General features: G+C 33.2%; 1 protein-coding gene across 1 annotated transcript; it reads left to right on the top strand.

The window, feature by feature from the left end:
* The first annotated feature begins 13,277 nt into the window (after nucleotides 1-13,277).
* LOC129230161 (multiple epidermal growth factor-like domains protein 8) lies at nucleotides 13,278-133,105 on the top strand. Its single transcript, XM_054864563.1, has 35 exons — nucleotides 13,278-13,479; nucleotides 32,116-32,276; nucleotides 33,729-34,881; nucleotides 37,316-37,487; nucleotides 44,358-44,445; nucleotides 45,928-46,108; nucleotides 46,558-46,751; nucleotides 49,528-49,752; nucleotides 56,600-56,794; nucleotides 64,853-65,089; nucleotides 66,064-66,167; nucleotides 67,087-67,236; nucleotides 69,441-69,589; nucleotides 70,347-70,548; nucleotides 71,297-71,488; nucleotides 72,078-72,254; nucleotides 73,151-73,318; nucleotides 74,841-75,219; nucleotides 75,975-76,262; nucleotides 79,392-79,553; nucleotides 80,928-81,102; nucleotides 81,207-81,385; nucleotides 93,354-93,501; nucleotides 98,009-98,261; nucleotides 106,039-106,180; nucleotides 109,265-109,466; nucleotides 110,529-110,743; nucleotides 117,278-117,542; nucleotides 118,884-119,061; nucleotides 119,924-120,110; nucleotides 121,066-121,224; nucleotides 123,570-123,718; nucleotides 124,716-124,860; nucleotides 127,733-127,838; nucleotides 131,946-133,105. The coding sequence occupies exons 1-35, from the start codon at nucleotides 13,278-13,280 to the stop codon at nucleotides 132,992-132,994; spliced, it is 8,331 nt and encodes a 2,776-aa protein (XP_054720538.1). The 3' UTR covers nucleotides 132,995-133,105.
* The last annotated feature ends 439 nt before the right edge of the window (nucleotides 133,106-133,544 follow it).

Here is a 133,544-nt window from a genome sequence, read left to right as displayed (position 1 = left end):
AGTCATTGGCCCCAGGAACTGTAAGCTTTTCCATTTCGATTGTTTTATGCTCCGAGCTTGTGTCACTCCTTAACTGTACTAAATCATTAAAGTCTAATAGGTGTGAGTTCATTTGTATGCTAATGATAATAATACATTCAGAGTTCTAAAAAAAAATTTTTTTTTTTTTTTTTGGCCTTGTTAATTTTGGCTGAATGAACTGATAATTGATAACAATTTGCAGATTGCACCAAAATTTTAATTATATTAAAATGTTCCCTATCAAAGAAGTTTACAGCAAATATTGTATAATTGACTTTGAATTCATAGCACCTGTGATAGTTAAGTTAGAGGGGGGAGGGGAGCCAAAGTGAGTCCCCTTGGCTAGTGCATTCTTGCACCCTTTGAACTTGTTCGTTTCCGTTTTTTTCCCTTACATTCATGGCATGCGAAAAATCCGGAAAACTTGCAGAAGGGGTTGCTATTCATTTTGTATTGTAATTAACTCTGAATTTGGAGCACTTCAGAAGTGATTAGTAGTTGGGGGAAAGGGTTCCAAACATAACAAAAATACAGACGTAAATTAAGATTCAGAAGGAACCCTACGAAAACGGAAATATTTCACAACACAAAAAACAGTAAATCGTGAAATTAAAACGATCTAAAACTTTAAACAGCAATATTTCGCATTGCAATTTCTACCTCGCAATTTAAAGGGGCGGCTCTGTTTACATTTTACTCGGGGTTGCTTTAATGTATCCAGGTCACCATGCTGTTTAATAGAACGCGCTCGTTTTTATTTCTCGTTTCGCCAATGTACTGTAATTGGTTTTGTTCGACAATCCTAACCGGTCGACCACTGAGTAACCGATTGCTAACCGCTGCGTGAACATTAGGTGTCACGTGAGCTCGGCGAACGCAAGCATTCCCTGCGCTCGACGAACCTCACCGGTCGACCGGTTACTAACCGCAGCGTTCTATGATCAACCGGTTACCGTTCTAAGCAGTTGATTGGAGCACGTGATCATTAGTTGTCACGTGGTTAACTACCGGTAGCTACTGTAGCTACCGTAACGTAAGCATTGAGAGCGTTTCAAAATTTCGCCGCCGGGAACATTGGGCGCCGAGCATTTTGGACGCCGGAAACATTGAGCGCCGAGCATTTTAAGCCAAGGGAATACTGGGCACAATATGCTCGGCGCCCAAAGTTCCCGGCGCCCAATATGCGGCGCCCAATAGTCGGCGCCCAGTCTTCGGCACCCAATCTTCCCATTTCGTCCAGCAGCGTCCAAGTCAAGGTCACGGTCACAAACAAATATCCGAATCGGACAGAATAATTTCGCCCCCGTCTGTCAACACGTAATGTGCGGACGTGACGGTCCATATCTGAATCGGCCTTTAACCATTCCGACGCCGGAGCCCCTTTGCGACTAAAAAAAAGCATGTCAAAGCCGAGATATTCTTCACGCAGCAATGCCCGTAAGTTATCAGCACTTCTTTTCCAAGGAAATCAGACATCAGGACCGTCGCTAGCTAAAATATCTGGGAGGGGGGGTTGATAATTGGCGGCCCTCGTTGATCATTTAAAGGGGTCTAATGCCCCCCCTCCTTCCCCAGGTATTGAAAAATTAATGTTTTTACATATAAGTGGGTGTGGTTTTCGTTGTTTTCCGGTAAAATTTGCATTGAGAACACACCCCTTTGTCCCCAACTCCTGAAAAATTTTAAACTGATGGGCAGGGAGGTCCCAAACAGCTCTACTGTTTTCAAGTACTAAGGTAACGCATTTCGCTAACACTTCTTAAGAAGTTGCCGTCCATGTAAATATTTATGTTATTTGTTCTTCTTTTCTTAGAGAAAATAATAATATTTGATTTTTCAGAATTAAATGTAACCTTCTTTTTGTTTGACCAGTGCACAACTTTTGACACACATATATTACCATACGTCTCCAGTTCTGTTTCTGTCTTGTCTCTAATCAGCAAGAAAAGGTCATCTGCAAATGCCACAACTTCAACACACCTCGGAAAGTCCAATCTAAGCACAGAATCATAGAAAATTGTCCAGTAACCCGGACCACCGCAAGAACCTTGCGGGCAGCCCATAGTGACAATTTTTCTTATACAACTTGTTAAGGTGCGAAGGCAAGCTGATCGATCTGAAAAATAAATTTTTGTAAGAAGATACAAATTTTTGGGGCAGTTAAACTCTCTGAGTTGATTCAAAATAGCGGGCCACCGAGCAGCATCAAACGCCCCCTTGACGTCTAAGGCAATACCAATAACCTGTAAATTGTTTGTTAAACTTTCTTTCACAAAATTAGTAACCTTAAAGATGTCATCAGTGGTGCATTTACCGGAAGTAAAACCATACTGTTTAGGGCTTACTTTGTCATTTGAGTATAAATAATTCATAATTCTTTCTATAAGTAATTTTTCAAGAACTTTTCCTCTGACAGAGAGCAAACTTATTGGTCTAAATTTTGAAGGCTCGAGAGATGACTCCTTTCCAGGTTTTGTAAAAAATCAAATACAAGAGCGCTTCCAAACCCGTGGAAAAGACTCCTCTTAATAAACATTCATTATAAATTGCAGCAACAAAGTCAGAAAATCTCTTAAACACTTCCGAAATGATTTTGCTAGAAATTCCATCTTCACCGGGTGATTTCTTAGAGTTCATATTACTGATAACAGATTTTATCTGGAGATTTTGCTCGCATCGGGAGGGGCCAGTCGACGGTGGTGCTGAGGGAGGTGGGGGAAAATAAAATCATAGGACTCCAAAAACAGTCAAATGAGAACAATAAGCAATGTACGTAATTGCTCAAAAAAAAAAAAAAAAAAAGCGATGAATGGAAGTAACTTTGATTTCAAAGACTCCTATTTCATAGTTTTATGAAGTCAAGTTGTCTCATTTGTTTGTTTCAATTATTGTAAATCTCATGATACCTGCTGGCGCCGTGCTGCAATATCCAGTTCAAAATCCTTAAAAAAAAAAAAAAAAGCCCCGGTGCACCGGGATATTTTTCTGGTATCCGGCGGCCCAGTACGCCACTGCTGACGTCATTATCTGTCAAGCTGTCATGTGATCAACCGGGGTTTTCCCGATAGAGCTATGCGAACGAAACCATTCGCAACTCCAGTGCTCGAATACGCTACCTTGCGGTGATTTACAAAACTGCCGAAAAAACTGAAACATTGCCACATTGCGTTCCACGTATGTCTGTTGGCTTAAACATAGGCAGTTTGTTCTGAGTATTTATTAACGCATTTGATGTGTCTTGGATTGCTTTCAGCAACAGAAAGTGTTCGAGCTCCTCAAAATAATGTTAGTTTTCATTATTTCCCTCTAAAAAAGTGATTTGAGAAATGGTGAAAGCGCGTTAACACCAGAAAACTCTGGATTAGCAAACTTGGATAACGTTATACCAGGTAAAAAAATTTATTGTTTTGTGTGAATTTGTAAGAATATGGGGTTTTTTTTATCTTAAATTAATTTAACAAACCATATTTTACAGCAGCATTTAGTTGGAACAGACAGTATGCAAAAATTTTTCTTGAATATATTATCGTAGAACGAAATGAAAAATGATTAACCAAGAAAGAATTTATTTTGTTGCTTTTATTCTCAGCTGAAAGGTTTCGCCAAATTTTTTTAGGGTTATAGTTTTAGTATTGTGCGAGCTAAGTATCCTTGGCGAGATCCCGCCCATGTTAGTTAAACCATTTTTATTTTTTATCATGAGTGGAATAAAATGGTAGAAAGATGACAGAATTCGATAAGTAAAAAGAAATAATGGTAGATCAATTGAAAAGAAAACTACCACCATATATCCGTGAGAATTTTGTTGATGATTTGTATAGCATGACATAATTAAATCATAACTTAAAAATTAGAAACATAGCAAACAGAAAAATTTAAAATGAACCGATTCGGCAATTTGAGAAAAATAACTCAGCTACAAATGCAAAACAATTAGCGCTAGCCAAGCAAGGCAAAGAAGTATCATCTTCTTTTGACAATAATTCGTAATGTCATATAATTAAATTTTCTAGCATTAATAGTTATTCTTGTCAGGCCACAATTATTATTCAGTTTTATCAAGAATTGATAAATATCGAATTCAACATCGTAAAAATGGCTGCTTAGATCTACGAACTGCATATTTTGCATTAATTTCTAATGTTTAGTAATGCTTCTTGAATTCTCATTTCTTTCTACGTGGGCCAGAATATCAACAAGACTTTGAAAATTAATTTAAAAAGAATAAAGCGAAAAAATCATGGATACAAACAAAATTTACTAGACTTATTAGCATTTTCTTCGTTACCACATGCGTTTGTTTTAGTTTTTTTTCGTATTATACAGTGACTGCAGTGCCCCCTATAGTTCGTTGGAGTTGCGAATTGATTTCTGAACGTAACCGTAACTAAAATGCATTTTCGCTTCTCCGATTATGATTATGTCTCTAAAGATTTATGATCGTTTTTTTTAAGCTCGTAGTAAAAGTCGATAATATAAATGCGAAAATATGAATCATATATCCTGTTATTATGGTTTGAAATTGTGTAAATGGTAAAATTTATGAAGGCTAAAAATTTTCCTTTTTTTGACGCTGTGAAGAATCAATCGTACTCTATCATGTGGGTTAAGAAGTAATGATTTTTTCTCATTAATTCTCCTTTTATATCTTTATGCTTTAATAGTCACTCATCTTAAAATAAGTTTGCCAACTGTAGCATTGAATGTTTGTCTTGTTACTAAACATAAAAGGCTTTGTGCTAAAATTTTGTTTGTGATGTGACCACAATTTTTAAAATTTTCAGCATATGGTTTTAATTTTACATATTTTCTAGATCGTATAAATTTATATTTTACGCCCAAGTATTTCACATTAACTTTGAAAAGTGAAGGTGATGATTTTTTCCTGACACAGGTTTGTCCTAAAAATGTGAAAATGCATTTTTGATGAAAAAGTGAACATGACAAAGATTTTCTAATGCTTAAAACTATTAATGAAAACAAAGAGCATATTGAGGTACTAAACCACCACGGACTGTTTAAACTGGTTGCCATCTGAGCTATTTAATATACGGTTGTACTTGTAAATGCTATCACTGCACATTATATTTAATTTTAAGAGCCAGTTTTATTGCTCGTTTTTTTTCATGTGTAATTATAACGTAAATACTTGTAATACAGTGAGCGCTGGATATTTGAATCAGTGGTTAACTGAATCAGCCACTTAAATGAATAAAATCCTTGAAAACAAAACAAAAATAAGCTTGAGCAATGAAAAACTGACGCATATTTGAATCAAACACACTACCTTAATAAATCAAGAGCAAGAGTATGTGACTAATCTTCTCAGAGTTGTAGTTTTGGCCGGATAAAACCCATTTTGGCCATGCCACTGGCAAAAACCGGCCAAAGCTGGATTTAAACACCGAGCTGGATAAAACTATTGTATAAAAGCACACTTATATGTGTACACATACAGTTTGTATGCATTATATTGCACATTTTAATGCATGATTAAAAGAAATAGGATGTGTATTTATCATAATTGAAATAATTTAAAAACTGATTTATTGATTAAAAACAACTTTTCTTTAACATTAAAATGTATTCACAACAAAGATAACGGACGCTCTTTTATTAGGAATAATAAACAGCATACAATATAAGCTAATAGCTATCCTTCACAAAACTTGAACATGTATTCAATGTATTAAAAAATAAGTAATAGTTGATAAAATTTGAAATAACACTGTTTGAAACATATTTTTAAAAAATCATCACATAATTCTCCTATGAGGTGGCTAACCTTTTGGAACATGCTGTCATTTATTACTTGCATAGGGTGTAAAATGAACTGTTAACACATAAATAATGAATAGTGACTGATTATAGAATTGATGTTTCATATTTCTTTTAACTGTGTACTCATTTATTTTAATTTTAAACTTTATTATTTCCTATATCCACTTCCAATGGCCAAAACTGATTTAATCCAATCCGGTTTTCACCAATTTTATCCATGTTTAAAACCACCACTGGCCGAAATGCTAACAACCCTGAACTATTTCCCTGAAACATGTGGTGCATCAGCCGTCTTTTTTTTTTTGCTTTCTTTTAGAAAAATGAGTTTCTTTCCCTTTAAAAGTGAAAAGAAGGAGAGTGTTACACACTTCTTGACAGTTTCTAGGGGAAAAAAAAGCATTAAGATGGTGAGAGATGATGTCAATTCAACCTATGTGCTCTAAGCTTTCACAGATAGTATTAAATTGGAGCAACAAGGTGCGAATTCTGATACCTGTAGTTAGTTTTATGATGTTGAACAAAGAGTGCCTAAATTAATTAAAATACCTATATTAGCAATATCCACAGCAGATTACAGGGTTCGTACGGATCATGGAAATCCTGGAAAGTCATGGGAAAAAAATTAACAAATTTCAGACCTGGAAAAGTCATGGAAAATTAATATTTTTATTATAAGTCATGGAAACTTATTTTAAGTCATGGAAAAATGTCTTGGGCAGTAAAAAAGTAACAATAGCTAAAAGCGCTAGAAATATTGAGTGATTTAGTAATATTGCATATAAATTGAACAATCTCAAAAACAAATCCCAGTTTTGGAATCCAATTTCATCTGCTTCTGTAACAGCTGCCCACCTTTTTTTGTAATGTGATTTTACTACTGGGGCGTCACTAATTTTGAATTCACCATTATTTTCAGCACTTCTTATATTTTGTATTCTGTAGTAGTGGACTTGCACAATATGCCCCCTCAAAAAGTGTAATTCAATTGTATCCGAGTTTGTTTCAACTACTTGTAAAAAATTCATTATTAAATTTACCAGAGTTTATCTTAATATGTTGAAGGCTTTAGAACATAGAAATAGGGAAATTCTAATACTCTAAAACTGTAGTGCCCTACATACAGCTCGCAAAACTGATCCTCGTGGCCAACTGAAATATCAGGTTTAGAAAAAGGAAATTACTGAAAAACGTGGCTTTATTTTAATAAATGCATATACTGTCAAGTTACATGGATTAATTGTCAAGTTTTACATTAAATAGTACTATTCTCTTTGTGTAACAAGGTCATGAAAAATTTTATGAAGTCCTGAAAAAAGTCTTGGAAAAGTTATGGAAATTTTTTACCCAAATTGAGTATGAACCCTGAGATTAAGTTTTTGAAGTGTATAAATTAAAATTTAAATTTTGTAATTTGCTTTTTCATACTGTTACATATGATAAAAGTTTTTTAAGTTATCTAAAAATCAGAATATTGAGTGAAAGGCATACTTTTAATAATACTTTATCTTGTTTGACAAAGAATTAAATGAACTTTGCCTAAATTGTATGTAGAATTCCACATTGAAAAAAAAAACATATTTTTCCTTTATTGAATTAGCTGCTTTATTGAATCAAAACTGTTTGAAATGAAACAAACATGAGTCCAATAAGTGGTGGTCACTAGTGTCAAAAAGAAGGGAACTAATGTTATATACCCCACCCTTGGCGACTGTTTCCTGTCGGTGCCAAGAAAGCATCGCCAAGAAAACGATGTATGACGATATATGTCATACATCGTTCTTAGCGATGCTTTTTTAGCGCCAACAGGAAAAATTCAAATAAAAAACATGATCAAAGCACTTCAGAAAACTATATATATATATATATATATATATATATATATATATATATATATATATATATATATATATATATAAACAACAAAAAACATCGCAAATATATGCTTCAAAAATACCAGAAACTAGAAAGTTTTTGTACAGAAAGAAAAACTATTAGAAAGTATTTAAAATGCTTAAATCAACAAATTACTATAACAGCTCACCAATGAAATATGTACCAATAAAAATAAAAGCTATTTTCTAACATGCATTTCATCGAACAAAAACTTTTCTCATACTTGTCTAAAAAAGAGCAAAGTGATTCAAATTGCGATGTTTAAAGCAGAAATCATCCCTAAAATCAATAACTATTTCTGCCGAAAAAAAAATGCTTAGTTTCTCAAATTTCGATGTATAAAAAGCAGAAATGTCTTAACAGAGCATTCCTAACATAAACAATACAAAAGTACCATACATTAATTTGCTATCCAGACATGCTTTCAAAATACCTATTATATTTTATATAAAATAACACCTTCATATTTTTATAAAATGCTAGAGTCAACTTATTTTCAGAAATTTAGTACTTAAAGGAGGCACTTTTATAGAATATGTCTGAATAATTCGTGGCATTGATAAGAATTAACTTTTAGAATAAAATAACCGTACCATTTTTGCAAAATTAATTTACATACAGTAAAAGTAATGTTAAAAACTACAAGAAACCCTCAAAATTTTGTAAAAACAAAAAATTTCGGAAGTGAGAGTTTTTTTTTTTTTTTGGAATTCTAAAAAAAAGAACTTTTTTATGGTATAAATCCTTACACTCAGTCTGAAACAAAATAACATATGACAATGGCTACCTTACAGATACACACCAAGTTGGAGTTTACTTTTAATTTATGTTCAAGTTTGAAGAAACTGGCATTTTCTAATATTTATTCATCAAAAGACAACTACTGAATTTAAACTAGAACACAAACTCGGCAGTTGTCAAAAGGTGGGAGCAAACACAGACCTCAACTTTGAAGCTTCAACACCAAATAACTTTCATTTTAATTAACCCAAAAATTTTTGAGTTAAATTGTAATACTGTAAAGTGACAAGATTTGACATAAATTATGGAAAAAATGCCCTTAAAAAAATATTTTCTTTGCTAAAAGGCACAATTTTTGACATACCAAAACGTTAACTGAGCAAATGTACCATTAAAAAAATTTTTTTTATAATTATTTCCATAGGTTTCAAAAAAATTAAAGGTATGAATCTTACACTGAATAATTTTTTGTTCATATTTTACACAAATAACAAAAGTAAAGAGAGATTATTTACTTTGTAAGCAATTTTAGAAAAAAGTAAGTTTGAAATTTGATGCATGTCCAAAAGTTACCATCTTTACAATGTTAATGTTTGAAAACTAAGTATATGATGCTTTCGTTTTAAAGGTATTTATCGATCCTCAGAATCAATTTTTAATTGTTTTAAAGTATTTTCATAAGCTTTTATGCAGTATCTTAGAAGAAAAATAATTTTTCTTAAACATACATGTTAGATGTCCAAATGGCGTTACGATCTTGACGCCGATAATTCTGTCCGTTTATTCATAATTTTTGATGTTCCACTGTCTTCTAACCTCAATAAAAAAGATAATTATAATGTTATCTTCTTTAATCCATTGGTGTTTTGCATAATTAATACGTTACACATTGAACAATACATAAATTACAGTAGAAACATGGCTGGTTATGATCGTAACGAAAGCCATTTTGCGCTAAAATCGCGAAGCAAACCTCCGTTGGCGACAACACAGTATACGATAAGCTAAAGGTTACCAGAGGGGAATTCCAGTTTGACAAATGTAGTTAATCGCCAGCTGCACCAGTTTTGGCGACTTTATCACCTACGCTAGTAATTTTTTCCCCCCCGCTTTTATTATTTTAGAATTTTTTGAGCAATCACGATTGCTTATTGCTCTCATTTGACTGTTTTTGGCGTTCCTTTGATTTTATTTTCCCACCGCCACCCCTCCGCAGCATCACCGTCGACCGGCTCCTCACAATGCTGCACCTCTAGCGAAAACCGTCTCCAGGTTTCGTCAATATCCTACACTTACACGCACCTACACGCATATACATATATACACCTACACACATATACAAACACACACACAAACATACACACACCTACTCACTCACACACACAACTACCCACACACTCATGCCTGCACACAGACACAAACACATATGCCTACACACACATACTCCCCCCCACACACACTCATGCCTGCACACAGACACAAACAAACATGCCTACACACATACACACATACCCCCCACACACAAACACACACGCTTACATGTACACACACACACACTCGTGATTGCAAAAAACATAATTTGAAATCAGGATGACAAAATTCAAATCCCAGTGGCAGAAACGCCGCGACACGGCGACGATGTCGCGGACAACGGAACCCTATCGCGGACAGTTCTGTCCGCGCTAAAAAAATAAAAATTGTCCTCAAAAAAAAAATAATAATAAAGCTGTCCGCACCTGTCGGACATAATGAACTGCTAAATAAAAATTGTCTGTAAAAAAAAAAATAAATAAAGCTGTCCGCACCTGTTGGACATAATGAACGGACATAATGAACTGCTGACGGACATAATGAACTGCTGACGCAGGGAGAGAATGATCACCCAGTAAACCAAAACACGCATATTTCTGTGTACAAAAAAATAAAAAAATAAAGTGGGCATATTTCTGTGATGCAAGCGGTACTTAACTAACATAGTGAATAATTTTGCTTGTTTTTTTTTTTTTATCATATCGTTAGCAGTGTTGTTATAAAGTTCTCTAAAAACGCAGTGTAAGAACTTTTTCTTCCCCTTCCCGCTAATGACTTTAAAAAAAAAGAAAGAAAATTATCATCTGTAAGAACTTTTTCTTCCCACTAATGACTTAAAAAAAAAGAAAGAAAATTATCATTGCATTGAAAATGCGATTTTAGTGTCTGGTGTTAAACCTTTACGCATCCTTTTTTTTTTTCAAGACTCCGAATTTTCGGTGAATATGTCAGTGATATTAATAAAATTCAATATGCACCCCTGTTAAATGGTAATTCTAAAATTATTTTATTTTAATAAACTTTTTTATTTACCTTTTTTATACTTTTATTGCTTCCATTTTGATAAATGCAATCTGATTGCATCCTATATGAGAATTGACATTTTACTCTTTTTTTTTCAACCTAACTTTGCTTCATATGGAGGCAAATAAATGAAAAGTCCATTAAAACTCCATTTTAAAACGAAATTCTGTTTTTGTTTGAGTCAAAAACTTAAATGCTGAATAGATGGTTTAATTTTAGTTTTTCTGCAACTGTGTCTATAGATATTAATGAACTGTTTATCATAGGCTTCTAAATGCAATTCTAAAACAATTTTTAAAAAATTAATTCTTTTATGAGCCATTTTATACTTTCAAAAAATGAATTGATTTTTCACAAATAAAATGGACCCTGTGAAAAATCCTGGACAGAGCCCTGTTCAATAGCCAACGCATGTTTGCAAATGTCAGGTGCCCACCAAGGACAGAGGGTGAGGGGTCATCAGATTGCACCATTGAAACTTTTAGGTGGTAATTTGAGAAAGATTTTGGTCTCAGTTTTTTTTTGGGGGGGGAGGGGTCCTGCCTTATTTCAAAAATAATTCTATAAAAAGAGACTCGTTTATTATTTTTTTTTATTGAAACCACGCCCGAAATGTTGCATACAGATTATGAAGTTCTAAAAGCTTGTAGCAGACAGCTACAAAACTTTATGCCACTGGGGTTCAAATTAATTTTTCTTTTCTTTTTTTTTCTCTTCTTTCTTTTGGAAACATAATTTAACAATCTCCAAACAGAAATACGAATTTCTTTTTTCAATAATTTTTTTTAGGCATCGTTTTAATTCTTATGACATTAGAAAAAATATTTATTATTAAAACTGATGTTACTTTTTACATTTGTATTATTTTTAATTTGAAGCTTTTTTTTAACCTTTCATCAATTTCTTCAAAATCATTCCAAAACGTTATTATATGTAAAGAGCAGTATGGTTAGCCATTCAAGTACTTCATTAATATCATCTTTATTATTAAATTGCAAAATTCAAAAATTAGTAAATAAAATTTTCATTGGAAAAGTTAAAAATCAGATTAACAATTGTCAAAAATGGTGAAACTTACATTATGATGATGTCCAAAATCCGTTACCTACAGGACAACAATGTCCAAAATCTGTTACCTACAGACTGCTGATTTAATTTGCTAATTAACAACTTTTACAAATACCTACTATCTTTTCATGTTCATGTATTGTGTTCTAAGTATTCATACTATAGAATAAAAGCAAAATTGATGTCAAATTTGAAAATTTTTGAAATTGCTCAAAGTTAACTTTTTGTTCCCACCTTTTGAGAACTGCCCAAATAAGTTCTCCTGTGAGGTATATTGCACACGAAAAAACAAGAATATGTCCTGCGTGAAACTAATAAGAAATAAACAAGTTTGAACAGATCTAAGATTGCCTTCAGGTTGCCAACACAGATTAGTTTCGGCAGGGATGCCATGCTTAAAAAATTATCGCCACATTGGCAATAAAAATATTTCAATTTTGTGCAAAAAATCGGATGTCTTCAAAGGGGGGGGGGGGAGTTATCACATCTGTACAAAAGAAGTTTTAAATTCAGAAAAATAATTTTTTTGAACAGAGGCTACATTAATATGTAATTTTTCTTTGAAGAGTAGTTCAGAAAAGACTTTTCTACGTTCTTCTTCTAAATGTAATTTTCTGTTCTTTTATCAATCTAAAGATGAATCACTTGAAATGAGTTTCCATGATCATAAATGTACCATGATATAATGTGATGTTTTTTTTTTGTGTAGAATAAGAAACATTTTTTTTTTAAATGGAACCTCTATTTTCACTACTCTTTAAAAACATTATAATTATTACAGGCAACAATTACAATTTTATTTAAAGAGTAGTGTAAAGACTACTTTTCTATATCGCTTTTTCAACTGTAATTTTCTGTTTGCCTGGTCAAGACAATCTTAATACAAATTATTGAAAATAAGAATTTCTTTGTGTGTTAATATCCAAAAAAAAAAAAACATTTTTTACGTGAAGAAGCCGACAATAATGTTGTAATAACTTACGCTTGAGAGGGTGGGGATAAAACTCTTTGGAACAAAAAAATTCAGAATGTCTCAAAAATTTCAAAATCGAGTCCTCCGATGTAGTTATGGTTCGACTGATTATTGCTGTACTCTGAAGTCTGAACTGTGTTCAAAAATTGAACTAAGTGTATTATTAAGAAGTTGTAGATTTTTATATGCTATAGTTTAAAAAATATTCTTATTATATATGTACAAAAAATTAGAGTTATTGCAGGCAATTTACTTTTTATAATACATGTTTTTTCCTATTAACTTACCTATTTTTTTTCATTTTTTTGTTTATGTTTAGGTTATCAAGATCCCATACTGTTTGGATTTGAATGATTACTTAATTAATGCTTTGCAAAATGCTGTGTGTTTGTGATGTTGATTTGAGCCTTTATTTTGGTGGGCTATACTTGCAGCAGTTTCCCACCAAATTTGAACTTTTCTCAGTATGACAGAGAAGGCTCTGAAAATTATCCATGCATTTTTTCTGATGTGTTTGGCATTAGTTACTCCTGCATTAGATCCAGGGCTAAGTACACATTCATTCAGTTGTGATAGGGAACGCAAAGTTCTGACTGGAAAATATGGAGTCATATCAAGTGGAAATAGAGAATATCCAATGGATTCACATTGTGAATGGCTTATTAAAGGTAATATTTATGAAGCATCTGTTATTTTGATTTTTTTACTCAAATTTTGCACAGTCAGTCAACATGTTTAAGTATGCTGCTGATGTACGTTTTTGTTTGATTGAGAAGAGGGCAAAAAAGACTGAAAGTGTTAGTTTCCAGTTTTTAACTAACATTTGGATTAACGTAGGTTTGGCATGGTGTTTGAAGTATATTTAGTGAAGGGATATTTTTATTTATCTCCCAGAGCCTAGATGTTAAATTTACTGCCTTAAGTATTTTTTTCTATAATGAACTAAACATTTGCGCACCAAATGTGATAAAATCGAAGATTCGACGAAAGGAACTGGGTTGGCGAGTGGCAAACGGAAAATTTTCTACTGAAGTCTTAACAGAACTTCATAAAAGCAGGTTTTCCCCCCTTGCATCATAACTCACTCGTTTCTCTTATATTTTGAGTTGAATATATATCTACTGTTCGTTTTCCTAAGCCAAGACTTGGCGCCAATTTGCACATGCATCAGGTCTGCTGTGATTTTATCAAAATAGGGAGGGAAACCCGGAAGTAAAAGGTGCAAAATAAGGCGTTCAAAGACATCAAGTGCAAACGGTAAGTCCCCATTCTCAACCTATCGCCCCTTTTCGAAATGGAATCTGTCCTGAGTGGTAATCTTTGCTTTTGAGAACGAACAGTGTATATATATATATATATATATATATATATATATATATATATATATATATATATATATATATATATATATATATATATATATATATATATATATATATATATAAAATAATAATAATAAAAGTGAAAAATATTGAAAAGACCACACCAAGAGCCCATAGATGCGCAACGCAGCAAAACTAAAAAGCCAAGTAAATATAAAATTAAGCAAACAGAATTACAAATATTAAACAAATTATAAATAACAAATGATGATAAAAAGGAAAAATGCAACCAGCTATTAAGTAGGAATAGAAAAAGAGTGAATCCAGAGCTCATCAGCCGTGGAGGATTCATTAATTATGGTCAAAAGACCAAAATTTTAACTATAAACTAGAAGAGAATGCTTAAGCTCCAGTACATGTAATATAGAGTAACAATGGGCAAACGCACCACTTGCTAAGCTAAAAACAATAAACTAGAGCTCAAACCTAAAACTAAAAGCAGGGGGTTTCGCCTCGACTAATTAGGAAAACAAGTTCCGATAATTAGCCTTCCACGGGACAGTACCTGCCAATAACAAAATTGTCTTACCTTGAAATCCGCATAAACATATCCTGTCCGTTGTTCAGCCTGATAAAAAAGCCTATCCATTCGTCAACAAAACATTAAAAATATAAAAAACATGTCCGGAAATCAGTCCAAAGACGTACCAGGTCGCGACCTGGTACGTCAATTTTGTTATTGGCAGGTACTGTCCCGTGGAAGGCTAATTATCGGAACTTGTTTTCCTAATTAGTCGAGGCGAAACCCCCTGCTTTTAGTTTTAGGTTTGAGCTCTAGTTTATTGTTTTTAGCTTAGCAAGTGGTGCGTTTGCCCATTGTTACTCTATATTACATGTACTGGAGCTTAAGCATTCTCTTCTAGTTTATAGTTAAAATGTTGGTCTTTTGACCATAATTAATGAATCCTCCACGGCTAGATAGATGTATGTTTGTGGGTATGTGTGTATGTTCCTTATACAAATCCACAGTTTTCGTTGAATTTATTCCTTAGTGATATAAACTGTAATGTATAATGATCGATACTAATGATCAGTTTCATGGCAAAATTTTTATTTGATATTGGTTTTTTTTGTGCATTTTATTAGTTCTTATTGTGAAAAAAAAAATCTATATTTATAAAAATGGATGTATGTTTGTGTGTGTGTGGGTATGTGTGTATGTTCCTGATACAAATCCCCAGTTTTCGTCGGATTTCTTCCAAATTTGGCACAAAGGTAAATTGTTGCTCAGGAATTCATATAGGCGGGTTTTTGGAATTTTTTAAAACGACCCAAAGAGGTCTAATTTCATATTTTGAGTCATAAAATTACTCTTTTCTGCACGAACGAATTTTTGTATACCGTAAAATCCCGAAAATACCCCCCCCCCTTTTCAAAACCAAATCGATAAATTTCAGGGGGGAGGGTTATATTCGAGATTTTTCACAAAAAGATCGTTTGAAAATGTCAATAAATGAAAACATGATACGATATTCTTGTAACAATAAATTGAATGGTGGCGCCATCTGTTAGCGGAAAATCGACACATTATTTACTAAGCAAAACCTCAATTTTGATTTAAGAGGGTATTTTAGCCTAAAAATTCAAAATTGCCGCCCTGTAGACGGTTAGTAATTTTTTATTTTTATTATTTTTTAAAAATATAATCAAAGTTCAAAAAAAGGAGACAAAAAAATGAACTTTTTTTTTCAAAAAGGTACCACTTCGTAAAAAAAAAAAAAAATTCCAATCGGCTACTTCCAGAAAATTTTACATCCTTATTTAATAAGAATTTACCTTAACTGTATGTTTCAGATCACCTGGAGGATTAAAATTACGTCAACCTGGACACACCTCTTTGTCAGCCATCACCAAATACGATTTAGAATTTTATTTTCAACTGTTATGCACACACATTTTTATACTTTTAAAGTATCAATAAAAACTGATAAAAATGGAGAGTGAAAGTAGTTCCTGATTTTTTCCCTATTATACCCATAAAATCAAGCCTCTAGACCATTAAAACCTAAAAACTATTGTAAACAATAAAAATCTGCAATTAGTTTAAAATATCCTAATTATTGCACCTCAAATGAGAATAAGAGAACTGTTGGATGGGAAGGTATGATTGAAACTAACTCTTGCCCAAACAACGTAATATATTTAGCAGAGTGAAATTGGAGTTCGTGAAACAGTATAATTGAAGACTAATAGCTCATTAAACATCAATTAATTTATTAAAAGATTAAAAACAAAGTATATGGCTTTGACAAAAAGTAAATAAGGATAAGTATATCATTATTGCAAATACCCCGTTGACCTAGACTAATAAGTATTATCACTGATAACAGCTTTGCTTATATCCAGAATCTCATTAGCATATCTTCACTTCAATGCTACCTGATCGTGATCTTCAGTGGCCAAGCCCGAAGCGTGTGCACGTGACGTCACATGTTCTAGAAGAATCGACGTTAAAGTAGTCACGTCATGGGCAACGCCCACTACACGTGCCGTTCTCTATTCCAAGACTAGTTACGTCACGGATTCTAGCGTTCGTTAAGGAACAATGATATGAAAACTGCAAATATGTAAAATGTTATCTAACATGATAAAAAATGATAATAGACCTTCACTTAGATTGACATACTATGTCTATCAAGGCCTCCCCATTATCATTTTGATAATCTAAAAAAATTTGAAAACTGTATTATATTAAACAATCTTTAAAAATTTAGCCATATCCTTTTACAAAACACAATAACAATGTTAATAGAACAACAATTATTAGAACACTTATTTCAACATTAACAAAAGGAATTCCGGAGATCCGTAACATCCGAGAAACACAACATCAGAAAACAGTTCATGTTCGAGGAAAGTTCATCTTGTTAAATCAATTTAAATTTCTTCTCGATTGAAAGTTCCTTGTACACATTTGTCTGAAAAACATGAAAAAAATACACAAGTAACTGTTCAAATCAGCATATACGTAATACATTATAAAAAAACTCTAGGATTTCTAATATTGATCAATGATAAAATTGAATTTTTGAAAAAAAATTGATATACTATGTTTGAGTTCTATTTTAAACTTCTCATAAGGCATTCTGCATCGCTAAGAGAAACTCAAACATGTTTTTTTTTTCAATTTATCATAAACTTTTGGTCCTTTAAAAATTTGACCCTTAAAGTTGTGACCATTTAAAATTCCAGTTTTAATGTTTTTATACTTGTTAGGTAAAAAGAATTTAAAAGTTCATAAATATTTCGAAAAAGTAATTTTAACAATTTTACAATTTTTCCCGTTCAAAAATTAATTAACCCTAATCACTTCATCAATTACCCCACTGGAAAACGATCTAGTGGCTTTTACTTGACTTTTAACGAAGATAACAATCAATCAAATTGTTCACCTTGTAAGAGATTTAACATGAAAAATATCATATGATGCGAATAGTCAAGAGTTACAAAAAACATTTTCAAAATTTGGGGAAAAAAAATTTCTTAAAAACAATGTTATTTTTGTTCACAATAAATATTTTCAATAAATGTTTGCAATTCAAAACGGGTTTGAGATTTCGTGAAAATATCTGCCAAATTTCCTTACTTCGAATATATTTAATGTCAAAAACATTTTTACAAACTAGATCTCTAATAAAAAATAGTTTCACATCTATGTGTTTGCTTCTATGGTTTTCAATAGGTGAATTTACAAAATCAATTGATGCTTGATTGTCAACTAAAAGAATAGATTTAAATTTAGATCTTTTGATTACTTTATTTTCGATGCATTCATCTAATACCCTATCAAACCACATCAATTCCTTAGCGGATTCTGTCATTGCAACAAATTCAGCCTCCATAGTGGATAAGCTTACACTTTTCTGTTTAAATGTACGCCATTCAATCGGCGATTTGTCTAGAAAAACAATTTGTCCGCCTAAGGATGTGCGATCGTCTCGATTTGACGCGAAGTCAGAATCCGAGAAAGTAATCAATTGAATTTTGCTGCATTGTAACTTTAGTTTTAAATCTCTCGTTTTCCAAACATATCCGAGTAATTTGACAAGGCCATTCCAATGAATTATACCAGGATTTGATTGGAATTGACTAAAAATATTTACTGCATATGCAATGTCTGGACGAGTTCTATTTGCTACAAATGCTAAGCAACCTACTAAATTTCTATACGGATATTTTGTCATTTCTTTTACTTCATCATCAGTTTTAGGACAATCAACATTTGAATAAATGACTCCTTTGCTAATGGGTAAAGATGCTACAGGAATGTTGAAATTTTCGAAACGTTCATAAATTTCCTGAATATATTCCAATTGACTTAAACACAAATCATTTTCTTCGTTTAAGAAATCTACCCCTAGCAATTTACGTGTTTTTCCTAATACTTTTAGATCGAAGTATTCATTCAACATGTTGATTGCGCTATTTATATAACATTCATTTTTACCAAATAAAACAATGTCGTCGACATAAAGAAGTAAAATTACATATTCATTAAAATAAACACAATTACAACTTGAAAATTTAGAAAAACCAATTTTACACAAAACTTTTTCCATTTCATAATACCATAAACGGCCACTTTGATGTAAGCCGTATATAGCCCTTTTGAGTTTACAGTATAAATGTTCTTTACCTTTAATTTCAAAACCTGGAGGTTGTGTCATAAATATGGTTTCCTCTAAAGGTGCATACAAATACGCGCATTTAATATCACATTGAACATGCATCCATTTTTCACATACTACCAATAGTGCGAAAAAAAATCTAATTATGCCGAATTGGACCACCGGAGAGTAGGTCTCCCAAAAATTTAGGCCCCTGATCTGAGTATGACCTTGAGCACATAATCTACTTTTGAAACGTACTACCTGGCCTTCCTCATTTTTCTTTACCGAATAAACCCATCTCGATCCTATTGGTACCGTATTTTCAGGCAATTCAGACAATTTCCACACCTCGCGATTTAACATCACGTCATATTCCTCTTTCATTGATGCCTTCCATTGATCCCATTCTTTTGATTTTAATGCCTGTTTGTAAGTACTCGGAACTTTAATATCCTCCGCTAGTCATGAAGAATTCAAATCTACCTTTGGTCTATTAGCGGAAATTTCACCTTCAAATAGGTCCTTACCTACGAAACTAAACATATTTGGATCATACGCGATATTACGTTTATTGCAATATTTGTGAACATCATGCATGGATCTTAATCTGGTATTTTTCCCCTTTCTCAAAAAAATAAATATCATTCCTAGAACTATCCGTCCTGGGTCTAACTTTTCTAACCCAAGTTACACTTTTTAAAGGTTTACTTTTCCCGTCAACTTCGCTTTCTGATTCTGATTGTAATTCGCTTTGACTAGTTTCCCCCTCCTCACTGAAAACAGATTCTTCTGCCGTCTCGTCAAGGTCAGAACTTTCGACTTGAGTGAGAGGCCAATTTGGGGTGACATAGCTGCCAAGTGCTCCGTTTTTCCCGGAGTTTCTCCGATTTTTATTGCGTACTCCGAAAATCCGATTTTTTCCAAAAAAACTCCGTTTTTTTGACTTTGCTTGTACACTTTTCGATTTTTGAGGAAAAAGAAGAGATTTCCCTATCCTCGAAGGCAGGAATTGTGCGCAAACTCAACAAAAGAGAAGACAATTTGATGCTTTGGAAGCTTAGTGTCAGGATAAACACTGAGGGGGAGCGCCGATTGGAGATCGTCGTTTTTTCATCGAGCATTTCAGCTACGTGTAAAACGTAGCCGCCATGTTTGGTCATTCACAAGATGGAAGTTAGCAAACGATACTTAAGCGCCTTCGTTTTCAAAGACAAAGCAGAATTGGGTGTTGCTTTTAACTGCAAACTAATGAAAATAAGCAAAATGTGCTGCAAAATGTTTTTTTTTTGGTTATTTTAAATAATTTTATTGAGAAATATGAAAACAGTTATACCATTTAAAATTTCATTTTATCCTTATTGCTTTGGACACGAATGTGCTAAAAATTCGCAATTAAATTGTAGTTTCATGAGGATTTTTTATTTTTGAATTATTTTCATGCTATAAATTCAAAATTTTATATCTGAATTTTTGACTTAGTCGCCATATTTGGTCATTTGCGAGATTTTAGTACACAATACTCTTAAGTGGCCAAGTTTTCAAAATCGGAATTAGATGTTTATTGCAATGCAAACTATTAAAAATAATGCAAAATGGGCTGTTTCCCCCCCCCCCCGGAAAATTCTAAATTTTTTTCTTGAAAAATGCAAAATTTTTTCTTCAGAATATTATTTTATCCTCATTGGTTTAGACTAATGTGCTAAAAACTCGCTATTTCGTCTAAATTTTAGTTTTTTATGGGTCATTAATTATTTATATAATTGTTTTTCATGCTATAAATTCAAAATTTTATATCTGAATTTTTGACTTAGTCGCCATATTTGGTCATTTGCGAGATTTTAGTACACAAGACTCTTAAGTGGCCAAGTTTTCATAATTGGAATTAGTTGTTTAGTGGAATGCAAACTATTGAAAATAATGCAAAATAGGCTTTTTTTTTTTTTCGAAAAATTCTAAAATTTTTTCTTGAAAAATGCAAAATTTTTTCTTCAGAATCTTATTCTATCCTCATTGGTTTAGACTCTAATGTGCTAAAAACTCGCTATTTCGTCTAAATTTTGAGTATTTTTAAGGCTCATTAATTATTTATTATTACTTTTAATGCAACAAACTCAAAAATCTATTGTCTTGACTTTTTCGCGTTGTTGCCATGTTTTGTCATGTGCAACATGAAGTAGACAAGACTATTAATAGCCTAAGTTCCCGAAAACGGAATTAGTTGTTTGTCTCAATACAAACTATTAAAAATAACAGAAGGCAAAAAGTTATGTTTTTTTTTTATAAATAATTTTCTTGAAGGGGAAATTTTATCTTTTTTTAATTTTTTTTTTAAATTTTTTTTAAGGAGGGGGAGGGAGTAAAAACTCCCTCCCCCTCTGCAGTTTGTATTTCAAAACTTAATGACATTGGTGGCCACAAAGTTTGGAGTCGAGTGCCACTGGCCACTTTCAAAATTTCAGAGTCTTGACCTTTACTATGAAGTTGCTTTACTTCCAAGTATAAGAAATAATTGTTTTTTTTTAATCTTCAATATGTTCTTATGCATGTAGGATATGTATAAAAGCATTTTTAAAAAGGATTGCAGTTTTATTAAATCAAACAGTAATCATGTTTTTTTTTAAAACTTTTCAATATGTATCTATGTAATGTTGCTTTTTTAATGTAAAATAATTTTGTTTTAAACTTGGTTGTAGTTTTGTTGAAAATCTAACATGAAAATTTAGAAAAGCATTTTATAAGTGCTTAGAATTTATGGAAACATATGGTACAGAAGGAAGGTTTTGCGCAGGCCACGATTTCATGCTCCTATTTTAGCCCTCAGTGCTCCTATTTTAGCCCTCAGTGCTCCTATTTTTTCCCTTAAGTGCTCCTATTTTTTGTATCTTGAGGTTGGCAGCTATGGGGTGACTTTTTCTTTCTCTTTTACGTTCGCGAATTCATCTTTGTAGAAAGTGTTTTCTTTGAAGGACACGTCTATGGATTCTATAATTTTATTGAGTTCAGGAACAAAAATACGATATCCTTTTCGTTTAAAAGCATAACCGACCAACACTCCTTTTTGAGCTTTTGCATCGAGTTTATTTCTTAAATTCTTTTGTATAGCTACGAATACAACTGTGCTAAATGCTCTTAAATGACGAGCCGAAGGTTTTCTGCCTCCGTACAGTTCAAAAGGTGTCTTTTTCTGGTTTTTGTGGCAGATGCGATTCCACGTATAGACAAAATATAACATGGCTTCAGGCCAGAAATTTTGTGGTAATCCGCTTTCTTGAAGTATTACGCGAGTTGCGTTAGCTACCACCCTGTTAAAGACTTCCGCTACTCCATTTTGCATCGGAGTAAATGGTACAGTTAATTCGTGCTTTATGCCCTTCTCTTTACAAAAATCATCAAACTCATTGTTTACAAACTCAGACCCATTATCTGTTCTTACAAATTTTACATTTTTACCAATAAAGTTTTCTGCTCTTAAAATATGGTACTTCAAAATTTCAGGAACTAGGCCTTTATTACAAATTGGATAAAGTGAACATCTCCGAGAAAAATCATCGATTATGGATAAATAATATCTTTCTCCATTCCTTCCCTTGACACTATATGGTCCCCAAACGTCAGCGTGAAGGAGTTCAATCGGTCGTTTCGACCGAATATTATCTATAGACTTAAAACTAACGCGTTTGAACTTTCCGATTTTACAATTGTCACAATTTAGTTTTATACTTTTAAATTTGGGTAAACCATTAACGGATTTTAAATCACCGGTTTGTCTGATAGAATCTACGTTCACATGAGCAAATCGCTTATGCCAAGTTTCCAAATCTACTGAATTATTTTCAGGAATGGGATTCTTATCTACATGATTATTCTCAGAGATTTCACTATCCCCAGTTTCAACAATATACATGCCATTTTCAAGTTTTGCTTTAAAAATTGGACCCTTTTGGCTAGATACCTCCACGAAACCTCCTCCCCCTACAAATTTTGCACCGCCCTGGTCAAATTTAGTACCAGATAAAATATTACGACGTAATTGGGGAGAGTACAATACATTTTGTAAAATTACAGTTTTTTCACCAAAATTAACTTTAACATCTCCTTTTCCGACCATTGGAAAGGTTTTCTCCTTTACTGCTACCGCCATACGAACATCCCGAACTTTCTCAAAATTCACGAACCAGTCCTTTCTAAAGGAAAAATGATGAGAGGCGGCTGTATCAAAGGTAAATAGGTTCCTAGATCGCCCTGTGCCTGAATGACTTAAATTAGCTTCAGAGACAAAATATAATTCGTACTCACGTCTGTCGTTGGAAAATGACCGTCTCCGTCCTTTGGAATTCCATCGGCGACCTCGACTTCAGTTTCTACTTCGGTTCCATCGATTGGGTCTTTCACTCCTCTGCTGGGGTGAGACTTCTCGGGGATAACCTCGTTGAGTCGTTTGGTGGTTCCGTGGTGGATGACACTTTTTCCGGTTTGGGCATACACGCTTAATGTGGCCCTGTTCGCCACACAAGTGGCAGATAATCTTTGTCATATAAGCATATGAATTGGCTTCTTTCTCCATATTAAGGTTCTGGCGACCCTCTTCTACTATCAGATCAATGACAACCTTATCGAATCTAAACTCAGGTGCAGGACGTGTGAGAATGTTCTGGACAATATTGTCATATGATCTAGGTAAATTTTGGAGAAGGTGAAACGTCAGGTAATCCACGGGAAACTCTGGATAAGCTAATTTTATGTTATCAAAAATTCGTTGAAGGCGAGCGGCGAATAAATTTAATTTTTCGCCCTTTTCAAGATGGCACTGATTTAATTGATTAAAATTTTGCATTTGAACACATCGATTATTAGGGAAGAAATGATCCTTTAATTTCTTCCATGACTCCGCAGGATCTTCTATATTTTCAATGATTTTCTTTAAACTTTGGTTGATATTTAAAAAAATTATTGACAGCGCGGCTCTTCTTCGTATTTCGTAATCGCGAACATCTCTAGCGGTGATTTCGGCTTCCTTGCTGATAACGGGCACTTTTTCCGATCCATCTACAATGGACCACGCATTCCTGTCCATAAGAAGGAATTTTGCATTTATTGCCCATTCCGTATAATTTTCATTCGTAAGTGGCTCTATGGTAACCCCAGAAGTAGCCATTATAAATCTTGACTTTTAAATTCGCATGCGCGATAAAAAGAGTCTTGGATGAAAAAAACCTACAGTTCCATTAGGTAGAAAAAGAGTTCACTTCCAAAAAATTTCCGCTTCAAATATCAACTAGTGTAGCTTTTCCACAAACATCCGAGATCTCTATGAAATTTCGTAATTTGACTGAAGAACATCGGTAAAGGATACGATTAACACCATTTTCTTACACATCACTTGTTACGGCCTCCCCGAATAAAACTTTCTTGCACAGCGGTATTTGCTCGAAAAAAAAATAAAATTTTATTCTCAAAAAAAATTTATAACTGATTCACTTTCAAAGAACTCTACAGGGGAAAGGCAATCTGGGCCCAAAACCCCTTGTTGGATGGGAAGGTATGATTGAAACTAACTCTTGCCCAAACAACGTAATATATTTAGCAGAGTGAAATTGGAGTTCGTGAAACAGTATAATTGAAGACTAATAGCTCATTAAACATCAATTAATTTATTAAAAGATTAAAAACAAAGTATATGGCTTTGACAAAAAGTAAATAAGGATAAGTATATCATTATTGCAAATACCCCGTTGACCTAGACTAATAAGTATTATCAATTGACCCGACTATCGTTCATGAAGAACGAAGTCTTCAATGGACAAACGTCATACTACTTCAATTAAACAAAAAAGGCTAACAGCCTAAGCTTGCTGAACAGACATCAAGTTGGCTTGCCTGACATGAGCCAACGCGTCTAGGCTGTGCAAGAAGTGAGAGAGAGATCAACTGATAACAGCTTTGCTTATATCCAGAATCTCATTAGCATATCTTCACTTCAATGCTACCTGATCGTGATCTTCAGTGGCCAAGCCCGAAGCGTGTGCACGTGACGTCACATGTTCTAGAAGAATCGACGTTAAAGTAGTCACGTCATGGGCAACGCCCACTACACGTGCCGTTCTCTATTCCAAGACTAGTTACGTCACGGATTCTAGCGTTCGTTAAGGAACAATGATATGAAAACTGCAAATATGTAAAATGTTATCTAACATGATAAAAAATGATAATAGACCTTCACTTAGATTGACATACTATGTCTATCAAGAACCGAAAATAACAATTATAATTAAAAGCAAAATTTTATTTTATACAAACGAGCCTGGAATATTTTAGATAAAATTAAAAAAAAATGGACATATTTAATCATCGTCTGAAAATCCTTCAAAATCAGATTCCATATCATCTTCTAATAGAGCCAAATCCAAGAGTTCGGGCACAAGTTCGTCAGCCGGAGCGCGAAAAGCACGGGCGAGTTCCGAATGGAGTTCCCCATTTTCGGACCCATCCAATTTGATCGATATCCCACAACACTTGAACGATTTGACGATTAATTCCTCTGGAACAGCTTCCCACGCAATCGACACCCATTGTAGCACATCTTGTCGGGAGGGCTGTTTCAGGTTTCCTTTTTTTGTTTTCTCTTCCTTTCGGAGGTAATTCCCCCATAGTTCCTGCAATTTAGCCTTGAACGGCTTATTCCAGCAAACATCTGCTGGCTGTAATAAGCTAGTACAGCCAGCAGGTATTAGAAGAAGATTTGTGTTAACATCGGATAGCGCGGATGAGGCCTCCGATGATTTATGAATGGGTGCGCGATCCAGGATGAGCAGCCGCTTGACATCATCTTCGTCGGCTCCCCACACTTTGCGGACCCAAAGCTTCAAAGTGTCGGCATGCATCCAGCCGTTGGTAGTTGCAGTAACCCGAATATTGTCCGGAACTACCAGACTGGACCAGGCTTTGGTTGGAATTTTGCCCGAAGGCTCTTTCAGCACGCACAATGCTGGTAATTTGTGCCCAGAAGCGCGGGCGCACAACGCAACGGTGAATCCCCGCTTCTTGCACCCTGTATTCGTTATTCGGATTGTTGACTCGCCTTTCGGGTTGTTCGTCCGATTCGTCGGCATATCAAAGCGGCACATCGTTTGGTCCATATTACCAATATTAAAATCGGTGTAATCAAAAGTTATACGGGATTGTTTCACACAGTTCAAAAAACAGGAAATTTCATCCCTGAGGTCTTCTGGGGATTTTTGAGAGTCGGTCGTCCCAATTCTCATGCTAACGTTGAAACGCTTTTTAAAATTGGCTACATATTGAGCCGTTGCTTTGAAATCCTCCAGTCCGTATTTTTTACCAATTTTTCTTGCTTGCTCTGCAAGGAGTTTGTTACTCACTGCTCGTCCGGCTTCCCGCTCCTTTTCTAAAAACTCGTAGAGGTCCTCATCCATTTCATCGGATAATGGCTTTCGGCCGCTACCAATTTTCCGGATCTTTGTATTTTTTCCAAATTCGTTGGTTGACAGAACATCTTCCTTTTTGATCCAGTCCTGTAAGCATTTTCGATCAAGTTGAAACTCGCTCGCCTTTTTATGGAGAGAAGATCCATGAGCTTCATGCCAACGCAGTATTTCGAGCTTTTTTTCTACTGTGAAGCTCCTCCGAGACATTGTCGAACAATAAACAGCAGCGCGAGAGAACAAGATAAACAGACGAAGAGAGAGCGACGAGATAAATGTGGGCAGGTGCAACGAATTCTAGCTGGGTTTATCACGTGACACGAACGGAATGCAGCGGCGTTGACCTTGATAATCTAAGACCGGTTTGGATGAATGAAGAAACTGGGTCTGGCTTCCGGTCCTTCGCTGCTGGCGTGCATGCACTGTACAGTGAGTTTCCAAAAATGAAATGTGCGGAATCAGGGGGAGGGGGGTTATATTCGGGATTATTGAAAAATTTCCCTTTCGGCGAAAAGGGGGGGGGGTATATTCGATAGGGGGGTTATTTTCGGGATTTTACTGTAGTTATGAATTTAGTCTAAATGAAAAGCCAGTAAAACACTGCCCTGGATGAAGTTTTTTCAAAGATTAACTTTAATCGTTAAATTTGTGAACCTTGGTTCAAAGCAAATGAAAACGGTTATCAACATCTAACCACCAGGAGTTATTTTAAATGCAATCAACACAAAATGTATCCTGAACGATTGCCGTCAATGCTATTTAGCGAGAGCGTTAAAGCATGTTTGGCGAGAAAGCGGTAGATATAAGAAATGATGCTGTACATCGTTTCTTAAACTGCGACCTACGAAGCCCGAGGGGTCCATTGGTGCTACTTGATTTGAATGCTACCGTTAAATTATAATTTTTACATATTGTTTAACTATAAAATCCACAACAGTAAGGGTTGCGTGTAATTTTTGAATAGTGTTTTTCCCGTTAATGGCAGAGAAAATACGAACATGAGTAAGGTAGTAATATTGCATTCAATATTGACGTACAATCTTCGAATGTTTCAGCATTAGACTACTTTTATTAAAACCACATCTATTTCATCCTTGGAACATAAATTTAATTTAATGTTCTATAATCTTTATGAAACCAATTTGCAATATATAAATTTTCTTTATACTATTCCTTGATTTACGTCGAATCTTTAAGTAATTCTGTTCAACTATAACCGATAACTTAATTCGGTCTAATAGAAGTCGCTCCAGGCGGTCCAAGAATAGGGGTACCAATAAAGCAAATAAATTGCAAAATAATCATAGTAATCCACAATAGCGCATTCGAAATTTATCTTTCAAAGGGGAGGGATGTGGTCAAGGCTTTCCTTACATGCATCTATATATATAAAAATGGATGTATGTTTGTGGGTGTGTGTGTGTGTGACCTTATACAAATCCACAGTTTTAGTCGTATTTCTTCCAAATTCGGCGCAGAGGTAAATTATTGCTGAGGACTTCAAATAGGCTGGTTTTTCTAATTTAAAAAAGATCCAAAGAGGTTCAAGTTTATATTTTTAATCATAAAAAGGCTGTTTTCGATGTAACGAATTTTCAAATTTTTATGAGTTTGGTCTGAATGAAAAGCCTGTAAAAAATGCCCTAAATGAAGTCTCTTCAAAGATTAACTGTAATCGTTAAGTTTGTGAACTTTGGTTCAAAGCAAATGAAAATGTTCAGCAACATATAACCACCAGGAGATATTTTAAATGCAATCAACACAAAAGGTATACTTAACATTGGCTGTAAAGTTGATCAGCGACAAGCGCAAAGAATGTTTGGCAAGAAAACCGAACGGAAAAGAAATGCTGCTGTTAATTGTTTTTTTAATAGCATCCTGCAAAGCAGGAATGCATTGCGATCTCCGACGGTTCTACTTGCTTTGGTATTTCCATAGCAGTAATGGTAGAGCGAAATTATGGATTAGTATTTCCCTCATGAACCGCCCAGAAAATACCAAAATTAGTTCGGTATCAATAATTCATTCATTATCTATGTACAAGCTTCAACAATTTAATGTTGGATGGTCCTTAAAATCAATATGCATATGTTCTTTATACTACTATTCCATGATTTATGTCGGATCTTTACATAATTCGGTTTAACTAAGTTTAATCGCTGCTGGCTAACAAAGAACAGGGGTAAAAAATACTAATTTCTCAAATAAATTGCAAAATAATCATATTTGTGCATAGTAGCATAACTGGAATTTGTTTTTCAAGGGGGAGGGGGGATGGTCATAAAGTTTCTTACATGCACATAAACTACCATACTAGGATTGCCAATGTGTGCTAAAACTAAAGGTTGTGAACCTTTTTTATCCGCAAAACCACGCGGAAATATAATTCGGCGGAATTCATACAGTTTGGCAGGGTTGGAGTTTTAAGTTTGAAAAAAATGCAAATAATTATTATTAAATTTAAACTGTATTAAACTGCAAAAAATTGCTACGTTTTTTATGTAAACAAATTTCTTCATTTGAAATTTTACATTACCTTAACGCTCGAGTAATAATACACCTGATGAAGCATCTTCGCCGACTAGCAATAATTTTAAATCTGTTAGCTGGTATGATGCAACTTTTGACAGAGACTACTATTGAAAAAGGCATGATGAAATATTGCTCCACAATATGAAGTTTTTTCTTCATCGTGAAATAAACTGAACAAAGCTACATTCGCAATTACAAAGCTCAGTTCGATAACTGCTATTGTAAACAGTCGAAAAATATTGGAAGTTTGTAGCTACCTCTAAGCATTTCAACCATCTTTGGAAGTTCTGTGAGATATGAATGGAAAATTATCACTGTAATAGCTTAAATTCTCTTTAACATTATAGGGATAAGGTGAAACACTTTGTATCTCACGTGTAACCACAATGGACCTTTTTACCTTTTTTAAACTTCAAGAGATTGTAATCTTCAGTGAGACTTTCGTTTTCTATCATGAACAACAAGTCATAAGAGCAGTCGATTAAGTGCTGTAGATGCAATTGAGATGTAACTATTTTCGATATAGATAGCTTTATGTTACTTGCTCGGTTGGTTTCACTCACAAATGTAATTTTTCTTTCTGTTGGGAAGGGGACTAAGAACAATATTTAGGTGAAAGTTTTGAGTTAAATTTATGGATCAGAAAAATTTGAGTCTTTTAAGTTTTAAATTTTTAGACTACATTTCAAAACGGAAAATACATTTCGTTTACTTTTAAACTGTGGATAAGGGGAACAAAATATGCAACAAGGTTCTGTAAAATATAAACAAAAGATTTGTCTATTAGGCAGTTGTAAGTACAAACAAGAAGTTTCTTTTTAATTTCATGGACTGCAAATAATATTTTTTTAAAAATCTAACACGGATATTGACCAAAAAGCGTACGCCTACTTCTTTCTCTATAACGCAGTTTAATTAACGGTTTTACGGCAAGTATTAGGATTTAAAAATTTGAACAAGAACTTAAATCTTGACAAATTTCAAATCGTTACAAGACATTAATAGTACTGTCTAACTATCATTTTTACCTACGAAAATAGAAATTTGACGTCAATATAAGAAAATAAAATGTAGCTGACATGCGTCTTTTTAGGCAAGTTACACTTATTCAATTTTACTCTAATGCATGGCACTAAATCACCATGGAAAGAGCGAGCATACACATTTTGTAAAGTTTTTTATAGTAAGCAAACTTTTTCTGCGAAATGTGCTTGCCTAAAAACATACAAAATAACCTATCACTTGGTCGCTTCATTCGAAAAACATCGCCAAAAAATCCGTAAAACGGAGTGTTATCGTCTTTTAATAACACAGACTGAATTCTTAATTTTCTGTACGGTGGGTTATCTGTTTAGCTTTTGGACATTGAGGATGATTTTAATTTAATCTGAAAATATTGTAACTGTGTCCAAGAAGACTATTTTGCCCTTATTTGTGCCTGATAATAGCGATTGACTTTTTTTTTCAAACTCACGACTCTTTCTAAGGAAACATTTAATGATTTATTTCCGAATAAAATGTATGTGAAAAGAACTGTTGTATTTTTTGATGTATTGGGGAAAACAAAACCTACAAAGGCAGCACAACGCTTTTCTTTCGAAGCATCACGTAAAAGATTTTCCCACAAGATGTGCGAAAGACACTCATTTGTCTTTGCATTAAGACAATTTATGTACCACCTGTCTGATTTAACCTCAGACAACGTACCAGTGAACACTACCGAGCCCAAACAATATTCCTCATACTTTTTTGCTTTAAGTTGATGTTACTTTTTCGGCAAATGCTTAATTTTCTGTGTTATTTAAAGTATTTTGAAAATTTGAACCTAGAAAGCGGTGTGAATGTAATTTTTTACGTTCATTCAGATAGAATTCATTCGATTATCCAAAAGATATGTTGCATTGAAAAGCACCCGGGCAACGCCGGGTAATAAGCTAGTATATATAAATATATATATATATGTATATATATATATATGAGAGTTTTCTAAGTTTTTAGCTTAATCTTTTATACTAAATGTTATACAACTTTTTATTCAAAATTTAAGAAATAGTTACAATAGTTATCATTAAAAAAATTTGCTTTTGAATGACACTTGGGTTTTGTTTGTATATTATAAGTTTCATGGGTGCAGCAGTCCATGGGAGCCAAGGCCTACCGTGTCCAACTCGGTTTTTCTACAAGCATAAATTATGCAAAGAAAAGAAGAAGCATCGTTTCTTCTACAAAGTTTTTACTCACAAGTGTCCTTTTCATTGAATTAAAATGTCCTTTTATCTGGAAGTGCCCTGCTCTTTTTTGGTCTACTTTAATATTTGTACAGAGACAAATATAACATTGTAATTAATCATTAAAGTGTGTTGTTTCACCACTAATTAGCAAAAAAACTTAATATTTTTTATACCCCGATTTATTTATTTTTTTAATACTTAAAAAAAATCGGGGTTTTGTTTATCTCTGTGAAGTCATATTTAGCTTGGGTTAGTTTGCTTATTTTACTGATTTGGTAAATTTCAGGTGGATATCAGCATTAGAATTAAAAATCATTAGAAAAAATAACGAGTTCAGCGGACCAATGAATGAGGATATACTGGTCCGCCAATAGAACGACTGATCCATATAACACAAAATGTAGTTTAACTCAACACATATTTCTGCATACATTTTGTAACGATTTTTTTTTCTCATCTTATTTATTTTTCACAAAATTATCATAATGTTGCTTTAATTTAAAATTCATAAGAGAAAAGGTTACCTAAATTTATCCAAACAAAATTAACTGCAAAAATGAAATTTCTTAATTGACACTGGTTGACTACTGGTCCCACAGGCTACTTAATTATAAAATATCATGGAGGTCGGCAGAAATTTTTGCTGGTCATTTTTATTGGTGGACCAGCGAGCCACCAATAACTTGGCACGCTGTATTTGAATGCATAAGCATTTTAATATTGAAAGGAATTTTTCCTAACTTTTGATTATTTAGCTATCAATAATTCACGAAGAGCATTTTTTATATCTTTTAGCAAAATTGGTTGAATGTATTTAAAATATTTTCATTTTATTATGAATAAATTGGAAGTAGTTTTTAAAATTTGATTTTTTTTTCCAGTTACAGTGATATACAAAAGTTACAGCTATGTTATTGCTGAAATTATAAAATTTCAGCAATTACATCTGTAACTTTTGGTTTCATTCTTATCGGACATGATATAAAATTCAATTTATGCCTTTTCAGAATGTTTGAGATGTAATTAAAGTTGTTAGAAATGTATTGCAATCATATAACGATTTATATTTTTTAATTACAAATAAAAAATAAAAATACATTATTACAGCCTCTAATTCATCATTTGTCACCCTCACATTCACCAAAATGGATACAGAATGTTCATATGATCATGTCTTCATATATGATGGAGATTCATATTCTAGTCCAGTGCTGGGTAGTTTTAGCGGTAATACAACGCCTCCATCCATTACAACCACCCAAGGATCTGTAAGTATTAAACTTCAGTGTATCTTAGACATTTTTGTAATGCTAGACTGATGATATTCCATTTACTTGTAAATTCTTGTATTTGAAAATGGCCTGAATCTGTTTTTCTGCATTTGGAAGTGTTGAGAATTTTGCATTTCGGTACTTAAAGGTGCTGTTTATCTAATGAATTTATTTCAAGTTTTCAGGATTCTAGATGTTGAAAATTTATGAAAATTAAATCAAATTCTGCATTTAAGTCTATCTGATAATTTTTGTGGCTAAAAAAAGATTTACAGCACCTCAGCATGAAGTAAAAGTTGAAAAAAATATAACTAATATTCAATTCAAATTATGTGATTGAATTCTTTTTTCAAATACTGTTTCATAGTTAAATGAAAGTTAAAAAATATGCATAAACAACATTTTTGGGCACTTGTTTTTATGATGTTAAAAACATTAAGATATTACACACATACTATTCATCTTATTAATCCCAATGCTCAGTAAATGCTCTCTCTTAGTTAATTTCTGAAGATATTGTTTATACACGAGGTCTGTAATATGTTATAAGATTGTGAGCATTATAGTGTGATACACTGTAATGCTCACAATCTTATAATACATTGTTCATAAAAGGATTACAGGAAGCATTTAGTAAGGATTAATGAGTTTTACGTTATACACTAATCTTATTAAGAGAGGAGACAAAGGAAAGTAGTTTAATATATTTCCTACAAGAGATTGTATTTGGTTTACAAAATTATGTACAGAATTGGTGTACATTGTTTTGGTAATATTGCTACTCTCAAAACAGATAAGAAATAGTGCAGGGATTTATTTCCAGAAGTTAGTCTTGTTAAATTACAATGCAGTTATTAGGGATGTGCCGAATAATGGGCAGTAATCAGTAATCGGGAATTAGCTACTTTGCTGATTATTCATAATCAGCCAAATTTTTGCCGATTAATCAGCAGAAAAAATATTTAAAAAATGCTTTTTAATACTTTTAAAATGTTTTTGTATTCTTTGCACAAGAAACCAAGATGAATAAATTTATCAACAACCAATGAATTGAATTTTCTGCTACATAAGTATAACATGTAAGTGTACTGTCTAAAACAAGGACAAGCAATACAAAATTTGCTAAAACTCAATGAAATGTTGAAATTAATGGTCACAGCTGATGTTCGCTTAACAGTATTATTAATTATTCAATCCGGATATTCTTAAATTGTAAGGCAAAAACATAAGTATTAAAAATCATGGCTTGCTATATAGACACCAAAACATATCACTGTAGTAAATCATCATGACCATTAATCGGCCCTGACAATTAATGAGACGATTATCAGCAACTGATTAATTGATAATCGGTAATAGACCAATTTGCTTATCGGTGCACCGCTAATATTTTTTCATGTTGGTTTGATTAAAACTGCTGCATGTTCTTACTTTATAATATCTTTTCAGATGCTGGTTTTACTTTACAGCGACACAAATTACGTGAGAAATGGCTTTGAAGCTGTGTTTAGCGTTTCATCTTGTCCATTGAATTGCAGCAACAGAGGAATATGTCGAAATCACCGATGTTTATGTGATCCTTTATGGTCTGGTCGTGGATGTGAATTCAGCCTGTGTCCTAATGATTGTGGTACTTCTGAAGGCCTAGGTGAATGTGATAACAATGGTTCTCAACCATTTAAGTGCAAGTGCAAACCTGGTTATTCTGGAATGGATTGCAGTCTTCCAGATTCAAATAAAAGTGGGGGAAACACTTGGCACTTGCTGTCATCAGGCGATATCAGTGAAAGAGCTGGTCATGTCGGTGTATATATACAAGAAACTGATAGCTTTTATGTTTTTGGTGGTTACACTTTTAACAGAGTTTTAGGCGATGCATATATGTACTCATTCGAAAGTAGTCAGTGGTACAATATCACAAAAGCATATTCACCTAGTCCACGACATGGCCATGCTGCTGTTATATATCAAGGTAACATCATCATCTTTGGAGGAGAGCTGGAAAATGGAACTTTGTCCAATGAATTGTGGTTTTTTAATGTGTCTGGATTAAGTTGGAGGCTTTTAACTCCTAAATTTAATTTTCTTCCACCCCCACTTACCAAACACTCAGCAACATTAGTTGACTCTTCCATGTTGTATGTGATTGGTGGTAGTTTATCAGACGGAACATTTTCATCCAAAATGTACAGAATCAATATTCATGAGTTGTATAGATGGGAAAGCATCAGAACATTTGGCAGCAAAGAGAGCATCCATCGATTAGTTGGACATAGTGCCGTTTACCACCATCCAACAAAAACTATTTTTATTTTTGGGGGTATCACAGCTGAATATTCTCATGTGAGTAAGCTCAGCAATCAGATGCATGCATATCATGTTGAAAAAAAATATTGGATAAGGATCAAATATCAAAGTGAGCTTGTGCCATTAGAGAGAGCTTTTCATACTGCTGAAATAGTTGGTGATTATATGATCATATATGGAGGTTATACTCATAAGCATGTGGAAGAAGAAATTTGTTACGACAACGAAACACATTTGTATCATTTACGGTGCCATAAATGGATTGATGTACCAAGGCTGAAGAGTGAATTTACTGGTAAAGTTGCTTCGTTATTGCATTGTTTTTTATTATTTTTTTTTCATGTTTTCTATGTTTCTTCTACGTTATGTAGCTTCTATGATTTTACAAATTCTATTTTTAAAGGTTCAATTTGGAAAGTGATAATATGATTTTCTGTTTAAGATGTCTTAAATTTTAAATCCAAAAACTTTAATTCAAATACTTTTTTTTTTAAAGCTTGAATCATGTTTACTTAACATTGAATTTTTAGTGAACGTCCTTGTTTTTAAAAATGTTAATTAAGAAGGTGCAATTTGAAAAATGATAATATGATTTTCTGTTAAAGATTTGTTGAAAATTTTTTAATGTGTTATAACAGCGTTTCTTAATTTCTTTGATGAGTGGAACCCTTTTAAATGCTGACTTTCTTCGAAGAACAGCGGTTTTTTCATTCATAGTTTGCAGTGGCGTAGCCAAGATTCTGTTTTTGAGGGGGCTCAGGTTCTTACCCCAAAGAGACTATTATGCTAACTATTTGTTATTAAACCGCATATTAAATAGATTTCAGTTTAAGTCGTGTTACTTACTGATAACTGCTAACTATTATTTGTAAAAAATACCACTGAGCCGGTATTTGCAATTCTGAATATTTTTAAGGGGAATAAGTAATCAGAGAATGTATATATGAGTTGCATGATTAAATTATTTTCTTAGCAAGAAAAGGAAATACTGCTCTGTTTTACCTACAATAGCGTTATTAATTCAGTTAAATTTAGACAGAAAAAGTTTTTGTGCCTTTTAAATTAAAATGTCTCTTATTTTGTAACACTTTTTAAAGTTATTTATTAATCAGAGACTTTGATGTCAATGTGTGTTGACATTAGACAGTGCTAGATCATTTAGACGCTCTTGACCAGTACTGCTTCTTAAATTTGTCCACACTCCTTAAATGTTGAAATTGTCTTTTCCACTGCTGCCATAAATGGAGAGTGGCTATTATATAAAATAAGAGCAGAATATTTGAAATTGAGGTCAAAAATCATAATTTTAGGCAACATTTGGTAATGTTGTTGGAAAGATGGTTTTAGGTGCCCTCCCGAAATTTTTTAACATGGAAGTCAATTTAAAACTATCTTTAGTGATATTAGCAGGTCAATAGCTTCTTCCAGACATTTTCAAAATATAAATTTTTAAAGCGCAATTTGCTATCTTTGGAGAAATTAGGTGAGAAGGAGGTGTTTTGATCTTGGAGAAATGTTAGATGTTGAAATTTAAAAGGCAGCATTTCAGGTTCTTTTTGACAGCTTAAAATTTGCATTATCTTACGACCAAACGGCACGACCTTGAGGGTCACGAATTTTGACAAAATTCCAGCTGTAGGTCCATTCCCACTAGGTATGAGCGCAGGTAAAGCGGTTTGACTGCATAGGGCCTGGTTTGGCTGCAATGAGGGCCCAAATTAGTTAGTTTGGCCCTAGAAATGCAATGGTGTTTCCATTGGAATTTCAGACTTCGACACTACGTTCAATATCCCAACACCTTTGGCATCTTTTGTTAGTAAATTGAGTATAATTGAGAACACGTATTTATTTATGGGCCCTATCTAAGTTATTTGAAAAGTCGAAACGATCTTTTATTTTTTTTTTGTGTTTGTGCCATGTGCAATAAATCAGAACTTTTTCACCTCTCCCATTTTTGCTTATCAATGTGGAGTATATTTGATAGCAGACGATAAATATCCAGTTGAAGTAAATGTTTTCATTAGCAAACGATAAATACTTTTTATTAGCACACGATTAATATAAAACGAAAATAATTAGTTTCATTTGCAAACGATAAATATCTTGTAACTATGTTATTTTTAGCCATCAAGTTATTGAAATTAAAAGTAGTAACCAATTTAAATTTGAGAACCGCTTATTAAAAATTAGTATCCAACATAATTAATTCGAAGATAAGCATGCAAATGGCTCATACTGCAGTACAATAGCAGAAAAATGGATAAGAATTGTGATTTTAAAGGGAACTCCGTTGCATCCTGTGTCCAAATTATCCCCCCATTGCAGCCAAACTAGGGCCTATGCAGTCAAACCGCTTTACCTGCGCTCATACCTAGTGGGAATTGACCTATATCTAGAATTTTGTCCAAATCCGTGACCCTCAAGTTCGTGCCGTTTAGTAGTTAGATAAAAACTAAAATTATTCCTACAGTGGTTAACCGAGATGGGTAGTAATGCTCAGATTACTTTACGAAAGTAAAAGTAAATTTATTTTTAATTTTGAAAAGGCGCCATTTTTATCGATATTTTTTAAGTGACAAATTCAAAGAGGGCGAAAGAAAACATGCTAGTCTCACGGAACTCCTGAGAGCTCCGTGGAACCCAAGGGTTCCGCAGAACACAATTTAAGAAACGCTGTGTTATAAGATACAAAGTGGATTTTTTAATATTGATTTGAAAATTCTTCTTAGTTTCTACGAATCCAATCCATCAAGGAGTGTTTTCCCATTCTATGGCAGTAAGGCGTGATCATACCTTATTAATATTTGGTGGATATAGTGGACTGATGCGTTCACATTTACTGGCTTATGTTTTGCCTACATCTGTGCTCAGCGATCAGCTATTAATCAGTCCTTGTTCAAGGTTAGTATAAAGTTTTAAACATTTACTTCTTGTATGACTTAAAATTTAATCTCATGTACTTTGCATGTAATCCAAACTTAAACAGTAGGGTGGGCCGAAAAAACTTTTTTTGGAAATCTGTTTTTGGATAGTGCGGAAAAGTTGCTATATGGGCCCATTATTACCCATAAAAAATTTCGCTAAATTTGTTTAATATTTAGCCGGCGCTATTTGACCTTGAAAAACTAAAAAAAGGACGAAAATGCACTTTTTTCAAAAAAAAAAGGGGGGGGGGGGGGTCAAAAATAAAAGTTTGAAGCTAGTTTCAACAAACATTAGAAGTATCTGTCAGTGAATTAGTTAAAATCCTCAAAGATTTTTATACATTTCGTAGAATATTTAGCTACGCTCCTTTAAGACTGAAACATTGGAAAAATGAAAAAAAAAAAAAAATTAAAAGTAGTTTCGAAATAAGTAAGTACTGAAATGTTATGCAATACAATACTTAGAACTAGTATGTTGTGGCCATCACGAAACTTTCTTCTATATTTTTCCTTTTTCTGATCCCTCCTCATGCTTGACGAGGAAGCAATATTCCTAACAAAAACAAAATTACACATGCAAAAACTTGACGACCATCCCAATGTCCGAATTATTGTAAAAACAAAACAAAGAGCGAAAATTGAAAGTTACTTTAAAAGCCTTACTTCAATTAATTACAAATATTTTATTTATTAACAAACATAAGATGGCAACAGTTAAAAATTTTAAATCATTGAGATAATATTTCCGATCATTTCCATACAATTAAAATCACGAGAAATACGCAGACGACAATCTATTACGATTTATCTTTCTTATTGTTGCATTAATAAAACTATTTTTATTCGCAAAAAAAAAAAAAAAATCAACACCTCTTGGAGCGATTGGAGTCAAAATTGAACCAAAGCCTGTTTACGTATGGATTCACATATATTCCAAATTTCAACCAGAACGTAGCATTACTTCTTGAGATAGGGCACTCACAATGGAAAAAAAGAACGGGCGATTGCGCTACCCCCCTTTTAGCTGTTGACACCAAAATATAATCAGCTCTTATACCCACTAAGGGCTACTTGTCAAAAAATTTTTGTTTGATTCCATTCGTTATTTCTTGAGATACAGCAGTCACAATTGACGATAAAAAACGTTCTATAACTCAATCCCCGTTTGAGCTATTGACACCAAAATTGAATCAGCACCTGCTCCTGTTAGGGGCAACATATGGACCAAATTTTGTTTGATTCCGCCAGTTACTTCCTGAGGAATAGCAAGCACGCGTAACTCAAAAAACGTCCCATTGCTCCACCCCCCCTTGGAGGAATTCGCGCCAAAAACTAATGGGCACAAGTTCACATAGGGGCACATATGTGTACCAAATTTCGGTCAATTTCATGCGGTAGTTTTTGCTGTAGAGCGGCCACAAAAAACTGGTCACACACAGACGTGACACACACACATACACACACACATACATACACACACACAGACAGACAGACATTTTCCAAAAATAGTCGAAATGGACTCGGCACACCTCAAAACGTTCGAATCCGTCAAAATTCGAAATTCGAAAATTTGCACGAATCCAATACTTTCTTCTATATATTAGATATAGAAGAAAGTAAAAAACAGTGAAAATTCAATTTTATGCGACATTTGTACGCCAATTTTTACTTTCTTCTATATCTAATATATAGAAGAAAGTATTGGATTCGTGCAAATTTTCGAATTTCGAATTTTGACGGATTCAAACGTTTTGAGGTGTGCTGAGTCCATTTCGACTATTTTTGGAAAATGTCTGTGTGTATGTGTGTGTGTGTGTATGTGTGTCACGTCTGTGTGTGACCAGTTTTTTGTGGCCGCTCTACAGCAAAAACTACTGCATGAAATCGAACGAAATTCGGTACACATATGTGCCCCTATGTGAACTTGTGCCCATTGGTTTTTGGCGCGAATTCATCCAAGGGGGGTGGAGCAATGGGACGTTTTTTGAGTTACGCGTGATTGCTATTCCTCAGGAAGTAACTGGCGGAATGAAACAAAATTTGGTCCATATGTTGCCAGTAACAGGAACAGGTGCTGATTCAATTTTGGTGTCAATAACTCAAACGGGGGTTGAGCTATAGAACGTTTTTTTTGTCGTGAATTGTGACTGCTGTATCTCAAGAAATAATGAACGGAATGAAAGAAAAATTTATCGGCAAGTAGCCCTTAGTGGGTATAAAAGCTGATTTTATTTTGGTGTCAACAGCTAAAAAGGGGGGTAGCGCAATCGCCCGTTCTTTTTTTCCATTGTAAGTACCCTATCTCAAGAAGTAATGCTACGTTCTGGTTGAAATTTGGAATATATGTGAATCCATATGTAAACAGGCTTTGGTTCAATTTTGGCGCCAATCGCGCCAAGAGGTGCTGATTTATTTTTATTATCATTATTTTTTTAGCGAATAAAAATAGCTTTATTAATGCAACAATAAGAAAGATAAATCGTAATAGATTGTCGTCTGCGTATTTCTCGTGATTTTAATTGTATGGAAATGATCGGAAATATTATTTAAATGATTTTAAATTTTTAACTGTTGCCATCTTATGTTTGTTAACAAATAAAATATTTGTAATTAATTCAAGCAAGGCTTTTAAAATAACTTTCAATTTTCGCTCTTTGCTTTGCTTTTGCAATAATTCAGACATTGGGATTATCGTCAAGTTTTTGCATGTGTAATTTTGTTTTCATTGGGAATATTGCTTCCTCGTCAAGCATGGGGAGGGATCAGAAAAAAAAAAAATAGAAGAAAGTTTCGTGATGGCCACAACATACTAGTTAAAAAATGCACACACTCAAATAAAAAATAGTTACATAAGATGCTAATTTTTCAATCTTTGGTTTCAATAGTTTCTTCTGAATAATAAACGGCGCTCAACTACTTCCATTTTTTCTAAGATTATTTTATAACTATTTTATATATAATTGACAAATAGAGCCCTTCAGTATTAAAAAAATGTGAATCCTCTGAAGTCTTTTAAACTGATTAATGAATTGAACGCAAGTATTCTTCTTTTTCTCACGCCATTTCTTCCTCTCGACTTTATGACCCACTTAAGAGAAATACCCCCCCCCCCGACAAGAAATGCAGTAATTCTACACCTCCACAGCTGGGAATTAAGCAATTAAAGGGGTCCTCTCATGTGTCCAATGTCCACAATGAGTTGCCACTGAGGCATCTTATACTGGAATCGGACAGTTGCACTAAGTGACCACATTCATATTCATATTCTGGAGCTATCGAACAACTTCTTAGAGATTGTAAAAAAAATCCGGTGGTCAAATTTGATAAAATTGACCGCAATCTTCTGGTTTTGGACATGGAAGATATAAAAAATTTAAATACTGAACAACAATATTTGTATAGAATCTGTCCTGCTGTAAAAGATGGTAGTTGTCCTTCAAGCGTGGCTGACAGTAGCCCAGGCAAACTCAGTCAGTCATGCGCGATGGCTGACAACTGCAAACCATTTGTTACGCTTGTATATAGGCACTCCTACTCCATCAGAAAATCTTACAATGCTTGTAAAGAATGTAATGTTAGTTTATGCTCCAATGTGGTTTGAAATAAAAATGAAACCGAACTGCCAGTACGCCGCCCAACATTTTTGGAAAATAATTTCTCTTGCAAGGCAGTTTCCAGACAACGTTAAGGAGATAATTTTCAAAGTTCTCTCAAGTAATGCATATTTCGCTCATCCTGAACAGCTACTGTTGACAATGTTGTTTGACTCAAGAAAATACATTCGGGAATTAGCTGTTAGGCGCATTCTAAACTCTAGAAATAAGAAGACGAAGAGCTCGGATGGTGTACAATTTTTTTTAGCGTCCTAAACTCAATTTTGAAGCCGTTGATTATGTTGATTTAGTTGATTGGGCAAACTGTGTTGTAACAGAGTCAACTCTTACAATGCATCTAAAAGACCAACAATGGAAAGAAATGTGCAAAGAACATTCTACATAGTTTACTTTCGAGAAATTTCCCTGTCACACGCAAGCTGTGAAACATTGTGTGAAACTAATAACCGAAGCTGCAATAAAAGTTCGTGGTGAAACTGCACGAGATGGATACATTCGTGCCAAACTTCAAGCTAGGAAAGAACTTCCCTCATTTGATAAAAAGGGACAATATTATTCCAAAAAATAATATTCATTATGCATGAGGTATTATAAATCAAATTTGAAGATTTCTTTTTTAAAATTTTATTATCTATATATGTAATTCTAGAAAATGTATGATACTATTGCGTGATAATAATTACTATGATTAATAGTGCTATTTAATTAATTAGTCTATGATTTTAATTTTGAAAAATAATTTTCACATTGGTTTTTAAAGAAATTCAATATTTTTTTCATTTTTCTCCAATTTTTGATGTCGAAAAGGAGCGGTTAAATGCTCATTAAAATCAATGAAACATTTTATGGGCTCGAACTGGTTCATTTATATAACATTTTCGGTGCATTCCAGCAAAATATTTGGAATTTATTTTTTTTTTTTAAATTTCGACAAAAATTCATTTTTCTCTTTTTTTTCGGTTTTTCAGTGTCAAATAGCGTCGGCTAGATATTTTTTAATATCCAAGAAATTTTTTGTGAGCGCTAATTAGTACACTACGCAACTTTTGCGCGCTATCCAAAAATTGATTTCGAAAAAAAAATTTTTTCAGCTTATTTCGGCCCACCCTATTAAACAGGTAAATACATTAACTTGTTTCTTTTGCATAATCTTGAAATTAATTTCTCTGTTGAATCAGAAAATATAATTGTTTGAACTCTGCAGTATGTTATTTGAAATTATTTATTATTTTTATTTTAAACCATTCATTTTCTGTTCAACAATGAACTCAATAATGCTAAATAGCTTGTATCTTACTGATGAATTTCGCGCATATGCTTTCAAACAATACTTGTGTTTAAATTGATATTTTTATTGTTTTTGGAATCTCATCACATTTTTAGCTCTTCTTCCGACACTTGTTACACCTACATACTGTTCACACACACATATTATTTTTTTTTCCTTTGTGGAGAAATGAAGTTTTGCTTGTTTAATAGCAAGTTTAAACCAAATTCGGTTATTATTCATATTATTAAAAGAAAAAGAATTCATTTTTTTTGATCAAAAAAAAACTTAGTGGAACCTAGGCTGATTAAATTGTTTGTAGGTATATTATTTTTGAATAGTAGTGCCTTGTCATTTGAAAATTAGTTTATTGGACCTATAAAATGAAATGAAATTTTCCGCTAATGGCGGAAGCCTCGGTAGTTCAGTACCCCCCATTTTAACCAGGTTATGCTTAATTCAGGAAGAAGAAAAAAAAAAGTGCACTATTCAATCTTTGAAAAGTGAAGTATAATAGTCTTTTTATTTGTTAGCTGAAAGTAATCTCCAATTTATTTAGAAGTACAGTTGAGTCTCAGTTATCCACCATAAACAGGCCAGTGGATAATGGGGAAAGAGGTGGAAGGGGTATATTAAGAAAGAAATTTAAAAAAAATATGAAAATAAGCTTCTGAATCAACTTAATGCCATTGATTTACACAAGGGAAATTTTAATTGGAAAATGAAGAGATCTTCATCTGCCTTCCTGATGTATCTTGCTTCTCTGCTGCCCAGTTTCACCATGCCAATAACTTTGACTTTTCGTTGCTCACATATGTGATGGCTGCTTCTAAAAATTTTGACACCTTATACCTTGACTACTTTTTGGCACTTAGCAGTCTCAGGTTCTTCAACATCTGCAGCATCATCGCTATTAACAAGCGCGGAAATTTCTTTATCGGTAATTTTGTACTGGTCATTTCTTGAAAGTTTCCCCTGTATCCAGTCTTTTTCATGTTCAAGCTTGTTTTGCATTGATTAAACAATATTCTTCCCTTTTTAACTTTCCACTCTCATAATTGTTATGAAGGCTACAATAAAACAAGCTGTAACTTTAAAACTTGTGAATGAAAAATCTCTTTATGCATTGAACACTGAAAAAAAAAAAAAAAAAACTAGTTTATTAAGATAGAATATACTAGCACTTAGGGCAAACGGTAATGAATTCCCTCAGTCCAAAACACATTAGTAGCAAGTTGCATACACTCACTGATGCCTGCAAGCTGTTAGCTGACTATTTTTCAGATATTTTATTTTTGCATTAAATAGTTAAATAAAATGCAAATGCTGTTAGTGCAGTTGTCCGTTCTGGTCGCTCATTTACCAATAAATAACAACTCAATTAGTGGACTGTACGCTTTTATTTTGGTTGTTCTCTCAGCAGCCTCATTTTTCATAGCTCGCCGGGATACACTCTTATCTCCGAATACAAATGCCGCTTACACTCTCATTCTCTGTTTACATCATGTACAGCGCCCTCTATGTGTTAATTGCAACAAATGGAATTTTAATTTCAAACAGCTGAGGATAACAGAATAGCAGATATCTGAAAGGCAGATGTGGATAACTGGGACTCTACTGTAGTTCTTTGTAGGTATGTAGTTTTAGTTATTTTTGTATGTGCGTAATCTAACTCGAATTCAACTGGCTCATGTAAAATATTTCATTTTTCGATTCCAACAGAAATGTGAAAAAATGTGTTAAATATTTATTTTCTGTCTTTTGTAGTCCTTTCACTTTGACTGAATTTTTGCTCAACCGGCTTACTGAAGTTTTTAGACTCGCTTGCTAAGATGGGCTTAACTTTTCTCATTACTGTCACTCAACTCTGATTTGTTTCTTTTTATGAATATTTGTTCTTTTATGGAATGCATATAAATTCTTTCTTGCTTCTAAAATTTTAATGATTTTTTTTTTCCTGTTGCAGGCATAAACACATGGAAAGTTGTATTGCTAATTTAGCTTGTGGCTGGTGTTTTGAAAATAATGTTTGTATTGAAAGAAAAAATAGCAAAGTGAGCATTTTTCAGTCTTAATATGTACAGTCGGACCTCGATATAAGGTCTCCCCTTGGGACTTCACGAAACTGACCTTATAAGCGGGATGACCTTATAACAGATTCATATGTATTATTAATAAATAAGCAAGGATATACATCAATTCTTTGCCGAATTTACTACATTGAAATATATCTGTTAGTTAGTTTGTAATAGTTTAATCGATTTAAATTAATTACAATTTTTGAATAAATACGAAATTTTTAACCGACTTTGAAAATTTTCTGTAAAGAATAAAGCCGAGTACAAATATGCCCAAGCAAAGTACTGATGCACAGCTAACCTTACTTGAAATTATCAATAATACAGGGCTGTTGTGATTTTTCTTTAATTTCTATATTATTTGAAACTTTCCTTCAGCTCTTTTATGGCTATTAAAAAAAAAAGTCTCAGGGCATGTTCACGCTGAGTGCTTGTGTTACTTCTTCAATTTTAGTATTACTTTCTGCTGTATTATCTGCACTTAATGCTATGTTATAGTAGGAGAAATGGCTTTTCACTTTTTAAGGGTCTTATATTGCGTAAAATTCTTTGGAAGTGAATCTGTTAAGCACTGAAATCATTCATAGAAAGTCAGACAAAAGTGACCTTTTAAGGGATTCCTGTATTACGACCTGACCACATAGTATCCAATAATACATAACATAGAATTCCTGTTCAATGAGCCAGGTCTTCAAGAAAAGTGACCTAAAATGCAAGGTGACTTTATAAGAGGGTGACCTTATATCAAGGTCTGACTGTATAGACACACAAAAAATTCAATAATGGAAGCTTTCCAAATTACCCCCTGTACAAACTAACATTTGAAAAGTTGGCAAATTCACCCTGTACATAGCAAAGTCATGTAAGTTGACTATATTTTTGTTTTAATTAATGTTAAATGTTTAACAAGTAGTTTACTTTCATTATAAAATAATGCCACATAAAATCTTTTGCATTTTTACCTAATCCCCCCCCCCTTTTTTTTGTAAATCTACAATTTTGGAAAAAGGTTGTCAGGTGTGAAAATGAATTTGAAATTCTGCATAAGTTTAAATTTGAATGCTTGTCAAAATTTGTTAGAACAAGAATATTACCTATATTTATAACAAATAAAATGAGATGTATGAAAATTGTTGCTTAAATTTAATTTTGTGGCATTGTCTTTTACCAGAAAAACTTGAACTTAACATCACTTGGTGTAAAAGTTGCTATCGTGGAAAGTTGAAGCTATTTCTACTTTGGATAACATGTGGAGTTATATTGTATTTGCAGTTTACCTTTTTCAATCAACTATGTTTAAAAAAAAATTCTGTTCAAAATTGATGCATTTAGTTATGTTTAATAATGAAGATCAAGATAATTATTTAGTTCTTTTCAATTTTGCTTGACATTTATACTAAAATGATCAAAATTTTAAAACTTCATTGTTAATAATGTATACATATATATATTTTGCAGACCTGCAGTAAGTTTTCTGCAGAAACGTGTCCTGGCTTATGCTCTGTTTTAAGTGACTGTCTTTCATGCTTAATATGGGGACAATCTCCTATTGTGAATGAAATTAGTGATCTTCATGACCCATTTCCATCCGTCTCATGTGCATGGTGTGTTCCAGATTTTCAGTGTCATTCAACTAATGGTAAATATTTTTTTTGACTAAGCCATGAACACTTGTTACCTCTTTGTATCAAATTATGAACATAGTTATGGAATACTAAGTTGTATAACTCTTTGTAGGCTATACCTATGTTCTTTAAGCAATTTTGGATCACTACATCAAAATATTTTAAGTGCTAGTTAATGCTGAGAAATAAAATTTGTAATGTGCAGTCTGAGTAGTCAGTCTTTGTTTGATATTTAATTTTTGTACAAAAAAAAAAGTTAGATTTCTCAAAGATGTGTAAGTTTTTTATAAATGTGTTTCTGCTTAACGAGTGATATATATTTTTTTAATTTCGTACTGTCCTTTTCTCTCTTTTAATTTAGGTGCATTTAGAAATTTTTGTTGTCAAATTAATATTTTCTTTTTTCTTTTTTAATTTTCCCTTTATTTTTTATTTCCTGAATTTTCTATTTTTTCCTACTTAGATGGATCTTCAAATTGCTCTTCAAATGTGAACATCAGTGACCAAAGGCCTAACTTGTCTCCTGGAAAGTCAAATTGGTGGGGTTCAAAAGGGGTTGATGTGCTCTCCCTTGAAGAATGTTACACAAGAGATTCGCCTCCTGGCCTTGTATCTGTGAAATACAGACACCCTGTGAATTGGTCACAACCAGATGACGTAAATATATAATCATTGTTAAAGAAAAAATATTTGTATTATTCTGCTTTATAATTCTGGAGCGTCGTTTTAGTTTTAATTTCAGTTTGAATCCTATTATGTTTGAATAGTCATAAGCACTAGGATATAATGCAAGTTTTCCCTCTATCACTGATCCATACCTCCCACCATCATTAATCTTCTCTATAAATCAGGAATGTCAGTCCTTGTCTTATAATTAACACTTTTACGACACTATGAAGTCTGTTGCTTCACTGTAAAGGCTGTGAAATTATTTTTTAATAATATTGTTTCCTCATGTTTTTCTAAATGCAAGATAGTTGACATTTGATGTAATGACTCCTGTCATACAGACTCCTGTCATACAGTCGCAATAACAAGATGTCATTATGCTGCAAATGTGCTAGAGATTGCAAGTTTTTCAGTTATTTTAAAACATTGGAATAACTTTTACAATTTATGTTTGATGTTAAAAGAAAATCAAGAAACTAATAAAATATCAATAATTGCATACAGTAAATAATAAAATTAATACCACTCTGTAAATTATACCTAACTTTTTTTGAATTTTTCTAAAAACTAATTTCCGAATGTCTATGTTTTTGGACGGTTTTTATTCAATCCTTTAACCCTTTTGTCATCAAATAACTCCTTTTAATTGAAAAAATTTTCTTTCAGAAACATAGAATTGTTAATTATTACTTTTTGAATAGATGGTCTTGAGAATTATGTACTAGGAGAAACTTAACTTTGGATGTTATATTGGAATAAATGAATCATTTTGCTTGTTTTAATGGACATTAATAAAAGATTGCATCTATAGGATAGGAAATCGGACTTTATGTATCCGTTGTTGCAACAAAAGGGTCGCCAGAGGCGTGCACAGAAATTTTCGGGCCCGTCACAAATGACTTTTTGGGGCCTTCCTCCATATTGTTTATTTCTATATTTCACCCCTAGTTTTAAAAATATTGGACCCTCTTCAGGCTCGAGCCCAGGTGTGATGATGCATTTCACATTTTTATTGCTAAAGGTCTTGTTCCCCATTTTTTTCCTATCAATTTAATCATTCTCCCCCATTTTGTTTTGTTTTCAGGTGCATTCCCTTTTTCCTCTGGGTTCCCCTTTAATTTCTGCACATTTTGATGTATCAATTAAGTGTTCATCTTATTTCCGCAATTTTAGTGTTGCATTCATGTTTTTCGTTTATAGTCGAAAATCCGTAACTTTTTCATGTTCTTGCATCGCCATTGAAATTCGTTAGCGTCTTTTCCATCGCGTCCTTTCTTCGTTGTTTAGGTGCCAGACAAACTGATTGGTTCTTGCTCATTACGACATCCCCTACCTGATCGCTCATTCGCCAACTCTTTTTTCCACCCCACTTCATTTTGCCAGTTGATCTCGTGAGGAGTGGATGCACATTGGTGGCGAGCAAAGTTTTAACGGGGCGGCAGCATTCTCGGCAATCTGAAATGGCAGTCGGCGAAAATGAGGGCTTAGCGCTCGATCAGACTTAATTTTAACTACAATGTGATTTTCCGTTATGCCTTTTTGATGCATATCTACCCCAGAAATAGAAGAAGTAATACGTTTCAAAATTGATGCTACCCTATACTGTTCATCCGATGACGACGACATTTCTTTCGTCTATCTTCAATTTGCCCTGCCCGATTGTGTAATCTAATGATCGCCCAAAATATCCGTAAACTGAAACACACTCGTCATGCGGCAGCGAGTTTGTGTGATGTCCGATGCTTGTGATGAAAAACCACCTGAATCTATGTAGTGAGGCGAGCCATCTTCTAAAATCGTCACCCACGCTAGCAATTTCTGGGTTCTCCAAGCCAATGTCTTATTTGTCTAATTCATTTTTTTTCGAACAGTCATTTGAGAATTTGTCCCCCAGCAACCACCTGAACAATTTTAGTTTCCAGCTCTTCTCAGCAATATTATTAAATTTTGTTCTTATGTAACTATGCTATTTTTATTCTTGGGGTGATCACAGTCTTCAAAGCGATGTCTATCAAGTGAAACGTAATGACCTTCTTAAATAAATATTAGAATATCTGGTTTTTTTCTGTGCCTACAACAACACTCAACATGGGGTAAGTCTCTTAAGATTTTTAATGATCGACGAGCATTCAAGGCAGTCGTTGGCCTCAAGTTATTGCGATGGCAATGCTATCCACGGCCTAAAAACTAGTTTGTAAACTGTTAATGAATACAAACTGAATTTTCTAAAATTAGAGCAACTCGTCATGACACCGGGCCAACAGGTGTTTCTTCTCCCCCTGTGCACGCCCCTAATTGTCGTGGTAATGAGTGATAATTCTAAAAAGCATTGTCTTTTTTTTTCTTGTTTGATCACTACTCATGTAATTGTAGTTATGGTATAAAGTGCGTCCAGTATGCACAGAATTTCAGCAGCAATGCAATGCTCTATATTAGTTGACCCATTGGTTGACATACATCACCAGTCTGACCTACCAGTTGCGCCCAATGTCACAAAAATGTAAGGAAGTAAAGACATAAAACCAAGTTCCACTATCTATGCAGAGCCCCTACAGCAGCCACTCTTATTTTTATGGTATTTACATTATTGAAAATGTGCTTAGTTGGAACTGCTTTTTAAAGCCTAGAAATGCTTAATTTTTTCCTCAAAAATGTTTTATCTGCTAAAATTGCTTCATAGTATTGATTGAAATAAATTTATTATTTTTAGCATTATTCTATTAGTGTTGTAGGTTCAGCACGTCCTCTTCTTTTTATTTCATAGGTTACATACCTACATCAGGCATCTGAAGATTTGTTCTTTAGATCAGAAATTCAAAGGAATGACTCAACTGGAATGGAAGAGAATATTGTGAAATTTATAGGATTTCTTCATCCACTTGATGCTAGGCCTTTATCTGCTAGAATACCACAAGTGCGACTCTCTATATGTTCTGCTGGTTCTGCTGCTGTGTTAAAACTTAGCAATGATTCAACATCTGACCATTTGGTAAGCTATTTCGAAACTTTTTGCTTTGTGAATCATCAAGACTTGCATTACTCCTTGCTGCTTTTCATGTAGCCAGTTTTCCATGATCTTTTTTTATTGCTTAACTAGCGCTTAACTATTGCTTTGAGCGATCTCACCTGAAAATAAAAATTGTGTCAAGTGACATTCAACAATCAAGCTTATATAAAAGGAAAAAAAAAAAAAATCATGCAAAATTTTGCTTCCAAGCAATGACGACAGATATTAAAATATATTAAGAAATTAAATCAAGAAAGAAAGAAATGATGGATTTAAAAAGCGTAAGCATGGAAATACAAAATAAAATAATTTCAAGCAATTAAATATGAAATCAATTTAAAAATATGATAGCAATTTAAAATGAGAAAGAAGGAAAGAAATAATATTCAAAAAGCGTAACCGTGGAAAAGCAAAATAAAATTGTTAACAACTTGAATGGAGATGATATTTTTCAAACTTGATTTAAAACGGTTTGTAACTTCTTTTCCTTTGGAGAGTAAAGCTTAGTTTTTCAACCATAGGTCGAAATAGATCTGGAGTAAGAAATGTCCCTTTTCCAATGGTGTCAAATAGAAAACTGTGGTACAATTCTTTCAATTTTTATTGATAGATTTAATGAAGAAAGTAGTGTCTAAATTTCAGCTTAGCCTAAAAAAACTGACTTAAAGATGCGAATAACTCCGGCTGTGATTAAGTTAGGGCATTGAAACAAATTGCGTAGAATGTGGAAAGTTCTACCCTTTCCAACAACATATAATATTAATATATGCCAGTAGTTTTTTACCCCCAAATTCGGGAATTTATGTGAAAATTGGGCCTAAATTGGAGTAAAAAAAGAACTACAGTTGGCTCTCTGTTTAACGACGCTCTATTTAATGACTTTCTCTATTTAACAACAGCTTTTCACAGCCCCAGATGATCCACTTTAGTTTTAAAAGCATTCTATTTAAGGACAATTTCTACTTAAGGACGATTTTTTGTGGTCCCTTGAAAGTCCTTAAACAGAGAGCCAACTGCATTTATCAAATTATTTTCGAACTGGTCTGCAAGCCTTTCCGGTGCTGAAAGAAAGATACAGTCGAGTCCCGACTTACGCGAGGGATGCGTTCCATGACTCCTCTCGTAAGTCGAAATTTCGCGTTGTGGAAAAGGTATGCGTAAAAACTTTTATAAACATACCCATTTATTTAACACACTTGAAAAGACCACCTAAAACTGTTTTAAACCGTTCCTTAACTATACATTACCATTTCTTCCATCAAAAACGGAATTTATATTTGTATTTTTTTAAAAAGCTGTTTTATTCGACATAAAATACTGTTACGATGCAAAATCAATGATCAATGGGAAAGCGGGGTATAAAATAAACTAGTACGGCACGCACAGTATAAATAAAATAATGCACTATATTGTACTGTACAGTAGATCCAGTAATGATAATTTTAACTTTAAAAAAATGAAGATGATGATTTATGCTGCATGATCAAACCGTTATTCGGATATATATATTTTAAATACAGTCGCATAACTAATTCTTTTATAACTTTTCCATCTATGACAACACCCCTTTTCCAGGCTTCTTTAATTTTCAATACAAGAGCAGCTTCAATTTTCATCATTTTCACGTTTTGCTTAATCACTACTCGGAGAACTCTTACGGATTTCCTTTTTTTGACTTTTAATTGTGCATATGGAAGAGTCACTCATACCCAATTGTCGTTTTACCTTACTTTAGATTTAACAGCGGTCTTAAGTGTCATTACATTTCATCAACTTTCACACTTAGAATAAAAAAAATAAATGGAAAATAAGGAGTATAGAGTTATTTGTATGCACTAACAAAGCGATGTTCAGACTAGTACGCTGTGGGAACTTCAGCTGTCAGTGATGCTAAAGGAATGAAGGTTCATTTGCAAAAAAAATATTTTTAGCAGCCAATAAGAAAGTCGATACTTACGCACCATGATTCCTAGCGATTAATTCGCGTTAGATCAAAAAATTCTTTACTGGGGAAAAAAATCGCGTTATAGCCATTTTATTCCAGGCCCCACAATGTATGCCCGTAAAAATTTTTAGGTCCAGAGATTTTCTCTTTAGAATCTTGATATGTAGGTGTTCTAATGTGAGAATATCTTGGGTAGACATGTTGAATCCTGCGCGAAATAATTTTACAGGCCGTCAAAGATAGCGGCCATTTTGGTTCACTTGCTCATTACGTTTTTCGTAACGTATGTACCTATAAATTTAATTTTAGTTTTGAACTGAGATTTTTGGGGCTTAGAATGTCAATTAATGTAATAGTTAAGTCATAAAAGCAACTCTGGCTATTTCCACAATTTTTACGAGAGATATCTCCGACGTTTTTTGTTTACCATTCTAGTTACTAAAAAGTGTACAAAAATTAATAACTCCTAATGAAACTAAACGATTTTAAAGTGTAAAATCTTTTGTGTAAATCAATATTTTTCAAGGTCACCAGCACAGCCAGCAATATCTTCTGGAAGGAGTTTTTTGATCAAAAATATCTTCTGAAAGGGGGGGGGGGGTTGATGAAAAAACCTTTTGTATGGGGTTTTTTTTTTCAAAAAATACCTTCTGAAGTGGATTTTTTGATCAAATATACCTTATGAAGGGGTTTGTTGATCAAAACAGCTCTTTCATATGCATAAGCTACTGTATCAAAATGTGCATTCATGTTAAAACCAGTGGCTATAGGGGTTTTTTCTCCCCCCCCCCTTCGCTCCACCTTTTCAAGGTTATTTATCGTCTGCTATCAAAGTAAATGTTTTCGAGTAAAAATATTTCACAGTTCCAAAAAAACTTTTTGTTTCATGTTTTTCTGTGACAATAACTATTTAAGCAATGGCTGATACTTCTAAACTGAGTTCAAAAAGTTTAAGTGGGCAATTGAAGACATTATGAAGACAGTTTTGACAAACGAATATGTAGTTTGTCAAAAGGAATAAATAGAAAAATTATGTTCTCCGACAAAAACGAATTCGTGAAGCTGCTGAAATACGCAAAGACGCAATATTGAAAAACGCTGCAAGAAAGTATAGTGTGTCATTGCAGCAACTAGTGCTACAAGAAATACATGCGAGGAAAAACGCTAAAAAAATGGTAGAAAAAAATGCACAGACTGCTGCAAGTTTACATGCACATCCAAACTGTATAAGTTCTCATATTCGGAAGTATGAGCGAGAAACCAATACACAGTGTTCGCAACATCTATCCTCAAAATTTGAACTGTTTAAAAAGTCAAATGAAATATTAAAGCCTCTTTTAAATTCTGGGCATGGATTTATTCTTTCAGAAATAAAAGAATTGATGCTCAATGCTCAATGTAGATGAATATGCATTGGTTTATATTAATGAAATAAAACTATTTCTCGTAACAATATATAATGAAAGCATTCTTTTCTGTGCTTCCGAAAGAAATAATGAACCTTTGTTGGTTTTTTCTAGACTTTACCTCCAAAAGTACTTGCGTTTACGGTGTGATTAAAAGTGACGGCTTTTAGCTCACAAGAAGCTATGAAGACTGCAGAAAATCATTGAGAATCTTGAGAAAATCATTATAAGATGTTGATTTTAGACTACAAGAGAAGTTCTGCTAAGCGAGTAAAGATGGTTCAGTATGCTCTTGGCTCAAAGGATGAGGGAAAAAGTCAAATAATGATTCAATCGCTACGCACAAATATTGAAAGCTTGAAAACAGAGATTGAGTTTTTTTTTAAGGGATGTAGTGACAAATCGGAACTGTGCAGGTATTGGGAAGTGTTTCGTTCACTGGTATCACTTGTAAAACACTTGATTATTGCTGATCGCGATGAAAATTACAAATTATACGTTCAGACTGTTGAATTACTGTTTCCATTCTTTCGTATATTTGATTGCATCATTTATCTACTATATGCAACATGGTACTTAGAGAGGATGAGGGCGTTAGAAAATGAATGTCCCTACCTGTAGGAAAAACTCATTCAAGGTAAATTTGTTGTTAAAAAATAGAATGGTAAATTCAATGCTTTGAAGCCAGAGATGAAGTTGGAAGAAACGATTCAAAGGTCACAGAAAAGTGCCGGAGAAATTGCAGGGAAGACGAGAAAAAGTATATTGCCGAGTGGCATTTAGAGTATCATGAAATTTTAAGGATATGCAATGTGTTTGGCGTATTTACTAGTTCTCAATTAATGGATCACTGTGAGAGTGTCCCGCATCATTATTTTTATAGGCAATCGTAGCCAGTATTTTGATGAAAATGTCAAAAGACTTGTTGATTTTATCTATCAACATATAAATCCCTATCAGATTTCTGAAACAGGGCAACTTGACAGCTTTCTCACTAAACGACTTGTGAATGGTAGTGTCAAGATTCGCCTTCTCAGCATCATGAATATCATGAATCATTGATTAGAACAGTACCGCCAGTTTAGACTGGATACAGTTTGTTTCAGAAATTGTCTGATTTACTTTCGAAAGTCAGCCTATCATGCTTTGATGCACACAGTTCTTCATAAAATATCACATCACTTCTAAGATAATGGGAAAGAATCAACTTTAACAAGGGTGCAGAGACATGTAAAAAGAGAAAGAAAGGGAGGAATGCAATAAAAATATTTTAGCTAACGACGTTTCCAACGAATAGATTATGTGATGGTCAGGGGCGTGCACAGAAATTCTGGGGCCCGTCATAAATGACTTTTCCGGGCCCCCTTCCATAGTGTTTATCCATATATTTCACCCCTAGTTTTAAAATATTGGGTCCACTTCAGGCTCAGACCCGAGCCAACAAGTTTCTCTCCCACCCCCTTTTCGAGCCCCTGCTGGTAATGGTGATTCACCTACCAAGCTATTTAAGTATCCCCAATAAAAACTGAACTCGTTATATATTTTATGTCACAAGTCCGCTAAATAAAGAAAACTTTTGGCGAAGTTATCTGCAATGTTCTGCACGGATTCATTTCTGTATGCTCTTTTCATGAACTTCATGTTGTGTTCGATAGTTATTCGCAGCATTTTGTGAAATAATCTGAAAGGATGAGAAGAGAACCAACTAAGAGCACAACAAATCTTGCTGTAATTGACAGAAAAACACTAGTACCTATGCAGATAGAAACTTTCTGGTGTTCAGTATCAAATAAGGAAAATTTACAGTAACTTGCACGCAAGGAAATAGAAGAAATGTCCAAAAATGCTACATTTTCAGCAATTGCTAGCGATTTAACAGTTAGTGAAGAAGCAATCTGCAATACTTTTCATAGGAAATTTGAGACAGATCATTGAAGAGCTTAAATAGAATAACTCATTATAAGATGCAGATCTACGAATTTTTCCACCTATAGACTGGGCTGATAAAAATGATTCAAAAAGAGTAGTTGCGGCATCAAATGATACAGTCGTCCATCGTAGTGCAATAACATGCAATGCGAAAACAGATCGTAACCTTTTTTAAAAGTAAACTAATCTTGTATTTTTCGTTTATTGCGTTATTGAAGAAACATATATGTGATAAACACGTGTTTAAAATGAGCATTTTGGATTATTTATTAATTTTTGTACACTTTTTAGTAACTAGAATATTCAACAACAAATGTCAGAGATATCTACACGAAAATTAGTGGAAACAGCTGGAGCGGCTTTTATGACATAATTAATACAATAATTGACTTCCTAAACTCCAAAAACTGCAGTTTAAAATTAAAAGTAAAGCTGTAGGTACGCCCGTTGCGAAAAACGTAATGAGCAAGTGAACCAAAATGGCCGCTTTCTTTGATGGCCTGTAAAATTATTTCGCGCAGGATTCAACATGTCTACCCAAGATATTCTCGCATTAGAACACTTACAGATCAAGATTCTAAAGAGAAATTCTCTGGACCTAAAAATTTTTACGGGACTACATTGTGGGGCCAGGACTATTTCGCGAAAGTCGAATCGCGTTGTAGCGGGAGTCGACTGTACTCTGAAAATCTCGGCGAAATCGACTAGTTAGTTCTCGAATTTTGCACATTCACACAAACAGACGTGTTTTGTGGAGACTTCATTTTATACCATGTAGAGATTTGGAGCTTATTTTATTGGTTTCATGGTAATTATTTTGTTATTATGTCCCAATAGCATCTTAATCACTTAACTATGGCTACCTGTGATGGCTACGCACACTCTATCTATGGTGTGATAGAACTAATTATCTGTGATGTATCTAAAGCAATTAATTTTTTTGATGTTTTTTATTGTTTTGAGTAAACATGTGTTTTTATTAGTGATCTGGAAAATGTCAACCACATGAGTGTTTTTGTTTTGATTTTTAAGAATTTAAACGGGATATGGATCACGAAAGTATGAGTGAATTGGAACATATTCCAGATGAAGATGAAAATGAGTCAATTTGTTGTTTTGCTGTTTGTATCTGCATCTCCCTAAATTGTCTTTGCTTTCTTGTGAATTCTGGCAGCGAGAAGGTGTCCGCTTCTCCCAAGTGGTTAAACTTTTGAAAATGTTGCATATATTTATTGTTCCAAAAACTTCATCTTGGGGAGAGGGAGAAAAGAGTTTAAAAAATTAAGAAGCAATAATACTGCTTTTAATAATGCCAAGCAATTATAATCCTACCAATTAATTAAAAATAATAGACACTGAACAAAAATTAATGACTTTCATGTTTATTTTTCGCATGTTTTACTTTTGTATTATACAAAGTTTTTCATTTAAAGCTGTTGTTAAATTCAAACTACTTTCTTATTTGTATTCTCATTGTATTTAAATATTTAAAATTTTTATTGAGTGTCTGCATTGTTTTCAACTTTAATTCTTGGCTCTCATTTTTTAGGAAGTTGTCGCAAGTCATAACCCAAAAACTTCTTTTGATTGCTCTGATGCACAACGTCCAAAAAGTGCCCCCCTCTTTGCGGATATTTCTGGTGGTCATAAGTACATGTTTGATTTTATGGTCAAAATTCCTACTTTTCTCAATGAGACATCTAAAGTACAGTTAAAGTGGACAGCATTTTCTGTGGAGCTAGAAGTAAGATATCTTTTAAATATTATTACTAAAATTTTGGAAGCAATTAAATTTAATTCTTCAGGAGTTTCCAAACTTTACCAATTCGTGGCACCCTTTGGAGGATCAGAATTTTATCATGCTACCATCAGTGGCGTAGCTGCACTTTCTGCTGCCCGGGGCGGTTCCTTAATTTGTCGCCCTTTTTGTTGGAGAATAGTTGACACATTAAAGAGTCAAAAGTATTTTAATAAGATTTTAATAAACAAGAAAATATTTTTTTTTCCTTCTTATTTTTCTTGCAAAAGAAAAAAAAAGTAATTCAGAGCTCCACCGAAACATTCCAAAAGTAAAGTCAAAATTCGAAATTTTAAGCAATTTTTAGAAACGCTGATAGAAAAATTGCTTGGAACTCCCTTCAATTTGTTTTTCTTTTTTTCAAAATAAAAATTAGTTTCATGCATTCTTAAATGACGTTAGGGGGTCGGGACTTCTTAAATAAATTTTCCGAAACTGAAGTGTTAAAAAAGAAATTATAGGCTATCTTTGGATACGTGAAGATATTTGGGAAGGTTCGGGGGTGCTGTCCGCACAGCATTTCAACAAAATTGAAAAACATGCAAATGTAGGCTGTATCTTGTGGTGTAAGGGTCTCCCATAACTCCAATAAAGATTAGATTTTCCTCCCAAAATATTTTCAAACTTGAAATCAATTTTAGTCTATCTTTGAAGATGTTAAAGAGAATAAGGAACGTTCAGGAGCTCTCTGGAAATATTTCGATGCCGAAGTTTCAAAAACGCATAAGTTTCCAAATGTTTCCAAAATTGTTGGAAGTCAGTGATTTGTACGTCTCCCCTTGAAACATTTTGAAAATGACATCCTAAAAACACGACTTCAGCCGTTGTTTGACGGACAACGTTATGAGAGAGAACTCAGAGGGGGGTTTCTTACCCGAAATCTTTATTGAAAAACTGTTGCTCATTTTAAGCTCTTCACCACTGAGAAAAAGAGCATTTGCGGTCTTCCCTCAGAAATTTCTAAAAACGAAGTTTTGAGCCAACTGATGACGTTACGTGATTTCGTGCACATCTGGGGTCCCAACCTTAGAATTTTTCTGAAGTTAAGTTTCAAAAACCCAACTTTAAGTTATTTTATGAGACATTGGGTGAGATGGGGATTTTAAAGTTTGAAGTTAATTTCATAAATACAAACTTTAAACTGTCTTTAATCATTATACTGGAAGGGTCAGGGCTTGACCGTTCTCAGCAATTTGTTGGTATTGAAGTTATAAAAACTCAATAATCAGTATTAATCTAAACGATGAGATGTGAAGAGATAGGGTGGGCGTTATCCCTTAGAAATGTTTCGAGACCAAATTTGGGATGATTCTTTTTCACTAATAGAGGTCAAAATATGAAAGGCCTTGCCCAGAGATCATTTTACTAATTAAAAATATTTCCTTAAAATGAATAACTAAATGTGAAACTCATTTAATAAAGGAATTAGTTGATATAATGCAGTAATGCAAGCAATTATTATTCGAGTTTTGAATAATTGTTTTTGTAAAATAAACATAAAATTCATTATGTCTTAGTGAAAATTTTGTAGTCAATGGCCAATCAAAGCAATTGTTGAAACAGATAGTGCTATCCTGAAAATGAGCGGGAAATCGCCCAACATTTGAGAACTCTATCCTTTTACTCTTGTTGTCACTTTCCTATTTAAAAAAAAGTGCCTTTTTTCTTCTTTAATATGGTGGTCTCCTCTTAACTTACTTAAAATCAAGTGATTGTTTCATCATTTAACGAAAGGTTTTGAAATTTATGATTTCCTCCGCAGCAGTTAACGTTAACAGCAAAAAAAAAAAAAACATGGTCCCTTGACTTCACACTATCGCCTCCCTCAGTCTGAAGGTTCGGACGAAGGAAGAGAAAAAACAAACAACAGTGCTGAGATGTCCACAATAAAAACACATGTTTTGCATTAAAGTAATGTTGCGTAAAGTTGTATTATCATAGTCGTACTAAATCGTCCCATAGTCGTCCTTACAATTCGATGTTTTTTTTTTCTTTGCTTCCAGTAATAGATCAAAAACATGATTTCCTTATTGGGAAAACGTGTTAAATTTTTTCGCATTAAAAGTGTAAAATTGCCGCCCCCCAAAAAGTGCCGCCCGGGGCAGACCGCCCCCTCCGCCCCTCCCTAGCTACGCCACTGGCTACCATAGTCTATTGCTATTATACACATATACAGAGTGATTATAAATAAATTTACTATTTAAAATCAAAAGGCTCTAAATTTAAAACTACTGGTCAGAATCACTTGCTGTTTTGCTAGAACAGTTTGAAGGCAGGGAGTTTTGTTTATGCAGTGGAACCTCAATCTCCTAGCCTATGTGATTCATATCTAGATAGTGTGGATCAAATTTGTAGACCTTTTTAGATTTTTATACTTGAAAAATACTTTTAAATTATGATAGCAGAAGCAAAATGATAACTATGTCAATTTTGCTTTTTTTTTCATTGAGTGCATACAGGGTTCGTACGGGTCATGGAAATCCTGGAAAGTCATGGAAAAAAATTAACAGAATTTCAGACCTGGAAAAGTCATGGAAAATTGAAATTTTCATTGAAAGTCATGGAATTTTTTTTCAAGTCATGGAAAAATGTCCTGGACAAAGAGAAAGGAACAGTAGCTAAAGCAGCATTAGAAATCTTGAGTGATTTAACAGTATAGCACATAAAAGCTATTAAAAGTGGAAAATTGAACAATCCCAAAATCAAATCTGTATTTTGAAATCTCATTGCATCCACTTCTGTCGCAGCCGCTTGCCCTTTTTTTGTGATGTGATTTTACTGCTTGGACATCACTTATTTTGAATTTTTTGTTATTCTTAACTCTTCTTATGTTTCATATTCTGTAGTAGCAAAATTTCACGTTCTTAGTTTCGCCACGCCCACTCAAAAAAAAAGCAATTCAATTGCATGCAAGTTCGCTTCCATCACTCGTAAGGACTTTATTATTAAATTTATCAGAGTTAATTTTAATTTGTTGAATGTTTCAGAAAATAAAGATCTATAAGTCAGGCGATAGAATACAGAAAAAGAGGAATTCTAATGCTCTAAAACAGTAGTGCCCAACATACGGCACGCAAAACTAATCCATGCGACCCACTACTACGTTCAATTTCGGGAATTACAAGTGTTCTGGAATTTCTGAACCTATTAATTTATATACATTTGAAAATATGCAAATTTGTAAACAAAACAAATATACTTTTAAAGCAGAAGATTGATTCATTACTGAATGTTTTTTTCAAAAAAGATCTGGTTTAGAAACATAAAGAACTAAACTATGTGGCTTTACTTTAAAGAACCAAAATACTGTCAAGTTACATGGATGATTAAAAGCACTGTTGACACTAAAAGGAAACTTTTGAAGCAAATTTATTAAAACTTAGTGATGACTCATTCAACCTTTGTCCCATTCAATATCATTCTGCCTGTTTTTTTTTTTTAAATTAAGCATTACCATATTTGTTTCACTGCATTTTTACTTTACGAAAATTTATATGTTGAAGACAAATAAGAATAGTTTTTTAAGTGTGCACTTATATTTTTTCCATTACGAGTAAGTGCTTCAATGAGGCTGTGGCATTCTTAAGACATTTTGCTAATGCTCATTTCCAAATATTACCAAGTTTGAGATTAAATAGTGCTATTCTCTTCGTGTAACGAGGTCTTGGAAATTTTCATTGAAGTCATGAAAAAGTCTTGGAAAAGTCATGGATTTTTTTTCATCCAAATAGAGTATGAACCCTGTGCATAGCTCTTGCATAAATTATGCTGTAAATTATTACATAACAAACATCATGGCATATTATAGGGTCAGCCTGACATCACTCCAGCTATCCTATTAATGATCAACTGTTTGGGTGAAACATGTTTCATTCTAATGCAGCATTTGTTTGAAACTGAAGAGAGTGGTCCTATTCTTTGTTAGAAAATCATGTGGAAAAGTTTTTATATTTTTAATACCTTGTAAGCAATTGTATTCATTCCATAACAAAACACTGTCTTTCGTTGTAATATAAAAAAGGGCTGCTAATTTAAGAATTTGTTTGGGTTAAATACTCATATTACTGTGATTATTGGTATTTTTCTTAACTTGTATTGCTTTTGTTTGCAGTTAAGTCCTGATAAGTGAGGTTGTAATTTTTTTATTTTTATGCTAAGGGAGAACATACTTAGGTAAAAGAAGTTAGCTCGAATTGAACTAAATATAGTAATTTAGTTATAAACATATGTACTGACTGAAGTCAGTACATATGTACTTATGTACATGTGTTCACCTAAACATAAATTTTAACTAAGGCAGTTAGATACGTTCAATTTCGGGAATTACAAGTGTTCTGGAATTTCTGAACCTATTAATTTATATACATTTGAAAATATGCAAATTTGTAAACAAAACAAATATACTTTTAAAGCAGAAGATATTCATTACTGAATGTTTTTTTCAAAAAAGATCTGGTTTAGAAACATAAAGAACTAAACTATGTGGCTTTACTTTAAAGAACCAAAATACTGTCAAGTTACATGGATGATTAAAAGCACTGTTGACACTAAAAGGAAACTTTTGAAGCAAATTTATTAAAACTTAGTGATGACTCATTCAACCTTTGTCCCATTCAATATCATTCTGCCTGTTTTTTTTTTTTTAAATTAAGCATTACCATATTTGTTTCACTGCATTTTTACTTTACGAAAATTTATATGTTGAAGACAAATAAAAATAGTTTTTTAAGTGTGCACTTATATTTTTTCCATTACGAGTAAGTGCTTCAATGAGGCTGTGGCATTCTTAAGACATTTTGCTAATGCTCATTTCCAAATATTACCAAGTTTGAGATTAAATAGTGCTATTCTCTTCGTGTAACGAGGTCTTGGAAATTTTCATTGAAGTCATGAAAAAGTCTTGGAAAAGTCATGGATTTTTTTTCATCCAAATAGAGTATGAACCCTGTGCATAGCTCTTGCATAAATTATGCTGTAAATTATTACATAACAAACATCATGGCATATTAGAGGGTCAGCCTGACATCACTCCAGCTATCCTATTAATGATCAACTGTTTGGGTGAAACATGTTTCATTCTAATGCAGCATTTGTTTGAAACTGAAGAGAGTGGTCCTATTCTTTGTTAGAAAATCATGTGGAAAAGTTTTTATATTTTTAATACCTTGTAAGCAATTGTATTCATTCCATAACAAAACACTGTCTTTCGTTGTAATATAAAAAAGGGCTGCTAATTTAAGAATTTGTTTGGGTTAAATACTCATATTACTGTGATTATTGGTATTTTTCTTAACTTGTATTGCTTTTGTTTGCAGTTAAGTCCTGATAAGTGAGGTTGTAATTTTTTTATTTTTATGCTAAGGGAGAACATACTTAGGTAAAAGAAGTTAGCTCGAATTGAACTAAATATAGTAATTTAGTTATAAACATATGTACTGACTGAAGTCAGTACATATGTACTTATGTACATGTGTTCACCTAAACATAAATTTTAACTAAGGCAGTTAGATATTTCACAGCTTCAAGGAACATTTTTATTACTGCTTAAAATTAATTAGATTGATAACAAGATACTAAGGTCAGTCATTTTCCTGAGTTTTGTAATCCCTTGCTTTTTCCTGAATAACTTTTGTGTGCATTTCCGTCTCTAAGCTAATTTTTATATTTTTGTAACTACTTATGCTACATTTGTAGTAGATGTTTAGACTATTTTTCTTTTTTTAACTGCAAAAAGGGATAGTATTTATTCAATTTGAAAATTTATATTTTTCACTTTTTAAGGTTCAATCTTCTTTCTTGTGTACTTCTCAATATTTTATGCAAAACTTGACAACGAGAGAAAAGTTTTATCTTTTTCTGCATCAAACTCTTTCAATTTCTATTGTTTCTCTGTTTGATAATCATGAATTTCCTAATGATCCGTTGAGGCACAACTGCAAACATGAGCCTTTTTCTTACTTGCTACTAAAAGTTCAGTCAAGATTTAAACAAGCCCATTTTCCCGAAAACCAACACTGATTTTCTAGCTTAAGATCAATCTTTGCTCAATTAGCTAAGGTTTTGTCAAACAAACCTTTTTAACATTAAAACTGATTTCAAACAAAAGTATAAGCTTCTCTTATGCTAAAAAGAAAGAAAAAAAAATCACATTCAGGATTTCAAATTGTTGAAGTTTATTTTTCAGTAAATTCCAACCATTGATGAGTTTATTGTCAGACAGACAGCGGTACATATTTTTTTTATTCATCTCAAAACCCTACTTTCCAAATTTTAATTTTTGTAAATGTATTTATTTTATTCATCATTTTACTTTTTTATTCTAAAAAACATTTTTGAAACTAGGGGGCTCTGCTTCTTGCTTGCTGATGCTCACCAACCCCCCAAGATTGTTTCACAATCTTATTTGATTCACCAAGATTTAAATCCTCAGAATCAGATTAAAAACTCGTCACAAGTTCCGTTTGGAATAAAAAGCACTCCTTTCCCGGGTGTAAAACTAACTTGCTCTAACTTGCACTGCTATAGGTGCTAAGGGGCTCTTTAGCATTCCAAAACGGCAGTTTTGTACCTTTGAGAAGTCTGTTTCAAATTCGTGGTCTCTTGTAATATATTTTGCTCTTTTTTGTTCAAATAGAAACCCTTGTATATGCTGTTCTAAATAATTGAAAAAGTTGGAAAAGGCTTTACTTAATGCAGAAAAAAAATCTCTTATGAACGATGCAGTATTAATGGGGCGTCAGGAATCTTTCATCCCTTTAAGGGGCAATTTAGGTGAAATTTTATCTTAAAAAATTAATAGTAAAAACTTAATTCTAAATTTAAATTAAAAAAACCCTAGGTGCAAATCCCCCAGCGCTCGAAGTAATTTTTTACAAAATTTCAGGTCTGTAAGTGCTATGGGGTCTCTTGGACGCAGGCCCACCACAGACTTACTTTCCTAATTTCTTTGATGTTAAGTTTTCTTTCATGTCTTTATTCCTTTTTAAAAATATTTTACTAAAATTAGGCTAAAAACAGGCATTACAAGAGTTCTTATCACAGTTTTCATCAATTACTAATTTTCTGTGCTTTAAAAAGGAATAAAAACTTGAAAACTGATAAGACTACATAATACCAGATTTTTTTCTCCAGAATTTGAAATAAGGTGAAATCAAAATCATTATTATGTGAAAAATTCATTAAAAGTTTTGTTGAAAACTTGAAATAACTAGAAGATATCTTGGAGTTAAATACAAGATCAGATTTTGAAAAAATCAGTTTGAAGTGCCTTTCACTATGCTCTATATTTTTTACACCAGAATCCATGATTGAATAATTTTGGTTGCACATAGATGGACTTACTTTTGTTATTAGCAAAAAAGGATTTTAAATTTATTCTGCGGAATCGACTTGTTGCCTTTTATACTAGTGATTGTCAATAAAACCCGTTCTTGGTGCAGCATATATCTCCTTGTACTGTGTTTCATTAATTTTTACTTCTAGCTTATGTTTGCTTTTGTCATTTTTAAATTTTTTAGCCTACTCCAGTGACAATGAAAATTATTTCTTTAAGTTGACACTTATTATTTTTATTTATTTTTGAAATTACATCAATTCCTTTTTTAAATTATTTTTTCGCAACAGGTTGAAAAACAACCTTTTTTTTTTTTTGATATGATGTACATTCTATTTTAATGAGCTTATTAACTTTAATTATTTTTCTTTTTGAAAGTGACTAAACATTTTTTTTAATGGAGTAAAATGTGTTTTTCTGCTTTGTTTAAAAGGTGCTGATACTTTAGTTGTTCGTTTATTTTTTATGCATATAATTCTTTAGAGCGAAGCCTATTTCATTTCTAAGAATTGGCTTAAAATATTTGAAAAAAATGGTATAAATAATTTTATTTAATTTTGAGAATTTTGATCTGATACTAGAAAGTTGATTGGTGTATGGGAAAGTAAGCTCGTTTAGTTCTGGACAGAACTTCTTGTTTTGTTTAATTTAACTTTGAATTCTATTTTCAGGTCATAGATCATAAATATTTGGAGTTGTACAAAAATGGTTCTTGTTCTTCACACCATAGCTGTTTATCCTGCCTAAAAGATGGTTTGTGTGGATGGTGCGACTTGGATAACACCTGTTATCCCAAGGAAGATCATTTTTCTGTGTGTCAGAACGAAGACGAAAGTGCATTTTTAGTTACTCATCCTAGCAATTGTTCTGTATGTTCTGATTACATCTACTGCGAGCACTGTACTCAGGTAATCATAACTTAGTAGATTTGAATGGTAGTATATATTTTTCGGAACGTCTAAGATTAATTCAAATGTTATGCAGAGGATTTTTTAAAGTATACCGGATACATTTGGCAGTTTTTGCAGTTGACATTCTTCTTAACAACAAAATTACTCTATTTTAATGGTGTTAGTAGACTTTTTTTAAGTGTAAATTTGATAAAAGTATTTATCCATCAACTGTTGGAGATACAACATCAATGTTTTTGTTAAAAAAATCTTTGCACCTTTAATGTATTAAAGTTGATTAATTGTACCAATGAGAAGTAAGTTTTTTCTCATAAATTTAATAAATAAATCCACAATTTCACCCTTTTTAATTCGATTCAAATGATGTAATTTTGAATTGATAACTAAAACAAGGCTAATATCATAAGATAATAGGACTTGTTTAATGCTAAAATAATTCCCAATCAGGGTTTGCTTGCTTCTTGAATTTCAATTCGAACAATCCTACACTTGCTCTAACGTTAATTTTTAGTAAAGGAGAAAAGTACTACTTATCAGTTAGAAAGAACCAATTGAAGGACTCCTTATTTTCAACCTCAATCTAACTGATACTGACTGCTGAATGTACTGATGGTACTACTTCTGCTCACTGAAGTAGTACCATCAATGGTTTTTAAATTCTCATGTTGATGTTTTGAAACATCTATGTTTTGACATCAATATCGCATTCTTATTAATCTTCCACTTACGTTCTAAAACAGAAGAAAATGGATTATATTCCTGCTTATTTTAATATTTCGTTTTTGGTTTTTTCACTTCGGTTTATTTTGAATTAATTTCGACTTTAATTTTGAAAGAGTTATCTTTATTTTTCATTGTTATTGTTGTTTCAAATAGGTAATATGCTTTTCAAAAAATTATTGTCATATCATTTTTAATCAGTTTGTTGTCTTTTGTGGTAATTTTAATCTATTGTCTTGTCTTATTATTAGGTTGCAACATGCGAATGGCTAGTTGAAGCTGCAGTTTGTGTAAGACGTGGGCGCTTCAAGATAGCAGTACAGCATGTACAGCAATGTCCAGCTCCATGCCACTTGTAAGTTAAGAATTATTTTTCAGAAGTTTTTGTAATACACTCAAAGCTTTTTGTTTCTTTGCAAAACTGTTGATATTTGATTGATTGCAACTCTAATTGAGAATTTCCATTTCTTAGAACAATTGAATAGAAGTATACTGTATTATCCTGCATTAACGCATGCCGCAAAATTCGGGGGTCACCAGATTTTCAATAACACTTGTCTGGTCCTTTCCGGCATGCCGGAAAAATCGAGGTTAGGAGAAAAAATACTTAAAAAATATATGTTCAGCTTAAAAATGAATCTAAGTTCTGTACATATCTTATTAGTATTAATGTACAGTTTGATTTTGTAAAAATATTTACTAACAATGTCATTTGTTATTTTAACAAGAAAAATATTTGTTCAGTCACAAATAATTTTATAAAAACTAAATTAAGTTATCGCCCCTAAACCAGTGCTAAAGAATTCACCATAGTGTTCAATAAATAAAAATTAAACTTACCTCTCTAAAAGGAATTGAAAATAAATTATTTAAAAAAAAAGAACAAATTGCAGTAGCAATGATTGCTTCTGAATTAATTACTTTATTGGCATATAATTATGTTAATAATGACCTACCTTAAATGACAAGCACATATTTATGCAATACACAATTTTTTTGAAAAAAAAAAGGTTGCTTTCGGGATTTATTTCTTTTTTCCTTACAGAGGTTTGCTTTCTGATTGGAACTGAATGGGAAATTTACTTCTGCTTTGTTGCAAAATGAACCTTGAATTTTCCGGCATGCTGGATAATTTGAATCTCCTGGCTTGCTGGTCAACCTCTCTTTTTTTCTGGCATGCCGGCTAATGCAGAGTAATAGCTTCTAATGTAAGAGTTCCAAAAGGTATTACTGCTTACTTGATTGTAATAATATTTATTCTTGTGTTCTTGCAGACGAACAAACTGTGCTTCTTGTTTAGGAGATCCAGGAGTTTGTGCTTGGTGTGAAGAAACACAATCTTGTTTTTTATTTTCAACCTACACTTCATCTTTCGCATATGGTAAATGTAGAGATTGGGTGGATGAAAATCGTTCTGAAACTGGGTAAGGTTTCTGGTTGTTCAAACCATATAAATTTTCTTCCATCATGTGTCATGAAAATCTATTTCCATGTTTATCTATCTCTGTAATTCTTTTACAAAGTAGAGAAAAATATTTTTTTTTTAAAGATGGGAAAGATAGTGATTGATAATTAATTTATCCAGTATCAGAGTGAAATCTCATGATGTGACTGCAAGAACATGTAGTGAAAATTCTATTTATACCGTTAAAATTTACAAAATTCTGAAGACATCGAGAAATGGACATAAGCTCATACGTATAGTCACGTATCTGCTGAGGCTAACTTTTTTTTTTTCCTTTTCTTTCATTGAATTTTGCTCTAGCAAAGTGATTATTACAGAAATGTTTAATTATGTGTATCACATGCTCTATGACACTCGGGTGCCTTTGCCCGTTAAGGCACTTTAAAAAGTAAAAATTGAATTTAAATACATTTCAAGCGGAAAAAAATCGGCAGCCTACCCTTTTTTTCATAAGTTAATACCTACAAATTAGAGAAAACTGCATGAAAAAATTAATGAAATATCGTAAAAGAAAAGCATTTATTATGTTCAGCAAAAAAATGTACTCATGAAAATCCACCAAAGTTTGATTCTTCACTATCAGTTATGAAAAGATAATTACATAAGAGTTCATCATCCATATCACAATCATCCTCATCTTCATCTTGAACATTGAAGATGAGCTCTTATTGTTGATTCCTGCCATGCTAAATCCTGACATCATGAATGATTTTTTCAGAGTTCCAGGCATTATCCACTCATTTGGCAACTTCGTTGTAAGTTGCAGAACTGCTGGACATTATTACAAAGTTCCAAGTTATTTATCACGTATTTGAATTCAGTTAGGCCTATGGACAGCCTCCGCTAACTTTCTATTTCAAATTTGCTTAACCTTGGAGTGTTTAATGTCTTGATTGCCATAACCTGTTTTTATTTATGTTATAGTAGAATAATAAAAGTTTAAGAAAGATTGAACTTGACTATGAAATATATTAAGTAAAGAAGAGTGAGAAAGTTATACTGAAAGCATTTGAAAAGCTAGCCGAGATGACAAAAACAATACTGTTGCTATAGCATTTATGTGAGCTACGTGTTGCCTCACAATATTAATGACAGTAAAATTAATATGTACATGGGAAATAAAATCACACATGATGAATAATTATAATGCTGGTAGAATCCATGTCAATTCAACAAGGGGCGGAATTTGATGGTCTCGGATTTTTTTGAATTTAACCTGTTAAAATTCATAAAAAATAGAAATATGTTTTTTTTTCCAAAAAAATTTCTGGGCCGAAATACAGGCCACTAAAGATGGCGGTCCTGTCATGATTTCTCACTTGCCGTGTTCGTCAAAATCTTTAATGTACATTATCTCAGGAATGGTAGAACATATTTTGCTGCGGTTTGTTTCATTTAAAAGGTTGTTTTTTCTTGTTTAAAAAAATATGCAACATTTTGAAATATGTGCTTTAGTTTTTTTCCCCCATACTCTTTTGAAAAAAAAAAGTTTAAAATAAATTTTTTGATTTTTCTCCAAAATGCCAATTTTAAAAATTTTCATTTTTTTAGTTTGTTAGTACTACTGAGCACTATATATGTTCCCTGAAAAGGAGAGCTTCCATTTTTCCGTTTAACAGATTTTATTAGCATTTGAAAAAATGAAAGGCAGACCTGAAAAAAAATTTTCCGCAACAAGTGGACAGAAAACGCTTTTAATTCAGTCATATAGCAAAATTTTCATTTTTAGTTGCCATTTTATTCAGGATATTCAATTTAGTGAGAACAAGATGGCATTGCACTTAACGACTCTTTTGGCGCTACACTGAAAGGTTTGTGAAGAAATGCAGCGAATCGGCTGGAGACTGACTGCATTCTTGTTTTCATAAAAAATAAAACTCGTGTATAAAGTGGAGACCCAAAATGAAAATTTCGCTATGTAACTTAATTAAAAGTGTTTTTTGGCCACTTGTTGCAAATTTTTTTTTTTGAATTTTCAGGTGTGTCGTTACGTACGAGAGAACTCTAAAATCTCTTGAACAAAAAAGAGGAAGCTGTTCTTTTCAGAGAACGTAGTACTCAGTGGTATTAATGAACTGTTGCTCTTTTTTGTGCATTTTGTTATTCAAAAACAAATGTTAACTATAAAAAATCAGTTTAATTTAATTTATTATTTTGTTTTAGAACTAATCCTATATTATTATGCCGCAACTGTTCTCGGCATACACAGTGTTCTTCATGTTTGAAAGACCTATCATGTGGATGGTGCACTTATGATAAACACCCATTGGATGGTTTATGTATTGAAGGAGATTTTTCTGGTCCTTCCACTGGTAAGTGTTTTTACATTTATGTATGAAGATTTTGAAGAGAAATTTTGATACCAGTAATTTTTTTTGATGTGCAGAAGAGATTTATTTTAATTCTGTATATTGTTATTACTCAAAATCTACTTCGATTTTGAATGCAGTTGGACTCTCTTATAACGAGCTCTGATTTAACGAGAACCCGAATTTAGCAAGAAAATCAGAAATACTTGGTTGGTGCAATGTTAAGTCTATGGGAGCGTAACTCGCTTTTAATGAGCAAACCCTGCTTAAAGCAAACAATATTTTTGCAATTCGTAAAATTTCCGTTGACCTCCAGCTCAGCTTGGCTTTTTTGGTAAATTTTCTTTAACATTCCAAAGTTCACCGAAGTTAGTGATAAATCATATATCCTGAGAACAAGCGATGGCAGCACTTTTTTAATTTGTGGAGTAAAGAAACATTTAGAAATTACAAATGCGGGTATTATTGAAAGTGTCTGTGATTAGAAAGAAGGAAAAAAGCAACTATGATGAATTTTTATTATTTTTTTCATGAACTCTTTTTTTTAGAAGCATCACAGTCCCTTTGCGCTCATTATAAGCAAGTTTGTAATAACAATATGTATCCTATCCAGACATCCAGATGAACGCCTGTACGTAGCGATAACTACAGAACTGATTAAACTAAAAACTATTGCATTGTGTTCAAATTATATTTTTTAGCCTAATGTACCGTATATATTTTTTCATTCTTAAATGTTTGTATTTTTTCTTTTGTTTAGGATTTTGTCCCAAGTTGGTGAAAAATGAAACATTGGAATTGTCAAACTATCAGTGGTCGTATAGCTTCTGTCCTGACTTAGATGAATGTCTTTGGAATTTGCACGAATGTCACAAAAATGCAACTTGTAAGAACACACCCGATTCATATATTTGTGAATGTAATGTGGGGTTTGAAGGTGATGGAGAAAAATGTGTTAGAGAGTAAGTATTAAGTGTTGAGGGAAGGCTTGAATTAATTGTTTTGTAGTCTGATGAATAGAAGAATGAACGAAAAAGCTTATACCACAGTTATGTGAAATTTATTTCTGTGATTTAAATTGCAATAGTTTTGCATGATAATCTGAATTGATATGTAGTTTAATTTGACTAGTGTTTTTTTCCCCTTTGATTTTTGCAAAACTTTTCAGTTCTGTAGGATATGACTTCATTTATTCCCATTTACAAATGGTCATAAAATGTTATACAGTAAAACCCCTTCTAACAAACACCCCTCAAAGGTGGACACCCCCCTTAGCAGACAATTTTTAATTCCCCAGTTCCAACGCTAATAACAATATTAAACCCCTGAACTGCAGACACCTCTCTATTGTGGACAGAAAAAATTGTCCGGTTAGTGTCTGCATTAGAGATTTTCCTGTATTTAGGTAAATTATGTGACAAAGGACCACTGGTGACTGTAACTCAATTTTGGCAAAAAATGTAGATACAACTTTTGTGCTTAGATCGGCAGCTTTGCCATGTTATTTTGCTATTTTTTACCATGAACGAATTTCTTTATAAGGTACTCTGTAATTCACTCTTCAAGTTTTTTATTGTTATTTTTATATCAGATCAAGTTACTTAACTGATCATTCTAATAAGTTTTAAAAGTCCAAAAATTGCTTTGATGAACAATGTAGTCAATATAAGATGGTTGGTATCAATAGATAATTTTTTTGTACTTCTGTAGCTGTAGTGTTGAGTGTGTGCATGGTTACTGCTCAGAGGCTGATGATTACAAATGCATCTGTGATCTTGGCTGGTCTGGTGAGGATTGCAGCATAGACTGTGGCTGCAATAACCACAGCACTTGCAACAAAGAAATTGGCACATGTGATGGTTGTCAAGATTGGACTGAAGGCGATTTTTGTGAAAGATGCAAGTATGTATAATTTCCCTTTTTTAAATTGCATAATTCAAGAAAAATTATTATTTTTAGTAAAAACATAATTTATTCTAGAAAAATTGAGTTAGGAGAAAGTGGTTGTTATACAAAAAGGATGTCAGCCATTGACTCATTAAGTTTACAGGAAAAATGGCTTGTTTCTACAGGCCTTACCATGTCTATTTTTCATTCATTAACTCAAGACTAGAGCATTATTTATCTCAACATTGTATAATGTAATTTTTTGTAGTTAACATTACTTTTTTTTGTTATCCCCTTTTTTTTGCGTTACATACAATACGTTATCAAGTATAAACTTTTACTACTAACCAGCATTCCAAAAAATCAGAATAAAAGAGGACAGCTCTGATGTGTTTTACTCTTTTAAGAGATGTGTGGTTTTTTTCCCTTCTTTTTCATATCTATTTTACTTTATATATTATTTGGGCTTTAATCTTTTTCAGTAAATAAATAAAATAAAAAGCCAGTATGCTTCCTACTATTTTCTTTTATATCACAATGTTAGTTTTTTTTTTTAAATATTTTGTATCTGATAATTTGCTGTGATTTCCTGTTTCTCTTTCAGAGCTGGGAGTTATGGAGATGCCACAAGCTTGAAAGGCTGCAAAATTTGTGATTGTAATGGGCATGGCAACATAGAACTTGGAATATGCAATGCTACTACTGGAGAATGCTTTTGTTTAAACAATACAGTCGGTCTAAACTGCTCTGAATGTGAAAAAGGATTTTATGGAAATCCCAAGTATGAAAAATATTTTTTGACTAGCTTTTTTCCATGGTTAATAATTGCAATTTTATACATAAGAAAATTCAAAAATATGTTTTTCGATCTCCTATTTTAATCTTTAAATTCTCTCCAGTGTGTTAGTTTGATTTAACTTAGTCCCATCTCCCTCCTTATCAAAGTACAGTAATCCCTTGTTATATCGCTCATTCGGATATATTGCTCTTTTCCTTTGTCTCATACATCTTTGTGTCAAAAAATTAGTCATTCACCCTAATTGTACTTTATTTTTACTATCCTTTATGTTTATCTATCCTTTATGTTTTTTCTTTCTTAATTCAATCCCACTTAAGTATGTAGTAAAGCCTCGTTTAGCGCAACATCTTTAGTTCTTGCAAATTTTCTAGAGTTTGCGAACCTTTTCAAATACTAGATTCTGGAAGTTATTGAATTGTTAGAACCGAAGTGATTTTAAGCCATTTATTTTAACGTGCGCATGTGAATTTTTTTATTGCAATTAAGTAGCAAACTATCCTTAACTTTGAAAAATGCTTCTTTTTGCCCTGATTTCATACTAACTATTGTTGTATTATGAAAAGAGTTTGACTGTAGAACTGTATTCTGCTGTAGGAAGGTAAAGCTCAGTATCGGCAAAATTTAATTTATATTTTTTTGCATTTTTATCATCTATTGTACTTTAACTTTGTTGTACAATTTTGCTTATTTGGTTCCCACTGAAAATAAAATACGAGAAACCCTTGTCAAATTCCAACATTTCCCTATTGTTGTATGGAATTCATAACAAGTTTCTCCAAATATCTCAAAAACCTATTTCTGCAACTTTACCTTCCCACTGCAGTATTATATTGCAGTTGACCTCCCACATTACTATAATTGTTAATTATTGTTTACAGAAATAATGGTGAATGCTTTGAAGAATGTTATCCTAGAAAAGTGATTATAAATGCAACTGAAGGAAAGTTTGGTAGTCCAGCTTTTTCTACCGGTGCCCAGGATTGCTTGTGGCTACTTACTGTTCACTCTGTTTTGGATATGCAATCTCTCTTAGGGCCCATGCAGAGGTAAGCTTTTCAGACCTGCCAACTCTCCCGTTTTTTACGGGAGACTCTCGTTTTTTACTCCATTCTCGCGGTTGTACGTTTGAGTATCCATTTCTGCCGTTTTTTATTCTTTTCGGGTTTTTTTCTTTTTTTTAAAAATTAAACTTAATTTTCTTCCTTAAAATAGTTACTCACAGTCCTAATAGATGGCGTTGCTACCAGTTAGTTAATCACGTGACAGCTAATGATCACTTGCTCCAATCAACTGCTTAGAATGGTAACGGAGGCGGTAACCGGTTCATCATAGAACGCTGCGGTTAGTAACCGGTTACTTACCGGTTGACCGGTGAGGTTCGTCGAACGCAAGGTGAGCGGCAAACATCCGATGGGTACGTTCGGAGTTTCGACCGAAATGCTTCCGGAGATGGTGTTTGGGTTTAACTCTATGTTCGCACTTCCACTTCTATCTCACGCATGCGCCGTTGCCGTTTTCGCAGTATCATTCAGTTTTCAGACGCATGCTAACTGCGCCGCGTGTTTTCATCTTGCTACTTGATCTACAGCGTGCGTTGTAGTTTAACATTCATCTTTAGCGATGTCTGAAAAAAAGAAATATCTACAAACTTATAAGAGCGATTATACGAGTGAATTCTCTTTCATAAAAAAATCAAATAAATACTTGTTATAACAGTGTTTTTTACTTATTATAGCATCGTTTAAAATCTCCCTTTTTCTCCCTTAAAGCTTTGATTGGATCTCCCGTTTTTTCTTTTCATAAGGTTGGCAAGTCTGGCTTTTCTTTTCCCCAAGCAATTTCTAAAAGAAATGTTTTATTTTGTACCATAAAAATGAAAAATTGTTCGACTTCCATTTTTGTGTACGAACCATGATCTAGATCAGCTTAGAAAATAAGCAGTATCGCATCGCAGTTTGCGATTCAAAACATATGACACCTGATACAATATCATAAATTGCATCAAACATTTTGCAATATGCAAAAAAAAATAAAAATAAATGTGAATTAGAAAACTAGATATTTATGCAGTGTACTTGACGATTTTAAACGAATATTTTCAATAATATATAGGGTGCAAATGGTTTTAATGTTTTTTATGGTATAAATTTCATATTCTAAAAATTCCAATTTTTGTAGACCACCCCATTTGCAGGAGTTCATCTATTTCGTAAAAGATAAGAGTCAAAATTTTGAAACTGATTTCTTTGTTCAAAACTTTTTAAATGCACACATTAAATATAACATTTCTTCAAACTTGTTTGTTTTCTTGTTAAAAATGTAATTTAGCAAATGTCGTAAAAAAGCTCCTTAATGTCAGAATTTGAAGAGCCGTACTGCTCCTCAAAATGAAAAAACTTATTTCCCATGCTGACCTAGATTTTAGAGCTTTACATTTAAATTTGGAATTAATTATTGTAAGCTAAAGAAATTGTAAAAGCTCGTTCAGCAATGTCATTATTAAAAAAAAAGAAAAAAAAAAGCATTGATCGCTTATCTCCTTCTCATTTACTTTTTGTTTTATTGCAGCACTGGAACTTATCTTCAAATCACCATACACAAAGACATCAACATACCATGTCCACACAATCACATATACATATATGATGGACTTCCTAATTTTGTTGCAGCAGATCACCCGAATATATTGCTTGGAGCATTTTGTGGAACAAATCTCAGCCATCCCATAATTGCAATTGCCACATCAGGATACCTTACTGTTCATTTTAAAAGAGATTCTGACAGTCATGGATTTAATGCCTCATATATTAGAGTAGAACAGTGTTCCAATGATGCGATACAGTGCTGTGAGGAAAAATACAATCAAAGTGCCTCAGATGCATTCTGCAGCACCAGTTACTGTCCTAACAATTGCTCCTACTCATTAAACCAGGGACGTTGTGATACAGTAAGTATTAGATTAGGTGTAAAAATTTTTAATTTTTCATGATCTTAGCGTATTTTTAATATGTTTATGCTCGTAAAATAAAATTTACAGAAAATCAGCATTTTCAAGCAGGCAATATTTAAAAAAAACTATTGTATGTTGAAAATTTTGTTTAGGTTATTAGCTTTCATCTTAAATTCTTTATCGACTTCATTAAAATTGATTTTAAGGATGTTGCCAATGAATACTGTGTACAGAAGACTGCTTTTGATGCAATATTTGGTTTCATGTTACTGTATAATCATAAGGGTATGTAAAAGCAGGGGTGCACAACCTTTTCAAGACAGCATGCGCGTATTCATGCAATGGTTGTATTAATGGGTAGAGCTTTCTATTTCATGAGTAAACTTAGTTGGAAACAGAGCAAACAATTTTTTGCGTGAATGCACTGCTTTTGCTAGTCCAATTTTTGTGAAGTCGGTACCAAAAATGGCAGTGAAATCGGCTACTTCAATTTTACTTAAAATAATAAAATTGTTAAATAGTTTAAAAAAAATTTTTTTTTCAGTATATATATATTTTTTTGTTGAAAAACTGGCCATGGATCACTTTATAATGCTGCATGGACCACTTTTGGTCCACAGACCATAGGTTATGAATCTCTCAAGCAATTTTTTGTGATGAAGAGAGGGAGACCATTTCAAACCTTGGTTTTATTTATGTAATTAATTTGTCTTTACTTCATATTTTTCATTATTTATTATTTTTTTTTTCAGGATTATCATCTCTGCATTTGCGAAGTGCATTATGGCGGACCCGATTGTTCAGTGAAGTTGTTGAACCATCACTTGTTGTGGACTAATTTGTATGATTCTCAGCATGCATTCTGGAATGAGTCATTCTTACATCACTTTCCTAGGCGGCGAATTGGTCATTCTTTACTAGCCGTTAAAGATAACCTAACGAACACAGAAAATCTTTACTTGTTTGGTGGTTACTCTCCTGAAGTCGGTTACTTGGATGATCTCTTCTTTTATAATCTATCCAGTTATCGTTGGAGCAAGGTAATAGAAATTAGTTATTTTTTCTCATAATTTTCACTTTTTTGCTAAAATCAGGGACCTAGAGCCAAAGAATGTTTTGATACTCCAGCTCTACTCATTGATAACAAGTTGCACCCTTCCTACATTTTTCTTTCTTCTATTTTCATACTTTTTCTCAAGTACGTTAATTAGAAGATTCTACTCAACCATTTGCTTATACATTTTCTTGTAATTTGTGGGTTCCACTGACTAATGAGGGTATATTTTGCTGTTCTTTTAGAGAGGGCTGTGGAATCGGAGTCAGATTGATTTTGGGGTAAATGAGTCAGTTGTTAAAAGATATGCAGACTCTGACTTCAGGCTTCTTTTTGCTACAAATTGGTTCAATTTATGCATGAAGATTTACTAATAAGAAAATAACTTGCCATTGGCAACTAGCTGTTTTATTTATTTATCAAACTTTCGCTTTCTGTAATAGCTACCTCTGCCACCCTGCTAGATTGTTTGTTTTTCTAACTTACTTTAACTAATAGCAACTGTCAACAAAGGTTTTGTTCCCTAATATTTTGTAAGTAGAAGCAGTTTTTGAATCGGAAGTAATAACTTTCAAATAATATTTTTAACTTGAATTTCAGTAATAAAATAGCAAAAGGAATGTATCCCTAGGGCAAATCGGAGGGGGGGGGGGGGGCCCTGCGTGGGGTAAGAACTTCTGAGTAGTAGCAAATTCAAACAAGTTTTGGCCCGAAATCGCTAATCCAAAAGAGGCAATAAAATATAATACATGTTTTTTGAATATCAAGACTATTCTATAAACTTGGTTCTCATTTAAAGGTAGGAAATAATATCAGTACATGATTTCTTGATTACAACGCTCAATGGAAGTTAATTTTAAAATTCTTCATATTAATTCTAAAGCAGTTGATAACATTTAAATTCAAAGTTGAGAGAAGAAAAAATATAGGTATAGTTTCAAAGCTATTTGTCTAGAGCTGCATACCGTCACATTTTGTGTAAAATATGCTCCAGGCGCATATGTACCCATCCTCTCCCAGCAACATAGTACCCTATTTTCATTGAAATCTTGTAGGAAAAATATAATTTAAGATTTATTAGGGAAAATTTTTAGAACTTTAAAATTAACTTGTTCCCCCCCCCCCCCCCCCAAGATGGGTGCCATCTTCTTCCTCTAAGGTCACAGCTTTCGAAAATCAAGTTCACACGATTTGATCAACATTAATTTATTAAATATTAAAAGGGGAGCAAATTAATCCTTCTCGTTCTTTTTAAAAGTCGGATGTTGGAGTAATCTTACTTTAAATATCGCAACTATTGGAAAATTTGATTTTCAAATTGAAACGATCTCAACGTTCTATACATCTTGAATTTGCAATAAAACACCAAGCAAAAATTCCATTGAAAGGTACAAATATTTCAATCACTGTTTAGGTTTTTCCCCCTTCCCAATAAGAGGGAAAATTGAAAACAGGGTTCGTACGGGTCATGGAAATCCTGGAAAGTCATGGAAAAAAGATTGACAAATTTCAGACCTGGAAAAGTCATGGAAAATTAATATTTTCATCAAAAGTCATGGAAATTTATTTTAAGTCATGGAAAAATGTTTTGGGCAGCAATAAAGTAACAGCAGCTAAAAGAGCATTAGAAATCTTGAGTGATTTAACATTAGTGCATGTAAAAGCTGTTAATACTTGAAAAATGAACAATCCCAAAAACAAATCTGAGTTTAGGAATCCTATTGCATCTGCTTCTGTTACAGCCACTCATCTTTTTCGTAATGTAATTTTACTGCCGGGACATCACTAATATTGTAATTCAACATTATTTCTTACATGTTATATTCTGTATGTTCTTGATTTTTCCAACACCCATTCAGAAAACGTAATTCAATTACATCCGAGTTTATTTCAACCACTTGTAAAAAAAAAAAAATAATAATAATAATAAATAAAAAAAAACATTAAATTTATCAGAGTTTCTCTTAATCAGTTGAAAGCTTTCCAAAGTAAAGACTTTAGCCATAGAAATAGGGATATTCTAATAGTCAAACAGTGATGCCTAACATACAGCGCTCAAAACTGATCCCCCATGTGGCCAGCTGAAATATCTGATTTAGAAAAATTAATTTATTGACACTGTGGCTTTACTCCAATGAACAAAAATAGTACTGTCAAGTTACATGGATGATTAGAAGCACTATTGATACCAAAGGGCAGTATTTTATGAAGTAAATTTATTATTGGAAACTTAATAATGACTCTTTCAAACTTTGTCCTATTCATTACTATTCTGCCATATTTATTAAATATCTATTAGGCATTTAAACATCAGTATATTGTTTCACTATATTTTTACTTTGCTTAAATTTATATAATAAAGACAAATAAGAATAGTTTATTAGTTTCTGCAGTGTGCACTGATATGTTTTCAGTCACAAGTAAGTGCTTCGATGAAGTAGTTGCAGTCATGTAAAAGTTTTGCTAATGCTCGTTTCCGAAAAAAAAATTGGCAAGTTTGACATTAAATAGTACTATTCTCTTCGTGTAACAAGGTCATGAAAATTTTTATGAAGTCATGAAAAAGTCTTGGAAAAGTCATGGAATTTCTTCATCCGAATAGAGTATGAACCCTGTGAAAAAAAAAAAAAATTAAAAAAAAAAAAAAAAGCCAGATTTTCAGACATTTCATAATCTAGGAGTTGGAGACAGAGTTGACCATTTTTCCTCCGACTCCGCTTCCCTGCTTTTAGATTGGTCTCAATAGAATATTTTAGAGAATAGTTTGACAGTTGGCTGTTAATGTTTGTTTGAAAGCAACTTGAATTCTAATGTACAGTTTTTGCAGGGAAATGTAATGTGTTTTGTCATGCAGAGCTCAGTGCTATACCCTGTTGCTTTCTTGAATGGAATACAATTTCCTCTCAAGACATTTTGTTGTTTACATTTTATTTCTAGATAGTAATTAAAGTGTGTGTCTTATTGTTTTTGCTTCAACACAACTTTTATGTTTTGTAATTTTTTTTTGGATTTTACTTTTTATCTGTCTGTATTTTAATTTTATGTAAATATTTTAAAGTAACATGCTTTGTTTTAATATGGATGGAAATATGTATATATATATTTTTTTTTTCAGATTTCTTCTGAACCTTCTCCTTCTCCACGTCATTTTCATGCTGCTGCAGTTTTAAATGATTCACTGTACGTTCATGGTGGTTTGAGTGGAAATGAAGTTCTTGGAGATTTCTGGGAATTTAATACGACAAAACAGTCATGGATACAATTACCAGACATTTTAGTAAGTAAAGATAAAATATTTTTATTATGAAGATTGCTTTCCTGTTTTATTTAATGGTGGAATATTTAGGTAAGATTTGGATACCACAAAGTGATCTGGAAGGGAGCTGACTCCACTTTATTTTCAACACAATGTCAGTTGTGATTGAATAATTACTACACAGTTACCTTAAAGTCTTAAGGTTCTTTTACGTTGGCAATACACCATCCACAGCTGAATTCTGCACTATGTTAACTCAGTTGTTTCGTGAAATTTCAGGCATTTAGAGATGTTTTGCCACAAAACGTCTGAGAGAACATGCAGGGCACCCTGATGGGAGGTCACTGTGACTTCCGAAAAATTTCCTTATTCGGCAAATTTTGCCTGAGATTCGGCAAAATTATCATTTTTCAGCAAACGCTTGAAAGTTTATTCGGAAAAATTATCTTCATTCGGTGAAAGTTGGAGATGCATTTGGGAATATTTGAGCTCTGTTCAGCAAAATTATCATCATTCAGCAAAACTTGGAGTTCGTTTGGTAAATTGAGAGTACCTGCCCTCCAAAAATTGTAAGTTTGGGGCGCATCTGAGATTATGGCGCAGAATTCAGTTTGTGTTATGAATAGAAGGGTTTTTTTTTTACAATATTTCCGACTCTTAAGGCTTCAAGATAACTGAAGGTAACTGTTTAACAAACATTCAATCATTAACGTAATAATGAAAATAATAGTGGGTTAGGTCTACTTCAGGACTATTCTGTAATGTGATAATTGCATCTCAGAAGATATAAATCTTGATTACTCTTTAGAATCTTTATTTCTTTTTTTTCCTTTTTTAAAAATAGTTTTTCAATTAATGTGCCTGCGTGTCTATGAATATATTTGTGTCTGTATAGTTTGCAATTAGAAAATTTTGTTGTCCTGTTGCGATTTTACTTGTGCATTTTATTCTTTGGTTAAATCTTATATGCTTCTCTGTTTAAGGTTTTTATTGGATGTATAAATGCTACACAAATCCACTTATATTTTAATATTGCTTAGGTATTTCATGCGTCATTTTCTTTCTTTCTTTTTTTTTTTTTTTGGTGCATTAAAATATCTTAAGTCACTAGAAATGATGTTTGATTGAAAGTATTAGTTCAGTGTCCATACAGAAATATAACTTCAATATCAATTATTTTAATCTTGGCAAAAGAGTACAATAATTTCCCCTCATACTTCATGCTTACTTCCCAAAAAGAGACAAATGTCAAGACTTGATCTTTCCATGGGAAAAGATGCTTATGTTTCTAAGTTTTGTATGGAAAGCATTAAATTATTCAAAGCATTTTACTTGTAACAAGAAATGTTTTTTCTCTTTACATGTAAAAAGCATTTTCAATGCTATTTTTTCTAGACATCGACAGGTGCAGTATCATTAGCTGGATCTACGTTAACTAGAGTCAACGATATAATGCTTGTGCTGATTGGAGGATTTTCGCCTGCATATGGGTTTTTTGAAAAAATAATGGAATTTAATGCCATAAAAAAGCAGTGGTATCTTGTCAACACAACTGGAGCTATACCAATTGGTAACTCTTTTTTGCCATTCATTCCTTTTATTTTATAGTTCAATTTCTTTAATGCAAGATCTATTTTTTAAAAATTATTTTAAGTAAAACAAATTTTTTCAAAGGTATATATGGGCATTCTGCTGCTTATCATCATCAAACAGAAAGCATTTACATTTTTGGTGGTGTTTCGTACAACACAGATCAAGTGGGCCCTAGCAATTACTTATATGCTTTCCATTATCCATCTCTCCAATGGTTTCGCTTACCTCCGGACAATAAAGTCAACACCTTGAAAACCAGAGTAAGTGCGTTCTATTTCATTTCTCTTTTTTTAAAAAAATAGCTTACACCATAAGTTCACATGTTCTTTTAAAAATTTAATTGAGACTTTATGCAAGTTCTCTGTTGAGCTGTGTACTGAACAATACATCAAATAGTCAAAAAAAATACAAAAACTTAACATTTTAAAGATTGAAAGTGCCTTATGAAGTATCAGAATTTTCTTTTAAAATTACAGCTACATAAAAGACATCATGACATGTTTTAATTGGATGACAATTGTTAGTTTAAAAAATATTTTAAAAATTTTTTGTGTTTCCTTGTTAACATTGGGTTCGTTTGGTGACCCCTTCTCAAAATTCCTCTGTGTAAATTTTTTAAAGCATCTCTTGCATTTCAGATTTTTTTTTTTGTAATTTGAGGCATACTCCTTTCAATCTTTACCATAAACTCCTGATTATTGGCAGTGGGATTATCCGCGGTTCGGATTATCTGCATATTTTTTTTTATATTCAGTTAGTAGGTGTTTTTAGTTATAATTTTATGTGTGAGTGTTATTAACACTTTTTAGCTGTTGTGCTAAGTATCGTGTTTTACCTATTATTCGGATTATCTGCGGTTTTCACTTATCTCCGGTTACTATTCCGTGGATAATCAGGGGTTTACTGTAATTCGCCAATTATTGGTGTCCAGGGGTGCCCATCCCCCCCCCCAAGCTCAATGGCGTAAAATCCCCCCCCCCCCCAAAATTTTTCCCAACTCTCTTCCTTTTAAACAACACTATTTAGAGTCACAAATTTCCAGTTAAATTTACATCATTTAATGAATCTATCAGAAGAATATTCAACAAAATAAAGTTGCTTGAAATAAAAAAAAAAGAGTTACAACAGAATTGAAAACGAACTGCTTACATTTACAGCAGCAATTAAGTACAAGCAATAGTTTTTATAATAAATTTAGGATCTTGCAAATAATCGCTGCTAACACTAAAATAAGTTTAAAGCCGTTTGCTCTGAACTTGAAATTTGAGTGTTGCAGCTACCAGATTTGTTCTATTTACTGCATATGAGGGCAAAATTTGTAATTCATGTATAAATCCCAGTTAAAATAATAGCAAAACTAAATTTTTCAGGGCCATCGCAAGATTTAAAAAAAAAGCTAAGATTGAAGGGAATGGGATTTAGCAAGCACCTCATCCCACCTTTTTTCTTTAATACATTTTAAAATACGATGAGAGAGAGGATTCAGCTTTTGTGTGTGTGTGTGGTTTGCGTGGGAATCATTACTCGATCTAAGCAGTACAACCCCTATCGTAAATATAATATTGACTCAGAAATAAAGGTTCCTGGAGTTTCTCCCCTGTAAAATTTTTGAATTTTTAGTTTGAGACGTTCTCTGGTAATGTTAGGGAGAGGAGAGGCTTTGTGGACCACCAGTGGAATTTTTTTTTAAATTGAAACTCTAAAAATGCATTTGTAGATGGCTTAGATTATGTTAGGAAAAGAGTGCTTAAGTTGCTCTTCCCCGGACCGTTTTCAAAATTGTACTTTTAAAAATACAGTTTTAAACAAATGTTAGTAATGTTAGAGAGAGGAAAGGTTTCCGTGTCCCTCCTGCGGCAATTTTTCGGAATTGAAACTCCAATAACGCAGTTTTAGACAAGGTTTGGTAACCTTAGAGGGCAGGGCCGCCGCTACCAGCAATGGGGCCCGGTACCAATTTTCATTCCGGGCCCCCCCCCCATGACCCCCGCACCCCCATTCCTTTTTTTAACTGTCACGCTTCATTTCCTTTCACTCACACACTTATTAACTTCAAAATGAGTAGTTTAAAATTGCATTCATATGTGATGTTCAATTGTTTAGTTGCCGATAGTTTTTTTTTTTTTAATTTTAATGTTAATTTAAAATTTAATCATCTTTTATAAAATATGTTTTCAAATACAGTAACTTCATGCGGTAAAAATTGGATAATTTGTCATGTTTGAGATAAGTGAAGTTACATGATTGTGAATTATGAATGTTCAGTAAGGCGAAGCCGGATGAACGAAGGGAAAAAAAATCCGAATTACGAAATAAAAAGCTCTAGACGTAAACATTAAAGCCGAACAATGGTACCGTAATGATATTATAAGTCGAAATATCATTGAAATAAATGCTGAATTTATTACCACACATACATATTACATTTGACTTAGATAATCCACAGTCAGGAGAAAGTATTGAGTTTCTAGAGTAAATATAAATTAATAATCGAAAATAACATATACATATAATCTCTCCGAACATGAGATTTTAAATTTATATTTAAATTAACTTACATACGTTTCCATAACTTTAACTTCTAACGAATATAGATATACCTGTCTGGATTACAGAATGGACATTTAGTGGTTTTTTTTTTTGTCAGTAACATTCACTAACATATTCTCACCCTACGTACTTTTTTTGTCGCAAACTCGTGTATGACTGAATTAAAATCCACTTGTGCTGCCAACTGGTGCTCAATGCCAAGAATAGCTAGCGAATTTAGTCTGTCTTGTCCAATTGCTGATCTAGTCCATGTTTTAATTCGATTTCCTAATTTACTAAATGCCCTTTCAGCTTGGGCGACAGTCAAGGGGAGAGTGCAGAATATGCGAAGGGCAATACATATGTTAGGAAATATTGTTTGAAGCTTTCTGTTGTAAATCTCATTCAAAAGCACTAGGGGAGAAAGTTCAGTTACTTCATTAAACACTGACGAATGGATGTTTCTAATGTGAATAATCTCATTTCCAAGTTGACTATTTAAGTCGATTGCATACTTTGATGACAAGCATGCAGACAGCTTTTGCACTTCTTCATCATCTAAGGACATATATTTCAGTATTGGTTTAAATAGAGAACAAATTTCTTTCATTTCTTCAAAACGAGTATTTATATCAATTATAATAAAGTCCAAAACTGTAAAAATTACTTCTGTTCGAAATTTATATTCACCGGGTAAGAGTTCAGTACTTTGACTCTTTGATACTTTTCTCTTTTTTGTTCGTTTTTTTGAATTTGAAAATTCGATCTCCAAGTCCATGGCTTCAGAAACCAATTTTGTTTCTTGAAAAATTGCAGGCCAACCATCCCTTAACTTTTGGAGATCTTTATGGATATCATTTAGAAGGTTCAGTTCCACATCCAGGGAAATTCCACGTGTTTGGATAATCACGTTTCGTTCGTCAATACATGACAGCACTTTTAACCAGAAAGCTGACATAAGCATGCTCTCAAAAGAGCTAAAGTATTTTCTTAATGCTCGAGCTTCACTGAAGGCCTTCTCGGTTAATTGTAGTTCATCACACAAACGATCGAGAGCTTTCAATAATCCTGGACAGTGCAAGGAGATGGGTCGAACAGCGTCAATGCGAGAACTCCAGCGCGTTTCTGATAATGCCATGAGAGAAATTGGTATCTCTTCTAAAAGAATGGACCATCTGGAAGGACTGGCTGCAAAGAGTACAAATAATGCTTGCACAGAACCAAAGAATGTCATTATTTGAGGACACATCTTTGCAGCATTTACTCCAGTTAAATTTAACGAGTGGGCCCCACAAGGTGAAAATAGAGCAAGTGGGTTTTCGTTTAGAATTCGGCTCTTGACTCCTTTCACAGCGCCCTTCATATTCGACCCATTGTCGAATACTTGTCCCCTGCAATCCTCTAATGGAATCGCATGCTTTTTAAGGCAATTCAACAATTCCTGAGCAATATCAAATCCCGTTTTTTTTTGAGAAATTCAGAAATTCAATAAATCTCTCCTGAATTTCAAACAAATTCTTATCTGATGAGAAAGAAAGATACCTTAATATAATTACATTCTGTTCTTGATGACTTACATCTGGTGTTGCATCAGCTATGATAGCATAATAAATTGCCTTTTCACGTTCTGCAAGAATTAATTTCAAAACCTGATCACCACATAAGGAAATAAATTCATTTTGGCTCTGCCATGACAGATAATGCGTATGTTTTTTGCTTTCCCCACGTTCCTGTTCAAGTTTAATTTTGTTCAGATGATCGCTAGTTATTTCATCATAATGGCTTATCAATTCTAAACATCCTAAAAAGTTTCCGTTGCTCACATGCCCTATGTGGGAATTATCTCCTCTGAAGGGGAGACCTCGAGAAGCGAGATGAAGTGTAACATCAATTATTCTTTTAAGAATTGCTTTCCATCTTTCTGTCTCGCACATTATCAGAGTTTGGATGTTGCTGTCAATACCCTTCCCAGCCAGAGACTGCTCCAAAGATTTCCACGAAACATAGCAATTCTTATGTCCTGCACTTTCTTCATGTGAGGGAAATCGAGAATAACATTTTTTCCAAGGCACTTGAGCTGGTGAAAAACCACTTTTCTTCGCAAGACTGCTATTGCCTTTACTAGAAATGGAGTTTTTAAATAAAAAGCAGGGGAAACAGTAAAGTGCTTGATTCATAGAACTCCATACAAGCCAGTCTCGCTGCAATTCTTCTCTTTGGTTTGAGCTTTTGCTGTATAGAAGCTTCTTTTGAAACTGTTGCTTGTTTAGGTCTCGTGGAAACTAACTGCAGACAGTTTATTAAAATTTGGAGCTCCAATTTTTATTATTTCTGAGCGAAGAGTATCATTTATAAAGTCCGGCCATTCTGCAGGATCACTCAGATTTGCATTGCTAGTTGAATCCAGTTGACTTATATTTTCACTTCTATTTTCATCAAATTTGGAGCCTAGAGAATCTTCTTGAGTTATTTCAATCGCTGATGTAATTGGTTCATTTGATTCCAGTTCAGTTGTTTCAGAAAATACTGGTTGCACTTCAGGATCGTTCAGATTTGCATTATTAGTTAAATCCAGCTGATTTACATTTTCTCCTCTACTTTCATTAATTTCGGAGCCCAGAGAATTTTCTTCAGTTATTTCAAACGCTGAAGTAGTTGGTTGATTTGATTCCAGTTCAGTTGTTCCAGAAAATAACGGTTGAACAGAAATACAAGCAGAGGATTGAAAAAAATTAGTAATCTCTTGCCTGCCAATAGCACTTTTTTTTTCTTTTTCAGCTCGGAGCCTTTTCTTTTCAGCCCCTGATTTGTGTTTGTAGGACATTTTGACCAAGACCTGCAGTAAAACTTTCTCTAACACGTAAATTAAAACACCCGTCAAGCGAGATCGTAGATTACCGTGAAAACAAAATCAAAGCACGTTCGAAATACTACGTCTTTCACGAATCGCAAGAAAATGAGATTTCGAACCGACTCTCCTTGCGGATTGCATTGTAACCGACAGCGCATTGCTAAACGCTGGCTTGCATTGTCTTGTGGTTCTTGGAAGCAGTGGTTTCCCAGGCCGCTATCCGCCTACCCGTCGCGATGTCGCGACCATTGGTCGCATCAACATGTGCCGAGTGGACAAACAGCGTGCAGCTAGCCAAGGTAGATTCCTAGGCAACGCTGATCGCGCGGAAAAATTGACTTAACGAGTTTTTGTAGCGGGAGAAGAAAAGTTTGCGTTGCAAAATTCCAGTGGTCAGGTTGATTTCAGCTTAGCACTTCATGAACAAAAGCTTAATTTTTTTCGAGAAATTATTAACATTATTATTGGAAAAACTGTTTCATTACTTTACGGGCCCCCCCCAGAGCTCCGGGCCCCGGTACTATAGGTCCGGTGTCCCCCCCCAAACGGCGGCCCTGTTAGAGGGGAGGGGGAATTGGGGGTTTTCCCCCGGAATTTTTTTGAAATTATATATACGGTATTTGATAATGCTTGGCACAAGGAGAGGTTTGGTGACACTACCACTGCAATTATTCGAAATTAAGACCTACAAAAAGGTAAAGGGGGGTTCGGGAGTTCTTCCTGAAAATTTTTTGAAATTAAAGTGTTAAAAACGTGATTGTAAGCCATCTTTAGCAATGTTAGGTGGCAATCTGTTTTTCAAAATTGAAGCTTCAAAAACGCAATTTTAGCCGACCTTCAATGATGTTAGGAGGGAGGGAGGAGGGATTTGGAAGCTCCCCCATAGAACTTCATTGAAAGTTTCGTTCTAAAACGTAGCTTTTGGCTATCTTTAGTAATGGTTAGGAGAGGGATGGGGAGAGGTTTAGTGGCACTCCGAAGCAATTTTTCAAAATTGAAACTTCAATAGCAGTTTCAGACGATCTTTGGTAATGATAGGGAGAAGGGAGTTCAGGGGCTCTCCCCTGGAACTCTTTTGAAATTGTAGGTCTAAAAACGCAGTTGAAGACGATCTTTGATAACGTTAGGCAGAGAAGTTCCGTTGCCCTCCCGTGGCAATTTTTCGAAATCAGAACTCCAAAAACGCAATTGTAGATTGTCTTCAACTATGTTAAGGGGAGGGGATTTCCTTAAATTTAAGTGCTAAAAAGACGTGCGCCATCTTTTGGTATCGTATGACCTTCGATGATGTTTGCGAGAAGAGTTCTAGGAAGCTCTCCACCGGACATGTTTCAGAATTTAAGCCCTAAAAACGACACTTAAAACTATTTTTAATGATGTTTGCGAGAACTGCGGAAGGGGAGGAGGGGGGGGACTCCTTGGGAAGTTTTTCGAACTTGTAACTTCAAAAAGGCTGTTTTAGACGATCTTTGGTAACATAAATGGGATGAGAGGCTTAGGGGCCCGTCACAGGCAATTTTTAAAAATTTAACTTCCAGAAACTCAATTGCTGATAAATTTCAAGAATGTAATTAAAAGAAGGAATCCACGATTTTACTGTGACATTTTTTTTTGAAATTGAGTTCTAAAAACAAAATTTAAGAGTCTTTAATGATGGTGAAGGTGTGTTCTTCTGAAAGATTTTTTTTGAATTTTCAGTCCTAAATACGCTTAGCTACCAAAAATTGGTCTCACAAACACATACAAAGATATATATTTTTTGGAAATGGTCAAACTTATTGATCTATTGAGCATACAAAATTCGAGAATTTTCATGGATAGAAAACTTATGTTATAGATATTGAAGAAAGTAAAAATGGTTTATGAAAAATAGGTAACATAAGATATCAAACTGCTCTACTTCCATCCAGTGCTCGAAATTAGCGGTCGTTAGTCGTATTTTGCAACTGTAAATTTCATTTTGACGACCGCGATTTGAAACGTAGTCGTCACTGTGACGCCTAGCTTTCCCCCTATTGTCTCCAAAAACATCTGCGTGCGTTGCGATCGCGGAAAATTTCCTGGAAGTATCGCTTTCAGTCGGAAAAGCTTGAACAATTCCCCCCCCCCCCCTTGCTTCGCCCGCGAACTGTAGCAGCCAGTGTCATCGCAAGCACACCCCTCCATTCCTCCTCTTTCTGGAGTAATCTTTTCTCCCCTTTGTTCCCTTAGTGTTGTTTACCCCCGATCGCCCCACCCCTCCAAAACCGGACGCATCTCAGGGTTGTTTGAGCAGATAGTCTGATCTTTTTCATGTTTCAAGTTCGACCCCCCGTCGTAACACGAACGCACGGCGAGCACGAGGATTCCTTTTTTTCACAGAGGATTTCGCTCATCTTTTTTTCTTTCTTTTTTTTAATCATCGCTACCATCATTTTTTAGTTGTTGAAAATATGAGTAAACGTAACTTAAAGTCATATTTTACGCCACTAAATATTAGCAGAAATAAACGGCCAAGGATTGCCGATGAAGTCGAAATAGAAAAAAATAATGACGAAGTAGATGCGACCTCTAAATGTACACGGTAAAGTGTCAACGCTGCCACTTTCATCAAGTGGCAAAAGCAGTCTTCTTGGTTGGAAAGAAAGGGTGAAGACCTGATGGTATGTAAAGTCTGTAAAGATTTTGGAAAAAAAGAAGATACTGGATTCATCGATGGTTGTCCTACTGCAAGATTCGAAACAATAATTTGTTTTCTCGTTGATTAGTGCAAGCGGTTCATTCGCTTTTTTTATTTTTATTATTATTTTTAAAGATATTTATTAAACTGCGCTTAATTGTTTTTCAAAACACATCATAAATGCAATTTTCAATACTGAACACGTTCTTCTCGGAATAATAGTTCCGGTGTTTGATATTGCAATCCTTTTGCATCATGCCGATATTATAATACTTTTAAAATATAGAATTTGTTTTTACATATGCTATCTTTAGGTTAGCTTTTTTCTTTTTTATTTTAATTTATAACATTATTTTTTCAATACATGCGGACAATGAACACGTGCTTTGCGGGAAGTTTATTTTCGCTTTTGACCTTTCAATCCTTTTGAATCTTGTAAATATATTAATATTATTTGGCAATTGGACACATGACACTTCAGATTAACTTGTTTTCTGCGTTTGTTTTTCTTTTTGATGAATAAATTTATTTTCGAAATCATTCCAACACTAAACTTTTACTTTGTGGAAAATTGCGTATCGTGTTCGAGATTGCAATCCTTTTGCATCTTGTCAATGTTTTAATACTTTTAAAATCTAGAAGTTATTTTTACATATGCTACCTTTAGGTTAGCTTATTTGCTTTTTTATTTTAATTTATAATATATTATTTTTTCAAAACATGCGGACAATGAGCACGTGCTTTGTGAGAAATTTATTCTCGTTTTGGACCTTTCAATCCTTTTGCATCTTGTAAGTAAATATATTAATATTTTGACAGTTAGTCGCATGACCCTCAGATTAACTTATTTTCTGCGTTTGTTTTTCTTTTAAATGAATAAAAATTTTTCAAAATCATTCCAACACTAAACTTGTTTTTACTTAGTGGAAAATTGCGTATTGTGTTCGAGATTGCAATCCTTTTGCATCTTGTCAATGTTTTAATACTTTTAAAATCTAGAATTCGTTTTTACATATGCTACCTTTAGGTTAGCTTATTTTCTTTTTTATTTTAATTTATAATATATTATTTTTTTCAAAACATGCGGACAATGAGCACGTGCTTTGCGGGAGTGTATTCTCGCTTTTGACCTTTCAATCCTTTTGCATCTTGTAAATATATTAATATTTTTTGACAATTAGTCGCATGCCACTTCAGATTAACTTATTTTCTGCATTTGTTTTTCTTTTTAATGAATAAATTTATTTTCGAAATCATTCCAACACTAAACTTGTATATTCAGTAAATTACCGCCCATTAACCAGGGCTAAAGCAGAAATACGTGAAATACACCGCCAGCTCAGTCATTTCCAGCCGAGGACTGCAGTTTCGTGCTTATTAGCACTCATCAGCCCGGCATAGGAAAGAATGCCGGGCTGATGAGTGCTAATAAGCACGAAACTGCAGTCCTCGGCTGGAAGTGACTGAGCTGGCGGTGTATTTCACGTACTAAACTTGTACTTTGTGGAAAATTGCGTATCGTGTTCGAGATTGCAATCCTTTTGCATCTTGTCAATATTTTTAATACTTTTAAAATCTAGAATTTGTTTTTTTTTTTTTTTTTTTGGTTTTATGTCACTAAATTAAGTTAATAGTAATTATGATACTTGTATAAACTTAGCAGGTGATTTCAAAATGCATTATTTTAATGTATTGTACATATATATCAGCTTGTTTTCATGCATATTATAGTTTAGTATAAATTTCAGCATGTTATTGAACGCATTTGCAAATTGCAACCAAGTAAAGCATAACGGCACCTAAGAAAAAAATATTGGTTGCCAATGGCACCTAAGTAGCTGATGCTAATTTCGACCTCTGCTTCCATCAGCAGAGTCCAACATTTTTGAAAGTTTGGTAAAGATCATATAATGGTAAATTTTAAAAACTCATTTTAACTAGTATGTTGTGGCCATCACGAAACTTTCTTCTATATTTTTCTTTTTTTTTTTACTGATCCCTCCCCTTGCTTGACGAGGAAGCAATATTCCCAACAAAAACAAAATTACACATGCAAAAGCTTAACGACCATCCCAATGTCTGAATTATTGCAAAAGCAAAGCAAAGAGCGAAAATTGAAAGTTATTTTAAAAGCCTTGCTTGAATTAATTACAAATATTTTATTTGTTAACAAACATAAGATGGCAACAGTTAAGAATTTTAAGTCATTGAGATAATATTTCCGATCATTTCCATACAATTAAAATCATGAGAAATATGCAGACGACAATCTATTACGATTTATCTTTCTTATTGTTGCATTAATAAAGCTGTTTTTATTCAAAAAAAAAAATCAACATCTCTTGGAGCGATTGGCGACAAAATTGAACCAAAACCTGTTTACATATGGATTCACATAAATTCCAAATTTCAACCAGAACGTAGCATTACTTCTTGAGATAGGGCACTCACAATGGAAAAAAAGAACGGGCGATTGCGCTACCCCCCCCTTTTTAGCTGTTGACACCAAAATAAAATCAGCTCTTATACCCACTTAGAACTACTTGTCAAAAAAATTTTCTTTCATTCCGTTCATTATTTCTTGAGATACAGCAGTCACAATTGACGACAAAAAACGTTCTAAAGCTCAACCCCCGTTTGAGTTATTGACACCAAACTTGAATCAGCACCTGTTCCTGTTAATGGCAACATATGGACCAAATTTTGTTTGATTTCGCCAGTTACTTCCTGAGGAATAGCAAGCACACGTAACTCAAAAAACGTCCCATTGCTCCACCCCCCTTGGAGGAATTCGCGCCAAAAACCAATGGGCACAAGTTCACATAGCGGCACATATGTGTACCAAATTTCGTTCGATTTCATGTGGTAGTTTTTGCTGTAGAGCGGCTACAAAAAACTGGTCACACACAGACGTGACACACACACACACACAGACAGACAGACATTTTCCAAAAATAGTTGAAATGGACTCAGCACACCTCAAAACGTTCGAATCTGTCAAAATTTGAAATTCGAAAATTTGCACGAATCCAATACTTTTTTCTCTATTTTAGATATAGAAGAAAGTAGAAAAAGGTACAAAATATGAAAAAAAAAAAAAAAGGAAATATTCTTTAAAAAACTCAAAACTTGTTTGTAAAGAAAGTATATTGATATTGGCCAGTCAAGAGCTAAAAAAAAATATTTTAAAACTTAGTTTATTGATTTTTCTCGTTTTTGATGAATTCACGAAAGGCCGGAGCATATTGTGTCAAAATTCTTACAAAAACAAAAAAGATATTAAAAATGTTTTATATATAACATTTTCGATCCCCTCTTCATTGCTGTTAGACGTATTCATCATACAGCATTGTACTCACTCCATAGAAATCATGATATATTAAAATGAAATCAAACCATCGGAACCTTTTTTGCAACACATATTCCCATCACTAAGGTGGTCTTTGAAAAAGAGACACGGCTACTAAATTTTGGAAGGTGTATGTCAAAAAAGCATTATTCTTGCATCTCGTTGAATAAATTTATATATTTCTCTTTCCTCCAAAAGTTTCATTTTCGAAAAAAAAAAAAATCTCCCCCAAAAATTTGATGGCGCACCTTGTGCCATAATCCCCCCCTCCTCTGTGGGCACCCCTGTTAGTGCCAGATGCATGAAGAATTTGTCCTGACCTTCCAAAGGTCATGACTCCTGTTTAGGTAGGCATATGCAACTGTAACTTACATAAAAAGCCATGACCCCTTCGGCAGTTTTAGTTTCTTCCGTAATATTGCATGAACTTTTCTTTTTTTAGGCCCAAAAGTATTGATTTTCTGCATTGCTTTAATTGCGATTAATAAAGAATAAAGTAGGGGGAAAAAAAAAAACTTGGCTCATAAAAATGGGTAAGAACATTAGCAAAATTCAAAAATTTTGTCAATGTTCATTCAAATAAAAAGAATGTTAATGTTTTTAATGTCATTCAATGCAATTACTTTGGCAATTTTTTGAATGAAGATTTAATATCGAGAAAGATCAGTCTTGTGTGTGTGTGAACATTCTGAACTTAGTGTCTAAAACTGCCGTAAATTTTAATCTTTGAAACAATGTTTTATAGAAGCAACTAGTGGAACTCTTTTATAGAGATTTTTTTAAAAATCTGTTCTTGATTGTGTTGTTAACTTAATTCATTTTATATTTTGTTTATTTTAGCCCCTACCTAGATATTTTCATTCTTCTGTAGTAACTGATAACTATTTGATTGTCATTGGTGGCAGAGGCACCAGCAGTTTTGAAGACTCGATTCAACCATTTGCTTATACATTTTCTTGTAATTTATGGATTCCACTGACTGATGAGGGTATGATATTTTTGTTCTTTTTTTCAAACATTGTTCCTAGAATATTTTAGAGAATAGTTTGACAGCTGACTGTTGATTTTTTTCATGATATGAAATCAAAATTTCTTGAATTCTGAAAGCAATAAAGAATGATTATTGAACTGCTTGAAATTAAAAAATAAAGCAATTTTTCTCCAATAGATACCAGTAGTGATAAGTAATAAGAAATGGAATGCATGCAACAGAACTATTAATTTTTTCAAAATTTTTTTGTGTCTATTTCTTGAAGCATACCAACAGCCCAGTTACATCATCTCCAGACTGCAGTTTCTCTCTTGTTGTGGGTTCATCAGTTTGAAATGGTCATGTCCGAATTTAAGACAGATGTCCTATCATTATAGCTAAGATTATCTATGGGCTGTCAGTATTTGCTTGAGTTCTGCTGTAGCCCTGTTTATGGATGATAGCTTACAGCTTATATTCTTCTTAACCTTATATTATGGTCCTATCGTCAGTGAAAAGTTTTTAATTCATACTCAGTTACTTAAAACTTTAAACGCCACTCTATGTTCCAAATGTAAAATATTGAATTACTTCATAAAAATAGGACTGTTAGACATCACTTTACACAATGCAAGTAGAAATTTTTGAGAAAAATTTTTTTATCTAATATTTTGGGCATGTTCCCGTTTAGGAACATTGGCGTTTTACGTTAAGTTGGGAACATTGGCGTTTTATGTTAAGTTTTTTACTAAGACTTTTAATGGAATATGCTTTACGCTTGCTATGGCTACAGTTTTGTTATTTATGCAGGAGAATTTGGCACGGAGAAAAGAGATTTGTTCTCGGAAAGAGCAAAAAGAGAGATGGGTGCTGCACTCGTAGTTAACGGTAAAAGCTGATTAACAAACGATTAAAATAACGGTAAAAAGATTTTAAATAATTATTGGAAAATACAAATGAAGTCTCAATTATATTTCGAACGAGACTGTCTCTGTTTCGAAAGGGAAAAAAAAAAGTTTGTAGGCTTCCCAGGGGACGGACAAAATCTGCTCGCGGGCCGGATCCGGCCTGCGGGCCGTAGCTTGGAGAGGCGGGGGGGGGGGGGGGCATGCTCTAGAATATCAAAATGCTTAAGCATTAAAAAAAAAATCTATACATTTTTTAATCTGTCTCTGAAAATCGGTAACAAAGCACATTTTTGTGAATTTTTGTAGAAAACAGTAATTTTAAATTAGGGTATTTCAAATTTCAAATCAGGTCGATTTTTGTCAATAAATAGAAATAAAATTAAGTCCTTACAAGCGAAACTTTATTTTTTTACAATTTTTTTTTTAAAAGTTGATGTTCCCATTTGGGAACATTGGCGCTTAAAAGGTTAATTCAGTTTGAATTTTTAAATTTAAGATATCTCACTAAAAGGTTTTTTTGAAGCATAAACAGTACTTGAAAAATTGCAGTGCTTTTGAAATAGTTTTTTTTAACTTTATTTTACTGAGACTGATCCAGGTTTTTTCTGATGAACTTGCACTAACAAGATTGTACAATATCTATACTACAATTTACTTCGAATATATAATGTATATATGTATATGAGTCTCAAAGACAGGCCAAGACTCTGAACCAGCACTCTCCCTGCCTCAGGTCCAAGGAACTGCTTAACTTGAGCAGGAATGAGATCAAGAAGTCTGTTGCGTTACTAACTGGACACTGCTCTCTTAATAGGGGTCATTCCATGTCAACCAATCAACCAATCACTCAAAATGACCATCTCGGATTTTCATGAAACTTTCAGGGACATTCTAAATCTGTTTGACATTCTAAATTTGGTTAATGAGTTATTAATTTTTTAAATGTGTAAAAACTCACATTTTTTTACTCATCTGTTGTGCTTAAAAATGCTACAATTTTAGTTCTATGGGGTCAATACAGTTGGTTAACAGCTCATTTTAAAGAAAATTGCATGAGCTTTAATTTGACATACAACTTGCATATTTCTCTTAAATTTTTAATATTTTTTTAAAATTTAAAATTTAAATTTTTGTAAAGTTAGTGTATTTTAAAAATTTTGAAAAAAATATAGGTTTTTTAATATGTTTTAATAAATACATCCTAAGAATTTCAGAGTGGGGACATGATGGGATCAGCAGTTATAGCAAATAATGCAATGACACTTTTATGTATATATATATATATATATATATATATATATATATATATATATATATATATATATATATATATATATATATATATATATATATATGTGTGTGTGCGTGTGTGTTTTTTTTATTAGACATTTTTTTAGATTATTTTCTTTTACTTTTTAAAATTACTTTTATTTTAAATTTTCTTTAAAATTATTTTTTAATTTTATTTTTAACTAAGCAATTTCTAATTTGGCAACATTTTATTTCAAAATTATAATATAAATTAAAATATAATTGAAAATGAAATGCATTAAAACCATTTAAAGAACAGGCTGATCATGCAGCAGCTTGTTTACACACGTGTTGAAACACTCCCTGACATGTTCAAACAGGTGTGTGACGCATTAAGTCCAATAGCTGAAGGAAGCTGTTCATTCTTATTCTGGCTTTCAAATAGTAAAGTAGGTTGTGTTTAATGTATTGATAATTGTGCTTTTTAAAATTTTGCTTAATTGTTTGTTTTTCAATAGATGTTCTCGTATTTTAATAGTTATAAAAGTTGATTATTTTAAAAGATTTTTGTGCAAATTTTCAAGAGTGCTTATTGGAATTTAATAATGACCTTTTAACCAAGCTTTAAAGAAAAAAAAAAAACATGACTGAAGCAGGGACTTCAAAACTTATTTCTTTGTACTGCTGCAATCCATTTAAGAAGCCTGTACATGACTATTACAAGAAAAATTTAAGAACTGTGAGTAATAATGTATCAAAGCATCATAAGGAAGTAATTGAATGCTATAAAATATGTGATACTTGCTGCAAAGCTGTACAAAAATTACCTTAGGTACCTCAGATTATAAAGAAAGTTCAGATGAAGCTCTGAGTGAAACAGATCATGAGACTGAAATTTCAACTCCAGAAAAGTCTAAAGCTATTGAAATTTTAAATGAAAGTCTTGGAGTAATTGATGAAACTCCCATAAAAAAAAATGTTCGTCTTAGTGAAAAGAAGTACCCCCAGACAAAATTAACTAAGATCACTGAAGTTTTAGGAACTCAATTATTTGCATAAAATACACCGCCAGCTCAGTCAATTCCAGCCGAGGACTGCAGTTTCGTGCTTATTAGCACTCATCAGCCCGGCATAGGAGTGACTGAGCTGGAGGTGGAAAACCTCTTAAAGAAGCCTAGAGTGCCAAACAAACTGGTTTGGCACTCTAGGCTTCTTTAGGTATTTTTATGTATCGAATTCTACTTTGTGTTTATACATTTCAAAATTACGTCCTCGAAGTTTCTGTGCTAGTTCTGTTTACCAAAAGATTCAGATAACCAAAATTTAAGATTTTTTTGAAATTTAAAGGTTTTTTAATTAATTGAACTATTCATAGTTTTACTACAAAATGTTTATAATATTATTAAAAAAACAAAAACATGTATATTTTGAAATAAATTTAAATTGTTAAAAATAGTTTTGTGCATCTAAAAAAGTATTTTTATTTATTTATTGTTTTTTTAATTTTTAAACAAAAATGCTAAGTAGCACCATTGCATTATTTGCTATAACTGCTGATCCCATCATGTCCCCACTCTGAAATTTTTAGGATGTATTTATTAAAACATATTAAAAAACATATATTTTTTAAGACACTAACTTTAAAAAAATTTAAATTTTAAAATTAAAAAAAAATATATTAAAAATTTAAGAGAAATATGCAAGTTGTATGTCAAATTAAAGCTCATGCAATTCTCTTTAAAATGAGCTGTTAACCAACTGTATTGACCCCATAGAACTAAAATTGTAGCATTTTTAAGCACAACAGATGAGTAAAAATACGTGAGTTTTTACACATTTAAAAAATTAATAACTCATTTACCAAAAAAGATAGATTTTTTAAAAAAGTAGATCTGAATTTAGAATGTCAAACAGTATAATCCCTGAAATTTTCATGAAAATCTGAGATGGTAAATTTGAAAATAATTTTTTTTTGGTTGATTTGACATGGGCACCTTAATCTGATGGGTGTTACCGACAACCCTTCATGTAGAGGATGTCATATGGCTGATGAAAGCTCAATTCATGTGCTATGTGAATGTGACTTCTACTCTGTATAAAGATTTAAGCACTTGGGATACCACTATGTAGATCCCGGGGAACTGCCTAAAATTTCGTTTAGGCAACTGCTGAGATTTATTTCTGTTACTGGGCTCCTTTAGTAGCATAAGCGGGGATAGTACAATAGATCTGTGGTCTTGGTGCTCGCGTTGGTTTCAAGTGCTCCCCTTTTCACTTCATACTTCATACTTTCAGAGTTGTGTATTTATGTAAAAAAGAATCCATGTTAGCCTTCCCTTATATTTTTTCCTCCTAATTTTTTACAGGAATAGAAGTTGTCGGCAATTGGCCAAAACAATTAAATGGCGCTTCAGCTGCTATAGCTGATGAAGAAATCTATTTTTATGGTGGAACTGAAGGAAGTCTCTTGAAACTAACCCTACCTAGTGACATTTGTGCTTTGTATTCAACAAGTCGTATTGGATGCATTCAGCAGACTGGCTGTGCTTTCTGTTCACTTTTTGATAATGGGATGAATCAATCCTTTTGTTATGCACAAGATAAATATGTGGAAAGCAGGTAAGTTAACTCCATAATTTAATTGATGATCGTAAATTAGTGAATTTTCTCAGAAGCGCTCACAACGTTTCTGGGCAAAAAAAAAAAAAAAAAAAAATTGAACTTTGACATTTTGAATTCAAATTATGTTTTTTGCAATCACGAGTGTGTGTGTATGTAGGCGTGTGTTTGTGTGTGGGTAGTAGGGTGTATGTGTAGGTGTCTGTATGTATGCGTGTGTGTAGGTGTATGTGTGTGAGGGTAGTTGTGTGTATGTGTTTATGTGTGTTGGTGTCTGTATATGTTTGTGTTTGTAGGTGTATGTGTAAAGGTAGGCAAGTAAGTGACGCAACCTCTTCTCCTTCTTTTTCTTCTTTATATGAGGTATATGTTGCACTCCAACAAGTGACTTTATCTCTATTGATCCGTAAAAGTTCTTTGTCTTCTAAAAAGAGTGAAACATACTTAAATGACAGTTGGCCACTTGCCAATATAAACTGGAAAACAAAGTCCAGGGAGAAATGTTAATCATGCAAGGCTTCAGAATGAGAGCCCAAACCAAACAACAAAAGAACAGAAAACAGGAAAGGGAAGGAACATGGCTTGAAAACAGCCATGAGCGAGGGAGCAACGAAAATCAAAGATTGATAGCCAAGAGAAAGGCCAAGAGACATGACGGCAAGCGTTTGGAGCCTTGAGCAGCAAAGAAAATATAAGAAAAGGACAAGGGGACACACCCCATGCATGCACGTAAACAATCTCTTTCTCTGTGATACTTCCTACAAACTAGGAGCGTGTGGTCCACAGTGTTATATTGCAAGTTAAGCACAAGGGGGAGTTACTTAGCTTGATGCGAAAAAGATTTTGTTTCGTGAAAGTTGTGCGGGTACCGGCTCTAGAAAGAAGGACATCTTCATATCTGTTTTTTTAAGTGTCAGGTGTGCACTGTTCTTGTAGCCATTCAAGTGGTTATAATTAGCAGAATATTTTGAACTGTTCCAACTCGAGATCATTCTGTCATGGAATTTTGTCTTCTGTTTTTAAATGAGGTCTTTGGACGAAATCCAATTAAGAATTTTATTTTCCCCATGTCCCTGATTAGCCAAACTATCGGCAATTTCGTTTGCTTCGATTCCAACATGAGCAGAAGTCCAGACGAATTCGAAGACGTGTCCGCTATTTGTGTGTTTGTTTATCGCTTGGCAAATCATTGTTATAATATGAGGGGATTTATTATTGGCTCCTTTAAGTGAGGTTAGAATTGACAAACTGTCAGTTAGGAAAACTACTTTCCTTCCAGAATTTCCGAATCTGCTGGTGATCAGCCAAAGTGCGAGCCCTTCTGCCATGAATATTGAGTTCACATTAGAAATTTTTCCCTTGACCGTGTGTTATAAATGCCGATGGAAGTAGAGTTACTTGTTTTGGAAGCATCTGATGAGATAACTTGGCAATTTGACCAGTGGGCATTGCTGTATTCATTGAAAGCTTTACTAATGAGATGACGAGGCATATTAGCATCTTGAAAAGGGAGAGATCTGACTTTGATTTTAGTATTTTCAAGATTGACTGTGACCGCAACACAAAGAGGAATGAGTTGGCTTGAGTATATGTTGAGGTTTTGTAACAGGCTCTTTTTCCATATACCTAGAGGGGTTTTCCCGAATATGGCAGGAACCTTTTTGATTTCATAGGATAGTAGCATATTCCTTACGGGTGAATAATTTCCATTGGCAACTTGTCTGATGTAAAAGATTTCAGACAATAGGTCCTGGCTTAGGTTGCAAGCCATAACCTTGGCCTCCATCAGCAAAACAGGGATAGGAGTAAACCTGGGAAGTCAGGTAGCAATCCAAATGGCTGTATGGTACATTATATCAATTTTCTTCTTGTTAGTGTTGGAGCACGAGGAGTATATATGGCATCCAAAATTAATAATACTCTTGATACAGCTGTTAGCAATATTAATAAGGTCTCTGGACGTGGCTCCCCATCTATTGGATGCAATTACTTTGAAAACTGTGATGTACTTGAGCACTTTTTGTGATAGGAAATTAATATGGGAACTTAAGGTTAAATTATTATTAAAGTAAATACCCAAAATTCTAGCCTCTTCCCTCCAGTCAATTGAAGTATTATTAATGGCTAGTCTTCTGTCAGGTTTCTTCTTTTTATTTGAAAAATTTATAGCAATTCATTTTTCCGGCACTATTTCTATGTGCCATGTCTTGCACCATGAATGAACTTGGACTAGGACCTCTTGTATATAATTTTGGACTGTCAGGGCCAGAACCCATTAAAAATATGTCGTCGGCATACGTGAAATACCTGACATTTTTGAAGAATAGTTGGCAGAGATCATGAATATAAATTTGGAAAAGAAAAGGACTTAAGATCGATCCTTGAGGAACACCCCTGGAATACATCAGTTTGGAAGATAACTTGCCTCTCCGTCGGACTTGCGTGTACCTATTGGTAATGAAATTATAGATCCAGTGCTCGGTCTTGCCATGAATGCCAATTCGGAACATCTTCCAGATCAGCCCATCATGCCAGACCGAGTTGTAAGCACCTTTAAGATCAAGCGCAACCAAAAAAATGTATAGACCTTCATTTCTAGCTCTAAAAATCTCATGATGAATCGCAGTAAGAATGACTTCGCAACTTCTGAATGGCAGGAATCCATATTGGTTTGGGGGAAAAATGTTCATTTGTATACTAAAATTAATTAATCTGGACAGGATCATTCTTTCAATAGTTTTGGCAAAGGTAGATGTAAGAGAGATGGGTCTGTAGGATTGAGTGTCATCTCTGCTCTTCCCTTTTTTGGGAATTGGAATAATATGCGCAATTTTGAATAAGTTCGGAACTTCCCTCTTCTCTCGGAGATTATTAATTATATCGAGAATTTTCATTCAGTTGTTTTGGTTGATCCCTTTAAGAGCTTTAGATGAGATCTTGTCCGGCCCAGGGGCCGAATTGCGGTTCCTATTAATTGCTTCATTTAGCTCATTTATTTTGAAGGAATGGTCTGCAGCTGCTGCTAAAATCCAGGGGAATTAACATGTAAATTTTCTGGTGCATACAGTCGACTCCCGCTACAACGCAATCCAACTTATGCGAAGTGGCTATAAAGCGATTTTTTTTCACCAGTGAAGAATTTTAGACATAACGCGAATTCCTCGCGTGCAACATGAAAATTTTCGGAAGGGAATCGCGGTATGTAAGTATCGTCTTTGTTATTGGCTACTAATTTTTTTTTTCATGAATGGACTTTCATCCCTTTAGCATCACTGAGAGCTGAAGTTTCCACACTGTAGTAGTCTGATACATCTCTTACATAAATAACTATTCCTCATTTTCCATTTTTTCTTCATTCTAAATGTGAAAGTTATTGAAATATAGTGATACTCGAGCGCTGTTTCATTTTGTGAAGATAGAAAGAAAAAGAGAAGGTTTCTGACAATTAAAGAAAAGCTACAGATTCTGTGTTTGAACAACTGTAAAATGTGTCGAAGGTAACACGACTATTAGGTGTGAGTGAATCTCCCATATGTACAACTAAAAATCAAGAAAAGGAAATCCGTAAAAGTTCACCGAGTAATATCTAATCAAATTGCAAAAAATATAAAAATAGAAGCTGCTCTTGTATTGTGAATTTAAGAAACCTGAAAGAGGGGTGTTCCCATAGGTGTAAATGTTACAAAAGAACTACTGAAGCAACTGTATTATGTATTTCAAAATACATAAGAACAACGGTTTGATCACGCCGCATAAATCATCATCATCTTCACTTTTTTAAGTTACAAATACCATTACTGGATCTACTGTACAGTAAAACTATAGTGCATTTGTTTTACTTTCTACATACTTTACGTATCGTACTGGTTTATTTTATGTTTTTCTTTCCCATTGATCATTGATTTTGTACACTGTAGCAGTATTTTATGTTGAATAAAACTTTTTTTTAAAATTTAATATACAATTAAAATTCAATTTTTTATGTAAGAAACAGTAATGTATAGCTAAGAAATGGTTTTTAAAAGTTTGAGGTGGTGTTTACAAGTGTCTAAAATAATTGCGTACGTTTATAAAAGTTTTTACACGTACCCTTTTCTACAACGCGAAATTTCGACTTACGTGAGGATTCTTGGAACGCATCCCTCGCATAAGTTTGGACTCGACTGTATACTGAAATGCAAACACATTAGCTTGGGTCCAATGGTGAATATAGCTCTCCAGCTCTTGTTTTGATGATGAAATGGGAAACTTTTTCTTCGAATGTACGATTGTTAAGACTTTTAATAATTTTGTACAGGCTATGGTTTTTCTTTGCCCTGATCATGGTCTTATTCCAGAAATTTCTTCTAAGGCAGTTAATAATCTTTTTAGTTTGGCTCCGGTTTGTTTATATTTTTTCCAAGCTTCGAAATTTAAGGATTTTTTTGCAATTCGATGAAACATTCTTTTTTCCCAAGAAGGAAGTTGCATTCACGATTCCACCACGGATTGTTGCCGTTAATTTTGGTAGGTTCCATTTTGCTATTATCAAAAAGGATTTTTTCCAAGGCCTCATTGAGGGAGTTAATATTATGCTTATCTGTGTTGTTAAGATGATTGTTGATGTCCTTATTGAAATTCTGCCAGTTGGTTTTCCATATTTTTTGACTATAGCTCCCAAGATGTGGAATATTGATTTTTATGGGGTGATGGTCACTATCAAACGAGTTCGGATGAACTTCGTAGGATAAAAGGTTGTACAGATCCGAGGACATTATTGTAAGATCAAGGAGAGCCGGTTTATTATTATTAGAGTAATACGTGGGAGTGGAGCAGTTTAAAAGAGCCATATTGTTGTCAGTTATCCAGTCTATAAGAGTTTCGGCACCTTGGGAGCTATTTTCACTCCCGAGGGAGGTATGGTGAATGTTACAGTCTCCTGGAGGAAAGGAGGTGTAAGTAACTGTTTGAAGTTATTAAGCCATGTTGTATTCCATTTGCCGGCCGGAGAGTAAATATTGAAAATTTTTAAATTTTTTTCCTTAATAAAGCACTCAACTCCTAATACTTTGTTTTGTGAGCTAGGAAGATGGAGATCAATTTTTTTTGCAGAAATATTTTTATTAATTGCCATGATCAAACCCCCTCCAGGGCGGTTGTCCCTGTCCCTACGAAATATAATCTTATCATAAATATGAAAATTTGACTTTTTTTAAAGAAAGTTTCCTGACCACTAAAATGTCAGCATTAAGAAAATAGTTATTGTGTAGCCAGGTACGCTTGTTGGAAATACTTCTCGCATTCCATTGAATCAAATAGCTACCCGCCATGAGCAAAAAACAGAAGAACCCGAAATGAAACAAAAAGAACCAAGATGCACCCAAAAAGTCCACGACAAGCCATTATGAAACCCGGGAAGAACCTGGCCCTTCGGCCTCAAATTCCATCGGGTTCTCGTTATGATGGGCAGAATCACCCTTTTGCCTTTTGCTAATATTCCTGTCGAGACTTTTATCAATTGATTGACTTTTATTTTTTTCCCCACACTATTCACAACCCCTTGCATCATCTTCATAACGTTATCCTTTATCTGAATCATACATTGCTCCATCGCAACCTCAATTGTTTTTTGCAACTCCATAAATTTAAGCAGAACCTCTGACATTACTCTGCTTTCCAGCTTCTCCATATTATCCCTTATTGCTTTGTCAAGTTCTTCTTTCGTTATATACATTCTTTCTTCACTCTTCTTTATAGCCTCCGTGTACCAGCTTTCTTTGTTAAGTCTTCTTTTAGCTTCGCTAATGCTTAGGTGGTTAGGGCATTTATATTCCATAACTGCCATTTCCTTAATTCTATTTGGACATGAATTGAAGTTTGCTAGGTGTGCTTCTCTGCAGTTAATACATTTAGGGGGAAATGGACAAATTTCCTCTTTGTGACGGTCTCCACAATTTATACATTTTTTATCAGTGTTACATTTGCTGATTACATGATGAGAGGAAAAACAGTTACCGCACTGACGTGGTTTATCGATAAATATATCAACCTTCTTCCTCATCATGAAAAATTTCACTTGATCATGCATTCTGTAGCCTATCATCATCACTAACACTAGCTCTGTGGGAGTTTATCCTGGGGAGCATTTTTAAGGAACCGACGGGCTTCAATTATTCTTATTTTGTTTTCGACCTCCGGCGCAACCTGGAGACTGTTTTCGCTGTAGGAGCAGCATCATGAGGCCGGCCGACCGTGGTGCTGCAGAGGGAGGCGGGGAAAAATAAAATCATAGGAATTCAAAACTGTCAAGTGAGAACAATAAGCAATCGTGATTGCTCATTAAAAAAAAAGAGTTCTCAGTACAAAGAAAAAAAGTCTTGCTGTTGGATTGCTTAAGCAATTTCAAACAAAATGAAAAGATTAATAATGACCAATTACTTAAAACTGCTATCAATGCTGTTATTTGCTGAAATTACCTTTAGGAGCAATGACAAATTAAGAAAATGATGAACATTTTGAATTGATTTAATTTTCAAATTTCAGTTCAAATCAGACATACTGCAGTTAAATTATTAAAAAGTTTTTGCCCTCCCCCCCACCCACTCTCCTCCACAAACTTTTCATGATATCATTCAGCATCATTGGGTCTATCTGCTGAATGACAACATTAAACATTCTCTTCTTAATCTCACATCAGTGCCTCAAAGGAGCCTTAAATGTCACAAGCCCTTTATTCGGAAAAAATTAACCCACGAAAATCATTTGTTATTATGCAAAGACTGTAAAAGATAGATCTGTTCGCTAACAGAAAGTTGTCTGGTCTCTCCTTGAGGATTTTAAACATCGAGTTGATAGAAGGAGAAATTTCGGTTTCCCAGAAAATTGGTCCTTAACGAGGCTGGTAGCTCTAAAAAGTGGCCACTCATTGAAGTTTTACAAATTTCTCATTAGTAGTTTGTCTTCTGTTTTTGTAATTTGTTCTTGCTTGCCTTATTTTTAATTTTTTTTGTTTATGCATTTTGATATTTTATCCTATTATGCTCTATCTACTTTTAGATTTTTGGAGTAATTTGTTTCATCCAATTTTATACAAACGAAAAATAGAAGCTAAATGTTTGAAAAATGTACTTAAACAGTTGTTTTGATCAGCATAAAGTAGAAAAGTGTAGTGAAATATATATATTTTTTAAAATTGTGGTTGCTGGGGGGGGGGGGGGGGGGCGGGGGCTGTCTCACATAGTTACACTATAAGAACTGAACACTACAATCAGAAATGTTTTATTTCTGATTAAGATTTGCTTAATTATTTTAGTGTGAGTGCTAACTGCACAATGTATACCCTACATAAATATTGCTTGAAAATTTAAGTTTAATTAGCAAGTTGAAGCAACATTTTATCCAATACTCCAAACAGTTTGTTTGTCCTTAAACACATAGAAAAAAAATCTTACTGTCTGTGCGATTTATAATAATTTGTTAATCTCCTCGGGTTTTTTCCTCTTGCCTACTCGTGTTTTCGAATGCAAAAGCTATGTTTTTAAAACTTTCCCCCGATGTTTGTCTCGGACCCCTTACTAAGGGCGGTAGACCCCTTTGTTTAGAAAGCTCTGATTTAGAGTATAAAATGCATTCATTTTGTTTCTTGTTCATGTAACCGAATTTTCCTTGAAGAGGGAAGAGTAAGAAATGAACAAAGGTTTAAATAAAGGTTGAAAATAAGCCTTTGATTGAAAATTAGCTAATTTCCACTACTTTTAAAATAAACTCTTTTTGAAATTATTATAATTGCTTTCTTTAGGTGTTACAATCCAAAAGAATCGAAGTTTGTGCAACCTGCTGTAGTCTGTGATATTGATTGGATCGAAAAGAGGTCTTGTCACCAGTACACAACATGTACGGACTGTGTGACCTACTGGCCCTATTATCAACGAGCTCGACAGGTATGCATGTGCTTTATACTTCCCTAATGTGTTTAAGACATTTTTAGCTCTATATATTTTTTAATGATTTTAAAGTACCATAATTTTTAGAAAAATTTCTGTTTTTGAAAGGGTGTTTTATTTCACTAGTTATGTTTAAACTCCTTATCTCTTATATGAACTTACTGTAGCAATCATATGTTGTTACCGTGCAAAGTTCGAAATTGGAGCAATGAATACATAAGCAGACAACTCTAGGTGGGTGTGGAACCACCCACTTAGGTTGTAATTGATAAAAGTTTGATCTTCCAATGTGGAATGGAGAATGCTCCTTACAAATGGCGAGTTTCCTTTATTCTGTAGGTCATATGTCTTTTTACTTTAGACATTTTTTCAACAGAAACTTTTAGTGATAGTATCTTTTTTTGCTACTGTCATGATTTTGGGGTAACATGTTATACCCCATAAAGTTTATGACCTGCCCCTCCTTATAACATATTAGAACGCATGGCCAAAAATCTTAGTGGAAGTTAACATGCAAGTGTTCCCGCAGCACGTCGAGGGAAGACCACGATCTTGATGTGGACTGTGAAGTAATGAGAAAAGGAACGACTTACCCCTGGCTCTTGTGCGACCTGTAGAAATGTATTACCTCATTTTTGTCAAGATTCATTTATTTGGTTATCATGAACCGACAGGACGGATGCTTGGCCAAGCTCAGTTTAAAAACATTGAAACAGAACAACACAGTAAATAATTTTCTAGGTTACATCACTTTGAGGCTTCACCAGTGTTTACACGGGATCATGAGTAAGTCTCATTGTTTTGTTCGGCTCAATAAATGTCGCAGAAATGTTTTTCTTGCCCAGTTTGAGTCGTTGCATGTTCACGAATGAGTGGCGGTGGCTGACACCATTTTCGAAGATGTACGCGGTAGACAGTTCGACCGGTAGTGCTGTAGGCCTAGCAAGGGCCACGTGCACCTATGGTGGTGACGCTATGTCCACTAACTTGACTTACGGCACCTTTCAACATCTTTACCGTGACGGCCGACTCATAGACATTGCCACAGCCTTTTAAGCCTGTCTTGTAGCTCTCATCACAATGGTTGTGTTCCCGCAATCATCCAAGCACGAGGCCTAACATCGATGATCTCTGGCCCCAATGCTACCTCGAAGACTATATTCCTTTCTTTTTATGCCATCAATCGTTACCAAATCTGGCCAGACGCTTAGCACAGCGTCCGGCCAGACCTGCGCTAAGAGACCATTTTACCTCTTGTCAGCCATCAATTGTCGCAGTGAAGTACAAGCGTTTGGCTTCACTACCCACTTCATAACACAAAATGCCTAAAGTTTAAAGACCTTGCTGTTATTTAGCCTTTTTCACTGCATTGTCAAAAGTAAAAAAAAAAACATTTGTCCTAATTTTTAAGTGTTAAGAGTGTCTCTGTATCCTACAATGCCTTTCTTGAACCAAGGAAGCAGCTGATCTAACTTTGCCGATTCAATCAATAGAACACATGCCTTATCACATACTAAATCTGCACTTTGACCAATCTATTTCACTTTTTTTGATAAAAATTTTAACTGATTTTAATGTCTCCTTGCCAGTGCTTTGTGGAAAAATATTGATGAAACACAATTTCTTTTACACTATTGCCATTTGTTTTAAAGCTACTAAAAGCTAATGAAGCAGCCAATTTTGGTAATTATCAAGTTGCATTAAAAAATAATTTTCAATAAAATGAGTTTCTTTGCATTTTCTGAAATCAATTTTTCTTTTCTGGATTGTATTTGTTTGTGTCATTTTATTATGATTACCTTTTAAAAAAAATATTTTTCTTCAAGCAAAACATTACTTTATTTTTCTGTGGATGTAATGCCCTTCTCCCACAGTGTGAGCTAAATCTTTCTTAGCAATTAACAAAGGTAACTGATAAGAAACTCTGTTGTGCTTAGTTTGTTCTGGCTTGAAAAAAATTCCGTGGGAGATTTAGTCATAGACTAACTTTTGTTCTTGATTAGATAAACCCTCTGCATGAGAAAGCGCAAACCTGCAGATTAAAAATCAAGATTATACTAACAAAAATGCTTGCAATTTTTATACACCTTGAAATGGGCATCGTCTTATCGAAAAAAAAAAAAAAAAAACTCATAACTTGCTGAATTGGTTATGAAATTTCATTATTGGTTACAAGGCAGGAAGACCTTTCGAGTGATACTACAGTGAACAATTTCAAAAAACTAATGTTAGTATAGAATTAAATAACATAAGTTGCCAATTCATCCATTTCAGAGAGACTTCAAAATTATTGCAGTGAAGGGAATCATGCAGCTTTCCATATCATATGTTCTTCATCTGTAATTATCTAGTATCCAATTCAAAATATTGGAAGATTCGTCTGCTAATGCGAGGTATCCCTTAATGAATGTAATCGGATGCACAAACACGCAACTTCATTATACTAAACTAAGAAAGATAAATTTAATATTAAACCACAACACTACCTATTTGCACAAAAAGTAGGAAAAGAGAAGTGAGTAAGTTCTAGCTAAAGAATTTCTTTGGTTCCTGGTTTGGCTTGTGGGCAACAGCATCATCTGGGGGAGGAAGTGGGCGACATACAGTTTCTAACAATTAGAACCAAGGATTCATGTTGGTGGATATTCTCGACCAATGTCTATGGCCCACAAAGCGTACATGTTGCAGTTATTGTAAGTTATTACGATTGAAGTTGTGTTATATTTGAAAAAAATTGTTCTTCCAAACCTGGAATCACTTTGACTATTCTGCTAGATTTTAAGTAAAAGTTATTTCATCAGACTTATTGAATTAAGAATTTTATATTTCATGTTTAAAAATACAATATTACACACAATACACCCAAAAACTAAGTCTCTAAATGTCTCAGAATAAGAGTACAGAATTATAAAAGTTGCAAATGGCATCAGAATTCTTGTGTTAACTATGCAAGGATCATAGATTCAAAAGGTACTGTTTATAAAGTTCAGTTGAATATTAGAAAGAGTGTTGAAGCAATTAAATCTTATCTCATGAACAATTAAAAGCAACTCATTTTAACCTCATGACAATTCTTCACAGACATGCCAGTGGTGTGCCAATTGTCGAGCCGGACGCTGCGTAGCTGCTGGATCATCTTGTGATGATGAAAATGACTGCAACATTCCAAGAAAAGTTATTGATGATCCTACAATTTGTCCTGTGAGGATATGTCCTGCGTCTGATTGTCAAAAGTGTGACGCTCTTCGAATGTGTATTTGGACCAGACAGGTTCATCGTTCTAGTACGTTTTTGCAGTTTTTATTATTATATCTCATATTTTCTTTCATTAATATTTTAATTCCGTTTTGTGCTGTAAAAGATTAAGCATACAATAACACTTTGATAATTAAATTTGCTTTTTCTATAAGCAATTATAAATATTGAACATTAATAAAAAAAAGTTTCTGATATTATGAAATGGAAATTTAGTTTTTTTCTGAAACAAAATCAGTGCCATTTTCTGGCTCCACCAATTACATAAGCCGCATTAAATATCTTAAAGATACACTTTTAAACAAAGAGTTAATTTAAAGTTCTTCATATTTCATGCTATTTTGTCACCAAAACTTAAAAAATTGAAAACTTGAAAATAGCAAAGACAAGCTTCAAATGTATAATTTCCTTGTACAAAATCCTGTGCTGAACAAACTCGATCCAATCAGAAATAAATGCTTTTAAAATTAGCAGTATTAAAAGAAATTTGCTTTAAATATATTTTCCCTCGCCCTTTAGTAAAAATTTTTATTATTATTTTATTTTTTTTATAATTCTCAAACATTTAGTTTGGTACATCTGAAATAGGTATCGTAAATTACTTTTTAATGTTAAATTGTTATTTCTAGTTTTCAGGTAGGTTAAAGAAAAAAGAAAAAAAACTAACATTTGTCAGTGAAACAATTTGTTAATCATAGCTTTAGTATAGCATCAATAAATTCTTTTGTAGTGTTTATTTATTGTAATAATATGTAATGTCAACTAAAATTGTGTGTTGCTTTGTTTTCATTCCAAAAATATACCATTAAAATCATTAATTTAAGGGGAAAATAAAAACAGCCAAAATAATTGTTATATAAAATGTTTAAATAGACTGCTATGTTCTCAGTAATAGTTTATTACAACCAGTTTAGAAGTTATCTGCGGTTTCTTTTAATTTTTTTTATAAGATGCAATGTCTTAAATTATTACTTTTTAAATATTGTCTGCATTCTCAAGAGTTTCGGGTTTGTACAAAATAATTGTTGATCAGATGATTATAATGCAATATTTAAAAGAAAAGTTATCTATGAACATTTTCTGCTAACAGGTGGATTTGCTCATACTTTGAATAAAAAGCCTATATACAATTGGGTTTGTGTAATGCAAGAGATCCAGTCTGCTCCTTCTTTCCTAATAAATTCAATGCCGCCTCTTGAGTGCCCCAGAAGATGTTCTGACTACTCTTCCTGTGTTTCTTGTCTACAAAGCCAAGGTGGTGAAGGGGGATGGCATGAATGTTTTTGGAGCGAGATCAAACAAACTGTAAGTATATTTAATTTCCCTGAAATTAAAAGGAACCTGTTATGGTACTTAGATTTTTATTAGTTGGTTCATGCCTGTCTGTTTAGCAACAGGTTTAGTTTCATATGACTTTATTCTCCGATGTAATCTGTAGAATCAAAATATTCTTTTTTTTTTTTTGAAAATAACCCTACACTCTTTACAGCTGCATTGCTCTCAACCAATCCTTTTTTTAGTTCCTAGTCCCAATTTCTCAAATCTTGTCTTTTTTTCCCCCTTTTCGTTTGAAAGTTTAGTTTTATTTTCAATTTTCCCTATAATTTTTTTTATCCATTTGCATTTTTCTGAAAAAAAAAAAAAGTGTTGGCTACCTCCTTACTATATAATTTGGAAAAACTTTGAATCAACTGGGGCGTGACAACTACAGTTTGAAGCTATTTGTAGGTGTAATAAATTCATTCAGCCTAGTTTCTTGTTCTAGGCAAAAGTAGTTTTAATTAAATAGTTTTCAGCTGATTAAACTAAAAATTAGCTATTAAATAATCTGATAAGTGGCTAATTATTAACTACTGCCTATTAATCAGTACATCCCTAATTTTGACTTATAAAAGTTCCCATAAAGGCCCCTTTTTGGGATCTCTCGTTTATTAGAATGTAGGACCCTTTTCTCCCTAGGGACTAAATAAAAATTGATTGTAGTACATATTACTGTTAATAATTACAGCTAAGAGACATTTTTACTTGTTTTTATCTCAGTAGATGAAATATTTCAATTAATAAGGACTTTTATAAGACCTATTTTTGTTTATGGTTCTACTAACTTCAAAACTAAGTGCTTTTGAATAAGTTTAAGAATTTTGGGAGCAAATCAGGTTATGTGTTCAACTTTTATGTAGATAAAAGTAGTTGAAAGTGGAAAAAGATCCTAATATTCATAGAAGTTTGTATAATTTAAGTTGATGAAAACAAGACTATTGAAGCATAAAAATTGCAAATTTTTGCATGCATGTGTATAATGATTAGAGGGAACTCCTCTTTCAAGGCTTATGAATGTAAGCACGTCCGACAAGGGACCACTGTCTTTTGACCCATGTCCGTCTAATCTACAAACCAACTTCTGCATTGAAAAATGTTCCACCTCAAAATTGGTTTACACAATACTTTCCAACTTTTGTGCTTCATTATGTGCAGTTGCACTTTAGTGGCCACCATCCATGTCATATCAACTCCATTGCCACACAACATGCAGCTAGGAGAAAGTCCACAAGTCAAAAACGATGTAAATGAGCTTGTAGAAGTTCAGTCAATAAACAGAAATGCAAGACAACAATAGCTTTAGTTGGGAAGACATTGTGAAAAAACGGCTCTTCCAAGATTTTCCAAAGCTTTTCTTTTTGCAAGTTGCACGTGCTTACGAATATTTTGCTTGATCTTGGTAATTCGCTATGCTAGGCTGAAGAAGTCTAATAAGAATGAAACTGCAGTCTCTAGCTGTGATAACCAGGTTGTCTGGTAATAGCCCAGTCAATAAAGGTTTCGTGTCACAACTAATTTAGGGAAAGCTAAATTTTTGCAAGTTGTTAGTACATAAAGTAGACACTAAAAAGTACAAAGTCCCGACCCCCACCACTCTTGCTTTCCCCCCCCCCCTCCGAAACATTGCAAGAGCAGTAGTACTATGATTATACGCTTTTCGTGTCGCAACTAATTAGGGGAAAGCTGAATTTTGGCGGGATGTTAGTTCATAAAGTACACACTAAAAAGCTACAAAGTCCCGACCCCCCCCCCCCTCTTGCTCCCCCCCGAAACATTGCAATAGCGGTACTATGATTATACGCTTTTTGTGTCGCAACTAATTAGGGGAAAGCTGAATTTTGGCAGGATGTTAGTGCATAATGTATTCTTTAAAAAAGTACAAAGTCTCGACCCCCACCACTCTTTCTCTCCCCCCCCCCCCCCAAAACACTGCAAGAGCAGTACTATGATTGTACGCTTTTCGTGTCGCAACTAATTAAGAGAAAGCTGAATTTTGGCAGGATGTTAGTACATAATGTATTTAAAAAAGCACGAAGTCCCGACCCCCACCACTCTTTCTCCTCCCCTCACCCCCTCCGAAACACAGCAAGAACAGTACTATGATTGTACGCTTTTCGTGTCGCAACTAATTAAGAGAAAGCTGAATTTGGGCAGGATGTTAATACGTAATGTATCCTTTAAAAAAGTACAAAACCCCAATCCCCACCCCTCTTGCTTTCCTCCCCACCCCCTCCGAAACATTTCAAGAGCAGTACTGTGATTATACGCTTTTCGTGTCCCAACTAAATAGGGGAAAGCTGATTTTTTTTCAAGATGTTGGTATACTAAGTATACACTAAAAAAACACAAAGTCCCCCCCCCCCATTTCTCCCCCCCCCCCCCCCCACCCGCCCAGTCCGAAACATTGCAATAGCAGTATTATGATATACACTTACAGCTTGAAAACTAATGATGATACCGGAGTATGCCTTTTTTTATTTCACTTCTTGCATTATAAACCAGTAGTGCCCAAACTATGTCCCACGGCTCACATCCGGCCCATGAAACTGATCAGTGTGAACCGTTGTTTTGAGAAATGTTAGACTATGTAGCAACTCGTTTCTGAGAAACAGGTTGCATTCAAAAAAAAAAAAAAGAAAAGAAAAAAGGCACTACAATTTTTCTGTTATAAGGGGTCATTTAACAGTTTGTTGGCTTGGTCTGAAATATTGTTACAATGCATTCCACTACAGTGTTCACACATAGACGTACAACTGAACCCAATTTTACGACAGCTACAGTTTGTAACACAATATTTTACAACTGCAAGATATTAGTAGGAGAATTTCACTTGGAGCAGAGAGGTTATTGTCATGATCTTAGGAATCAGTCTGTTGCTTGAAATATATTTCCAAACCCATCCTTCTGCTGAAAGTTTAAAACCAAACCAAGTTTGAATATAGGTTTGTGAAAAGCAAGTAACCACAAAAATGTCCACCAGTTTTTAGGGTCAACACCAGATTCAAACTTGGTTAGGTTTTAAACTTCCCACAGAAAAGTGGGATTGGCATTATACTTCATGCAACAGACTGATTCCTTAGTTCATGAAGATTGCTCTGCTTCAAGTGAACTTCACCAATTTGTATCTTGCAATTGAAAAGATTAAGTGTTTCAAACTGTATCTGTCGTAAAGCTAGGTTCGATTGCACGTCTGTGTGTGGACACTGTAGTGGAATGCACTGTAACAATATTTCGGTCCATACCAACGAAAGATTAGAAGATTGCCCCTTATATAAGACTTAAAAATAAAAACCAAAAGTAATATTAAACGTTAATAATGTCCGCTGCGAGAAAAATATCGATTCAAATATATACTATTCCTGATTTATTTAAAGCATAAATAGTTAGTCAAGCATTAACATTATTTTGTAGACTATCGCTGACACAAACGAATTATAAACTTTTGTAACAAATAATTGCATTATGGCAGTAAAAACTTTAAGTGAACGTCATTACATTGTTGATCCATTTCCAGAAAATGACTATTATCATATTATCTATATATATATAAATGAATGTTTGTCTGTATGTCATCCATGAACTCAAAAACTACCGGCAGATTTGGCTGAAACTTTCACCGTTTGTTATTTTTGGTACTGAGAATGTTTATAGACCAGTTCGAAAAAAATCCGATCGATAGTTCCTTTTTTATTCCAATTTAAGTCACAATCCATTGGATAAATACGAATAAAAATATCGGCTGCAGAAATTAAATCGCTTGAAAGATCTCATTGATAAGAAGTTAGCTGTTGCCATTTTTCTTGAGTTTGAACAAATAAATTCTTTCTTTATTGTTTTATGGCTTTTCATGCAACGGGGGGATTTAAAACTTTTTCTATTTGATATTTTTAGCAATTGATTGATCTTGCAAACTGCGCGAGTACAAAATTTGAGTATAGTCACGGCTTCACTTGATACGTGTTTCTATAAGACGCTTATCGAGTGAAGCCTTGGTATAGTAAGCTAATCGGGACTTTTAGACACGCGATTTAGACAGGTGTTACATCAGTATAATGATGTAAACTTCTGCCCCGTTCAACCGATTGTCATGAAAATCAGTATAATGATGTATTTTTTTGTTGGCGTAGCAACGCGCGTCGGGTATAGCTAGTTATCTATAAATTTTGTTCAAACATTTCTTTCCAAAGCGTAAAGATCAAAAGCTATTAATTTGTTGAAGTTAACTTTTTGGTTTTTGTTGTGAGATTTCTGCATATAATTAAGTTGGTAAAATGGTGAAACTGATCCCTCTACAGAAAAAGTGTATGTTTCAGAATTGTGTATAACAGTGGTCCCCAACAATGTTTCCAGAAACCAATTTCTAAATATTTGGCTAACAATTTGTAACATTTCACAAAACAACGGGCAACATGGATCAGCTTCACGGGGCGGATACGGCACCTAGGCCTTAGGTTGGGTATTACTGGTTTATAATATTGTGAGGAGTGAAATAAAAAAAGGAACACCCCGGTAACACCATAAATTTTCAAGCTGTACGCGAATAATCATAGTACTGAACTGATCAGTATGCAATGTTTCGGAAGGAGGGGGGGGGGGGGGAACAGCAAGAGGGGTTGGGGTCGAGACTGTCTAGGTTTTAGTGTACACTTTATTTATTAACATAGTGCAAAAACAGCTTTTTCTTAATTAGCTGCGAAAAGAAAATCGAATAATCATAGTACTGCGCTTGATGGTCTAGTGTTTCGGAGAGGGTGGGGGGGAGCAAGAGGGGTAGGAGTCGGGATTTTTTTTTTTTTTTAGTGTTTTCTTTATTCACTAACGTCCAGCCAAAATTCAGTTTTGCCCTAATTAGTTGCGACACAAAAAGCGTATAATCATAGTACTGCTATTGCAATGTTTCGCAGGGGGTGGGGGGAAATCAAGAGAGGTGAGGGTCGGGACTTTGTGGCTTTTTAGTGTATACTTTATGTACTAACATCCTGCCAAATTCAGCCTTCCCCTAATTAGCTGCGACACGAAAAACAGATAATCATAGTACTGCTCTTACAATGTTTCGGAGGGGGGTGGGGGAGAAAGCAAGAGGGATGGGGGTCGGGACTTTATGGCTTTGTAGTATGTATCTTATGTACAAACATCCTGCCAGAATTCAGCTTTCCCCTAATTATTTGCAACACGAAAAATGTATAATCATAATACTGCTCTTGCAATGATTCGGTGGGGGGTGGGGGAGAAAGCAAAAGGGGTGGGGTCGGGACTTTGTATTTTTGTAGTGTATACTTTATTTGCAAACATCCTGCAAAAATTCAGCTTTCCCTAAATTAGTTGCGACAAAGCCTATTTTTTTACCTTCATTGACTGGGCTATATATTATAAGTAGTTCTGCCTTAGCTCTGGCTTAGGGGAGGTAATTTACTGCTAGAAGTATATATTTCAGATTTGCATGGAACACAGAGAAGATCAAGAGAGAATACTTTTACATGATTCTCTACATTTTCATCACCCCATAAACCATAATGAGATGGAATCTATTGTAGAATGATGTTCTTACCAGAAGTTAGGAAAGTATTGATGAAGTTCTTACACTGAAATTCAGTGGCGGTTAGAAAGACGGACGTAGGTTGAAATAGTATGAATTGCAGCCTGACATCAATGAACAGCACAGATTTTTCACCATACATCTGTAAAATCTTTTGAAAAGATATCGTAAATTGCAAATATATCAAAATAGTTTCGTGTTTAAACTCAGGGGCGTAGCTAAGGGGGGGGTTTTGGGGACAACCCCCCCCCCCGAAAAGTTAGTCTCAAAAAAAAAGAGAAAAAGAAAGAAAAAAAGAAGAAAAGGAAAAAATTCCAAGCGATTATATATATATATATATATATATATATATATATATATATATATATATATATAAAAGAAGTAACCCCCCCCCCCCCCCCGAAAGTCGGGTCTAGCTACGCCACTGTTTAAACTCGCAGGTGGTTTAATTTGAAAACACCTGGAGAAGACACCAGAACCTGGCTTCCAAAGTCCTTTAGACTTCCTAACGTTTGTCCTTTCAAAAGTACATTTTTGTGGCTGAGTGATAAAAAGGAAGAGGATATGATTTACAGGGCTGTAACTGGCAACTTAATGATAAGTTTTTCAATTAAGTAGAATGATTTAAAAGTATTTAGATAAATTTAAATTTCTTAGTATATGTTTCTTTAAAAAATGTGGTGCTAGTCATAGATAAAATACCTCCCGAGAATATGTTTTGCTGCAAAAATATGTTAGTTGATTAGGTTTCAGATGTATTTCGTATGTTTTGTCTTGGCATATAAATCTTTAAAAATTTGCAATCTAAGAGTTTTTAGTGTTGAATATGAGTGTGAACTTAATTTATTACTGCTAGAATACTAGAACTTAAAGTTTTAAATGCATGTTTCTGACTTGCGTTTATTGAAAACATCATTCAATTTAGCAAAATTTATGTTTTAATTTTTAATTCCTTTGATCTGTAAAAAGCATTTTTCCCTTAGTGTATTAGCCCAAGCTACGAATTTTTGGGGTGTGCTGATGGATCATGTGGACCTGTCTTACGAGGTAATGAATCAATTTGCCCAATACCTTGCTGGCAACATCTACAAGCGTCACATTGTCTGTCCCAAGCCAATTGTGGTTGGTGTGCATTTTCCGGACCTAAAGTAGATGGTAGAGGCCTTTGCATGGAAGGTGGGATCATGGGCCCTACAGGTGGCATATGTCGAGAAAGTCAAGTCATTCTCCTGGGAATACCATTACCTAGTTAGTGAAAATTTAGATAAACTAACATTTAAATTAATTATTTTTCAAAAGTATCTAACATTTTACTTGATTATCTTTCGTTTTTTTTACGTGCTTCTATCTTTGTAATGTAAAGAAATTTCAAGTTTCAGGCAACTAATTCAAGTTAACATCATGCCCTCAAAATGTAGCCTTTTAATTTTATTAAAGTAAATTCATAAAATTTTCATTATTGAACCCTTTTTGCTTTTACTTACCATTTTAAAATTTACTTATATGAAGCTGATAAATTCAACATCAAAATAGGAACTACGTGAAATTTTTATGCTTCATTTAAATATTTGAAATAACCAAATAAGATGAATAATACAAATAAAAGAGGTAAAAAGATGCAGTGATGATAATCAATCGTGATCAATGAAAACAACATAATTCATTCATTTTGAACCCACTGAAATTTTTAAACATTGGAAACAACAAAATGTGCAATGCTTTTGCCTGTGGTTTACAGTTACATCAAAGCCCAATACTCAAATGGCTGCTTGCATTCTAAGTCTTGAATTATTTTCATTTGTGCTTTGATTTTTGTTGAAATATCTTTTATTTGCTTTTATCTGTATTGGAACATCTTGCTTATATTTCAGCACAAAAAATATTTGTTTGCTAAGAACCATCATGGGTACTGCCATTTTTTGTTGCTTTTGAAGCTTTCCTAACAGTCCCACCAACGATATGCAGCCAAGAGGATCAACTGTTGTTGTTTGCATGTTATATGTGACTTATTGTCAGTGATATCAGTATGCAGTATTTCATTATTTGTAAGTTAGAAACTACGATTCTATCTATGGAAATAGTGATAAAAAATGCTTTGTCTCTTGGGGGCATGCATGATAAGTTTATTGTAAATCAATGTGAAGATAATTTAGAAAAGCATTTTCGGGTATTAAGTTATGATTCTGATGACAGTGACCTCAAATCTATCACTGAAGAAAAAGTATTGAAAGATGGTGATTCTAATGAAGAAAACCTTTTTAAAAGATCATCTTAGTTGTATCAACTTAAGGAAACATGTTGACTTAGTATTTGACCAAAAGTCCTTCCTGAAAATTATATTCCAAAGCAATGATAACATGTTTAATCTTCTGAAAGTTTCAGTAGGGAAAGTATGATCCGGAAAGATTTGAGAAAGGATCTTTATTTTTTTAAAGCAAATGTATTTTTTAAAATTCTCCCACTTTCAAAAGTCATCAGACAAAACACTCACACAAACATACAGATTCATTAAAAAAAATGCATTTAAATATTTTCGCAAATGCTAATGTGATCATCAAAACACCATTAATATAATGCTTTTTGTTTTAGGTCAAACTGTAAAATGGTTTCAGCTGTGTGAAGGACCTCCTACATGGACTTATCTTTTAAAGCCACCAGAAAATGAATGCCAAAATGGCCACCACGATTGTGATGACAGGCATGAAGAGTGTGTTGATACTCTGGAGGGATTTGAATGTCATTGTAAACCAGGATACAAGATGCATGGGTAATGCAAAACACATATTTGTGATACTGAGTTTTTCCCTCCAACTTAAATCGCACTAGTTTTCAAACCTTGCAATTTTCAGTTTTGTCCTCGCATTGATCCCTTGATTTAACAATTCAATCTATTTATTATTATTATTTTTTGTATCTTTCTAACATTGTTTAAATTTATTTTATTTGTAACCATCAAATGTTTTGTTTAAAATTATTGGGGAAAGCCTTGGAGAGAGAGAGAGAAAGAGATAACAAAAAGGATAAAATGTGTAAAAACAAAATGAAAAATATATAAAAAAAAAGTTACCTATATTTTTCAATATGAATTGAAAACATGAAACTGTTTTAAAAGTTTAATGATAAAATGCTTACTATATTTGGTTAGATTTGTCACAGGTTCTTTTTGCCATTGTAAGAATAGTTTCTTAGAGTAGGTTCCAGACACCTATGATATTCTAAACTTCTATTTGTTATTAATTACTCTGTATTTTCTAAATCAAAATTGAACAGAAACAAAATGGTATATTATTAGCATACATAATTCTCAAAACTAAATTTAAATGTTCTCAATGTAGAGTGGTTCTGCATTAAAAAAAATTAATTGGGGGGGGGGGACAGTAATGTATGTATATATTTCAAGGATATTTTAATGCAGCTATTTTTTTCTTTGTTACTAGCCACAGACCTGTTACTTGCTTTTCAGAAAATAATGTACTTTCTAAATGTTTATTTTGAATATCAAATTCAGTAAAAGGTTTTCAAAATGATGCAAAGATGTTTGTCAGAATTATTTTGCTAGAATTTTAACTTTTCTGTAATTTTTAGAGAAAGAGATGCAAGTAATAATATTAGCTATATTTGCTTTGCAGAAACCATTGTTCCCCTACTTGTAAACAAGGATGTGTCAACGGAACATGCATAGAACCTGACGTTTGTTTGTGTAACTTTGGCTATGTAGGAAATAATTGTTCCACAACATGTAAATGCAATGGCCACAGCAATTGTCCTGGTCCAGATAAGCTAGATGTATGTTTGGAATGCAAGAACAATACATTTGTAAGTATTCAAAGTTGTTCGATAAGAAACAAAAATATGCTTTAATATATTAAAATTTACCTTCTATATATGACTTTTTTCGATGCAGAATTGTCCATTTTGATAAATCCTTATGTAGACTATCTTTTCATGTTATTGCATATTTGCCACTATCTTTTAATCCTTTATTCATTGGATTTAAAAAATTTCCATGCATCTTGGCTTTTTATCAGCTAGATTTTTTTTTTTTTTGTCTTGAACAAGTTTACTAATTCAAATTGGCTTTTCCCTGAACTGCATATATACTAACCTGTGGAACTTTATGGAACTAGACTTAAATTAAATCCTGATTGCTTTGAAAATGATTAAGTTAGACTTACTTGATTTAAAAGTTAAATCAGGAAATAAAGGAGTAATAAATTTGAGCTTCTCACTGAATAAAATGCAACAATGGCAATAGGAGTCACAGCAGGAGCTACATATATTTTGAATCTGGTTTTAACATGTTTATTTATTTATTTTTTCATATTAAGGTTGCTAACTAAGGTTACTGAACTAATTATTTTCAAATTTTTAATGTAAATTGAATTATGGCCAGTAAGTTCATGTTGTGGTCATACTTTGTAAATTTGAAAAACTAGTAGCATATATTAATGTGTAGTTTATGAATAAATATACCACTAGAAAGAAAAACGAATGAACACAAGGCCAAAATTATTGTGTACAGGAAAAGGTAAGCCATAAATCAAATGAGCCTACTTAGTTTTATAAACTTAATTAACCAAAGTATTCACTTGATTTTGACCTTCTTTTGTTTTTTAAGTGAAGTTTATTCACGGGGGGGGGGGAATATCAATTAAATGTTACAAAAAATCACTTTCAGGTACTTTTGTTCAATGAAATTGAGTTCGGTCATTTTCCCATTTTATAGTAATACACGTGGTTCTAAAATAAAGTACTCCTTCCTTTTTTTCAGGGAAAGCATTGTGAAAAGTGCAAACCTCTTTTCGTTGGAAATCCAGCCAATGGTGGAAAGTGTGTGTCCTGTAATGACTATTGCTATACCCATAGTGGAATATGCTTTAGCTCAGACATGGCAAATGTTACACTTAATCAAGTTTTCAATCAGAGCTTAGTAAGTTGATATTTGTTTAATGTTAGCTGTGACAAAAATAAAACATTCAACAAAGGCACTATCGATGAAAAAGGTTTCTTATATGCTACAAATTATATGCCAGCATAATGCAATTATTACCTGTAAACTTTTTTTACACATAGGAGTGAATATAAAATTGGTAATTTATATTTAGCTTCCTTGCATAAACGTTTTTTCTTTAATATTGCTGAAAGCCGAAAAATGAGTTCATTTCAATTTTTGTTTCATCCTTGTGGCACACTACATTGTATATGAATGAAACTTTTGCCCTTTCTTGGATACCTGCTGTTTAACTTTTAAGGTGTAATAATGTAGGTTTTTTGTGGTAATTTAATTATGTATTCAAATTAATGTTTACTTTGATCTTTCTAATATAGATTGTGGTCTACTGTCACGCTTAAAAAAAGTGCAATTAAAAAATGAATTAATGCAAAAAAAAAAAAAGTGAACAAAGATACATTTTTAATAGGAAAAAAAACCTCTTCAAAAAAACTAAAAATGGGTCATTTCACGACCAAATCCAAAAAACCTCTGAAATTTATCCATCGTCGATTTCTACAAAATGTACAGGTTTTAGTGTACCCACCTGATGATCGACAAAAATAGTTTCCAAAGATCTTTTTGACCATTAGTTTTTTGTGTGAAGCCGCGCAAAGTACTCGAAAAATGGCAAAAAATGACATATTGGTCGTTACAAAAATTAGTTTTTCTTAGCTCCTATAGGAGCTAGAGTGTCGTACTAGGTGTTATTTTAAAGCTCTTTTAGTAGGTTGTTACATGATATGTCACTTGGCAAGGTTACATGACATTAATATTTCAAGGTTATGCAAAACATTATTTGACCTTAAATATCTTAAAAAGTAGATTTTTTTTTAAAAATCTGAAATATATATATATATTGCTTACTAATGTGGTCAACATGTGATAAAAATTTCAGAATGGGACAGCAAAGGGATCATACTGAAAATTAATTATGAATTTTTTCGATTCCGCAGAATAATGCAATTTTCCCAATGTGTGATTGTTTATTGAAAAGGAATAATTAATTTTCAGTAGGATCCCATTGCTGTCCTATTCTGAAATTTTTATCACATGTAGACCACATTATTAAAAATAAAAAAAAAATTTGAATTTTGACATTTTGAATTCGAATTATGTTTTTCGCAATCACTAGTGTGTGTATGTAGGCGTGTGTGTTTGTGTGTGGGGGTATATGTTTGTATGTGCGGGTTATGTGTATGTGTGTGTAGGCATGTGTGTTTGTGTCTGTGTGCAGGCATGAATATGTGCGTAGTTGTGTGTATGTTTTTGTGTATGTGTGGGTGTCTGTATGTATGGGTGTGTGTATGCGTTTGTATGTGTGTGTATGTGTTTGTGTGTGTGCATGTGTAGTTGTGTATGCATGCACATGTGTGTAAGACATGGATGCGATCTGGAGACTGCTTTCGCTATAGGATCAGCACTGGGGGAGCCGGTCGACGGTGATGGTGCGGAGGGTAGCGGTGGGAAAATAAAATGATAGGAACTTCAAAAACAGTCAAATGAGAACAATAAGCAATGGTGATTGCTCAAAAAATTTTTTTTCCAGATTTTTAAAACATTTAGTTTTAAAGATATTCAAGGTCAAATAATGTTTTACGTGACCTTGAAATATTAATCTCACATGGCCTTGCTAAGTGACATATCACATGAAAGCCTATAAAAAGAACTTTAAAATGACAGCTAGTGCAACACTCTTGCTCCTATTGGAACTGAGATAAAGGAATTTCTGTAACTACCAAAATATCACTTTTCGAGTACTTTGAGAGGTCTCACATAAAAAACTAATAGTTACAAAAATCTAGAAAAACTTACTTTTTTCGATCATCACATTGGTAGTCATCACAGAAATGGTTGGTATCACTCATTCCTGTAAATTTTGTAAAAATCAACGATGAGACAGTTTTAGAGGTTTGTTGATTTGGCGTCGAATGACCCATGTATGCCATAAACTTTGTCAATTGTTCTTGAAATAATTTTATTTTCGTTATTTGAAAATGCAAAAGCTAGCTCTGTAATAATGTAAACTATACTTTTATTGAAGATTTCATAATAAATGAAATCTTTCTTCAAAATACTTAATTCATTCCTTTACTTATTTAAGATTATTAATTTTGCTGAATTATACATTGATCAAAATTTAATTGATATACATTATAAAAAATAGTTTTTTTGTAAAATTAATAAAACCAACTGTGTTCGTTCACAATTTTAGGAAAATATTTTTTTAAGTTAAATATAGTACTTGCTGTAATATGTTTTAATTTTTATGTTTTATTCGATAGATAAATGAAATTCTTGAAAAAACTGTTGAAGGCCCATTGGATGATGCTATATGTATTGATTGCAAGAATAATACTGAAGGGAAACGATGTGACCAATGTATTATTGGTTATTTCAAAGCAGGAGAAGATCTCGAAGATGGTTGTAGGCCGTAAGTGAAACTTTTTTACTTCGCATAGTTGTGAACAAATTGATTTAAGGAATATCAAAGGAAAACCTTCCTTTTACATCATTATAATTATCTTTGACAATTTATGTTTAATTTTCACCATTGCAGTTTAATTTTTTTTTTTAGAAAACTAAAAATGTTTATAAGAGTTGTGAAACCAATAAGTATGCATTTCATTCATACTTTTATGCTTTGTATGACCTGCTTTTTCACCCTACTTACGTTTCAAGTAATTTTCCGGGTTATGATATCCTTCAATGATGCTACAATATGGAATGAAAATATGGATCTTTTAATTTTGAGGTTAAAAGTGACGAGCTATTTATCTATTTTTAAATACGCTTTATCTCAGACATGGCAAATGTTACACTTAATCAAGTTTTCAATTGGGGTTTAGTAAATTGATATTTATTTCATGTTAGTTGTGACAAAAATAAAATGTTCAACACAGGCACTATAGATGAAAAAGGTTGCTTATATGCTATGAATTATATTCCAGCATCATGCAATTATTATCTACTAACTTTTTTTTTTAAATACAGGAATGAACAAAAAATCCTTGGATTTGTATTTTTCTTCCTCATGTAAATGTTTTTTTTTTCTTTTGTATGACGGCATTTGAACTTGACAGGAAGAAAAAGAAAAAAAAGGATTGCAGAGCAATTTTTTCCACTAAATGTTACTGCTTTCTTTGGACAATATCAATAATAATATCAAGGAATGAAAAGAAGTTTACTATCAAAGTTTAAAAAAAGGATTGCAGAGCAATTTTTTCCGCTAAATGTTATTACTTTCTTTGGACAATATCAGTAAAAATATCAATTAATAAAAAGAAGTTGCTATCAGAGTTCTAACTAGTTAATTCAGTGTTTTGCAATTTAACCTGAAGAAGTTTACTATGTTAAAAAAAAAAAAAAAAGAAAAAGAAAAAAAAAATTATAAAAACATTTTGTAATTTTTTTCTCTAACTGTTTTGTAGGTGTGAATGTCATGGACATGGGGACTCTTGTAATCCAATCAATGGCGAAAATTGCAATTGCCAAAACAACACAGAAAATGACCGGCAATGTTCACAAAAGAATATGAAAAATCTTGTTCACATGACACCTTGTTGGCAATTGCAGGTTTGTTCTTATATTGAAACATTTTCGAAGTTAATGTATGATTTTTAATGTTAGAAACTTAATTAGTTCCAATACATGTATTAAATATTCTTTGATCTTAATAAGAAGTGGGGGGTGCCGACTTACAAAAATTATTGAGGGGGCTGGAAGTCACCGAGTATGTGGGGAGGAGGGGAGCTTAAGGAGGTATAATATCCTCACAAAAGTATGGGGTCTGGGGACTTTCCCCTGGAAAATTTTTAGATTTTTGTACTTAGACAATGCCATTTTACATATTTTCTGATGTGTAAAATTTGCATGAACCAGCAATATGCGACTTGGAGCTTTCAAGGTACAACAATCTTAAAATTTTAGAAATTTTCTGGTCCAACTACACCATGTCACTTGTCTTATAGAACATGTTTACAGTTCTATTTTGTATTGAGTCATACAGTGGACTTACACCTTGCTTGTCACTATAAATCTGAATCCAACTTTTGAAGTTCATCAAACTTCCACTCATATTTGACACAACGCACCATCATAGCAGTCCTCTTAAATCTGGAAAAGGCAAGTCTTAAGTAAATTAAATAGGATCTTTGCTTTGACATTTGGAATTTCATAAAATCCTATATATTCCTTAGAACACAAATTCCTTAGAACAATTGCAAGCCCGAATCTATAAATTTTCGGCCCACCAGGCAACAAAATCTGTATGGCCCCTCCCCAGTGTATACTTGCAACGTTAATAAGCCTTAGTGCTAGTGGCCTAGTTTTTTTTAATAAAAAATTTCAATTTCCAGGGCTATTGGGCACCGTAAAGAAGTGGGCCCTCCTGCACTGCGGGGTTTGTGGGTACGCAGATCCGAGCCTGACACTTCTCAAGTAAGGCACTGACCACTTCCTCTAAAACACAAACACACAAATTATTGGGGACATTCAAGCCCCATGAAGTCAGCGCTAGTGTATGACAGGGTGGCGACAGATCAGGGAGATCAGGGAAAAGTCAGGGAACTTTATCACTCAGGGAAATATCAGGGAATTTTGAAAAAATAACAAAAATTCAGGGAAAATTGATCAAATGAAGAAACAAATTTTTTTCCATGCAAAATGAAGTACTTCGATTCCCTACGAATTTTACGCCAATTATTTGTTTTAAAAAAGTAAAATTAATGAGGTGCGATTATGCAGTACCACATATTTGTGCATCTTTTTTCCTCAAGATCAAAGTATTTAATCTTAGAATGAGCTTCCTAAGATTGCTTCTGTGTCTGTAAAGTTGTTTATTTTACCGTACTTGAATTTTCCTTCCAAGCATTCCAAGTTACGTAAAATAAACAACCCTACAGGCAAAGATGAAGCCGTCATTAATGACTTGCTCCCTTGCCTTTATTCATTGTCTTGAAGTAATTAGCATACTGTTATCATGATTTCAAGAAAAAATCTTTGTTTCATAATTAATGCTGAAAAAGTCTTAAAAGTTATCACTTGGCATTTTAATTAGTTTTCTATTATTTTTTAATAGTTAGAATGCTGTATTCATTCATTAAAACTTAAGTTCTTGATTAGAGAATAGCTCAATATGACTGGTTGTTGAAAGATTTCAAATTTTTTGTACATAAATATGTTTATTCTACCGTGTACAAGTAAAGGGCAGTAACTGCACATTTTTTTTTTTTTGTGTTTTTATCATCTATTGTACGTTATCTTTATTTTACATACTCGCTTATTTGGTTTCCACTGAAAAATAGGCGCGAAGAAAACGTCTAATTCGAACATTTTCCTATTGTTAATATTGAGTCAACCACATTTTTTTCAAATATCTCAAACTTATTTCCGCAGATATTGCCGTTTACCCATGGCAGTATTATTTACGGAAGTAAAACTACATTATTTCTATACTTTAACTGTCACTTGTTATTCTTGCAGCTACAATTATACTGAAAATTCAGTTCAAGATTATTTCCGTTTAAATTTTTTAGTTTTCTCATGGTTAGATATGTCTTTAAGAGTGATTATAATAATTTCTTAGAATTCTTATGTTAACTGGTTCCTGGAAGTAAAGTATTTGTTTTAGATTTCCTACAATAATCCTCTGTCAATAATTTAATATACTATTTTTACCAAAGAAAAAAGGAGCATCTTTTCAAAATATGTTTTTAATTAACAGCTTAAACTGTTCTCACTGCATTTCATTTAATATGCAGTGCTATTTAAGGGTAGAGCAAAGAAAGGATACCATTATCATTGGTAACGTAAATCAGGGAAATTTAGTGAACTTAATCAGGGAAATCAGGGAAAAGTCAGGGAACTTTTTTTTCCAGTTCCTGTCACCACCCTGAAAAAAAATTACAGGAAATTAGAAATAAGTTGTAAAAAAATGATGCCTCCAATAATAGTTGTTTCAATATTGCAGCGAAGGTTTTCATGAGTGCAAATATTTGTTACACACAGCAGCTGAGATGGGAATTATATTTTATTAAAAATTCTGAAGCCCTGGTTTGCATTACCTGTAGGACTGTACTTCATACGTGTTTGTTCATTTTAATGATCTTCATACAGGAAATTTTCTATAATTTTTCAAACATTTTATTTGTAATTTAAAATTTATATTGTGTTTTAGTTAATGTAATTCCTGTATAGTGATATTTTAATCTTCTTAATGTTAATTCATGTGATTAAATAATCATTTTTTATACATGTTTGATCATTTTATGACCTTAATACAGGGAATTTTTATTAAATTTTTGAACATTTTATTTGTTTCCATAATTTAAAATTGTTAATGTTCTTCAAATAATTTAATTCCTGTGTAGTGACATTTCAATCTTCTGCAAATTTAATGTTGATTCAATTTGTTAAATAGTCATACAAACATTTTAATATTTTCTAGTGCTCTAAATGCAAAGAATACTTTCTTGGTGCTCCAACTCACGGACATCAATGCTATCGGCACATGTTTCTAGATAAAGAGTATTGTTTTGATCCAACAACCCAAGGTAAAATGATTTTCTTTTTTTTTTTTGATAATGTTTAATTTACAAGTTACATAAAATCCCTTTATCTAGTTCTTCAAATAGATACTGCACTTGCAAAGAATGACCCTTCAGCTGGTTTTGTTTTGAATAATATTGGTAACATTTATGTTTTAAAAATTTGTTTCTAACATTTAATTAAAAACCATGCAGCATGAAATATACTGGTTTACATTAAAAGAACAACAGCAAATTCTGAAAACTCATTTTGAAAGTGCCTATTGTATTGCTTAAACAGTGCTAAATTTTGAAAAGAAATATCTGTCAAATGGTGCACCATTCCTTCTGTATTTGAATTTCTGAAAATGGTATGTTATTCAATAAAACAAATTATTCTCTTTTGTTTCTCCAGTCAAGAATGATGCTGTTGTTGCTAAAGGTGTGCTAATAAACCTGAAAACTTAAACATACTACATATATCACTATGAGGGATACATAGGCATGATCACCTTTTAAATTTTTATACTTAAAAACTTCAGAATTATTCTTAGTTGAGCTCTGGTTCCTTCCAGCGAGGGCACTATGTGCCACAAAAATAATGCAACAACTGATAGTTTGCAGGTTAAGTTTCATAATTTTGTTATCAGAAATTTTGCTCGTGTTATGTGATCTATGCAGAGATGGCAGTGCTAGATTTTGTTTTTGCTTTTATTAAGTGCTGTTAAAGGTCAATGTTGCACTATGGCCTCTGAAATGATTCAGGGGTGGAAAATGATATGGATTAAGCCAGCAGTCGGCTACTGGTGAAAATTACACAAATAAATTATTTAAAAATATTTTTATGTTGGCAACAATATCTCGAGACTCCATTTTTGCCATTTTTTCTAGTATTTTTGAGGCATTCGTGTGACCATTGTAAGTTTTTAACGGAACAGCAGTGCCCAACCTATGGCCCACCGGCCAGGACACTATATCAAAAGTATTTCACCTATTTGAATAATTCTCTTTTTAAAAAATAAATAAAGGCCCATATATCATCTCGACATCGTTTTTGAAAATTTTGTTGCATTTATTGATAAGAAAAAAAATATTTGTGATAAAATAATGTGCTCTTTGCGAATTTTTTTTAACTAAATCGAGATTGTAGTCTAAAGCGCTTATATGATAGTTTCATAGCATATTTATTATAATCCTTGGAACAGTCTTGGAAATAAAATTTGAAAAACATTCTAAAATTAATGATGTTTGAAGGAAAATTACTCAAAAAGCCCATTTTTTAAGAATCTAAAAATTGGCTCATTTGAACCGCTTTTAAAATTTAACAAGGGATATATGCCAAATCTCATGTTTTTTCTTAGAAATTGTTTTATGGTTTTTTAAAAGTGATCTTATTGCTCACGACATGCATGTAAAATGAAATTTTTTCTAATAATTTCATGAATTGGAATTCTGTTATATTCATGTCTAATAGTTACAATAGTGTACTTTATCAGAAACAGTTAAATCCTTATTGACTCTTTATGGTATGTATATAGTGATGTAAAATACCTGGGTATTTATTTTTATGGGTAAATACCCAGGGTAATACCCGGGTAAATACCCAAAATGGGTATTTACCTGGGTGTTTATTTCAAAAATTTATATTCAACTAAAATACTTTTCTGTGTGTATTCCACTATGTATATATACAGGGTGATTTGTTTTAACCTTCAAGACCTAGTTAAGATATTGAAAATTTGAAGTAAAAATAAAAATGAGTAAAAAAATACAAATTTTTACTTTTTACACGTGTTCCAAGTCCTCTGACTTATATTTAGGAAAAAAATCTCCATTGAAAAACAATTACAAAAAAAGTTTGACATTAGTACGACCAATATTCACTGAGGCATATGAAACGCAGCGTTTTGTGACCTACACCACTTTACAATCGCCCTCAGTAACATCTTTTGGGGGAAAATGTAGCAGTTAATGAGTGTTTATATAAAATTATATGGGTGCAGAGTGTGGTTTTTCAAATTGTTAAGGGTTTTGCAGCGTGTTTTGCGTATCACGGCACAACATTTGCATGAATTTTTGAATAGAAATGAAAAATGTAAATACCTTGTGTTTTTTACTTTGAAACCTATCATTCTTCTGAAAGGGTAATAAGTTTTAATCTCATCTTCTGATGGTCCCTTAAAACTTTCAAATATATCCTTGAGTTTTGATTGCACAAATATCAAGTTTTTTTGTGTCAGTAAGTTTTAAATGCAGATCATTTCTCTAAATATAAGTTAGGGGACCTAGGGCTGTATAAAAAGTTAAATTTTTTAGTTTTTGACTCATTTTTATTTTTTCTTCAAACTTTCAATATCTTTACCCTGCATCTGATTTTGAATATTTTTGCAATTGGAAGTATGCATCTAGGACTAACGGTTGCAAAAATAAAGGTCTTGCAGGTTAAAACAGAACACCCTGTATAACCAACCATATACAAAACAATAAATTTTCCCCTAAAATTTGAATTTTATCACATATTTAAAGAATTATTGTGTGAAACAACTCAGCAAGCTAATATGATATTCACATTAAATGTGTTGGATATGCCTAATCAATGTTGATAGCCAAATTTCACATATAAAAAGACATTCTACAAAAAGTAAAAAGCTTAACTGGTTACAAAAAAAAAAAAAAAAAAAAAAAAAAAGCAAACATCTTTTTCAGTTATGGCATTGAAAAGAAAGATTCTTTGGTTCACGATATGTTTCTTTCATAATTTCATTAAGTCTTTCAATAAAAAATATTATAAGCTGTTATACATATGTATGTATCAGTTTTACCAATTATTTCATATTTAGATTTAAAAAAAACAATTTCTCATTCACTTGCTGCATTTTTTTGTAAAATACACAGTTTTTGGGTATTTACCTAGGCCTTGGGTAAATACTCGGGTAAATACCCAAAAAATATTAACCTACCCACTGGATATTTACCCGATCCACATCACTATATGTGTAACAAACCACTTTTGATAATTCAGTTGATTTGTCTCTTTGTCTGGCTCTGCGTAATGGAAAAACCTTTTGGTGACCATCTGATTTTGTTATTTATATAACTTCCTGCTGATCAGGGCTTAGTTTGCACGAGAGTTTAACTCCGTATTTCTTTTTTATTTCACGCAAATCTTATATTTTGGACTGAATTCTGGCCAATTAAGCATTAAAATAAGTTTTGAAGACTATAGGGCCCTGCACTGCATTTGTTAGAAATTGAGCCGTGGCTATGATAGCAACCTTTGGTGATCTATTTGGCTGTATCTAATTACCATCAGTTGAGACTACTTCTGTCATAAAACTGGTGAGTTTTTAATATTCTCGATTATAACTATAATAACATTGGTGAGCTTTGCATTCCAGGTTCCTTTTTATAAAAGTAATCGTACAGGGTAGGATCCAAAAATTCTGGGCAATGGTCATCAAAGACAACCAACGCATGTAATTAAGATAAATCATTTTAAATTCACTGTACTGTTCTTTTCTTTGAGCTTGGATGCTTTCCCCTGCGTTATTTAATTGAGTTGAAAGATACATTTTTATTGATTGGCAGCATCTAATGCATAACTTTAGAGACAAAATAAACTAATACATTAAAAGGAAAATATTTAGGCTGTTACTGATAAAATACACTATTATTGTAACTATTTGACACAAATCTAATAGAATTAGTGAATGAAATTGTTAGACAATTTTATTTTACATGCATATTATGGGTGATAATGTGACTTTCTAAAAATCATTAAGCATTTCCTGAGAAAAAACACAGGATTTGGTGAATATCCATGTATCCAACTTAAAAGGGGTGCAAATGAGCCAGTTCTTAGATCTTTAAAAAGATGGACTTTTTGAGTAATCTCCCTTCAAAATTCATTAATTTTTTTTTACGGAGGTACTACTGCCATCCTGATGATACAAAGGTAAGCAGTGCCATCAATTAAAGCACAGTATTATTCTCTTTCGTATCTGTTATTTTCTTTCCTTGAATGAGCCAGAAATTTTGAACAAAAAAAAAAAAAAAACTTATTTAATATTCTGCTAAATTAAGTAGAACTTTTACCCATGGTTATGTTTCAAATATGTATTTTGTCTTTTGCAGATGAATGTAATCGAAAGCCTAATGGATTGTTTGAAGGACATACAGTATTTTTTGCAGTTCAGCCAAGGTACATGAATGTTGACATCCGAATTGTTGTTGACGTAACTAATGGAGGTATTGATTTCTTTTTGTCCGCTAAGGAAGATGCCTTTATTGTTGAGGTAGATAAAGCAACAGCTTTGCATCGCATTTATGTCGATGAAAAATATGGAATAGATTTAAATAACTATGACCTTGCTAATGAGATTCAATCTACCATGAAAAGAAAGCGAGACACTAGTGAAGATGCTAATAAAGAGTCTTCCAACTTTACAGATTCAGTGCCTGCTCATAGTCTCCGACCAAAAATAGGTGATGCACAAGGTCTTACGACCTATATTGATGTGAAAAAATGTGAAGACTTTTTGCTAGTCAGAAATCTGGAAAACAGACTTGTAGTCACTATACCACAAGAGGTTCATGATTTGCGCACAACACGTTTTTATATGATATTACGCGGGGCAAAGGAAGAGACTTATGGAAGCTTATTTTTCAGGCAAGATCAGACAAGGATTGATTTGTTTGTCTTCTTTTCTGTATTTTTCTCCTGCTTTTTCTTGTTTTTAGCCGTTTGTGTCGTTGTTTGGAAAGTGAAACAGGCATTTGATGTTCGCCGAGCAAGACGCCTTCATGCTGCCGAAATGAAACACATGGCCAGCCGCCCATTTGCAAGCATCGTCACCATCATTGACGACGAGCCGGATGACTCAGACTTCTTTCTTTATTCGCCTTGCAATTACCGCAAGAAGATGAAGCATATGAAAGTACAAGGTAGGGATTCCCCAAAGCAACTAGAGGAGAAATTGAGCCTTCGGCCTCTGGCCGTCGAGCCCATGTCCGATAACTATGGAGCCGTTGCTACGATTCTTGTCCAGCTTCCTGGTGGAGCCCAGTCCATAGTTAGAATGTGTTTAGCATCGTGCCTCATTACAGCTCGCAGTTCTCATTATCATTTAGGATATGGACTGAGGGCTGCTATGCGTAGAAGAACTAGCCATGCCAATGTGTGAATATGTAAAGTGAATCTCATTATCCAACAGTGAAATAATTGTGTAATGGATTGTACATATTTGTAATTTATGTTTCATTTTTTGTTTTTAAAATAAATTATATTGTTGACTTAATATGTTTTTTCCAGACATTTTCTGTATTTAACTAAAACAATTGCTCAAAACTTTCTTTCTCTCCTTCAGCAAGTATATCAAGAAAATAACTAATTGTGGATTCAAAGTAACGAATACTTCCATAAATTACACACAACTTTAAAATTACATTTAACGAGAAAATACACTAAAAATAATTCACAGAAATAAGTTATTTTTTTTAATCTAGCAATCGTGGTTTTTCTTTTATCAAGGTATTAGAGATTTATCCCTTATTTAGACACTTTTGTAGAAGCTTTCAGCTTTTTATGACTTAAAAATAATAATAATAATTTCTTAATGTTTATTTTTTGTTCATGTTTCTCATCAATTTGACCTTTACTTCATCAAATGGAAATGGCCTTTAGGAACATGAGATTGTTTAATATTAGTTTTCAAACGTCTTAATTTTGGACAT

Source organism: Uloborus diversus, chromosome 9 (genome assembly GCF_026930045.1).
Source record: "Uloborus diversus isolate 005 chromosome 9, Udiv.v.3.1, whole genome shotgun sequence".
Lineage (NCBI taxonomy): Eukaryota > Metazoa > Arthropoda > Arachnida > Araneae > Uloboridae > Uloborus > Uloborus diversus.
The sequence above is the reverse complement of the archived record's forward strand: the minus strand, read 5'-3'. Positions and strand labels throughout refer to the sequence as shown.

Bases quoted from the DNA above. Each gene is read 5' to 3' on its own strand.
- LOC129230161 (XM_054864563.1), top strand. From the start codon at position 13,278: ATGACAGAGAAGGCTCTGAAAATTATCCATGCATTTTTTCTGATGTGT. The intron at 13,480-32,115 runs GTAATATTTATG...ACATTATTACAG, and splicing joins TTGTGAATGGCTTATTAAAG to CCTCTAATTCATCATTTGTC. The intron at 34,882-37,315 runs GTAAAGTTGCTT...AATTCTTCTTAG, and splicing joins GCTGAAGAGTGAATTTACTG to TTTCTACGAATCCAATCCAT.